At 37.1% G+C, this 144179-nt stretch overlaps 2 protein-coding genes and 1 pseudogene across 2 annotated transcripts; 2 read left to right on the forward strand and 1 right to left on the reverse strand.

Moving 5' to 3' along the window:
* The first annotated feature begins 49802 nt into the window (after nucleotides 1-49802).
* LOC103663515 (protein LEG1 homolog) lies at nucleotides 49803-58782 on the forward strand. The gene is made up of 5 exons (XM_008691240.1): nucleotides 49803-50103; nucleotides 51744-51830; nucleotides 52554-52738; nucleotides 53649-53749; nucleotides 58560-58782. Exons 1-5 carry the CDS (start codon nucleotides 49803-49805, stop codon nucleotides 58780-58782), a joined length of 897 nt encoding a protein of 298 aa, XP_008689462.1.
* A 6377-nt stretch (nucleotides 58783-65159) lies between these two features.
* On the reverse strand, nucleotides 65160-119960 carry LOC103663514 (protein LEG1 homolog). The gene is made up of 6 exons (XM_008691239.2): nucleotides 118921-119960; nucleotides 115341-115427; nucleotides 114393-114577; nucleotides 113426-113526; nucleotides 106463-106736; nucleotides 65160-65297 (listed from the first exon to the last, which is right to left on the reverse strand). The coding sequence occupies exons 1-6, from the start codon at nucleotides 119219-119221 to the stop codon at nucleotides 65160-65162; spliced, it is 1086 nt and encodes a 361-aa protein (XP_008689461.1). The 5' UTR covers nucleotides 119222-119960.
* A 20022-nt stretch (nucleotides 119961-139982) lies between these two features.
* LOC103663423 lies at nucleotides 139983-140476 on the forward strand (annotated as a pseudogene).
* Nucleotides 140477-144179: the final 3703 nt, after the last annotated feature.

Below are 144179 nucleotides of genomic sequence, written 5' to 3' on the forward strand. Positions count from 1 at the left end.
GATTATACTCATGTGGAATTTAAGAACAAAGAGAGAGAGAGAGAGAGAGAGAGAAACAAAAAAACCAGAATCTTAACTATAGAGAACAAACTGGTGGTTGCCAGAGGGGAGGTGGGTGGGGAGATGGGTGAAAAAGGTGAAGGGGATTAAGAAGACACTTACTGTGATGAGCACTGAGTAATGCATAGAATTGTTGAATCACTATGTTGCACACCTGAAACTAATATAACACTGTACGTTAATTATACTGGAATAAAAAATACAGAAAAAGGGGACTAAAAAGTGAAGGTCTGCCTTCCCTGCTCCCCTCGGTGCCATTTTCCAAACAAAGGTGATCATTGATGACAGTTTAGCATGTATACTTACCGGCCTTTCTCATGAATATTTATTATAAATAAATGGATTAAAAAATTAAGTGTGATCGGGAACCATGGGTGGTTCAGTCAGTTAAACATCTGCCTTCAACCCAGGTCATGATCTCAGGGTCCTGGGGTCAAGCTCAGTGGGGTGCCTGCCTCTCCCTCTCTTCGTCCCCTCCTGCTCATGCTCATACAAACTCTTCTCTAAGAAATACATAAAATCTTTTTAAAAAATTAAGTGTGATCATACTATATATATGGTGCTGCAAAATTTTTTATCTTAATTTGAAAATACGAGTTAAATATCTTTTCTTAATAAGTCATATGGATTTACCCTACTCTTCAATGCTGCATAGAACGCCATACAATGACTGTTCCAAGATATTTAAGAGATTTGTCATGTGTGTCTAACTTTCTATTACAAATAATAATGTAAAAATCCAACTTTGTATTATGCCCTTATGCTCCTGCGTTTTCTGTGGAATGGATATCCAGAAGTCAATTACTACTGAAGTATATATTCCTTTACTTTTTTAGAAAATTTGCCCTTTTACTTTCTAAAATGTCACGGTTAATACATTTTCCTACAAACAGTACATAAGAAAAATTATCTTTCCTTCTTTTGTCAAAACTAGATATCTTTTTAATTTTTGCCATTATATTACATAACAAAATAGGTCATTTTTATGTAATACACATTTCCCTGGCTTTTAGTAATATTCAGCATCTTTTTATATATTTTTTTATATTTAAATTGTCTCTCTTTTACTTATTTTTCAATTAGATTAAATTCTACTTATTCATATATTTTCACATATTTATTTCATATTTCATATTTATTTCATTTATTTATTTCATAAATTTTAGGAGTTTTTCAATATTCTGGATAATAACGTTTCTATATTCTTTTATAAATGTTTTCTTCAGACTGACTTTTGCCTTTTAATTTTATGGTATTTTGCAAATAATTTTAATTAGTATGCCAATAATTTTTTAATCATTATATCTATAGCTGTTGGGTTTTGTATCTAGCTTAGAAATGTCTTCCCATTACAAAACTATAATTATACTGTCCTGCATAGTTTCATATCAAATACAATTTTGTTTTGTTTTTATTTTGAACAATTAGTTCTTACAAATAGGTCTGGAAGTCATTTTTGTGCATGATGTGAAATAGTGATGTAAGCATGTTTTAAGTAAATGAGTAACCTGTTATTCTTCCTCCAACGGCCTGGTGATAGTAATTGCTGTCTTCTTCCGATGATGATGATGATGATGATGGTGATGACAATGTCTTTGGTTGCTATCTAAGATAGTTTAGCCTTTCAAGCGTTTTATGTGAATTAAGTAATTTAATTCTAAAAATAAGTAGGTACTGTTATTATCCCCATTTTACACATTAGAAAATTAAGGTTCAGTGAGATTAAGTAGTTTTCCCAAGGTGACACAGCCAGTTAGTGTCAGAATCAGCTTTGAACCAGCCAGGCTGCTCTAGAAAGTGTGCTCTTAGCCATCATACTATGTTTATAATATTCTAAATTCCGATAATAATAGATGTCTTTTCTGTACTAGCCACTTATTTTGTTGATCTATCCTCATGTTAATGTATGCTATTTTAATTACTCTGAATTCAAGATCATTGGTATATGGTAGGGCACATCCCAAATTAATGTCTCTCTAATATTATGGTATTTTTACATAAGAACATAATCTATCCAATGATTTTGACTTTTTAAAATCGGTCCTTAACGATGTTTCTTTTATTCCTTTTTTTCATTTGTTTTTGTTTTGTTTTGTTTGTTATAGTCTTGTACTTTTCTTTTGGTTTTATTTTCAGGTATTCCAAAATATTTTTTTCAGTTGTAAACAGCATATTTTCAATGATATTTTCCGATTATATATTATTATGTACGAAAACTATAATTAGTTGATTTTTGTCTTTGCTGTGTAGCTGAATGATCTTGTAAATTCTGTTTTCCCATTTACTATTTTAAATTTCTTTTAGAAATGAAAACTGAAGGCCTTTTGGATTTTCTTAGAAATGAAGAATATAAAATTGTTACGCAAATGAATAATTGAAAAAAGAAGGGCAAAGAGGACTATTATGTTCCTTCAATCTACCCATTAAAGTAACTTAATTTTATGTATTTTGAGCTAGCCCATGTGGGTGTGAAACAATTTTCTTCACTTGAATTTTTTTCTTTGCTGTCTTTTTTTGCCTTTTTTCTTTTGCATAAAAAATTGTAAGAAAAGAATATATGTTAATTTACATTACTATGATAATTTCAAATCTTTCTTAAGCAACTAAAGGGTGCCTCACTCAAAGTGAAAACATCAGCGTTGTGCAATGATTTCTTTATGATTTGTCAATCTCAGCATCTTTAAAAGGCAAAATTTTCATACTATGAATGTCATTGATGGTCTGAGACAACCAAAAAATATTTCATCTAAAGTACACACACACACACACACACACACACACACACACACACACACCACGTTAATACAGTTCTGAAGTATGAAGAACAAAATCAGCAAACAACAAACCGGTGGCAGCCATTTTGAATGAAATGCTCCATTTTGACCAAGAGCGTCTTGCCAGGAGAAGAAAACTAGCATAACAGCAGGTTTTAGTGGTTTATAAAAATATGCTACTGTTACAGGAGTTTTTTCTCCATCAGTGCCATCAGTTCTTGGTCACACTGCTTCCAAAAATGAAGAGGTAGTTCAGACAGAGTGGTGGGCAGCAAAGCAAGGTTTATTGAGAGATAGTGAAGTGATAGCCTAAAGCTCCTGAGGAGGGAGGGGACCCCAGAGGGTTGCTACAGGAGTTTCTAAGTCTTAGGGGTTTTTAAGGACTTGTTGGTGGGTTGTTTTAATCTGATTAACCCTCCCTGTGCCTGTCATTCAATCAGGTTTTTGTCACCTAGGAAAGGGTGGAGGGCTCCTTCTGGTGGTGTAAAATCCTTTTAAGGGTGGTTTCCTCTTAGGGTGGGGTGGAGGGTGGTGAGAGGGGCTTCTCCCTGCCTGCCTGCCTTCCAACTATCCTTCATCACTACCTTTGCAGAGTGCCTCAGATTCTTTCCAAATCTCCCCAACAAGGTACATAATAAATTATGTTTTCTCCATATAATGCAATTATTTTAGCTATTATAAAAGAGAAAATATTCACAACATATTTAGTTGTAAACCAGGTGATAAAACTATGTGTTGTAAAACCCACTTAAAAACTATGTTGTGTATATAAGTATGCTCAGTAAAATGTGAAATATGTTGACACCCCCCAAAAAACTGCAAACTCCCACACATCCCATAACTCATAGAAATTGTGCAAAATATGTGCAAATACCACAATCGTTTGATTTAAAATCTAAGAACTAAAATTCGAGAACAAGTATTTGACTAAGTCTCTTGAACATTGAGTGGATTCCTATTTTGGACTGAGATATATACAAACACACACATATACATACACATATGTACACATATATGCATAAAGCTTCATATACATTATACACACACACACACCCTAAAAAGGTTGAAGTTTTCTGTACTTTTGGGAATACCCCCTTATCCTCCCACACTCTTTTTCCAAAAGCGTTTTATTTTATTATTTTTTTAAGATTTTATTTATTTATTTGACAAAGAAAGAGAGAACAAACAGGGGGAACCGCAGACAGAGGGAGAAGCAGGCTCCCTGCTCAGCAGGGAGCCCGATGTGGGGCTTGATCCCAGGACCCTGGGATCATGACCTGAGCTGAAGGCAGACGCTTAACTGACTGAGCCACCTAGGCATCCCATCGAAAAGCATTTTATTTTATTTCATTTTATTTTTAAAGATCTTATTTATTTATTCGACAGAGATAGAGACAGCCAGTGAGAGAGGGAACACAAGCAGAGGGGAGTGGGAGAGGAAGAAGCAGGTTCATAGCGGAGGAGCCTGATGTGGGGCTCGATCCCATAATGCCAGGATCACGCCCTGAGCCGAAGGCAGATGCTTAACCGCTGTGCCACCCAGGCACCCCCGAAAAGCATTTTAAAATAATGTAAGATATTGTATAATATTCATGCATATTTATTTATTTATTTATTTACTTATTTTTTATTTTAGACAGAGAGCAAGCTGGGGAGAGGGGCTAAGGGAGAGAATCTTAAGCAGTCTCCTCACCAACCACAGAGCTAGACGCAGGGCTCCATCTCAGGACCCTGAGATTACCACCTGAGCCGAAATCAGGCGCTCAACCAAGTTACCCAGGCACTCTATATCGATGCATATTTTATGACTTTCTCACAATATTTATTTAGTGTTTTTGAAGTTCAAAGGAAATTAAATAAGATCCAGCTCCTGCTTTCAAGTTTACATTCCAGAGTATAACTAAGCTACACTTCTAAGAAAGTATAAATGTTAAGTGCAAATCAGGCTAGTGCTGGTCGTACGTGGGTATGAAGAAACTCACTGGAAAGGCATTGAGTTAGGGAAAGTATCATGGAATACTGCAACTCAAGCTGGCTTGAGCCATCTGTTGAATTCCCCTGGCTGATATCTCTTTCCACTTTAATCCTGATGTTTCATCTTTTCATTTTTTCATTTAGCACCTGTTGAAAATCTCTTATATCCCAGCTGTGGAGTGCTAACAGCAGTCACTAAACTGTCAGCATATGTTACAAGATTCTTGAGAACAAGCGCTCATGTTTTGTTCATAGTTACATCCCTGCAGTACCTCTGTACCTATTCACTATTCCTTGCTCACAAAGGTAATTTATTCATAAATATTTGCATATTTGAACTATATTGTTATGTTATCACAATAAATATTTTTCTCATATAGATTGTTAGAAATGTATGGGGAATCTTACATGCTTTTATATCCTTCTAGTTTCTAGCTCAGAAATTTGCGTATTATGGATTCTTCGTAAATATCCTCAGTTGAATGAGTGTTGTGGCTTGGTAGCTGGATCAAAACAAAGGGAGTAGGAGATACAGAAAGGTCAGGAAGCAGTCACGGCGAAATATGTAGACTTTTCCTGTTAAGGAATAGTTGGTATCTTCAGCCCTTCTCTAATACCAGTTAGAAGAAACTCCATCTTTCCAGTCACTTAGTTCAAAATCTTTGATTTTTCTCTTTTTCCTCATATACCACCACAAGCAATCAGGTAGTCCTGGGATTCCAAACCCATTTCTCATCACTTGCTGCTAACCGCTGCAGCCCAGAGGAAAATCATCACTTACCAGAAAGGATCTCCCTGATGAGGGAATGGAAGGCAAGCTGAAGACAAAGCAGAAGCTGACACCCTGCAACCCCTGCAACCCCCCCCCCCATGGGATGTATGTGACATTCCTCAGGCACTCCTGGCTGCCCTAAAGGACAAAGAAACAGTTAACCTATAGATACCACAATCTTGCAAGACTTGAGTCTCCTTCACTTTACAAATGTCTTAGCAGTTTACAAGAACAAAGCAATCAGTAACCTAGCTTCCAGAAGGGAATGCATGTAGACACAGTTAAATTTCCTAACTATCTACAGCTCATTGACAAGTCCTTGAAACAGGCATGGTGACATTCCTCTAGGAATTCAGCTGCCTTGATGTTAATACTTTGCTAAGGGCAAAAGGCAGTCCTAGCCTGACCCCCTCCCCTCCACCAAGATCCTGTAAGTCTACCTCAACATATAAAAATTCATTTGGAAACTTCCTTTATCTCTAACCACCCCCCCTCAAGATACGTGTTGGCAATCATACCCCAAGCATATGGCCCACCGATTTACATTTGAAGGGTCTCATGACTAAGGTTTTATTAGACAGTAGTAAATGACCTTTTCCCAACAACAGCTAGCCCCCTCAAGGTCCTGGAAACCTTGCTTCCAACATTCCTTAGAGACTTATGCTATCCCTAGCCCCCTCCCAACTTGAGGGTATATAATGGCCATTCCTCACAACCCCGGGGCAGCAGCTCTTTCTGCCCATGGGTCCTGTCCCTGTGCTTTAATAAACCACCATTTTGCACCAAAGACGTCTCAAGAATTCTTTCTTGGTTGTCGGCTCCGGACTCCACCCCACTGAACCTCACTTACATTCCCCAACCTCATCATCCCTGCTTCTACCTTTGTTCTCTTTCTTATATGAACAATGTCCACATGGTGACCAGCGTGATCTTTCCAGTTACAAATCGGAGCATGTCACTCCTCTGCTCAACCCTTAAAATGGCTTGCCAACTCTCCCGGAGCAAAACCCATGACATATATGTGGCATGGGCAGCCCTATGTGCTCTGGATCCCCTGTTCTCTCTGTCCTGTCTTCTTCCCACTCTCCCTTTACACTGGCCTCCTTGCTCTTCTTAAACACTACAAACACACCCTTGACTCATGATTTTTGAAGCATTGTTTCCACCCTGTTAAGAAAGCTCTTCCCCATGTGATGCCTGGGTGGCTCAGTTGGTTGTGCGTCGGACTCTTGGTTCTGGCTCAGGTCTTGGGATCTCGCCAGGAATGGGGCATGAAGTCGGCTTCAGATTCTCTCTCCCTCTCCCTCCCACTCACTCTCTCTCAAATAAATAAATGCATAACATCTTTACATTTTATTTTTAAAAAAGATTTTATGTATTTATTTATTTGAGAGAGAGAAAGAGAGCATGAGCTGTGGGGAGGGGCAGGGGAAGAGGGACAAGTGCCCCCCCCCCGACTTGGGGCTCGATCCCAGGACCCTGAGCCAAAGTCAGGTGCTTAGTGGACTGAGCCACCCAGGTGCCCCCAATACATAAAATCTTCAAAAAAAATTAGATAAAAGAAAGCTCTTCTCCAAAATAGTAGCTTGCTTCATCTTTGTATCTCTTCTGGTCTTTTTCAAATGCCATCTTTTCTGACTGTCCCAACATTTTGACTTCTTTAAACAAATATATGCCCATTCAACAATCTCTATCTTTTCTATTGCACTTTAGTTTTTTCTTCATAGCACTTATTTCTATCTAACAGTTTCTTTATTAATTGATTTGTTCCCTGTCTCCCTCCCTGTTCTAGAATCAGAGCTCCAAGATGATAGAGCTTTGGTTTTTTTCACTGCTCTGTTCTTGGGACCTAGGACAGAGGACTATAGTAAGCACCAAAAATGTTTTTATTTATGGAATAAATGAATAAAAAGTAAATGTATGAATAAAAAAAGAGAGAATTGATGGAGGTTTCAAATGCCAAAACAGAGTTTTCTTTGATGTGAAAAGCCAGAGGTACACTATGGCTACTTGAAGAGGGAAGTAGAGATTACCTACAGTCAGAGACAGAACAAATTTGAGGAAGACAGAGAGTAAGGGAGGGATTGCTGTAATCCAATCTGAGGTCAGTGGAATCTGGTTTAGGAAAATAGTTATGGAAATAGGGAAAAAACAATGAATTCAAATGGGACAAAAAATGAATTGGCTGAATTAACTATAGTGGGTGGAGGGAAGTAGCATTCGTAGACATTCTATATACTGTGACCTTAGAGAACTGTTGTGCCTCTCCCAACAAGGGAGAAGTTGGTAGAGACGGTACCGTTGTTATGGAGGAAGGACTATGGCTTATGATTTTTTTTTATTGCAATGACATAGAGAAGAATGAATGAAAACAAAAATTTTACCGTCATAAAGGACTTTTTCAAACCATATTTTACTTTTGTATTTTATATTCCTCTTCCACATATCAGAGAGCCGTAATTTGACCTGTATACTCATTAGCAGAGGAGTGATTCTGATCTGCTCCAAGTTAATTTAGGGTATGTTCCTGCTGGGTCTGAAAGAGTCATAAAACTAAGAGATGAGCTCCCAGGTTCTCTCTGGTCCTACCACCCTAGCTGTGTACCCGTTAAAAGAGGTACATTCTAATGTGCTTTCAGAGACAGCACATGGGCATTATGGATTCTCAAAGTCCTACATTTTTCCACTGAGATACAGAAAGAGAGAAAGGGAGAGAGAAAGACTCAAACTGGTTTACTGCTTTGCGCTAAAACCCCAATAGTTTCTACTATTTTTTTTAGTCTTAAATTTCTGAGAATGTAAGAAATATATGTCTACCCTATTAGTTTATACGGGATAAATAAAGAACATTATAAGTTAATGGAATAAAGGCATACCACTCACCTACCCTTAAAACCTGTAGCATAATGTCTGGAAGGGCTGAGCCTTCTAGTCTCATAAGACTGAAGTGATGGTTCTAAGAAGTAACATCCATTTGCAAGTGCTGGGCATTTCTGGGGAGGTGTATCCCTTCGAGATTCTACTTATTCTTGATGGGTCATAGGCTTTGAACTTATTCTCCCTATTTTGGGAGATTTACATACCATGGTATTATTACCTACCATGGGAGACAGATTTGAGCAGATATTAGGGTAAGGACTTAAACTGCTTGGTTACACTTTTGAATGGATAGAATAAGTCACTATCTTCATTAGTAAGAATTCTTTTGGTCAAAGTGGTGATAACTCAGTTCAAACTATCTGTGGCAAAAAGGAATATTTACTGGAGGGACACTTTGTTGTCAAATGTGGTGAAAGAAATGTTAACTCATCAACCTCTGGGAAGGCAGGGCTGTCATGTGACCGACTCCAGGACCAGCTGGAACCGGGGACATGAACACTACCAGGACTCAATCCTGGCCCCTCGTTCCTGCTTCTCTGTTTTTCATTTTTTCTTACTCAAGGCCAGCTTCCTGCCTTGCTTCTCTAGCTCCTGCAGGGAAGTACTAGATAGCTTTTGTCAATTCTAGTTTGAAAAAAATTCCAGGAAAGGATTCTGAGCTGCTCTTTTAGATTCTAGACTCACCCTTGCCGTATTCATCCCGGGCAAGAGAACCAGGAGTCTTCCGGTCATTTGATAGCTGGGGAAACATAGAGGAGGCACAAGGAGGATAACTGACTTGTCCAAGGTGGCTCAGCTAGTACCATATTTTTTGATCAGTGTCTGTAGAAGTCATTAAATAGATATTATCATTGGATTTGCAATCGTTAAAAAAGAGCCATATTGAAAAAGCCTGAAACAGCAGCAAAACCAAGGGGAGCAGACTACATTTACTAGGTTTTATAGTACCATCTAGTGGTAATCTAGGAAATTTCATCATTGTTCATATTTGACGGTAATAACTGAGGAAGTTCTTTTTTGCTTAATGTAATCTTTAAAAAGGCACCATAAGTGGGAAATACATTTATAATCAACTATTTACACATTTTATGGGCCCAGTAAGAGAACAGCATACATTTATTTATATAATATTTATTCACTTATTTTATTTTTTTTTTAAAGATTTTATTTATTTATTTGACAAAGAGAGACAGCCAGCGAGAGAGGGAACACAAGCAGGGGGAGGGGGAGAGGAAGAAGCAGGCTCCCAGCGGAAGAGCCTGACGTGGGGCTCGATCCCAGAACGCCGGGATCATGCCCTGAGCCGAAAGCAGACGCTTAATGCCTGTGCCACCCAGGCGCCCCCACTTATTTTATTTTTTAAAGATTTATTTATTTAGTTATTTGACTGAGAGAGAGAATGAGCACAGAGGGAGTGGGAGAAGCAGACGCCTTGCTGAGCAGGGAGCCTGATGTGGGGCTTGATCCCAGGACCCTGAGGTCATGACCTGAGCCGAAGGCAGATGCTTCACCGACTGAGCCACCAAGGTGCTCCTTATTTATTTAATTGGAGAGAGAGAGAGCATGTGCATGAGAGTAGAGGGAGAGAATCTTCAAGCCGACTCCCAGCTGAGTGCAGAGCGCAACGTGGGACTCCAGCCCATGACCCATGAGACCACGACCTGAGCCGACACCAAGAGTCAGCCACCCAACCAACGGAGCAACCCAGGTACCCTAAGCACTGCATAAAGGATTTTTCCAATTTTATACTCAAGAAACCAGCTTTCTAGTGCTGATGTTGACAATTATTTTGAAATCTTAGAAAAATTGGGATACATTTTCTTGTAGAAAATAGGCATTTGCTCTCACCAGCAATATAAAATGAGTCAGATTTCCGGTTTCCAACGGTCTGGTATGTGAGCCCTCTTTCTGGAAAATAAATAGTTGTTAATAAGAATGAAGTGAAAAGACTAGTGCTGGGGCCCTTCCAGAGGACGTGCCCACTTATCCTCCAGACAGCCCTGGAGCTGCTCTGTGGTTTGCTGCTAGGATAAGAAGGAGGGAGCCCCAGGGCACAGAGCTGGCCAGTCAACCTGCTTGTGAGTCCACCTGTCCACTCTGGTCCCACCATTTGTGATTCAATGCAGCCACGCTGTTCTCTTTTATAACTGCAATTTTCAACAATATAATTCTGGCATTTTTTATTTTTACATATTACAGCACAATTTTAAGGTAACGGAAACCTGACAGCCTTATGTAAACATATTAACCATTTGACTGAAAAAAAATTTTTTTTGAAGATTTTATTCATTCATTTGAAGGAGAGAGAGACAGCCAGCGAGAGAGGGAACACAAGCAGGGGGAGTGGGAGAGGAAGAAGCAGGCTCCCAGCAGAGTAGGGAGCCCAATGCGGAGCTTGATCCCAGGACCCTGGGATCACGCCCTGAGCTGAAGACAGACGCTTAAAGATAGAGCCACCCAGCGAGAGAGGGAACACAAGCAGGGGGAGTGGGAGAGGAAGAAGCAGGCTCCCAGCAGAGTAGGGAGCCCAATGCGGAGCTTGATCCCAGGACCCTGGGATCACGCCCTGAGCTGAAGACAGACGCTTAATGATAGAGCCACCCAGGCGCCCCGACTGAAAAAATTTTTAAGATTATGTTTAGTTCATTTGGTGATTTTTAGTATAAACTTACACTCCTATTGCAGAAATATTTCATAGTGCACGTGAGCACTGAATTTGTCCCTGGATGTTTAACTAGAGATCTTACGTATCTTTAGAGAGTCCACCAAGCCATGCTCTCTAAGACGGAAATCAAGCTAATATCCACAACTCTAGTTTTTTGACGAGGTCATGAGAAAGTCGGTAACGCAAACATGTTGTTTTCTCACCTCGAGGTAACAAGCCTTGATCATATGTGGAAGTATTATTATACCCTTTCCTCTGGTTAAAAAAAAAAAAAAAAAAAAAAGCGGCTACTCCAGCTAGCTAATTAGCTTCATTTTCAGTTCCTATATCCACCACCAACATGGGAGCAGTTTTTAGCAACATTGGCAAACTAAGTGCTACAATTGGTTGAGTAGTAAGATTCACAATTAGATACACTTCGGGTGTTAATCGTATCTGTGTGGAAGCAAGAGGTTTTTTCTTTTCTTTTATTCATTTTTAGTACGTTCCTCGCTAGGCACGGAGCCCAAGGCAGGACTTGAAATTACAACCCTGAGATCAAGATCTGAGCTGAGACCAAGAGTCAGAGGCTTAACTGACTGAGCCACCCAGGTGCTCCTATAAGTTGCTGTTGTTTTAATGGAGTCTCAAAACAAAATATACCTGTAGTCATTAATATATTTCTTTAGGATAAATTCGTGGGGGATATATTTCACTAGTTTATCTGGAACCTTATTGAAACCATCTGGCTTCCTAGCAAGTAATTTTAAAATGTATCATGTTAACCATCATTTTTAAAATGTTTCACACGCAGTATAGAAAGCAGCAGCTCTTACAGTAGTTCTCCCTTTATCTCACTCTTTCCTTGCAGAGAAATCTGGAGGTAGCCCAGAAAACTCCTGGGATTCACCGGGAATCAACATTTATCAACTTGGGGAGCCCGAAAGAGTAGCATTCAGTCTGAGTCTCCCCACTGGGGGAAGTGTGCTGGAGAGCCCTTCTGCACCCGAGCAGGACGGAGGTTTCTGGGCCATCTTATAAGCAGTTAGGCAGCCTTACACAGTAGAGAGAATGAACACTGCTGTTTACTTATTTTTCACGACAAAGCATAACTTACTGTTTATGTGAGTCATAGTTTCTTTTAGACTGGCCTGCATGGCCACTGGTCAAGTGTTTCAGGGCAGATGTTAGCAGAACCGTTATTGGTGCAAAAGTTGAGGAAGGTGAAACTGAAGACTTGCGGTGAGACTTTCTAGAACAGATCTATCTGCTCAGTTGCCGGCAAAACAGCAAAGTCTTCATTTACTTGGAATGAGAAAGGTCCCAGTTTTAAGACCATCTAATAAATTCTGGATTTCAGTGGGTTCCCAGGTCCCATTTTTCTAATTTTACTTCCGTGTTTAACAGTTTTATATATATATATAAAATCTTTATACATCCATTATTAGTTTCCTCTTTTGGTGACATCATTTGATAAGTTTGTCTCAGTCTGGGGTTATTCACTAATATTTTACTCCAGTATTGCTGCAATTACATATTTTCATTAACTCTTTAAAAAACTTTTTTCTTTTTTGCTTTGATGTAGAATTTATTTTTCTGAGGTACTGATCTACCTTGACTTTTAGTTACTTAGACCAAAACATTCATTATTCAAGAAATCCAAACTGGTTTGAAAGCTTTTTTTTTATTATACTTCAAATTGTTTCAAATATTTGGGTCAATTTCTGGTCTTTTCTGTTCCATTTATCTGTTTGTTCTTTAATCATTACCAATGTCTTATTTACTTTTCTATTTTCTTTGGTTTTATATTTTATTGTCTTATTTTTCTCAGATATAGGAAAGACTTTCTGTTTTTATTCCGGGAACACATTGCCATTCAAAACTGTCATCTGTACTGACAGTTCTTTATTTGATTTTCTTGGATTTTCTAGGTTAAGTTATTTTATAGTTGTAAATAATAAATTTGACTCTCCTTTTTTCATACACATATACCCTATTAATTTTCTTTCTCTTTCCATCCCTCCCTCTCTCCCTCCCTTTACCGTCCTTTTTTCTTTCATATGCCTTCCTTCCTTTCTCCCTCCCTCCCTCCTTTCTCTTCCTTCCTTCTTTCCTTCCTTCTGTTCTTTCTTGGTTAAAACTTTCTAAACAATGCTGAGCAACAGGAAGCAATGGTGCAGTCTCATCTTCTATTCTTCGTGATTTTAATGTGATTAGCTAGCTTTGTTTTTGCTCTGTTTTTCAATAAAATATAAAATATAATATTTGCTGTGGGGATTACTTTCCAGGGTACCATCTGGGCCAAGTGCAAGAAAGGAGTGATGGCCTGAGGACAAGTTCCTGTAAGACATATGCAGGGTAAAGGTTGAGAATTCCCTTTCCCCTCCTCACTCAGCACAGGGCTGGCTTCAGGTTAGGCTTCTCTGCACTCCTTGTACCATGGAACTTAACTGTCTTTTCAGATCTTTCTGAAAACTCTCCATTGACTCTCCAGGTGGGCTAGTGAACTGCTGGGTGGTTTGCCATTTACCAAGTTAATTCATCAGTAGCATGTCTTTCAGAAATTGCTTGAAGTCACCCTTTTCTGATGTCTCTTAAATTGTTACAAAATATTTCTTTGGATTATGAATGGAAATTAAGTAAATAAATCAGCTCAGCTAACTAACTTGAAATGGTATTGTTCTTTTAAAAAATAAAGTCTATCATGTTTGATTCTCAAGTGTCAAAACATAAATGAAATTTCTCTTAATTATAAGGACTGATGGAAGTAATACATCGAAGCTCAGTTCCTCCCCACATCAGTGACGGTAGCTTGCTTTAAAATGTTATCTGCTCAATTTAATTAACATCGAATCAAGAGCAGTGATTCTAAAGTGAAACTATGAATATAAATTGGTTGTCTCTTTCCAAAAAAGTGAACACTAACCACGTGTTGAAAGAGTGCTTTTTATTCAAATTAGCTTATGAATTATTTCCCTTTTTTTAAAAAATTTTATGTTGGCAGAGAACCTTCCTAAGAAGGAACATTGAATTTTAGATCAACACTGCATAGTAATCAGGCAAAAAAGTCCTCTCTTATTACTCTCTCTGAATGACAAGTGTTTTTCCAGGGAAGCCACTGTAGGTTTGTGCATATCAATGCCTGATTTTTCAACAGATTTGCTACTCTGATCTCTGTTTTGCAGCATGAAGTCTCGCTGTGTCTTTTGCCATGAAGTGTCATTGTTGTTTGAATTACACATTTGACAGGGCAGTGCTGTTACATTCCACAGGAATCCTGGGAAGTTGAAAAATGAGGGAGATAAAGTTATGCAAGAAGCTTCTGCATGGACTCTTGTTTTGTTGTGTAAAACATTTGCCCTTGGGCATGACAAGAGGTACGAAAAATTTCCCAAAGCCTTGATGAAAAAATTGAGTTTCTTACAGCAGAGGGTTACCACACAGCATCAAGAAGCTCTTTCCTCAGTTGTTTCTGTGCTTCTAAACAGCTCAGTGAATTCAGAAAGAGTTTGATTGCTGCCTGCAATCTATATCACTGCACCCACCCTTGTTCTCTTGCCCCCCTTCTTCAGACACCTTATATTCTCACTTTGTTCCTTCAATGGAAAATAGCACTTTGGTCCCTAACCCTAACCTGTTCTCTCTGTCAGCACCCCATGCTCAGAATCTTTCCGGTTTTTCTTTATTTGTTCAACTACTTCCCTGATTTCTATGACCCAGTTCCCTGGTTTCTTAGGTAGAAATTAGTTGATCTGTCAAACTACCTCTAAATCTAGCCCTAGTCTCCTTTCTCCCTATGCTATAATCTCTCATTAACTCACTATTATGAATCTATGTCAAATATGTGATAGTACAAGAGGTGTTATTTTTCAGAGACTGAATACTTGGTTTGACACCTTTGCCCTGAATAGCCTGGACATTTACACTAGCTCCCATGTTTTCAATCACACTGAAGCTGATACGTGACTAAAGTGTTATCCAAATGTCATTTCTTCTTCCACAGCTTCAAAATGAAGTTAATATCGCACAATTCTACTCAGTTCCCAAACAAGTAGTTTTAATGACGCAGACCATGGTTGTAAGACTTACCATTTTGTAACTTCTCAGGCAGATGGAAATTCTTCTCAAGAAGGGAGCCGTGTGCCCCCTGCTGGCAGGTTGCCTCTCTGGTGGGGCCACTCTGCTGGTGGAAAGGCCCATCTATTCCCTAGGTCTGTTTCTTCTTCCGTATGTGGCCGGAACCATCTCTAGCTCGCTCTCCTGATTGATTCTTTACTTCAGCTTTTTAAAGCAGGGCCTGTCTCTTGCAAAAAAATGTGCCAGATGAAAGAACTATAATATTTGCTTTTAACGCATGGTTCTCTTACAAGGCTGAGTTGGGGCCTCATTTCTTATCTTCTCGAAGGAAAGAATTCAGCTGAGAAATAGTGACAGTGAAGCGGCAAAGAGGGTTTTTTTGACAGAAGCAGAAGTAGACTCTGAGGAAGGGATAGCGGGCAGCCCTGCAGATGGCGAATGCATTCTCCTTCTGTTTTCCAGACCTAGGTAGACCATCGATGGGGGAGGTTTCTCAGGTTTCTTCCCTTTTATGATTGACAGGGGATTCCTTTTCCCAGGGTACATGTGCTGGCCTGCCATTTTCCCGTGATCCTCTCAAAAAGCCCACAGGGAGGGGGGCAAACCTCAATGTAAATGGCATGGTAATTATGTATTAATGCCAAGAGGTCACCTCAGGACACCCGAAGGTTCATTCTGTGCATGTCCATCCTTCTGGGAAGTCCCTATGGTTGGTTGCTTACATCCTGGTTAGCAGGATGTTGGTGACCACAGCCTAGGCAAGTTCTGGGGGCTTCTGACCAATAGGTGTGGTCTGCCATGGAAGCTTGTCCCATCTCACCCCGTAGGTCCTTTCATGTGCCTGTCTAAACTTTCTAACCTAATGTGTGATGTGGGGCAAATCATGTCTCTGGACTGTACCTCAGTTTCATAAAATGAATGTTTTAGGTTATATGGTATTTCATGTCAACTTCCTCTTCTAAAATTTAAAACTCTCGCTCCTCTCAAAGTGCCTTCCCTGTCATTTATACCTTATTATCGTGTTCCATTGGGTGCTGGGAGAGGGAAAAAGGCAGGAAGGGTAACTATTAATTCAAGACTGTTAGGAAATTAAATCCTAGTCCAAGTATGTGTTTTATTTTTCTCCTCTAGAGCACTTTGTTTTTTAATATTTAATAACCTCTTTGCTCATTTCTTCCACCTCCCCCCCCCCCAACCCTGCCTCTGGCAACTATCAGTCCATTCCCTGTATCTGTGACCTTGTGCTTTTTTGTTTGTTTTAGATTCTACATATGAGAAAGATCATATAGTATTTGTATTTCTTTTACTGACTTAATCCACTTAACAATCCCTTGAGGTCCATCCATGTAGTTGCAAATGACAAGATTTCATTCTTTTTTTATGGGTGGATAATGTTCGTGTGTGTGTGTGTGTGTGTGTGTGTGTGTGTATTTATATTTATATATAATTGTTTGTTTACCCACTCATCCATTGATGGACATTTAAGTTGTTTTTATACCTTGGCTATTATAAATAATGTTGCAGTGAACATGGAGGTGCATATATCTTTTCGAGTTAGTGTTTTCATTTTATTCAAATAAATACCCACAAGTGGAACTGCTGAATCATATGGTGGTTCTGTGTTTAATTTTTTAAGCAATTCGCACAGTTTTCCATAGAAGCTGCACCAATTTATATTTCCACCAACAATGCATGAGGGTTTCTTTTTCTTCACATCGTTGTCAACACCTGTTATTTTTTGTCTTTTCGATCATAGCCATTCTAACAGGTGTGAAATGATATCTTATTGTTTTGATTAACATTTTCCTGATGATTAATGATGCTTTGATTCCTTACTCTTTATCTTTTATGTATCTAGGTTTTTGTTTTGTGGTTACCATAAAGATTACATATAACAACTTATATCTATAACAGTTTATTTTAAGTTGATTAAAACTCAAGTTCGATCCCATTCCAATGTTCTACTTTTTTATTCTCCCTCCACACTTTTTTTTGATGTCACATTTTGCATCTTTTTTATCTTTTGCTAATTACTGTTACAGTGTATCTTTTGCTAATTACTGTTATCATAGTTATTTTTACTACTTTTGTCCTTCAGCCTTTAAAAGTGATTAATTTACTACTTTTACTATATATTTACCTTTCTATTGAGATTTATTCTTTCACATGTTTTCTTGTTACTAATTAGCACACTTTCTTTTTGACTTAAAAAAATCCCTTTCATATTTCTTGTAAGGCCGGTTTAGTGGTGATGAACACCTTCAGCAATTGCTTGCTTGGAAAACTCTTTCTATCTACTTCAATTCTGAACGGGGGCTTTGCCAGGTAGAGTATTCTTGGTTGGGAGTTTTTTCTTTCACTATTTTGAATATGTCATTCCACTCCCTTCTGGCCGCAAAGTTTCTGCTGAAAAATCTGTTGTTATTCTTATGGGGGTTCTCTTGTTTTCCTCTAGCACAATCACTATGTTGTACACCTGAAACTAATGTAACATTGTGTGTCAACTGTGCTTCAATAAAAAAAGTTGGTTTTGTCTTGCTGCTTTTCAAATTCATTTCTTGTCTTTAAATTTTGGTATTTTAATTATATTGTATCTTGGTGTAGCTCTCTTTGGCTTCCTCTTATTTGGAACTCTCTGGGATTCCTGGATCTGGGTATCTCTTTTCTTCCCCAGGTTAGGGAAATTTTCAGTCATTATTTCTTCAAATAAGTTTTCTGTCCATTTCTCTTTCTTCTCCTTCTAGGAGCCTTACAATGCAAATGTTAGTCCACTTGATGTTGAGCCATAAGCCCCTTCAGCTATCGTTACTGTTTTTCATTCCGTTTTTCTTTCTTCTGCTCTGATTGGGTGAGTTCCACTTCCTTGTCTACAAGTTCACACTTATAGATCATTTAATTTATTTGTCTGATGATCAAAAGTTAAAATAGTGACCCATACTTCCTTCAAGAGGATTTTATCAAACTGAAACGGTAAATTTCCTTAGGGGAAATGATATACAATCTAGGTTATGTTTCCTAATATCAAATTCCAGATGGTGGCTGGCATGTTTAGACCAAAAGGTGATCTTCCTTTTATTGATCCTGTATGGGAATGACAGTCCTGGGGTGACCATTAAGCCAGGAAAGCCAGGAAGTCAGAAAAGGAATTTCAAAACACCATGTTTCTAGAAACTGCTATGAAGACTTTGATATCTTAGATAACTAGGAATTTCTGGTGGGTTAAAGTTTTTACAGACTCTGAGTAAGATTTGAAGTTGTTTAATTCCTGAATATTCAGACAGCATCGGAGATGAAAAAGTGTCATTTGAATGAAGTTAAAACACAGGCAGGGTATTATTTATTTATTTATTTATTTATTTATTTATTTATTTATTTGTAGGTCTGCAATTTATGCGCAAAATGGAACTGGAACTTCTGGTTGTCTGGAACTCACTGTATTTGAACAGTGGAGTAGAGTTTCTGATGTTTTTTCCTTCTTTTCATTTGTCCAGGTTGCTGCCCCTGTGGGCCATTGAACAAGTAGACCAGTTGTAGAGCCACTGGGAGGTTCAGAAGTTGAGGTACATTAAAGGAAGGACAGTAGCATAAAACAAAGCTGTGGGAAGCCAAGGCCTACTGCTAGGATTTCTGAAGCCAAAGGACACCTTGTTATAATAGCTAAACTTAGATATCTTAGGAAGATGAGGAGACAGAGGGGATTAACAATCTTCGCCACTTACTCAGCGAGTCTTCTTTGTTCAAGCCCTTCTGATGCTGTTAGGCCATTTTAAATAAAATCAATTTATTTAGAAACCAAAATCTAAAATTCAGGCCAACGTTTTTGGAATCACTTAAATTCCATACAATTCATCTTAATTAAAAACTTAGAACAGAATTACATTTTAAAAAATCATTACAAAGAGATCTTTTTAACAGTTATTGACATTACTTGGAATTTACCCTTTAATTTTGTCTTTGCCAGTCTTGCTAGAGATTTATGGATTTTAGGGATCTTTCCAGAGAACCGGCTATTATTTTTGCTTATTTTTGATATTGTTTCCCCGTTATCAGATATTTAAGTTTATAGTCTCATTTTCGTTATTTCTTTTCTTCTAGTGTCTTAAATTTAGTTTTGTCATCTTCCTCTAGTTTCCTAAAGTAAAATTGTTGGTTATTAATTTTGAATTATTCTAATTTTATTTTTTATACTATATGCATTCAAAGCTATAAATTATCTTCTAAGCACCATTTTTACTGTACCTTATTAATTTTCATTAGCTGTATTTTTATTTCAACTTAATTCAAAATATATATTAATTTCTTTTGAGTCTTTTTGTTTGACCTCCATGTTATTTAGAAGTGTGTTATGTAATCTCCAGGTGTTTGGGGGTTTTCCAGTCAACTTTCTGTTATTATTTCTAGTTTACTTCCACTGTGGTCTGAGAACATAGTTTGTCTGCAATTTATATTTTAAATTTGCTATGTACAAAAATAATAAAAATAAAAGCAAAAATTCAAAAAGTTGAAAATAAAGAATGCAGAATATAAATAAAAGCTTTTTTGAAAAGGTTAATAAAGTGGACAAACCTCTAGCAAGGTTAATCAGGAACAAAAAAAAAAAAAAGAAGAAAGAAAGAAAGAAGAAAGAAAGAAAGAAAAAAGAGAGAAGACTTGAATTACCATATCACAAATGAAAGAGGGATCATCACCACTGATGCCACAGACATTCAAAGAACAGAGAGGATGGTATGTATAACTCTTCCCCCAAATTTGATAACTAAATTAAATGGACCAATTTCTTGAAAGACACAAACAACCAAAACTCACTCAAGGAGAAAAGAATAACCTTAATATTCCTGTATCTATTAAAGAAATTAACTTCATAATTTAAAATCTTTCAAAAAAGCAAGAGATCCAGATGGTTTCATAGGCAAATTCTATTCAAACATTAACAGAGAAATAACAGCAATTCTCCATAATCTCTTCCCAAAAATAATAGCAGAGGGAACATTTCCCAATTCATTTTAGGATGTCAGCATTACCCCAATACCAAAACCAGATAAAGATACTAGAAGGGGAAAAAAACCTACAGAATAATAAGTTGATAGATAATTCATGTTAATTCATTGGAAGGTTCATTATTGCTCCAATGTCAGTTCTTCCCAACTTGAACTATGGAGTCAAAGCAATCACAATCACAATCACAGTAAGCTTTTTGTAAATATTGCTGATCTGTGCTATTATTAATAGGTAATAAATTAACTAATTTAAATTAATAATTAATAACTGAAGGAAGCTAGTCTGAATAGACTACATATTGTATGATCCCGTTTATGTGACATTCTCAGAAAGGCAAAACTATAGAAATGGTAAACAGATCAAGGAATGCCATAAATTCGGGGAAGGGGGAGGATTGCTAGATGAAACAAGAGGATGTTTCAGGGTGGTTAAACTATCCTGTATGATACTGTAATAGTGGATATATTATGCTATGCATTGAACTTCACAGCACAAAGAATAAAATTTACTGTATTAAAATAAAAAAATTGCTTAGAAGTTTGGGAGACGCCAGGATGGAACGCAAACTGTGCTATTACAAAATTATGAATACTCTCACTGAAGGTATGGGGACAAAGGTTGCTAACCGAAGTCACTGTGGAAGTGAGTGGAGACCTTTAGCCTCCACCAGTATATAAACACTATACGCTAGTTGGCAACATTACTTCCCGTGAGGGTAGGAATTAGCAATTCTAAAATCACTGTACATATGCTGGAATTGAATAATTAATTAAATGAATGGTGGATAGTGGAGTTTCTCACTTCTGTAATAGGAGATTGCAGACAAGCAAAGGAAGAGGGCTAGAATAGTGTATGTTGTAATAGATCAGAGTTGGAGACATCAGTATGAACTCATGTTTAGTTTAATATAGATACAGGTGGCTATTTATAGAAATATTTATATAAACATGCATTAGGATTTATACATACTTTCCTGATCTGTCAGCTGAGAGGGCCTAGAAGTAAGGACAGCTTAGTAGTAAAGAGCACACACGGTGCCCACAACTTGGTTTCTGATTCTGTTCTTCAGGACAAGGAACCGAGGATTCTTGAGGGAATGGCTGATTCTAAGACTGGGGAAAGAAACACACAGGGTAAGCCTGGAGCGTTACATGGTGCCAGAAAGCAAGGGAGTGCTCCAATCACCATTACCCTCTCACAAAACAAAACAAACAAAAACAAAGAGCGGAAACCCCCACATAAATCGTGAAAGACATGATGCAGATATGTCAAAGAGGGATCGGAGCCCAAGTGGAAGAACTCCCTGTAGTTAAAGCTGGAACAATTTGAGCATACAAAATAGCAGAGTATTGGATTAAGTCCAAAGCTTGAAACAAATATTAATGAGTCCATACCGATATAAACAAATGATTGAGTAAATAACTCCCCGCACCATAAGTGTGGGCTGTGCATGGTCCTTGCAAAGAGAACAACATGGAAAGGGAGAAGAGGAGTAATTTTTACAGTGGAGAAACTTCACACATATGACCTCAGCCAGCTGATCAAAGTTAACACCAACAGCGATGTCGTGTTGGTAGTATGTGCGCTTGATATGAGGTCATTGAGTGACACTGTACCTGTGTGATCTTCCCCCAAACCCACAATCTCAGTCTAACCGTGAGGAAAATATCATACAAACCTCAGCTGAAAAATATTCTGCAAAGTATCTGACCAGTATTCCTCAAAACAGTTGCAGTCATCAAAAGTAGTGAAAGCCTAAGAAACTATTACAGTCAAGAGCCTCTAACGGAGATATGCCAAGTAATTGTAAGTTCAAATGGGATCCTGAGACAGAAAAAAGAGCACAAGGTGGACACTAAGAAAATGAACAATAGGATGTGTTTTGACTACTCAAGTACTGATTTATATACTAACACCTACCCTTTTCTGGGTCCTAGTTTTAATTCTTTAATTATTCTAACCACAATAAACTTTCTGTTTCTCTCTTGTATAGGTTACTTCTCCCCTTTAGAGGGCCACTTAAGTAAGTTGTTGACATTCTTTTAATAAGAGTTACCATTGAGTGAACTCATTAGCTTTTCTTCATCTAGGTCAGGGTTACTCAACCTTGGCACTGTTGACATTGTGGGGTGCTGTCCTGTGCATCCCTGGCTTCCCACTAGATGTCAGAAGCACCCCCTCTTTCAGGTATGACTTTGCCAAATGTCCCTTGCTTGGCAAAATTGCCCCTAGTTGAGAATCACTGGTTTAGAGCAACGCAGAACTTGAAGTGTCCATGATAGAGTCTCTTGAGTCCCTGATTCTGGCGTCTGCTGTTCTTAGTGAGTGGCAAGTAACTCCATGGTAACAGAGTATTTATTACTCTCCCTGATTTTTGGGTTTTGTCCTAGCCAGCAATCCTCTGTGAGTGATACACAATGACACCATGTCAGGACCTTAAAGTTTGTCGATGGAGCTCCCATCCTTGGCTTGTGGTCTGTTTGTACATTAAATTTCGAAAGAGAGAATAGTTTGTCCCCAGGATTTGAAATACATCATTAGTGAGTTTGTCACCAGGATTTGAAATACATCATTAGTGGGCAACTCACTCAATCTATGCCTAATCTATTTGCCCTCTGTGTCCTCTCCCCATCTCCCACCACATACAGACCAAAATTGGCCAACACACTGGCTCAAAATCTGTTGCTCTGTGTTGTTTCTTTTATGCTAGTTTTGTAATATCTAGCTAACTTATCTCCTGATTCTATGTTAAATGTGGGGGAGGGGGTGTCTCTGAATTCAAAAGAGTCAACAATCTCTTGAAGGGAATCCCAATTCCTAAGAGGTATACTCATAGCATTTTAATTTATGTGCTGACTGGTTTATAATGGCTAATATGTTGTTGAAATCATTTTGGAAAAGAGCAATTGAAGGATTTCTAGAAAAAAACTATTACTCCCAAATTAAAAAATATGTTGATCTCTTAAGAAAAACTTTTTCTTCTAAAGTTGATCTTACTAGTAAAAGGACTTTAACTGAGTCAAGTTAGTGGCCATGTTTAAAAATGTTGCTATATAACAGTCTATATCACACTAAGAAAAAATACTTGCTTTCAGAACCGCAGCACTTTAAAAAAACTTAAAAGTTTTAGTAAATGGGTTACACCTGTAAAATAAGTGCAAGTAATATCCCAAAATTTGGTAAATACTTAGGAATTAGACTAGGTTGATATTATCTTCTTGATTTTCTCATAGTTTTAAAATAATGTTAACATAATACTACAGTTTCAGCAAGACATAAAGTTATATTTTTAGAGACACCTGAACAGATAGGCTAACATTACTTTGACAAAATATTAGGATTAGGAACATATAAATACGTGTGTTTAAGGAAATTGAATTATAATAGCCAATATCTTTATAAAAGCGATTGATTCTTATAATTTGTTTTTTAAATATTTTAAAAGCAATAAATATTCTTCTGTTATTTTCTGACCATTTTAATTCAAGGAGAAACTATATGCTCAACTCATATTAGATTCAATGAAGACATAATTGTATCAGAAAAACCTAATAATAATAATAATATTTGTATCCATTGAAGTCATTGTAATCAAAGTGGAAATATTTGCTCCACATCACAGAGAAAGATTTCATATCCACTCCATAGTATTCAAGTAGATTGTATAAACCATTAAGGAAAATCCCAATAGAAAAATAGGTTGAGAAATCAAATAGGCAATTAATCCAAGAGAGAGGAACTGGCTGAAAATCATTTGCAAAGGTTGTTAATCTTACTAAAAGGAAAGTAAAAATAAAACAATTAAAATTTTATCAGTTAGAATGGCAAAGATTATAACAATTTATAATAGCATTGCTGAGAACTATTGGGGTGTGCAAATTTATTTAGTAAGTGTAGTACTATACATCCTTCCTTAAGTTCCATGTGATAATGTCTCTCAGAATCTAAACATATCTATTTTAACCTAAAGGAAAAGGTTTCCTACTGCAGATGTATATATATTTTTTGTTTAGTAAATGTTTATTGTCAACTATTTTGTGCCAGACATTATGTAAAATACTGGGAATAAAATGGTAAATAATATAAAACTTTGTTAAATAACAAAAATTTAACCAAGTAGAATTTTAAAGATCTAATTGGCATTATTGATTCATGAATTGGGCACCATCCCATCTAGCAAGTAGGGGGGAACTCCACAGGGCTACAGAAAAGGAAAGGTTTTTAAAAGCAGAGATAAGGAGGAAGAAGGAAAATTATGAGCAAAGAACCCCTTGTTTTAGGAGAGGTCGCCCTCCTGATGGGAATGGGAGGGGCCTCTCAGTAAATTTCCTAGTGCTGTTGTGGAAACTCCCATGTTGACTGGTTAAAGGTTACATTCCTGGGGGCTTAAAACCCCAGTTAGTTTGGGGATTAGGCTTTGCTTGGCTTACTGACTTGGGACCTTAACCTAAGTGATTCCATTTTGGGCTTGTAGTTTTCTTTTTAACATAACCAATTAAAATTTCCATGCTATGAGGCTGGTTTGTATGTACTTACAATGTCGTTTATTGTGAAATATTGACATGACTGGAGCCATTTTGAAACAGAGCAGGAATGGCCATTGCAGAGCACAGTCTTACTCGACTCTGTATGAACTGGGCCAAAACTCTTGGGCTGGGCAGAGCAGCAATTGTCTCAAGCATTGCTTGAGAAGTCAGCAAGACTGATAGTTGTAGAGTTTCTGAAAATAAAGTCAGTAGTTGATTAATGGATAACCCAAAGCAGCTCAACTTGTTAACACCTATAGAAAAACTTTTTTTCTTTCCTTCAACTCATGTAATTGCTCTCCTTAACTCTTCTTCACAAAACCCCTTGCTTTCACCCTACAAGTGAACACTAAATTTCCACCTGAATCTCTGCTCCCTGAATTGCAGTTCTTTAATCTCAAATAAATGCTCATTTGTCTCTCATTGCAGTTCTTTATTTTCAGGTTGACATTCTGTCAACCGAAAGAACAAAGGAAATCTACAAGTACTGGCATTTGAAACACATTTATTAATATCTCTGCATAAACATACAAGATTAAATTACATGTTACAAGAGTAAGTTGAAAAACTATACGAATATATATAATTTCGTTTTGGTAAAATAAATGTAAGGATGCATCGGAAAGAATATGAAGAATATCTACTGAAATTTTGCCACCAAATTGTTAAATAGTTTTTTATTTTTATTCACCAGATCCCTTCTCAGCCTTTTGGCTGAGATCAAGTGAATTTTTATTATCATCAGGATCACTGGCCTAAATGAATGAATAAATAATTAAGGAAATAAATTAATCAAGGTTAGATTATTAAACATTTAATTGCCTACTTTCTAAATAGTATTATTCTTTACATTTCCCCCCAAATAGCATGATCAGAAAAATTTATTAAAAACTATTAATAGAAAGAACTTTGCCTATAAAAATCATTATTATTTGTTTAAATAGTCTTTAAGGTGTAGTAAACCTAAGATAGTAGTAGTTATTTAACCATTGGCAGTTGGGGATCGCAAAGGGGGTGTTGGGGTTGGGAAACGTCTTCAAAACTTAGAATTAAGCCCCCCTGGTTGTTTCTCTCTCCCGCCTTTCAGCTGGGAGCCTGTACCTGCTCTCTTTTGCCACATGGTGGCAGCATTTGAACACTGCCGCCTATTTCCTCCTGCTCATGTACACATCCTTAGGTAAAACTTGATGTACAGTGTGATTAGAGGGGCGTATCTGAATGAGCCCTCTGTACCAGGACCACTAATGCCCCATGTAATGTCTTCCTATTAAACTAGTCTCTGTCACAAGAAAATAATATCTAACATTTCATTGCCATGTATAAAAATTGTACATATTTTAGAACATTTTAACTTTTAGAAAAATCTTACCACCAGTTTAGTAACCTTCATAACAAATGTTTGTAATGGTCATGCTTTCTACAGTTAATTGTGCTTCTTTTTTTGTCTTAGAAGATTTAATAATCTTAATTCTTAATTTACTCCTGCTGTCTCTTATTAAAAAGAAAGGTAAAATATGATTCACGTGTTTTCTGGGGAAAGGTGAGTAAAGTAGGGAGAAGAACCTTTTTAAGGTAGTATATTTTAGTTTTAGAAAATTTGCTTGTCACCATGTGAATGTGTTTGTAGGAAGGATGGTACATAATTTTCATGTTTACCGTTCTCTTCCTGGTAGCTAGTCTGGAATGAATGAGTAAATTAATCATGGCCTCTTATTCACCATTTGATGACTTACCTTTCCTGGAGCTGGTGTTTTGGTTAATTCTTTTTTTTTTAAAGATTTTATTTATTAATTTGACAGAGAGAGACAGCCATCGAGAGAGGGAACACAAGCAGGGGGAGTGGGAGAGGAAGAAGCAGGCTCATAGCGGAGGAGTCTGATGTGGGGCTCGATCCCACAACGCTGGAATCACGCCCTGAGCTGAAGGCAGATGCTTAACGACTGTGCCACCCAGGTGCCCCTGGTGTTTTGATTAATTCTTAATATCATCATAGAATGATACTTTAAATTATTTATTAAAGTCCATTTCTAAAATGGACTTGCCTTTTAAAAAATATCTGTAGCATATGCATTAAATGTTCATTTTTAAAAATTGTTAGATTTTCTATTGGTTTTCCTACAGTTTTTGTTTCACCTGTTGAAGTTGTGCCTCACAGTGAGAACATTGTGTGAGATGACTATACGTTTACGTAATAGCAATAAAAAAATCATTGGGTCAATTAAGATGAAGAAAGTATGTCTTAGGGTCAGACGTTCCAAATTTCAGTTTTACTCACCTAGATCATCTTGTCCAAGCTACTTAAATTCATTAAAATTTAGTTTCCTAGTGCATTAAAAAAAAAAAAAAAGCCTGAGCTTTGGGAGGTGAAATAGGGAGTCTTCTTATCAATGCTGTCTCTTTCCCTCATGGCAGTTGAATTCTGCCTTTTATTGGTGTGGGGGGGTGTCTTTTCCCCCTAAGCTTTATTGAGATATAATTGACCTGTTATATTGTGTCAGTTTTAAGTGTACAATATGATGATTTATTTTTTTATAATAATCTTTTTATTATGTTATGTTAGTCACCATACAGTATATCCTTAGTTTTTGATTTAATATACATATATATTGCAAGGTGATTACTGCAATAAGGTTAATTAACATATTCATTACTTCACACGATTATCCCTGTTTATGTGTGGTGAGAACGTTTAAGATCTATTCTCTTAGCAACTTTCAAGTACGTGATATAGTATTGTTAGCTATGGTCACAATGCCATGCATTTGTCCCCACAAATTATTTGTCTTATAGCTGGAAGTTTGTATTTTTTGACTAACCTCTCTCCATTTCCCCCAACCCTCAGCCCTGGCAATTGCCATTCTACTCTGTTTCTGTGGGTTCAAGAAGTTTTTGGCCATTATTCCTTTAAATATACTTTTTCACCTTTTCTCATGAAATTCCTATAATAAGAATGTTTTCATTGTGTTTCATAATTCCATATGTTTTCTTCACCTTTTTTCATTTTTCCTTCTTTTTCCTCCTCTGACCGGTTAATTTCCAATGTCCTATCCCTCAGGTGGCTGATTCTTTCTTCTGCATGATTGAGTCTATTTTTGAAACTCAATATTGATTTTTTCAGTTCAGTTATTGTGTTTGTCAACTGTAGGATTTCTGTTTTTTCTTTTTCTTTTTCTTCTAATGGCTACTATTTTCTTGTTGAACTTCCCATTTTGTTCACGATTTTCCCCCCCCAGTTTCATTAAATTGTCTGTTTTCTTGTAGTTCACTAAACTTCTTTAAGAGAATTATTCTGAATTCTTTGTCTGACAGTTCATAGATCTCCATTTCTTTAGACTCAGTTATTGGAGCTTTATTAGTTTCTTTTGGTGATATCATTTTTGTGTGAATTTTTGTGACCCTTGATTTCTTATGTTAGTATTTGTGCATGTGAGTAATGTGGCTTCTTTTACGGACTTTGCGGGTTTGCTTCGGTGGAGACAGTTCTTCACCAGTTAGCTCAAGTTGGGTTTCTGGGTAAATGTCTTTGGGTAGGTGGGCCTTGCTATTATGATCTATTTTGAGGGGAAGCAACTCTTTGAGCTCTGAGGATGCAGATGGGTGTACCTTTGGCTGACTGGATAGGGCGGCTAGCTTGGCACCCCACCCAGGTGAGACTTGGTTTTGCACATGACCAAAGCTGCTGGTTGGGATTCCTACTTGGGCACTGCAGGTGTGAACTTTGTTTGCCAAGATCCATGTGCTGGTTATTGCAAGCCTTCCCCCCCTTCTCTATCAGAGTGAGATTCCCAGGGGCTGGGCCCCCCAATTTCCCTGCAAATCCTGAGGTGTAAGATCAGAGGAGGGGCTCCCAGAAAGTGACCTACAATGCTGGGAGAGGCTGGCTGTCCCCCTAGGTTCTCTTTTCCCACTGGAGGAACTAGAGGCTCAGGCAAGACCTCTTAATGTGGTGCTGCACTGGCCTGGGGAAGAGGCCGTGTGGCCAAAATGCACCCTCTTCTCTTACCTTCAAATGTCGTCTGTCTTGGTCTCTGAGGTACAGGTGGGTACTTCAGCCTCATTCCAGTCTCATCTCAGTGGTATCTTATTCTTGAATAGCTGTTAGTTGTCATTCTTGTGAGGGGGAGCAAATCAAGAACTACCCATGTCACCACCATCTTGGTGAAGTCTTTCTCCCTATATCACATTTTCCTTCTCCATTCATTCGTTGATGGACACTCAGGCTGTTTCCGTATCTTAGCTACAGTGAACAGCACTGCAATGAATAGAGGTGCAGATATCTCTTTCAGATAGTGATTTTATTTCCCTCATATGTGTACCTGAAAGTGGGTTTTCTGGATCCTTTCGGTAGTTCTATTTTCAATTTTTTGAAGCACCTCCATACTATTTTCCATGGTGGCTGCACTGGTGGCACTGTGGTGGGGAAGCTCACAGGGGAGTAAGATTCCTGCCTCTCCCCAGCAGCAGGCCTTTGCTTTGTGTCAGTATACGTCTTGTACACAAGAAGGTTTCTGCCCCTCTTGTAGGGACAGAGGACTTTTGTTTCTTTTTCTTCCTCAGCAGCAAGCCACCTTTTCCTGCACCCCGGGGACAAGAGGGTTTTCTGCCCTCCTGTGGCATCAGAGGATTTGTGCTTCATATGAGAGAATGGTCTGATGAATACTGCACCGGTCTATCAGCAGCAGACACCCACCGCGTGCAGTTCCAAGCTACGGAGGGACCTCCTGGAGGTCTCCTGGCCAGCACCAAATCGTTTTCAGGAGCTATGTGATGAAGCTCAAGGAAAAGAGTTGCTGAGTGAATCTATAGTCTTACTGTGGCAGGGGACCCAGAGATTCTACACTGTCTCATTCACTCACAGAACACTTTTAAGAATTTGTTAACATTTCAGGGTGCCTGGGTGCCTCAGTTGGTTAAGTGGCTGCCTTTGGCTCAGGTCATGATTCCAGGGTCCCTGAATCGAGCCCCGCATCGGGCTCCTTGCTCAGCGGGGAGCCTGCTTCTTCCTCTGCCCTTTATCCCACTTGTGTTCTCTGTGTCTGTCTCTCTCAAATAAATAAAATAAAATAAAAAAAGAATTTAACATTTCAGTTGTCTTCCTCTTACCCACATTATGGCTGCCACTTCTTACCCTGTGCTCTCCAAAGGCAATACTGTATATCTCATCTTTCCTTAGAAGGGCTTGATGTTCTCTAGAATTTAGTTCACCTCGTTGCTTTTGATTGCATTTCTCCAATGGGCTCAAATTAAGTGACGATTTTGTAGATTATATATGACTTTTGTTTCTTACTGTGAGAGTGGTATTTTCACATGGCTTCTACCTAAGCGTAAGCAGAACGCCAGCATTTTTATATGTGGAGTATCTTGGTTACCTCAGTTCATTGAGTTATTAAGTAGTGTAAAAGAGACACTCCTTTTGCCATATAATCTACAATGTAATAGTACATGATACAGAAAAAGTAAAAATCCTGAAGCCCTTTCCTTCCTGCCCCAAAGATATGGGTAGGAAAGAAAATAGTAGCAATAAGAAGTCGTATGTCGTAGTTCCTTTTCCCCCTAACTTTTATGTTTTTGAGATTTATAAAAACATTCAGATACATCAGAGTAAACAAAAGTCATTGGAGGACAGCTCTCTCTAGCACACTAGGACAACTGACCACAAGTTCTGGAGGAAATCTCCTAAGGAGCTTTCTGATGTGCTGTGGTGTGAGAGAGGCTAGTGAGACAGGTATGAGGTGGCACTCTTGCTTCCCACTGAGAACAGAAGCACCTGCAATTGTTGTATGAGGAGACACAGGAATAAATCATCCGTGGTGTGAAATTGCATAACTCCTAAAGGTCAGACTGTTACTTGGCAATCACTGGCATGAAGAGGAAGGTCTTGTCATCCTACTTCTTCCCAGAGAGAAAAGTTTATTTATTTTTTTTCTCTTCAAATTTTTATTCAAATTCTAGTTAGTTAACATACAGAGCAATATTGGTTTCGGGAGTAGAATTCGGTAATTCATCACTTACATACAACACCCAATGCTCATCATGACAAGTGTCCTCCTTAATACCCATCACCCGCCTAGCTCATCCGCCACCCACCTCCCTCCATCAACTTTCAGGTTGTTCTCTATCTTTAAGAGTCTTTTATGGTTTGCTTCCCTCTCTCTTTTTTCATTTGTTTTCTTTTTTACCCCTCCCATATGTTCGTCTGTTTTGTTTCTTAAATTCCACATATGAGTGAAATCACGTGGTATTTGTCTTTCTCTGACTCACTTATTTTTGCTTAGCGTAATACACTAGCTCCATCCATGTCATTTCAAATAACACGATTTCATTCTTTTTGATGGCTGAGTAATTCTCCATTGTGTATATATACCACATCTTTTTTACTCATTCATCAGCCAATGGACTTTTGGGCTCTTTCCATAGTGTGGCTATTGTTGATAATGCTGCTATAAATGTTAGTGTGCACGTGCCCCTTTGCCTCTGCATTTTTGTATCCTTTGGGTAAATATCTAGTAGTGCAACTGCTGGGTCACAAGAAAGAAAAATTTATTTTCAAATAAATGGTAGCAGCTTATTTCTCTACAAAACGACTTATTTTCTGACTTTTACGGGTGGGTATAGTAGAGCCCAAAAATATTTCATGGCTGTAATAATTAGAAAATAATGCATTCTAAGGCCTTGTGCACTAAAGAGGCAATTTGGGCAGGATTTAGCTGACAGAAGTACAATGGGCAGATGAAGGTATCTGACACTCTTTGGAGATCTCGGATAGTTCAGAACAAATGATATACTATTTTATTGATATAGAAACTTAAAAACAAGAACTTCTAAACTGATATGATGCACATACGCAGACCTCTCCCAGCCGTCTCCTATACTCAGCCATCAATATTATTTATGACCCATAACATAGCTCTCTGAGTTTGAGCAGTAATGTCAGTAGTAAAAATGAGAAAATAAACCAAAGTTTTGTAGGGAAGCCACTGAACCAGAAACAAAGATGGCTCTTTTTCAGGCAGATTTTCTATACAAAATGAAACCTCTTGAAGCTGAAGAACAAGTGGGATGAATTAAGGAAACAAACAAACAAACCATAAACATAATAAAGGCACAAAGTTAGAAAAGCAGATTTCAACATGATACTTTTAAGTGTAGTGCCCGCTTATAGTGGAAGTGCCAAAAACGTGTTAAAAGTGACAAAGGCAGTATAGCTGATTAAAGACACTGATGATCAGAGGTGATAAAATGTGGAGCTCTGAGTATGCTCTGAGCAGCCTGGATATACTCAGCAAAACATCTAAAAAGTTCATTGTTTAAATAATCCTGGTCTGGAAATGGGCCATCCACTATCTCACGCTTGTGGCATTAGAAGAGCAGAATGTATTGGTCTCCATATAATAGAGTCTCACATCCACAAGCTCTTTCAGGTAGAGCAGATTAAGAAAGCATGAACAGCACAACAGACCACGGAGGCACTTCCTGTATCACAATGACAAGCTAAGGCAAAATACAATGGAGTACTATTGCTGGGACAGTAGGGTGATTGCAAGCGATAGAACATAATAATGTAAGATAAAGTTACAATAAATTGAAGCAAGAGAAAAAAAAAAACCCTATTGTCAACTTGAACGTCAGGCAGAGAATATTCCCAATGGGCCAATTCATACCTATTTTATAAAACAGGACTCAATAGGACAATTGGTAAAATCTGTGTACTTGTGTGCCACTCAGAGAATATGAACACATGCCTGAAAAAGTGAAAATATTTTAAAAAATACACACATTTTGCTGATAGATAGTTGTAGAGCTAAATTTGAAGAAGCAGAGAAATTATCTCTCTCTCTCTCTTTTAAAAGATTTTATTTATTTATTTGACAGAGAGAGAGCACAAGCAGGGAGAGCAGCGGGTGAAGGGAGAGGGAGAAGCAAGCTCCCCGCTGAGCAGGGAGCCTGATGGGGGGCTTGGTCCCAGGACCCTGGGATCATGACCTGAGCCGAAAGCAGCCGCTTAACCAACTGAGCCACCCAGGTGCCCCAGAAGCAGAGAAATAATCATCAAGCAGTCTTACTGCTTTCTAACATATGCAATTCAATAAGAAAAAACTAAATAGGCCTATAGAAAAAGTGGGCAAAAGATGGGATGAGAAAAGTCAATAATGAAGACATGCAAATGGCTAAAAAAATTTACAAAACTGTTTATCATCACAAGAATAAAAAATGAACAGTAAAATTTTTTGATTTATCAAACCAGGGGAAGATATGTAGAAACTATCAGACCAGTGTTAGACCTGGAGGGACAAAACAGACACTTGTCATTGCTGTTATATGGCAAATTACTGCAGATTTTTTTCACAGCAATTTGAGTGTATATATCAAACCCTTACAAATGTTCATGCCCTTGGATCCAGAAATCCCAGTTAGAGGAATTTACATGACGTAACTGAGGGGTGCCTGGCGAGCCCCGTAGATAGAGCGTGTGGTTCTTGATCTTGGGGTTGTGAGTTTGAGCCCCACGTTGGGTGCGAAGATTAGTTAAATAAATAAACCTTAAAAAAGACATAACTGAGTATGAATGGTAATACAGAGTGGCATGTAGGGTAATTGGAGAAAGTTCTAATCAGATTTCAGTTTTGTTTCCTTTTCCTACCAAAACGTTGAATTGGGATAATTCCTGATTCCCTCCTCCCAGACTAACCTATAGAAAAAACACCAAGAGAAAGTGGAAAAATGGAGAAATCTCTGGGGTGACTGTGATGGTGACGGTGGCTTGCACTTGGGGCAGGAGGAAGCCAAACAGAGAGAAAGAGAACCTACCTTAATTCCTGCCATTTACTAAGGAAGAAATCAGGGCAGCATACAAGACCCCTGCTTAGGAGAAGCTGAGAAAACAGGAGGGAGTGGATTGACTTCTGAAAGTCACATCCTCGTGTTTCTTCTTTCAAACTACCTGGATTGATCAACTATAACCTAAAGAGAAACTTTTCCATATTCTGTTTCTCTCTGGGAACAAAGGATACAATCCTCAACTGAAGAGTTGTTTTACTAGGTAAGAAGTAGTTGATTGGGGTTTTCTGCTGGGGTTGGGGCTTTTCTACTCAAGGCTTATCTACTTCTCACCCACAAATGCAGTCTGACACTACACAACAAAAGGAGTTAAGCTTCCAGGAGAACCCGATTTATGGACAAAACACAGTGGGCAGGGGTATTTCAAAGGAAAAGGGACATATTGGACCACGGATTACATTAGAAATGAAATCATTAGAATAAATGGTAAGAGAAGTTATAATTAACCTATAAACATACTGAACAAGATAAGACATTACTAGCATAACACAATAAAATATAAAAAAGGACCCAACAGAACATTGGGTATGAGAATTACACTGGCTAAAAAAACCCCACAATAAATCAGATAAGAAACAGAATGGAGACCCTTGATGAACAATTTTATGAAATTGGAAACCAGATGACGAAACACTTTCAGTGATGAAAAAAGACAGAAAATGTTAAAATAAAAACTAAGAAATATGGAGACTGCTAATACCCACAGAAAAATGGGACCAAAAACGTGTTTTAAGATATTTAGATAAAAACATACACCTCTTAGAATTTTAAAAAATGATGAAAAAGTAAAGTAGAAGAGGGGAAAAAAAGAGAAAATCACACTTAGATATATAATAATGAATTTAAGAATATAAAAAATCATGATACATTCTAAAAACTTGCAAAGAAATATCAAATCACATACAATAATCAAACGTCTTAGCTATTTCACCACTAAGTGCATGCAAGGGGACAATGGAGTAATGTTTTCAAAGCACTGAAGGAAAACCCATAGATCCTAAATTTTATAGGTAGTCAAACTGTCAATTGAATTTCAGGACATAACTAAGTTTTTTTTCTGAACTCTAAGGCCTTCAAAATTTTGCACAAAGACTAGCATTGAATGAGTTTTGGATCAAGTATTTTAAACAAGAGAAAGGATAAGTCTAAGAGATGTTGCAGGAGATCTATGAAGCTCATGTCGGCAAATGAATAAAATTAATCAAAAACCCTGGTAAAATTTCTTTTTGTCTTAGAAAAATACCAAAGATAAACAATGAAAGTACGTATGTGTATAATGTATATTGTAAATATATAAATTATATGCACATATTTTATATACCATATATTTATATATAAACATAACTTAAAATATATGCATATATCCAAAATGAAAATGGTAGATGGCATCAACATAATGGGAGCTGGAGGGGTTGGAGAATGAGTTAACTTATTATTGAGGGAGGCTGTATTTTTAAAGTAGAGAGAAGTCTGAAATTCTGGCGAACTGTGACAAAGATGAAATAAAAAATTAAGATGGTAGAAATAGATGAATACGAGAGTTCCTATATCTATACCATCAGATAAAATAATCTCTAAATATAAATTATTATTAAGATAGGAGACAGTCGTTACATATATATTCAATCAAACTGGAAAACTTGATGACATAGTTAAATTCATAGAAAAACATTTACCAGAACTTCCTTAAGATGAAATATAAGGTTTCAACCACCCTTTCCCTATTTTCTAATTTAAAAAGTAGTTAAACATCTTCACACATAAGAAACAGATTGTAAAGGCAGGTTTTAGCAAAATTTTAAGAAGCATATAATTCTGACTTTATTTGAACTCTATAATGGAATAATGGATTAAGTGAGAATAATGTCAGTGTATTCTAGAACCGTGCTCTCCAATACCGTTGCCACTAACCATATGTGACTATTTAGAGTTGAATAAAATGCAAATTCATTTCCCCAGTTACACCAGTCATATTTCTAAATGCTCAGTAGCTACCTGGGATTACTGGCTATCATACTGGACATCACAGATAATAGAACTTTTCCATCATTACAGAAAGTTCTGTTGGGTGATGCTGTTTTAGAGATCAGAAGCCTAATAACAAAAACAGACAAAGCTATCATGAGAAAGGAAAATAAAAAGCCCATTTTACATATGAATAGAGATCCAAATATCCTAACAAAACATTATCACATTGAGTCAAATAGGAGTTAAAAAGAGAGAAAACATAACTCAAGTGTAACTAAAGAATAAAAGGATTAATATTAGAGAAATTCGTATCTGCAATTTGTCATACTAATAGATTAAATAAAATGTAATTATCCAAGGCACAAATAAGATAAAGTTCAACATCTACTTATGATTAAAAGAAAAATTAAAACCTAGTAACTGAGAATATAAAGTAACTGCCTTTAACACTAATAAAGTGTAGCTACAAAAATTAAACACTCATCCTCTAACCATGTTAGACAAGTTGGTACTGGATTTGTCTTCTCTTTGTAAACAAATGAAAAATAAAACAAAATAAACAGTAACCATGGTTTCGGACACGGTACCAGGAAACACAGGACTGCTATTCCCGAGAAAAGCAAAACATAAAGGATGAGCTCTCAAGGTGCCCAGGCTTCCTGCCATGAGGCACTTTCCTGACCAAAGGGCAAATAAGGGGAGCCCAAGCAGAACATGGCAACAAGTTGAGTGCAGGATGTAGAGAACAGAGTTTAGGGAGGCCAGGCAGCTGGCACTTGCATCACAGAATATCAGAGAGGACTCCAGAAATCTGTATAGAGCTCACTGGAGTCTATCCCTTGACACAACTTAGGCAAAAATAAGGTGAAACATCAAAAGGCTGGACAAAACCAGCTCCAGGTAGCTGATGCTTAATGACACCCAAGGAGAAAGGGCACTGGACACGACATTCATGCAGAAAATATGGAAGACATTTTTCCTCATTAAAAAAAACCTTTAAAGTATAAGTGACTGTTTAAAGCAAAAATAATAATTAGTTGGCAGGGTGGTTTATAACACATGTAGAAATCAAATGTATGACAAGAGTAGCACAAAGGCTCGGTGAAGGTGGGCCTCTCCCACCTGGGTCCTAGACTCACCATGACTAGGTGAGAAGGAAGCACGTGCCCAACCCACGACCTGAAGTTTGGGGCATGCTGGGATTTGGGGGCTCATTTCTTTCCCTAGCTCCATATGTGACTGAAAGTCTCTACTGGTTTGCATACCATGTGTGCAGCAGGTGCAGAGGGAGAGGCAAGAAATGACTAAGCTGGTACGAGAGGGGTCAGTGCTTCTCAGCAGGTGGTGGTGGCAAGCCACAGACAGTCCTCTGGCTGTGTCCAATTGAGACAGTTCTGGTTACTGTGACCATGTGGGTAAACTAGCAAGCTGAACTGTCCAGTGTTATCAGTATTTTCATGCCTTAAAACTTAAGAAAAGTTATTTATCTCTGTGCAGTACAAACAGGTCTTCAACTTCTGTTGTACCTCAAATCACTACTCTTTATTCTATTTCTTCTCAGCGTAAAGATGAGCAATGGACAACGAACGTGGAGAGGATTGCGAAAGCTCATGTAGTAGTATATTTGGTTAGGTCCTACAGGGCTTTCTGCAGCTGTTCCTCTGAAGCACGGCTGCTAAACGTGAAAAGGACATGTGTGTGTGTCTAGCAGAGAAAGCCGTTCAAAGTGGAGCTCAGACTTTCTCACAAGCTTGCCTTGATTCATGTGCTTTTGAAGAACTGTTTCCAGACTGGAAGGAGAAAGGGACTTGGCACCTCTGTAACAAGAAGACAGGATTTGGGGGCGCCTGGGTGGCTCAGATGGTTAAGTGTCTGCCTTCGGCTCAGGTCATGATCCCAGGTTCCTGGGATCAAGTCCCACATCAGGGTCCCTGCTCAGCGGGGGCTCTGCTTCTCCCCTTTGCCTCTCCCCCTGCTTGTGCACTCTCTCTCCCTCTCTCCCTCTCTCTCTCAAATGAATTAAAAAAAAAAAAGACAGATTTGGAATTTTAGCAGAGAAATGCAGAATTCCTAGACCATATTTCCCAGGTCTTTTCATGTGTAATCATGGCATTGAATTTACACTACAAACAGAAGCTCTGGGTGTTGAAGTATACCTGACCTGTTTATCTTGCTGCTGAGGTATTTCCATACACTCAACATTGTAAGAACACACATTCTTTTCAAGTGCTATTGAAATATTCTGTGGTCAATCAAAAGAACCAACAACAACAAATCTTGATATATAAAAAGATTCAAAATATGTAATACATATTCTTTACAATAACTCATTCCAGAGACTATAGAACTAAGTTAAAACTCAATTAAAAAGGGTATCTGGAATATCCCCCCAATACTTAAAAAAAATTACAACACACTTTTAGATATGTCATGAGCTAAAGAAGCAGGCATAATGTAAATTAGAAAGAATTTGGATTCAGTGAAAATCAGTACAACACATCAAAATTTGTGAGATGCAACTAAAGCAGTTAGCTTAGAAGCTAGAAGCTTAGAAGAGAGTACACTTATACACACTTATATAAAACTTGCACACCTATATACAAATTTTTAAAGGCTCACCATTAATGGCCTAAACTGGTTTCTGAAACTATGAAAAGGACATCAAGTCAAACACAAAGAACGGTAAATAGAAAGGAAACACTAAAAATGCAAATCAATTAAATATAAAATGAGTGAACGACAAAGAAAATCAACGGAATCAATGATTTTCAGAATTCGATACAACTGATAAATGTGCAGTTTGATTAGTGAAGAAAAAAAGAATAAGAAATTGCCAACATCGGGAATGAGACGAGATATCACGACATATTCTACCAACATTTAAAAGATAATAACACAAAAACTTAGGCAAGTTTGAAAACAGGTAAAACTGATAAATTTCTTGAAAGATTAAAACACAAAACTGGCACAAAAATAAATAGAAAATCTGAATATTTATATGCTATATAAAGAAATGGGAGATGTAATTTAAAAATATCTTTCCCTGCACACAATAAAAACTTTCCAGGTCCAGATGTTTTCATCAGTGAATTTTCTCAGACATGTGAGGAAAGAAAAATACAATCTTACACAAACTCTTTCTGAAAATAAGAGAAGAGAGTAATTATCAAGTCATTTATGAGGACCGCATTACCCTGTTATCATCACGGAAAACAAGAACAGGAAATTACAGTCCAATGTGCCTCGTGAGCAGATACAAACAAACTAATTGTAATATTAGCAGATTGAATCCAGCAACATATAAAAAGGGTCCATGCAGCTTCCAGGTTGGTGAATACATGCAGGGGCTGGAAGGATGTTGCATCCAGAGAGGGCAAGGAAGCGCCACGCCCCTCTCCCCCCCCACCATACCTTGGCCAAATGCATCTGTTTCATTTGGCTGTTCCTGTGCTGTATCCTTTATAATAAAGCAGTAAATGTATATTTAAAAAAAGGAAGGGGCTCCTACATTATGGACAAATATAGTTCATTCTAGCATGGTAGCTTAATTTGCTCTTTGAAAATTAACTAATATAATTTATTATATTAACAGGATTTGGGGGGAAAATGTAAGATCATCCCCATAGGTTTAGAAATCTCACTTGACAAAATTCAGCATATTTTTTGATTAAAAATAAGGAGACCAGGAATAGAAAGTTACATAAGAACTAGAAAGATCGGTAGAAGAAAGGGCTAAAGAAAGGGGGGGGGAATCAGAAGGGGGAATGAAGCATGAGAGATTATGGACTCTGAAAAACAAACTGAGGGCTTCAGAGGGGAGGAGGGTGGGGGAATGGGATAGACCGGTGATGGGTAGTAAGGAGGGCACGTATTGCATGGTGCACTGGGTGTTACACGCAACTAATGAATCATTTACATCAAAAACCAGGGATGTACTGTATGGCGAATCACATAATATAATAAAAATATTATTATGAAAAAAAGAAGAAAAAAAAAGAAAGTTACTTTCACAAAATGAAGAATTACATCTGTGAAAAATCTATGGGTAACATTTAATGGCGAGGACTGCATTTCACTTAAGATCAGAATCTAAGCAAAAATATCCACTCTTACCACTTCTATATTTTATTGGAGTTCATAGGTAGTAAAATAAAATAAGAAAAATTCAATGGTGTAGATTGAAAAACTAAAAACAAGTGTCTTTCTTCTCAGACGATATGATTTTGTAGAGAAAAATACTAAGGGATCTTAAAAAAGAAGCTACTGCATACATTTAGCAAGACCAAAGGGTGTCGCGGTCAATATACAAAGTTTAATTGTATTCCTTCATACTAGCAATGAACAATTGGAAATTACATTAATTTTTAAAATTTGCTTATAATACTCTCCCAGACATAAATTTTTAGGGATACATTTACCAAAAATATATGCAAAAGATAAATACTGACAACTATAAACATTGCTGAAGAAATTACAAAAGACATAAATAAATGAAAAGATATACATACCATGATTATCAATTAGAAACCTCAGTGTGGTTAAAATTCCAATTCTCTAATTGAATGCAATTCTAATTAAAGTCCCAGCAGACTTTTCCCAGAAACTACAAAAGAGTCAATTTGTTAGGAAGAAATAGCAATTATAAATCAATTAATTTAAAATTATAAATATGTACACATCTATGACTAGAGCACGAAAATAAATGAAACAGAATCTAACAGAATTAAAGGAAGAAATTTACAATTCAACATTAGTTGGAACTTCAGTACCACACTCTCAATAATGAAGAGAACAACTAGGAAGAAAATTAAGAATGACCCAGAAGAATTGATTAACATTATCAACCAACCGAGCATAATTCACATCTATAGAAAACCACCCAAAAGCAAGCACACATTTTACACACAGAATTGTAATTGTTAGACACAATTAAATCTAATTAAGGCCTAATAAGTAATGGGATGCATCAAATACAATAGGGTCTGCAATGGAACTATCTTGTGAACACCAACACTTTATAATATACTTTAGGTTGTGTGAACATGGATTTATTTATTTATAATGATTGTTTATACTCCAAATCATGAAAGCCAAATGGTATGTAAATGTAAATACCAATGCAACACTATTCAAAGTGCCCATCTAGTGGTCCATTACCTGAGCTTAGAGGAAGAAGGCTTCTCATGTAGATATGGAAAGCTGCAGAGAGGAGCAGGGATTGTGCTGTGTTGAAGATAGGTTAACATTTTAACATTTTTTTTTAAAGCTTTTATTTATTTGTTTGACAGAGAGACAGCCAGAGAGAGAGGGAACACAAGCAGGGGGAGTAGGAGAGAAAGAAGGAGGCTCCCAGCGGAGGAGCCTGATGTGGGGCTCGATCCCATAACGCTGGGATTACGCCCTGAGCCGAAGGCAGACGCTTAACGACTGAGCCACCCAGGTGTCCCAGGTTAACATTTTAAAAATGGTGATCAGAAAGGAAGCTAAATCCTACACAGAGAAATGTATACTAATCAAGAGGAAAGAATTCCTTTAACATCTATAGGGAACATAACACCTAGTTTCATTGAGAGAGTAAGTTTCAAATTTTATTTATTTATTTTTTTTAGTAAGCTCTGTGCCCAACATGAGGCTTGAACTCACCCAGAGATCAAGAGTCACATGCACTACCAACAACTGAGCCAGTGCCCCTCAAGAAATTTTTTAAGATCCAGATTATGGGGGCGCCTGGGTGGCTCAGTCATTAAGCGTCTGCCTTTGGCTCAGGTCATGATCCCAGGGTCCTGGGATTGAGTCCTGCTCGGGCTCCCTCCTGAGTGGGGAACCGGCTTCTCCCTCTCCCTCTGCCTGCTGCTCCCCTTGCTTGTGCTCTCTCTCTCTCTGTCTGTCAAATAAATAAATAAAATCTTTAAAAAGAATGAAGAGAGACTGCTTAGACATAAGTCTATACTAATGACAGACAGAAGGCACTGAAAGAAGTTTTTAAAAAGACTGCTTATCAAGTGTTGCTCCATACTTGAAAGTCCTATTCCTGAGACATCATCAGATGTCTAATATTAATCTGATGACAATGGTCACGTCAACAGTGGTAAACTCTATTCCTCAATGTCCTCAAGTGACAAGATTCAATGAGTATTTAATGCATTTGTCTAAATATATCTGTATATATTTATGCATATATGTATGTATAGATCTTAGATTGAAACTGAATTATGTTTTTTATGAATAAATAAGATGTACTAGAATATTTATAGTCAATACTCACCCTACTATTTCATTTAACAGTCTTGTTTTATATAAATAAATTAATGTCACAACGTTAGTATAGACTATTACTATAGTCTTTATTTAACTTCTTGAGTGTGAATGCTCATACTTTCACTACATACACTTTAATGTGTTTGATTACAGGATATTGGCTCAGACTCTACTTATGGTTATAAAACACAAATATTACCTTTCTAAACTCTGAAAAACTTTTTTATTCTAAATTACTAGTGCGTTTGTATCAATTGTCTATTGCTATGTTACAAACCATCCCAAAACTTAGCAGCTTATAGCAACATTCACTTATGAGTTCAAAATTTGTGGGTCAGCAGTTAAGGTTAGGCTTAGCTGGGCAGATTTCTATTGGTCTAGCCTTGGCTCAGTAATGTGACTTCAGCAATCTGGTGGCTAAATTGAAACTGGATGGTCTAGAATGATCTCTGTTTTGGTGGTTGGTGGGTTGTTGTCTGATTCTCCACCACGTGCCTCTTCAGCAAGCTAGATGGAGCTTGGGTTCACATGGTGTCTGCTCTCTAAAAGGCTAAGAGCAGAAATTGCAAGGTGTCTTAAGGTCTAGGCTGAGAAGTTGCTCACCATTGCTTTCACTGCGTTCTATTGGTCAAGGCAAACCACAAACCATCCAACACCCCCGCCTCCACCAGGCTAACACACATCAAGTAACAGTACATGTGAAATACTGCTGGGGGGTCTAAAGAGGCTGACTCTCCCCAAAGCATAGCATAGCACAAAGGGAAAATCTAAAGATGAAGATGGAGACAGACTTAAAAAAATTGCCTGGCAAACCTGCTCCCAGTACAAAACACAAACTATCGTTACAGGAATTTGAAGCCTCTGGTTCACTGAGTGCAACCATAGCAACAAAACAAATATCACATCCCCGCGAAAGGCCTAACAGAAAGTCAGGTGTGTCCACATTCAAGCAAAAACTATTTAACTCTAGTATTTATCTCAAAAACTATTTGTCATTTTACAGCTTCAGTATTTCCGTGCCCTGAGATGACCTAAATTCCAATAGCTCAGACAGAATTCAGTGTAACCTTTGTACAAAGATAGATTAATATTTGTTATTCTTTTTGATATGTTGCCATGTTCAAAAAATTTGAGGCATAAGAAAAATTGAGGAAATAAATGTACTCTAAAGCTACAAAGAAATTAGCACCAGACTCAGAAATGTCCTAGATGTTTAAACCATCTCAAAAGGAATTTAAATATGTAGATTAGAATGTTAAAGCCTCTAGAGGAAGAGGTGGTCAACATATAAGCTCATACAGGTAATTTCAGCAAAGAGATAAATACATGGAAATGTTTAAAATCAGCACAGTAACGGAGATGAAGAATGCCTATGACAGGCTCATCATGACACTTTGCTGAGAAACAAAAACTGGTGAACTTGAAAATAGATGAATAGAAATTATCAAAACTGAAATGAACAAAAGATAGAGTAGGGGAAAAACAGAACAGAAAAAACAGAATGGGGTGGAAGAAATATCTGAAGTATTAATTGCTAAAAATTTTCTGGAATTAATGATAGACATAAAACTGCAGGCCCATGAACCACAGGAGACACCAAAGAGGATTCATAAACAAATAATTAGTATATTATGTTTGAACTGCTGAAAACAAAAGACAAAGAGAAAATCCTGAAAGTATCCTGAGAAAAAAAGATACAGTACATCATCCATTATTGTTCAGAGTAACTGAGCTCCTCTTTCTATCCCTGCCCCTCCTTACACTGGCCTATTCAGAATACATCTCATTTGCTAACGATAAATGAAATTAAGTACATTGAAAGGGTTATTTACTGCATGCAAAGCAATGTGCTGAATCACAGAAGACTTGTGAAGGGCAGAACTTGAACTGACATAAAAATTATGATAGTGTTAAGTGGAGATGAGAAGGGGAAAGATATAATCAAACAGAGAGTGGAAAGAGCAAAATAGCTTATTCAAAGAAACAATGAATGTGTTGTTTCATGATATAGAGAATAGCTGGACAAGGTTGCGAAGCTCACAAGTAAGCAAACTGCTCTAGTCTTGACTTGGTCAAGTGCATAGTGGGATTTAAAGTAATGTTTGGAGTGGTCATAACGAGATCAAGACAGTGCTGAGACTTATTCGGAATGCATGGTGTAGGATGGATTGGGTCAGGAGGACAAAGCTTTAGGGACAACAGTACCCCAACTTGTTAGTGTTCCAGGAATGGAGTGATAACTCTTATAATTCAGTTGTCAAAAATATAAGGTAAGGTCAGAGATTTAAAGAAAAAGGGGAAAAATTTAAAGAGATAACCAATAAGACTTGTAGAAAACTGATGGGAGTCATGGGGACAGTGCTCTCTATCAAGGAGTAAGAGTTAGATAATCAGAATCATGTCAGCATGATTATTTTGCACTTTCTTCCGGGATTTCATAGTGGGTGTTCAGTGATAGTCCCCTGTTGTGGGTCCAGATCTTACAGAAAGTTTACCCTGCACCAGTCAATGCATTCAGGGTACATCTTTACTTAAATTTATAGTCAATAATTTTCAAATACATCCATGCCTTTGTTCCAACAAAGATACGGTTTTGGTGGTTTTTGTTTGGTTGTTTGTTTTTGTTTTTCCATTTTTCCTTTTATATTTCATGCCATAATGGAATGAATAAAGATAATTTTACACAGGAGTTAATAAAAGCCCATTTCAGACAGAAAGTACATCCAAGGAATATTTAACCAGGAAAAATATGGCCTATCTGCTACACTATTACACTTGTATAAATATATCTTATGTGATTAAAAATAGCTATAAAATATATTTTATATGCTTTTAAGTATAGGTCAGGGAAGTATTTGGGGATATTTTATTTTAGAAAAGTCAACCGTATGTTCTCTTTTAGGCCATTTAAGAAATTATATTGATTACTATGACATGAAACCGTGTGCTTTATATACAAAAAGAACCTTTAAATGTTTCTACTGTTTGACCAAACATGGGGAATAGAAGGATGAAAACACCAAAGTAATTCAAGAATATAATCAAATCATGCATAAGTCAAGGCACATACTTAGAATATGGAGGTGGGTCAAACGTATTCTCGACTGGTGTTTAATTCTAATAAAAAATGGCTTTATGATTTTATTTTTGCGTGGGTTTATACTCTTACTCCTTTCATCTGAATCCTCTCCTCTACATATCCCGATGACTGTGCAGAAGTAAAAAATGGTTTTACTATCATTGTTTTGCAGCAAAAATTTAGAATGAGAGTCCCCAAGTACACACTGCTAGTGCAAGGTTGAAATGGGGACACATGTCTTCCAGCTTTAATTTTTTGGCAGTTTCCACAAACATTTGTCATTTAATACTTTCAATCAGCATTATAGGCAAAGAATCTTGACAAATGCCTTGATATGAATACAATGCTGAGTTGTTTAAGCACAGTTTCTTTCTTAAATAAGCTTTTTCCTATAATATGATTTGCACTATTATTTTGTGGCATAATATAGTACAGCCTACAAAAGCCTTGACTTTGACTTCAGGCAGACCTGGGATCAGTCTTTCCCATCTGCATCCTGAGTGACTCTGGGTAAGTGCTTTGATCCTGATAAGCCTCGGTGTCCCTCTTATGAAGTAGATAGTAGCGTTCATCTCATGCAGATCTTATGGAGTTTGAGTTATGGCATATACGCATGTGCTTCAAACACAAATACGGATTGAGCTGCTTTTGTGTTTGTGCTTCACATTTAAATACGAATTTTCTATCCAACAATTGAATCCAGTTTTCTATGTTATCACAAAGTTCCAACGACTTGAAACAGTAACAATTAGTGGATATAAGAGTATATAACACTACGTCTACATTACAGTTAAGGAGAGAGTCAGAGAGATACTAAAAGACATCATTAGAATGTCAGTTCAGATAAGCAACAAATCCTGCAAAAAGCATTGTCTTGTACAAGAAAAAATTTCATTTCTTTTTTAGAAACTAGTCTAGAGCTCCATGAATATCAGAAATCTAGGTTCTTCTATGTTATTCTGTCACCCTTTTTGCTACTTCACAATCTAAGCAGGTTTGTCAGTCTCAAGTTATTCCAGCCAGCAGAAGGAAGAAAAATAATAGGAAAAGACAAACTGTCATTTAAGGAGATTTCCTGACAGTTGCAACATCACATTATGGCTCACAGTCGATTGGACTCACATAGCCACACCTTGCTTTAAGTGAGAGGAACTTACATAACCTTTATTCCTGGAAAGACTATCCTGCGCTAAAAACATCATTGTTGCCTTACTAAGAGAGAGAGAAAATGACTATTGGTGTATGTACTTAGCAGTCCATGCCATGATAAATTGAACATTCACTTGAGGCTTACTTGTAAGCTTCTAATTAGTTTCTCTTTGACTAGTTCAATACACCTGTATATGCTGTTCACAGTTTTCTGGATTAGAAAATCCAGCTGCTTCTATTGACTTAATGATTTCTTGTAGTGTCTTTAACAAATATCTTACTTCCGCACGTATTCTTATTTTCCCAGTGTATGTAGGAATCCAAAGCCTATCACATCCATAAGGACTGTGCAGATCTAGCCCTACAATTCCCCAGTAACTGCTCACTTGTTTTGGGTTTAGGTCTTGTTTTTTATTTTATTTTTATTTATTTATTTATTTATTTTTTAAGATTTTATTTATTTATTTATTCAACAGAGATAGAGACAGCCAGCGAGAGAGGGAACACAAGCAGGGGGAGTGGGAGAGGAAGAAGCAGGCTCCTAGCGGAGGAGCCTGATGTGGGGCTCGATCCCAGAACGCCGGGATCACGCCCTGAGCCGAAGGCAGACGCTTAACCGCTGTGCCACCCAGGCGCCCCTAGGTCTTGTTTTTTAAAAAAAACCTTTTTCTTTTCTTTAGTCCAATGATCTGTCTGCTTATATGCATATGGTCACAGTATCCCACTGATGACTCTGGACGTGGATGACTCTTGGATTGTACTTTAATCATTAAGGTTTTAATATCGGTTAGGGGAAGTTGCCTCTCATTCTTATTAGCCATTAGGTTTAGAGTTTTCCTATTTTCTCAACTTTTTTAAAGAGACTTTACACTTAGCTGTACTACTTCTAAAAATTCTGTTTATATTTCTCCTTGTGATTGTGTTGAATTTATAAATTAACATCTTGATAATGTTGAGTTTTTTCGTTTAAGGATATGGCGTGACTTAAACTTGTTCAGTTCTATTTTGTGTCTCTCATGAATGTGTCTAAAGATTTTTTCCCATATTTATCTAACACATTTAAATTTATTCCTAGATATTTCAGTTCCTTTGTTGACGTTTTAAATGGGACCATCCCTCCAATATATTTATTCCTTTGTACTTTTAAGTGTTTTTATATTAAAACTACTGATATATATACTAATTTGGTACATGGCCAATTGTGAAATTCTCTTTTTCTTTGAATCTACCCCTTTAGTGTACTCTCTATTTTCCAAATAGTATCATATTATCTGCAAAAATAATGTCTCTTCCTAACAATTTTATACCTCTAATTTCTTTATCTATGCTAACTTAATTGTATGATATCTGCAAAGAAATGTTAGATGATTATAATTATAGTGGTTATTTTTATCCTATAGTTGGCTTTAAAGGAAATACTCCTCAGGTATCTTCCATTAAGTATGATGTTGGCATTTGGTTCTAGAAAAATGTCTTATAGTATACATCCATATGTTAACTTTCTTATAAAGATGGAATATATTTTCTTGATATCCAAAATGCTTGTATTCTTGATCCAGAATAAAACAGTAATTTTCACCACTTCCCCTTTATATTAATATATTTAGAAAGTTGAATAATCAGTGATCAGAAGACCATTGGATAAATAAAATGACAGGAGTAAAGCGGTCATATCCTGCTAAGGGATATTCAGTGTGGACCATGCCAGAAGTAAGCCTCACTTTTGACCTGCTGGGAAACAGGGGTTTCTAGTGGTGCTGATAATCAGACTTGCGTGCTGCTTGTTCATGAAGACATTACTTTCACTATGTGTGGGTGAAACCCAAATAACTGTGGTAGAAATAAGATAGGAAGTCGTTTCTGTCTTAGGTCAAATCCAGATGTAGGGACTCAGTTATATTTCGTGGTTGCACAATCTTCTGGGATTCATGCAATCTCCAGCTTTGCATTGTAATGGTATCATTGTCCATAAGCATCGAGATGGAATTGTAGCCATCACATCTACAATCCAAGCCACAACATGGAGGAAGGGATGAAAAAGTGGCCTTTCCCTTTTTTTAAAGGATACATGCGCACTATTTCCATTCATGTCCCAGTGGCTGGAACCTAGTAATGTGGTTGCTTATGCAAAGGATAGTGGAATTGCGGTCTTTATTCTGGATACCCATGTTCCCAGCTAACAGTCTATCGATGAAAGAAAACTGGGAATTAACTAGGAGTTTTTGCCAATAGACTGGCTTGGTCTATTGGATACATAAGCACACTTCAAGCTTCTTCCTTACAACAGAAACTTCTAAATGGAACATTCTTTGTTTTTTTCAGTATATATTGACATATTATTATAAATCCTGGTACATCAACCTTCATATTATTTATGCAACACATTCAAGCTTTTTTTTTTCAATGATAAGGGAGTACCCCAATATCATTGGTGATATATTTTGTAATCACAATGTAGGTTAGGAAACCCTGGAAGGTTTCTGTTGACAGTAGTCTTATCTATAATATTATAGGCCAGGCTAACCTATTTTTTAGATTCTGACACAGAAGGAGTTGCAAAATTCAACTATTTTATATGTTAGCTAATACATCAATTTCCTTTACGTTACCCGCCCCACCCCCAAACACTAGTTCAATAGCCTCTGCATGAAGAAAACTCAGCCCTTTAAAGCAGTCCATTCCTTTATAATGAAATTATAATCACAGGGAATTTCTTTTTTATATTGTTGAAACTTATACACCTGAAATTAAAGCCTGTTAGACTGTCTTTTCCTCTAGGATCTAGAGATACGTGATTCAGTATGAGTGCTAGAAGTTATTACATTCACTGGACATACTAAATAAATGTTTAAAACATTTTTTCTCAGCCTTTGGTGAGAGATAACTAATGGGTATCTGGAGCTTTTATTCAGGGACCTATGTTTAAACATGCTCTAGAAGACTCATAAGATTCAGCATATAACTGTACTCATGGCTAAGATTCTTTACGCTGATGTAGTACGAATACACAGCTGAACAAAAGGGGAAAAGACACAGGCAGAATCTGGAGGAATGCATGTGTATTTGCACATGCTCTTTCCCTCCAGTGAGAAGTCACACAGAGCACACTTTCCCCCAGTAACAGAAGGACAGGAATATGTGTGTTATGTTTCTGCCCAGAGATTCCCACTAAAGAGGCAGTGCCCAAGCTGTTTATTGGAACTGGTCATGTATGAAAGTTCCAGACTGTACAAGGAAAGCAGGTGTTGGGCATAAACTATATTGTTTGCACAGTCTAGGTACAGTGACTCACTTGTCATTTAACTGTTGACTGGGAACTTTGAGAGCCAAGTAGACAGATGCCAACCAAGGGCCAACCTTGCAAGCCGGTTTTTGTAACAATAATATTCTCAGGCTTGCTATGTAAACTCTTTTCTGCAGACGTAGGTAACTTCCAATATCTTTACATTTCTAGATGAATAAGGTCAAGATATATGTATAGGGGTGTATTTCATTTAATAGGCATACAAACACAATGTAAACTTAATAGCAGTTTTCTGAAAGTGTTTAGAATATTTATTCATTCAACAATAAAATATTCAACTGATTTGTGGACTATCATGTGAATAACAAACTACATTGATGATGTTATTTAGTAAGAGATGCATCCTATTTTCATTGGTAAGGCCTTCCCACCTTCACCCTATCATCTTCAGGGAAAAGAACAAAAGATGTTGACATGCTGGGATATAAGCAAATACCGTGACTTCTTCCTCCATTTCCCAATAAAAGCCTTGCCGCAGCCTCAGTCAACAGCTTTGGCGCAATGGCTCTCCTCCCTCCTTGGACCTGCGTACTAGTTGCTTGCTTCTCTGCTTCTTTAGCAGGAACATCTGATGTCCCAGATCCGTATCCCCCGCTGTGGAAGATGAGCGCGGGTCAGTTCAGTGACTACAGGGTAGAGAATGGAAAGTACATTATTGATCCCTGGGTGTACAATGAGAGAATGGGGATGTACAAAATCCTGGTGAACAAGACAGCGAGTTATTTTGAAAACATCGTAGCAAACAATGATCAAAATATTTTATGGGGATTACCTCTCCAGCATGGCTGGCAATACAGAACAGGTAAGAACAACTCTTGTTTTCATCCTGATGATCTACCAGTATGACCATGCAGTAAATGGGAAATAAGACTCTGTGTATACCATATCGTGTTTTTGAAAATTGATCCTTTTCTTTTTCCTCTTTCCCCCTCGTAACCATATTTCTCTACTTCTCCTCCTCCATAAATCCTTCTTTTATGTGCTTCTGTTTTGACTAGAAACCACAATGGGGCACAAGGTGTAGTTGCCAAACACAAAAAGACTTCATATTAAATCTATTGAAACCTATCGAACATACTACAAGTATTTATTGAACTCCTGCTAGGTGCTAGATGCCATTCTAAGCACTTAGATGAACAAAGCAGTCAAAAGGATAGACATGAAAAACAGAAGGTGATGATGTTAAATTAACTTGAATGTTTTGATTGCCCCAATTGTGATTAATATACATGGAGATAAGGTTGATAGGCATGGAGGGCCATCTTGTTCACGAGGATGTTGCTCTGCAAATGATCAATTCCTCTGGAAAATACATTCTAGTGTTTAGTTAGGAGATACGTTATGGGCCAAGGATTTATAAATTAAAAAGATATTTTCGTTCTGGCTGACAGAAGAAGCTTATGAAGGAGAGTGGTGCCTCCTGCCTACTCCACGCTGATAATACCACAATAAGGAAATTTATTCAATTCCAATGGAAAAAATACAGAGAGAAGATTATGGTTGGTATTAAGTGTGAGCAGTGGTCATATTCCGGAGCTACGGAGGTTGACCAGTCATGCATCCTTGTCAGGGAATGTCCTGAGACCCAAACCTACTCCTAATTATCTGGCATTCCTTGGGGTCAAAACAACCCCGGTGCAAGAGAAATCACTAACATAAAGTCTACAATGGGAGGCATGCCAACTTCAGGGGAGAGTGGAGTCTGAAAGAGCTGGTAGATTAATGCCCTTCTTACTCTTGCATTGCACTCACACATCAGGATCAAGCCTGACTAAACTCATCCTTTGATGAGCTGTTAAGTGTCTAGCATTTGCTAAGAGCAGTGGGGAGATGGGGTGTGAATAAGTACTTTCAGATAGTTTCCCTGCCATCAAAGAATTTACAACAAAAGTGCAATGGGAAAGATAGCAGAAATTGAATAGAAAACAATACACAGCAACTCTTGGATAAAAGTTAAAAGTGCAAAACAAAAACAAAGGGCAGAGTGGAGTCAGCTCAAGTAATCAGGAAAAAGTGAATTTATACTGAGATTTGAAATGTGGGTGAAATTTTACTGGGGAAATAGAAATGAAATCTACTAGGAAATAAAAGAATGAGCCTAAGCAGTGTTTCTCAATCTTGGCTGCATATTGAAAATAACTGCCTAGTTAAAAAAAATACCAATATTCAGGTCCACCTGAAAAATTCTATTCTAATCTGGTAATATTGGAAATTAAGCCAAAGGACAGGACCTGGAAACAGGATGGCTTAGCAGCATGTGATTGAGTGTAGGGTGTGTGTGTGTATTTAAGAAAGTGACAAGAAAAGGAAGGGGGAGATTGAGTGAGAGGGAGTTATTGGAGATCAATAAAAGAAGAGACCAAATTAAAGCAAAATATTTATTGATATTCAAGAATTAATGTTAGTATATAATAAATAATCCCTGCACACTCTCTCTTCTAGGACGATTAGCTGATCCCAGACAAAGAAAAGGCTGTGGCTATGAATCTGGAGATCCTTTGTGTATCTCTGTGGACAGTTGGTGGGCTGGTAGGTTCACTTAAATGGCAAAATAGGTAATAACCATCCCCAAGGAAAGTATTCAACCTAAAATCTTAGGGACAGAGACAAAACAATACTACTCCTTTGTAAGAAGGAGTCTATTTCATCATGTACCTTGTGGGCTTTATGCCACATTCTAGAATTTAAAAGCCATAATGTCAATAACAATTCCCTAGGACATATTCAGCTTTTCACTGAAGGACTGAAACAAGGAACTGCAAAGGACTGTGGCCTCTGAAAGCCCAGCACTGGCAGTCAGGTGGGAGGTGCCACGAATGAGGGGCAGTCTCCAGAATGAGGAAGGATGAGAAATGAGGGAACAAGCAAATAGGGCTTTTTCTCATTTTGCTCAGATCAAATGTGTTTGACTTTTAAACCATAAACACGTCAGAGTAGTGTACCACAAATCATTTTATCAATCTGTAATCGAAGGCTTCAGTCAGATATTTAATACTAAAATAATCAGAAGGTATTTTCTAATTCCTTAAACTTATTTTGTGTTTTGGTAACAAAATTAATTTACACACAGTTTCTTAGAGATATTTCCCAAACTCCTAGGGAGATTTGCAATTTTTTTTTTTTTTTTTTTTGCTAGTGACCTTTAGGTTTCTGGATCTGTGATTTTTGCTTACTCGTGTACAGATTACTTAAAAATACTCTCTATCACATTTCTTAGTGCTTGTGATAATAATAAGTATTTTGCTGTTACAGATATGAATTACTTTCTATCTGCATTGCCTTTCCTTGCTGCGGTTGATTCTGGTGTAATGGGGATATCATCAGACCAAGTCATGCTTCTGCCACCACCCAAAGATCAGACAAAGTTTTGTCTTAATGTTTCTAGTTGTCTGTCATCCTTTCCTGAGACAATGAGCAAGTGGAATACCTTTTACCAGGTTGCTTTCATAAGTTTCATAATTTATTTTCCTATAATTTATTTCTTTTTTTGTATAATGCTTTTTGTCTAGGTTTTTGTGTGCATCGTATAATATTTTCCTAAGTGTAACAATGTAGACTGTTATGCAAATTATATTATTACAGTGTAGCTGGGCATTATGTGCCATTAATACTCTGAACCAGTATGGCATTAACACAAGGTCTATCCACTCATTTCAAATAAATTATACACAATGTGAGAGCGCAAAAGATATCTTACTAAATGAGAAGAATATTCTGGGTAATTGAACTTGCATGGCAACCAAAGGTTAACTCTTGGGAGAAATATAATTATGTAATTGGTTTTTAGAACAATTAATTTATTTCAACTGAATTAATAAATGGTCATATATAGGTAGAAATAAACAATTACGTGGCAATCAAAACCAAATATTCAATGAGCAAAATGAAAACATTGGCTAAACATGGATGTGGGCTAAGGTCCACAATGAAAAGATAGATTTACTAGTCCTATAGATTATTAGTTCACTACTTTAGATATGATTGAATTAAATATTCTAATAAAAATTTCCTCCTTTTCTTAATCTTAAACTTTTGTTGTAATTTCTACTAAGATAGTAGAAAAGCAAATGACAAACCAAAACCAAAATTCTCCTGGCCAGTATAAAATACTGACTCTTGGGAAAATTGTTGCAGCTTATTTCTTATGGATGCATTCAATATTATTAATTATAATAGATATTATACTCTTTTACAGAGTGTTAGTCACTGAGAGCTTACACAGTTCTTAGAAACAAAATTCTCCTCTCATGTAGAATATTTCTAAATTATATATGGGATTAAATGAAGTTGTAAGGAGAGGAATTGTTATATTTTCTCAAATATGAATAAATTTCTCCTCTGCTACAGCATTTACAGGATCCTTCTAGTAGCTTTGAAAACCTGTTGAAGTACTTGTGGGCTGCACATGTCTCAAGCTTGGACTATGCTAGCAGGATATTTGAAGATAGGTAAGAATGGATCCCAAATCATTTCTATTGAATATGGTAAAAGACTTTTGGCCTTACTTAAGCTTTTTTATTCCTTTTCTAAAGTGGTGGTCAGTCTTTCTATTACATGATATGAGTCACTGTGTATTTTAATGATGAAGTGTACTATTTTGGAATGATTAGATTGTGTTTTATGAAGAAGGAACAAAATTTTGAGGAAAAAAAACATCTTGTGCTAACCAACTGATAACTAATGAAACAGCTAGCCAACCAACAAACAAAACATACCAATTTCTCTACATTAAGAAAAGAAAAGACATTTTCTTCATTATTTTGACCATGGGCACATTATATGGTAGGGACATATTTAGGGAAAAAGATCAACTAGCATCAGGATTAGCACAGAGGCTAGCTTAGATTATCGAGCCATTCTACGTGTCCATCTAGAGGTTATCATACACCTACATGTGAGGGTGTAGAAGTGATTTGTGCTTAGTTGTGAATGATACTGTATTAGGGTTCTCCAGAGAAACAGCCCTAATAGAAGATAGATGATAGGTAGATAGATAGATATAGGTAGAACTGGAAAGAGCCTACCTTCTAGTATGAAGGCCATCAGCCAGGAAAATTCTCTCTTACTTTAGAGTAATTTACTCTTACTCTCTCAGCCTTTTGTTCTGTTCACACCTTCAACAGATTGGATGAGGCCCATCCACATTATGGAGGGCAATATGTTTTACTCAGCCAACTTATTTGGAAACTGAGATTTCCGAAAACAAAACAAAACAAAACAAAAAACTTCACAGAAACACCCAAAATAATGTTTAACTAAATATTTGGGCACCCTGAGGCCCAGTCAATTTGATGCATAAAATCAGCCACCATGGACACTATCTGAGGGTGAAGCCAACTACTTGGAGTGGGATACAGGGTAGAAATCTGGGTATGGTAAAAAATAGGAACCAAAATCAGCGTCCTTGGTATTGTATAAGTGGACTGGTGACTCCAGGCAGGAATGTGTGCCTCTTATTTCACTGGTTGTCTCTCCCACGACTCCATCATTCAGTTAGGTAAATAAATCACCGAAGTAGCAGATTCGAAGCACATTTCCTCCTTCACCTGTCGGTATGGCTTCAAAAACTAGGTATCAAGTTGGGCAACGGAGTTTTCTCTTGGGGCAGCATCGGTGATAGGATTTGGGGCTGCAGTTGTAACTCAACCGCTCTTTCTATTCTGATGACAGGAAATAGGAATGAGATTAGCAGACAAGGATTTCAGCCTGGGATTGCCAGCCTCAAGATTTGACTGATAGCAAGTCATCGCTCTAGATTACTTTTTTCATTTACAGATGTTCCAGGTTCATATACAAAGATAAATCACTAGAGAATGCAACTTTGTCCCTAAGAAATATAAGAATACTTTAGGTAAATTCAAGGAGATTGAAGAAGTTTTTTTCTTGTAGGTACATTTCCTGTCTCCTGTGGACTTAGACTTTTAATCTTATTGTATTTATTCCTATTTATGTAATGGAACCGCTTTTGAAAGGAATGTCATATTTTTTAACAGGCCAAGTTTATTTAAAAACTCCAAAATCACAGAACATATGAAGTTTTCAGTGAATAATCTTAAATATTTACCTGATTATTTTGATCAGAAGTGTATGACCTAAAAGTTTTTTTTTCTGATAGTATTAGAAGTACTTTCCTCACTAATTATGACCAAAAAAATTGTTTTTTACTAACTCTTTTTATTCTCTGAAATTTGTTCCTTTTTACTTGACCTATTTAGGTATCAACAAATGACTCTCTCCCATGATTTTTTAAAATAGCTACTGTTTCTCAAGCACAACAAGTAAAAGAAATTTCACGAAGTGTCCTCACGTAATACCTCACTTCAAAACACCTCCTTTTTCTAGATCCTGAGTATGTGGTTGAGCTGTTGAGTAACTTGCTTAAAATCTTATGGTCAGTGAAGGGCAGGGCTAGTCTTCAAATTTCTCCTGACTCCATAGCTCCTCTTCTTACCTGTAAGCATACGTGACCTACAAACTAGTTTTATGAGGTCAATAAGTACCAAGGTTCTTCCTCCCTTCTAAAAAGATATTTAAAACTCTTAAACGATAAAAAAAAAATGCTTCCACCTTTTCAATATATAATGAAGCAGGAATAAAATATGATATTCACTTCCTTGATGAGAATCTTTCAATTCTGGGGAGAGATGAGCCACACAGGCAATCACCTAACTGAACAAATAGCATTCATAACTCTTCTCCCACCCTCTCAGGTAGGTTAGCAGGCAAGTGAGGGTGATCAGGGCCCCTTGTCCCGGGAGTTAGAGTAGTGGATGGACGGGCCTTAGAGTCTTCGGAATTCTTCAGAGATTCCTTCCTTCCTCCCTTCCTCCCTTCCTTCTCTCTCTCCCTCCCTCCCCCTCATCCCTCCTTCCTTCCTGTTTCTTTAATTTATATGTTGAATTCAGGTGTGCTTTCTTATTTTTTGTTTTGGATTATTTTTAGTTTGTAGATTATCCACTTCTTATATGTCAATGTTTTAAAGAGTCAAATGGTTCTATGAGGTTTTGCCATCGCTTCCACCAAAAATTCATAAATAAATGAAACAGCTGTATCCAGGGAGAATACCACTATAACCACGGTTACTTTGATATTTGGTACTATATTTCTAAAAATAAAAAATCCTATACCATGTCCCGATTTGCAGATTTAAGTTTTATCCTTTTTATCACCACCATAGAAAACTACCACTTAGTTCCCCTCACCTCCACTCCACAAAAATTCTTCCCGCTTCTCACTTTCTCTGCATAATTGTTTAGTAATTTGGATTGGGTCAATGTTCAGTGGCTACATTATTTTAACTATTAATTACTATTCATATCACATGTATTAAACTGATTATAATTATTTTTCCTTGTTATCTTATTCCCCTTATTTATAATTTTTTGTGCATTTTTGTTTACTTTCTATTGTACACACCACTAATCACTTCCAATTGGCAAACCAAGGAAGTTTTTTCTCAACATGTTTAAAAGCATCCAGAATTATATCAATCCCTTCTTCTTGAAGAGGTTTCTTTCAGAGCTGTTGACTTGCTCTGCTCTGCCTAGGTGGTCAGGTATGCTTCTTAGGTCTCTAGTATCTTTGTACTACATTTCCTTTGTCTCTTCTTTGTGTTGAATTACCATTTCCAGGATCCCGTATCTTTTTATTTCCTGGATTACTTTGTTTGTTAAGACTTACATGCTAGTCCATTCAGAACAATTGTATAAGAAAAGAATTGTAGGTAATTTGCATTCTTAAAATATCATTATTCTATCACGATTTTTGACTGAGGCTTTGAGTGATTACAGACATCTAGGCTGGTAATACTTAAGATTTTTGAAGGCATATCTCCATTAATTTTTAGCTTCACTTTTGCTGTTGAGAAGTCTGCAATTTATTAAGTGTGTTGCCCCGTATTTCATTCCACTTTTTTTCATGAGAATGTAGCCCAGTGGATAACTACTAAATGTCAATGTCTACAGCAGTGTTTATTCCTCACATGTCTAAGAGTCAGCTGGGCAGGTCTGCTGCTCTTTCCTGGGCTCACTCGTCTTAGCTGGTTTTGACTGGCACCACAGGATGAGTGAAGCTCAGCTCTGCCCCACTAGTCTTCCCATTCTTCTTCAGCAGGCAAGCTTGACGGTTTGCCATCGTGACGGCAGAGAGGCAAGAGAGAGAAATCAAATTGTGAAAACATACTTCAGGTTCACGCTGTGTCAAGTTGGCTAATATCCTATTGGCCAAATGAAATCATATGGCTGAGCCACCATCAGAAAGTTATGCCTCTCTCCTTCCCACTTCCTTCCAATGTAACAAGGAAGGGACGCTGGAGGAAAAAAAAAAACAGAGATATAAAGAGTTTAGAAAAATTGGGGCCATGTTTACCATCTACTACATACTGCGGCACTTCCTTCAAATCTCATTTGTTACTTTTTTAGGTAAAATCATATATTAGGGCTTTTATTTACATGACCCAATACTGAACCCTGTATAGCCTACATATACCTAAAACTCTGTGGTCTTGGATCCTAAGATTGGTTGGTGCACATTTTTCTTTTCTTTTCTTTTCTTTTTTTTTTAAAGATTTTATTTATTTATTCGACAGAGATAGAGACAGCCAGCGAGAGAGGGAACACAAGCAGGGGGAGTGGGAGAGGAAGAAGCAGGCTCATAGCGGAGGAGCCTGATGTGGGGCTCGATCCCATAACGCCGGGATCACGCCCTGAGCTGAAGACAGACGCTTAACCGCTGTGCCACCCAGGCGCCCTGGTGCACATTTTTCTGTACTCTAAATTACAATGAGCCTTCTAAGGCATATTTTTATTTTTTTTACTTGACTGTATCTTAACTGACTTATTAAATGAATTGTTCAATAACACAATTAAATCGTTTGAAAGGCTTCCATTTGATCCGACTTTGCTTATACACCTCTGAGCCTCGAACAGGTAGGTGCATTCAGCTCTTTCCTAGTGTTTAGTTAAACCATTGTTGCTAAGGCTTTGTGGTTTATTTAAGCCATTGTTCTTAGGGCCTGCAGTTTATTTAAGACATTGCAGTTTATTTAAGCCATTGTTCCTCAGTTGTTGTGATGAGCACTGGGTGTTATATGTAAGTGATGAGTCACTAAATTCTACTCCTGAAACCAATATTACCTTATATGTTAACTAACTAGAATTTCAATAAAATCTTGAAACCAAAATATCAAAAACAAAAGAAAGAAAATGATGAGGCTGAGTAGACTAATTACAACTGTACCTGTTTTCACTCGTCTCTTAGGTTGGAGTATTATTCTAAGCCAGAAGCAGATTTTGGAAGAAATTGGTGTGTAGCTGTGGAATATTTAGCTGCTTCCCTCTTTCCTACAACTCTGGTAAGAACATATGAATACCAGAAGGGCCTGCCGCCGCGAATGCTTGTGAACGGGGATAGAGCCCCCTTCATCAGAGACTTTACTGTCTTTCAAAACACCGTCCTGCTTGTTCTAAGTTTTCTTTCCTGAGTGGATAACTCTCCAGGTAAGGGCCTTATAAGCAATAGAAAATTAATATTTCATTGAATAAAGGAAGAAATAATGATTTTATCATATACAAAGATTGTTATACTGTTAAAGAACGTCATGATTTTCCATGGGTCTCCATTCCACAGTTTTTGGTCCTTCCAATGGTAGCCTGTCCTTTCTTATGTATCTTTATTGATCGAGGAAGGCACCAGGCTGCCTTCAGTCCACTTTTCATCTCCAAACCCAGGTATTGCCCTTTGCTGTTGTTACCGTATTCCTTTTTTTTAAACCTTATATATTGCTCTTAAATTTAGAAAAAAATAAAGAAATCTCAAAAGGAAATCTTCCATGATTCATGAGAAAAACAAGCAAATTGACTTATGTGAGCTCCATTCATCTAGCCTTACTAGCCAGCCATGGGTGAAGTATTCTGCTGCCACTCCTCAGCTGTAGGCCTTCCTATCAGAACAGAAAACATAATTAAAATATCACTATTTTTAACCCACCAAAGAGTCTGAAAGCTATATAAGCAAAGTAAACATAAATACATTAAATATATGTTTTTGAAATCTTATTTGAATTAAAAAGAAGCCCACACATTTAAGGCTTTCATGCAATTGCAATTTCTTCTTGCTGTAGTAATGATTCCAGTGCAATATTCTTAGTCAACGGCAGCTTCCCTTTACACAATGAGTAGAGGACTCAGTCTCCTTCCATCTGTGCTTGTTCCGACCCCTGGCTTCTATATAATCTACATCCCACCTAGAAAGATGCTCTCATGTTTGGAGAAGCAGGTGGGCTAGGGAATTAAATGGTTGTCTAAGAGCTACTTTTGTGTGACAAATCTATACCATGCAAGGAGAAGCATGAATTTTGGTGATCACCTGCCAAATAATCAGATGGCCTAACTGCATTGTAGGCCTGGGTTGTATAAACTGGATCTTTCCTCTTAAGATGTACAAGGTGAAGAACTGAGCGGAGAGTGGAAATTATTTCATTTAAAGCTTGAAAGTACCATACTACAAGATTTTATTACAAGATTCAGTTTTACTGAAATTAGGCTGTATGTCGCAGTTTTAAATTGCTTTCACAAGAAAAAAATGGGAGAGTAAATGTTGAAAACTACTGGTGAAAAAATGGTGAGCCTTGGTAGTATAATTGTGTAGACTTTGTATCATGAGGCTTTTACTATCATCTAGTTGTCATTCTCATGGCAACCACTCTTCATTGATGCTCAGAATTCAGTCACAGAGTCAAAGACCTTGGAGTTTTCAAATAAGCAGAGAATAGAGAAAACGGATGTATTGAAAACAAAGCGTGAGTGAAAAACAACTACTGATACTTAAAAACGAGCATTTTCATTAATCATCAATAGAAACATATACATACATTTACAATAAAGTATCAAAGTGTCATTTAGCTCCTTTTTAGTCTCCAGAAGTGTTTTCCACAAGAAACCTAAGCTAAATTCATTAAATTTAATCTACAAAATAAAATTAATCTTTTCAGGCTTAAAATTATCTTTTTAACATTTTTGCTGATGGTAAGAATTGGCATGGAGTTTTTCATTTTTAATTATGTAAAATTCTGAACCATCTCTGTGTCTATAGTGGCATCAGGTTTTAATCCTTGACTATACATATTCTAAGAGTAAAACTCATATTAAAGTTGAAAAATAATATTAGGTATAAATTAGATAGAAAACAAAGCTTGCCTAGATTTTATTACTTTTTTCCCCCATAGGTGATATTTAAAATAAATAGTGAAGACTGAGTGAAGATTTAAAACTGTCAAAGCTGATGATTCATGTTAATATAATTTAAAAACGCTTTAGGGGCGCCTGGGTGGCACAGCGGTTGAGCGTCTGCCTTCGGCTCAGGGCGTGATCCCTATGTTATGGGATCGAGCCCCACATCAGGCTCCTCTGTTAGGAGCCTGCTTCTTCCTCTCCCACTCCCCCTGCTTGTGTTCCCTCTCTCGCTGGCTGTCTCTATCTCTGTCGAAAAAATAAATAAAATCATTAAAAAAAATAAAAATGCTTTAAAAAATGTGTTGAATTTCATGATTCAAGACTGAGGCCAGCTGCCCCTTTTGCTTCCCCTAACCTCACAGAGAAGGTTGTTACCTCCTACTCTTCTGCTGCAGTGGTCACTACCTCCTCCTCTCTTTGAATGAGGACAACTGTTTGCTGAAGTATGATGTATAATTAGGTGGGAGGAAATGAACTTGGGCATCTCAGAAACTTCAGTGAAGATGGTGACATAGGAAACTCCTGAACTTACCTCCTTTCACAGATACCAAATCTACAGCTACAGACAGAACAATTCACTCTGAAAGAAATCCAGGAACTAGCTGAGTGACTCTCACTTTTTGGGAAAATGAGAAAAAATCCACATCAAAGTAGGAAGGAGAGAGGCTGAGACACAATCTTGCAATAAACCCCAGACACACGATAGGGAGGGATCTCACAACTCCCAGCTTCTCCTTAAGGAGTCAGTGATGGGTTTGGACCCCCACATCTGGCACCCCAATTTCTAAGACTTTCATGTTAGAGATGGGCTCCCAAACATTTAGCTTTGAAAGCCAGCAGGGCTTGCATCCACAAGACCTAGAAGGCTAGAGCAAACTAGGAGACGGTTCTTAAAGGGCTTATACAGACTCACTGTGGCAAATTCCCAAGGGTCCAGAGCAGAGGCAGCAAACTGAAACACACCCAATCTTTTCATGAAAGAGGCCTATTTGTTCATTTTAATAGCTATGGACTGAGGGGCAGGCTTCCAATTTGATACTGCAATACTCTTCGGAAACCAAGAACTTGATAGGTGCCATCTTGGCACTCTCCCTTTGTTTTGCTTCAAGGTGGAGGTATCTTGTGGAAAGGAACTTGTACACACATCTGTGCCATGTTTTTTTTCAGTCTTTACCCGGAAGATACCCCTTGATTGCATGGTTCTGATGGCTAAGAGGGCTTAATTAAACTCATGGGTTCCATAGGACTGCAACAAACAAAAGCTGCCATTGAAGATCCAGCTTAAAATCATCTGGCATCCAAGTGTTGACTGAGCTCTGCGTCTTCGGGACACTGACAGGTCTTGGCCCACCTTCAACTACTGGGGACCTTTAAGAACACACTAAGCAGTTTCACAAAGGATTGAAAGACAACCAAGAACAAGAGTAGGGTTGAGTGGTAAGATTTATCTTTTATACAGATGCCTCTTCAAAACTGGGAGAGGTGGCTGTTCTGTCTAGTCCATAGAAACCAGCACAGAAAGGCAAGGAAAATGAAGACACACAGGAATATGTTCGAAACAATAGAACAGCATAAAACCTCAGAAAAAGACTTTAATAAAATGGAGATAAGTGATTTACCTGATAAAGAGTTCAAAATAATGGTCATAAAGATGCTTTCTGAGGTCAGGAGAAGAATTCACGAGCAAAGTAAAAATTTCAACAGGGAAATATAAAATGTAAGAAAGTACCAAACTGAAATCACCAACTTGAAAAAATATAACAGAGCTGAAAAATTCAATAGAGAGATTCAACTGAAGTCTGGATGAAAGTGGAAGGATCCGGAACTTGAGTACATCGGCAGCAGATTTCATCCAATGAGAGGAGCAAAAAAAGAGAAGAATGAGAAAAAGTTCAAGATAGCTTAAAGACCATTATGGCACAACATCAAGTGGACTGATATTTGTATTGCAAGGGTCCCAGAAATAGAAGAGAGAGAGAAAGGGGCAGAAAACATATTGAAAGAAATAATGATTGAAAATGTCTGTAACTTGGGGAAGGACACAGACATCCAGATTCAAGAAACCTAGAGTTCCAAATAAGATGAGCCCCAAAAACCTACACCAAGACACATTATACTTAAATTGTCAGACGTTAAAGACAAAGAGAGAATCTTAAAAGCAATTAGAGAAAAACAACTCATTATGTACAAGAGAGCCCCCCCCCCCATAAGACTTGGCAGATTTTTCAGGAGAAATTTTACCAGCCAGAAGGGTGGCATGAATTATTCAAAGTGCTGAAAGAAAAAAACTCCGAACCACAAATACTCTACCTGGCAAATCTTTTCTTCAGAATTGAAGGAAAAATAAAGAGTTCTCCAGACAAGGAAAAGCTGAAGGGGTTCAGCACCACTAGACTGGCTTTATAAGAAATGTTAAAAGGACTTCTTTAAGCTGAAACAAAAGAGTTGCTAATTAGTAACAAGAAAACATCTGAAAGCATAAATCCCTCTTGATAAAGGTAAAATGCAGTTAAATTCAGGATAATCTATTGTAATTGTGGCAGGTTCATAACCTATAAACTTATGAATTAAGAAAAATAATTCCATTTACAATTATTTCAAAAGAATAAAATACCTAGAAATAAATTTAATCAAGGAGGTGAAAGACCTGTACACTGAAAACTGTAAGACATTAATGAAAGAAATTGAAAAAGACACAAGTAAATGGAAAGAAATTCCATGTTCATGAATTGGAAACAGTAGCATTGTTAAAATGTCCATACTACCCAAAGCAGTCTACAGAGTTAATGCATTGCCTATTAAAATTCCAGTGTCATTTTTCACAGAAATAAAACAATCTTAAAACGTGGATGCTACTATGAAAGACCCTGCATAGCCAAGCAATCTTGAGAAAGAACAAATCTGGAGGCATCTCACTTACAAATTTCAAGCTATACTACAAAGCTATAGTTAGCAAAACAGTATGGTACTGGCATAAAAACAGACACAAAGATCAGTGGAACAGAATAGAGAGCCCAGAAATAAACCCACACTTGTGTGGTCAGTTAATTTACAAAAAAGGATCCAAGCATATACAATGGGAAAAGGACATTCTCTTAAATAAATGGTGCTGAGAGAACTGGACAGTCACCTGCAAAAGAATGAAATTGGACCATTATCTTACCCCAAATGCAAATGGATTAAAGATTTGACAGTGAGACATGGAACCATAATCCCCTAGAAGAAAACAGGGGTAAGCTCCTTGACATTGGTCTGGGATGAGTTTTTGGATTTGACACCAAAAGCAAAGGCAAAAACAAAATACAAATGGGACTATATCAAACAAAAAGAAAGCAAAGGACATCATAAAAAAAAAAAAAAAAAAGGAAAGGAAAGGAAAAAACCCCACAAAATGGGAGAAATTGTTTGCAAATCATTTATCTGATTGGGAATTAATATTCAAAAAATATAAGCAATCTGATTTTAAAATGGGCAGTCTGAACAGACATTTTTTCCAAAGAAGACAAACAGATGGCCAACAGGGGCATGAAAAGTTGCTCAACATCACTAGTCATCAGGAAAATGCAGAGATCAAGGAAAACCACTAGATACCACCCATACCTGTTAGAATGGCTATTATTAAAAGACAAGAAGTAACAAGTGTTAAGGAGAATGTGGAGAAAAGGGAACTCTTACGCACTGCTGGTGGGGAAGTAGATTGGTGTAGCCACTATGAAAAATAGCATGAAGTTTTCTCAAAAATTAAAAACTACCATATGATCCAGTAATTCCACTTCTGAGTATTTATCTGAAAGGAATTAGATCCTTGTCTCAGAAAGATAAATGCAGCCCCACATTCAGTGCATCATTATTACAATAGCTAAGGCATGGAAACAATGTAAGTGCCCATCAGTGGATGAGTAGGTGAAGAAAATATGATGTATACATATATATTCATACATATGTATCGATATATATAAAATGGAATATTATCAGCTATAAAAAAGAATAAAATCCTGTCATTTGCAACAACATGGATGAACCTTATAGGGCTTTATGCTAAGTGAAATAAGTCAGAGGAAGAAAAATACTGTCTGATCTCATTTTACATGGAATTTATAAAAAAATCAAGCTCACAGAAAAGAGATTAGTGGTTGCCAGAGACAGGGGGTAGGGGGTGGGTAAAACAGGCAAAGGTGGTCAAAAAGTACAAACTTCCAGATATAAGATAAATAAGTAATGGAGGTGTAACATATGGTATGATGACTGTAGTTAACGATATTGTATTATATGTTTGCAAGTTGCTAAGATAGTATATATGAAATATTCTCATCACAAGAAAATAATTTGTGACTATGTCTGGTGATGGATGTTAACTAAACTTATTGTGGTAAATATATATATATATATAATTACATTGTATACCCCAAACTAACACAATGTTATATGTCAATTACATCTCAATTTAAAAACCTTACTTAATTTTAAATCTGATCATCTATGGCACTAAATTGAAAGAACGCAGTGGGGCGCAATGTAAAGTGGTTAGCATGTAAAGTTAAGTGGTTAACTCCTATTTATTAAACACCTACCATGGGCCTGAAATTATGTCAGGTGCTTTTTTCCCCCTTATCATGTATAAATATCACTACAATACTTTTATAAAAACATTAGTGCTGGAGCTGACCATTGGCATCTGGTCTTGAAGGGACACCACGGAGCTGGTCCTGCTCTCAGCCAGCTGCCCAGAGTGAGGCGGTGGAGCAAATATGAATATTGGAGTTGCCTGGAGTGAGACAAGTTTTGTAGAATTTTTCCAATTATTCCATATTTTCTGGCAAGTCTCTATACAAAGTATGATCCAGTTTCACTTCATCTAAACACAGCTTCTCTTCTGAGTTGGTAATTCCAAAAATGTCCAAGTTACATGGTATTTGGATATTTAGAATGAACAACTATTAAAATGTTTTAAAACTGAACAAATGTTTTTATAGCTACTGAGTTTTCTATAAGGAAGGAATGGTCAGTAAACTGCACTGGTTCTGTAATAATGTGGAATGAGAGGTATTTAATTCGAGGGCCGGTTGCTGGTTCTTCACATGCTGTTACGAAATGAAGATTTTTACTAGAAGATGCTTCTGTGTAATGTATCTGGGATCTTTCTGAAGAGAGGCTTTATAGACAGGCCAGGCAGGTCCAGGTTATAAACTAAATGGCTATAAAGTGAGGGTGTAATAGATAAATCCAAGGAAATACCAGCTTTGTAAGAAACCAAGACCAGCTTAGCTTATAATGAATGGGATTGTGTTAGAAGAAAATTTTCAGTCATTTCATCATAGTCAGTTTAAGTAGACTTACATGTAAAGCAGAATCATCTCTTCACAAGTTTATTATAGATTCTTTTGATTACTATACATATTCCCCTTGCATCATTTAAGAGGAAATATACTCTCTTGTTTTATACCAGCCAGTCCCTACCTTATGGTTTTGCTGACTCCACAATGTATTGATAGATGAGGTCATTTTCACATTTATTAACTCACTGGGTTTAAGAAAGTCCATTGTCACGACTGGTATTAGAAGACTCCGGGCATCTTACAAACATCCTGGGAGTCAGCCTTCTAATTTGGGAACAAAGTGGATTTTGCTACCTTTCCAGACACAAGGCTGCTAAACCAGTTAAGAAAATAATTTATTTTATGGAGTTAAAGTATATGGTAATTTAAAGGTTCCTGCTTATTTGGTTATCAAATTGTTAAAGTCTGCCACTTTTAAGAAAAGGAAATAAAATGAACAATGATATAGCTGACTTGTGGTCTGGCAGAAACTGCTTCTCCAGCAACAGTACCAAAGTAAATAATGGAGTGTTTTTTTAGAAACAGTGTTTTTAGAAAACATCTTTTCTTGGTCTTCCTATTGTCAACCCCCGTATTTTGCCCATTAATATCTGCCTTTCAATGCATGAGTCTTGGTGCAGGGAAGCCAGAGTGGTTACTATTCCCAAAGCAGCAATTGTATTGAATTCTTGACTTAGAGAAGCTTCTCATAGTTGCTGACATTAACTCTAAGAAATAACTACATACTACTTTGAGAAGTAAACATGTCAAAAACCAAAGTTCTGATATGAGATGAAACAGAAAAACTTAGTAACATTTGTAGACAAAATAGTGAAAAGAGTTTTAGACCAACTTAAAAATCAATTTGTTCCAATAAACTGATTTTGGGGGGGTAATGATCATTGTTTTGTAATTCAAAAGTACTGAGTTCAGAAATCAGTTGTATGATAATGCTAATGCATGTTTGTTTTCTCCCATGCATTTTTAAATAACCAGTAATCTATACTTAAATAAAATTTTTCTTTGATGTAAGAAAATTTTATTGCCAATATTTTACTAATAAAGAAACAGAGGTTTTGTAAGTTTAAATAATTTACCAGCTGGAAATGAGACAATAAATTTGCATCTTGGAGTATTATGTTAAGGCCTGTGCTCCCTCTCCTTATCACATCCTCCTTCTACACACTGGAATCTATACTCTAGATAAGTCTGAAATCCGGTGTCAGCCCTTTGCTCTCTTGTTGGATGTGTTGACTGATTCAACATTAATCAAACTAGCCTGATTTCCTCGCCAGTTTAAATAGAAAGAAGAGGAAAGATCTATCTTGGGTCTTGGGACTTTATAAGAGATTAGCTCTAGCCACCTGAGAAACATGAACCAAATGTTCTCACCCACCAATCAGGTAACATGCTCCATCTCCATGGAAAGGAGTAAATAATATTTATGAGAACAGCTCTTCATGGAAATTAAGCATTATCCTCCCAGCCCTAGAGCATAGGAAGAAAACAGAAGTAGACCTGGGACCAAGCGTTCAGGACACTTTCAAACTATACCTCCGTACGTTAACAGATCTAACCTGAAATATTTCTTCTCTTCAAAAATTGTTTTAAAAACTCTTATCTTTCTTTATTTTAAAAGCGTTTAAATTACTGTTATTTTTGCTAATTTATCTTAAACTATATTTAATATATTCAAACTTTAAAAGTCTAAGTGCTTTGACACATTAAATGAAAATTCAAGTCTTCATCCCACGTCTCTTCGTTTATATCTCTTGGCCCTTCATCCAATTTTTAAAAGTGGCACAAATTCCTAGAGTATGTTTGTACATAAAACAGCGTATATAAATGGATAAATAAAACCTGTGTTGTTTGCACAAATGAAATCATACTCACTGCTTGACACTGTATTTTTTTACTAGATAATTTTCTTGAAGATCTTTGGTATCAGGACATATTGATCTAACTCATTCTGTTCAAAGGATATGTAGTGTTTCATTTAATACATTTACTATAACTGTAGGCATTATTTTCTCTTATAAGCTTTGTCAATAATGTAATAATGGCATTTTATGTATGTTTTTCTTGGCATAGTTTATGATTTTACCAATAAATTTGTAGAGAGGAAATGAGTTAAAGTCAATGAGTCATATATTGCCAAGTGGTACTTAAAATAGTTTTCAGGAGTTTACATTTTTGTCATAAAACTGAATTAGGGTTTCTGTTTTCTCTAAGCCACTATTATATAGCAATTTCTCTAACTTATGTTGGTTTCTTATGTAGAAAATTCTACTTCTCTGTCATGTGAATTTATAATTCTTTCTTTTTTTTAATTTAAATTCATTAGCCAAGATATAGTACATTATTAGTTTCAGATGTAGAGTTCAGTAATTCATCAGTTGCATATAACACCCCGTCCTCATCACATCATGTGCCCTCCTTAAGGCCCATCACCCAATTACCCCATGCCCCCACCCACCTACCCCTCCAGCAACCCTCAGTTTCTTTCCTATACTTAAGAGTCTCTTATGGTTTGTCTCCCTCTCTGGTTTCATCCCATTCAGTTTTCCCTCCCTTCCCCATGACCCTCTGCACTGTTTCTTACATCCCACATATGAGTGAAACCATATGATAACTGTCTTTCTTCAGTTGACTTATCTCGCTCAGCATAATACCCTCCAGCCCCTCCACAGCATTGTAAATTGTAAATGGTAAGATTTCATGCTTTTCGGTGGCTGAGTAATATTCCATTGTATGTACATACCACTTCTTCTTTATCCAATCATCTGTTGATGGACATCTCAGCTCTTTCCACAGTTTGGCTAGTGTGGACATTGCTGCTATAAACATTGGGGTGTAGGTGCTCCTTCAGATCACTACAGTTGTATCTTTGGGGTAAATACCTAGTAGTGCAATTGCTGGGTCATAGGGTAGCTCTATTTTTAACTTCTTGAGGAACCTCCATACTGTTTTCCAGAGTGGCTGTCCCAGCTTGCATTCCCAAGAACAGTGTAAGAGGGCTCCCCTTTCTCCACATCCTCTCCAACATTTGTTGTTTTCTGACTTGTTCATTTTAGCCATTCTGACTGATGTGAGATAGTATCTCATTGTGCTTTTGATTTGTATTTCCCTGATGCCAAGTGATGTGGAGCATTTTTTCATGTGTCTGCTGGCCATTTGGATGTCTTCTTTGGAGAAATGTCTGTTCGTGGCTTCTGCCCATTTTTCTCTCTATTTTTTTAAAGATTTTATTTATTTATGTGACAGACAGCCAGCGAGAGAGGGAACACAAGCAGGGGGAGTGGGAGAGGAAGAAGCAGGCTCCCAGCAGAGGAGCCCGATGTGGGACTCGATCCCGAAACACCAGGATCACGCCCTGAGCCAAAGGCAGACGGTTAACGACTGCGCCACCCAGGCGCCCCGTTCTGCCCATTTCTTGCCAGAATTATTTGTTCTTTGGGTGTTGAGTTTGATAAGTTCTTTATAGGTCTTGGATACTAGCCCTTTATCTGATACATCATTTGCAACTATCTTCTCCCTTTCTGTAGGTTGCCTTTCAGTTTTGTTGATGAATTGACAATTCTTTCAATGTGTTTGTGCACTTTTCCTAGTTTTCTGATTATTTGTATTTCTTATAAATTTTTATTTGAGTTGGTCAATAAATTTTAAATTTAAAACTTCATGTGTGTAATTATCAAGTAATGAATATTAATTTTTATATGCAAAATACATAGAGTTTTGTTTAAAATAAACATTTTAACAATTAAGTATTAATTTGAATTTACATGTAATGATTTTATATCTTTTCCAGGTTCATTTTCATTGACTGCATGGAAAGTTTTAATGAAGACACATAATGGAAGGAAGCATGTTCTAGAGATTTTTCAAATAGTTCTTGAAATCTTTACTCCAACATCTCTGATCTTCCCAATGTTTAATTAATGAACTAAAGATGAACAGTTCTAATTTGTTGAGCAACAGTAATTTCAAAATTTTCATGTGATCATAACCATATAGTTTTCTTGTTTCCAATATTTTTGACTTATGCTCATTTGTTAGGATTCTATCCATGCATTCTAACTTGAAATTCAAATTAATGTTATGATTATTTTTGCTCGATTAGTAATTCTTGATTTTTATAATTTATCAATACTTAAAATGTTTGGGATCTAAAGGAAATTATATTAAGCTATCATAAATCATTGTGAAATCAATAAACAAACATTAAATTTATATGGCTCTTTTGTTGTTACCCTGTATAAACTAATTACATGAAATTCAGAGCAATATGTCTTGCTGATTTGTAACCAAAATCCAGAACATTTTAAAACTAAATACTGACAGTCAACTAAAATTTTTAAAACTCATAAAACAGAACTGACAGAATACATACCTAGTTTGTCTTTTTGTGTGTGTGTTTCCACTGACTACAATTTTATAACAATTACGCACTATTTCCCCATCTCTGGTTCACACTTGATAATAAACGCTTAAGGGTCACGTTTGTCAGTGTTGTTCTCTTTCAGGAGAGAAACTACTCTGGCCAGGAGGTGGTGACTTCCAGAGCTGAAATGAAGCTTTCCTATGCAGGTTTTCTCAGGGTCTCATCCACAGACTAAATCTACCCTCTAACTGTTGGAAAAAGAAATGCTTCTACCTTTGCTGTCTTTCTCTCTCTCTTTCTCTCTTTCTTCTTTCTTTCTTTCTTTCTTTCTTTCTTTCTTTCTTTCTTTCTTTCTTTCTTTCTTTCTTTCTCTTTCTTTCTTTCTTTCTTTCTTTCTTTCTTTCTTTCTTTCTTTCTTTCCTTCCTTCCTTCCTTCCTTCCTTCCTTTCTTTCTTTCTTTCTTTCTTTCTATTTCTTTTTCTTCTTTTTTATTATGTTATGTTAGTCACCATACAGTACATCATTAGTTTTTGATGTAGTGTTCCATGATTCATTGTTTGCATATAACACCCAGTGCTCCATGCAATACGTGCCCTCCTTAATACCCTTCACCGGGTTCGCCCATACCCCACACCCCTCCCTTCGGAAACCTTCAGTTTGTTTCCCGAAGTCCATAGTCTCTCATGGTTCGTCTCCCCCTCTGCCCCCTGCCTTTGTTTTTCCCTGCCTTCTCCTAACAATCTCCCTGCTATTCCTTATGTTCCACAAATAAGTGAACCCATATGATGCTCTTTCTGATATAAGTATTGTCCACATCACGACCAGAGGGATCTTTTCAACTATAAGTCAGATCATGTTTCTCCTCTGCTCAACCTTGAAAGGGCTCGCTCCCTCTCCCAGAGCAAAGCCCGCAGCACATATACACGTGGCTCACGCTGCTGACATGACCTAGATCCCTCACTCCCTCTGCCTTGTGCTCCTCCCACTCTCCCCTCTCACACAGGCCTCCTTGCTTTTCCTCAAACACTGAAACACACCCATGAGTCATGATTTTCGGGGCATTGTTTCCTCTCTGTCAGGAATGCTCTTCCCCCAAATCTCTGCCTGCCTCATCTCTCCACCTCCTACTGACCTTTCTTCCGATGTCACCTTCTCCAACTGTCAGGATATTCTTTGACTTCTTTGTGTGAATTTGCGCCCACTCAACAATCTATCCTTTTTATCCTGCTTTATTTTTTTCTTCATATCACTTATCTCCACCCATCACATGCTCTATTAGTTTCTTTGTTTCTTGTCTGCCTTTCCACACCAGCGTGGGAGCTCCATGATAGTAAAGGTTTATTTTCTATAATAGCTGCATCCCTAGGACCCAGGACAGAAGTTTTAGTAAGCACTCAAAGATAGTCTTATTTGGATGAATAGATGAAAAAAAAAGAAAGTTTGAATAAATGAGAAAGAATTGATGGAGGTTTCCAATGCTAAAACCCCCAAGTTTTGTTTTAATATGAAAGCCAGAGGCATATACTATGGATACTGGAAGAAAAGGGTAGAAATTACCTGACAATCAAAGTGCATAATAAATTTCAGAAGACAAAATCAGAACAACCAAGGAATTGCTGCTATCCAATCTGATCATTAGTACATAGTTTAAGAAAACAGTTACAAAAATAAAGAAAAAGTAATAAAATCAAATGCGACAAAAAGTAAATCAACTGAATTAACTATAGTGGGAGGAGAGAAGTAACATTTCACAGACACTCCTAATACCGTGATCTTTTGGGAAGTGGAAAGTGATGGGGCCATTCCCACAAAGGAAGATGTTAGGAAGTCACGCTTGTTTGAGTGCAAAAAGTGACCCTTCTGTGTATGAGATGGGGGGCCAGCTGTGGCCTACCAATAACTAAAAAAAAAAATCATTTGAACCCACAGTACACTTTATTGCAATGACACAGAGAAAGGTGAATGAACAGAAAAATTTTCACTAATAAAAAACTTGTCTTTTTCAAACCATGCTTTTGTTTTTTATGTCCTATGTTGTTCCTACACATATTGGCTGGCTGTAATTTGATCTGCATATATTCATTAGTAGAGGAATGAAACCTAATTAGTTTAGAGTATGTTCTTTCTGTGTTTAAGGGAGGCATAAAACTAATCAATGAGCCTCCAGTTCCTCTCTGGTCCTATGCCTCAGTCACGTCCTTATTTTAGGACTCTGCTTTCATAGGCAGCACGTTGGTATAACGGAATCTCAAGATCCTACATTATTTTCCATTGGAACAAAAGAAGGAGAGAGAGCGAATCACAGGAAGAGATCATCTGAATTGGTTTATTGCTTTAGGATTTCACACTAGAACCAAGTCTCCTGAAATCCTTTTAGTCTTGAATTTCTGAGTTTACATAGCTGAGAAATACATGTTTAATTAATTGGTGTACAGGGATTGAAATTAGGACCTTTATAAATTAATGAAGTCAAGTCACATGACTCACCCAATATCTAAAACTAATGAAATTCCAAGGAGCAGAATGTTTGGAGTGCTTAGCCTTGCAGGTTGAGGACTGAAGAAATGCCCCCATTTGCAAAGCGTTTGGCATTTCTGAGGGCGTGCATCCCTTCAACATTCTAATTAGTCCTAATGAACCATTAGCTTTGAACATATTAACTCCTTGGTTTACCTTGTGAGCTCTCTTTTGGTATTACACCCACATACTGTGAGAATTAAACCCAAACAGATTATGGGATAACAATTTACACTCAGCTACACTTTTGATAGAATGAGCAATTACCTGATTAATAAGAGTTCCTTTCATTAAGGTTACGATAATCCAAATCCAGTTACCTGGGGCGAAAAGGGTGGTCTAGTGCAGGGACAGCTTGCTGTCAAATGTGATGAAAGGAGGGTTGTTAATCAATCCTGGGGCCATGAACATTGCCAGGACACTCTATCCCAGCCTCTTGTCTCTGCTTGTTTTTCAGCTTCATTTTTTTTTTTTTTTCCTATTAGAGGCTGGCTTCTTGCCCTGCTTCCCAGCACCTGCACCCCACATGTTGCCGATGCTTCTACCAGGAGGCACTGGCTGGCTTTCCCTAATGCTAATTTGAAAAAAGCCCCAGGGAAAGATACTGAGTTACTCTTTTTAGGCCTACCCCTGGTGTATTCAGCCAAGGCAGAGGCCACAGTGCCAGGACTGACCCAGCCTGCGTCTGGGGTTTCATCTTATACTAGTTAATATCACGGAAGTGTGGGGGCTTGGCAGTAAGATCTGAAATAACATAACAGCTCCCATTCAGACCGTGGGGCCTAACTGAAGAGGGAGACAGCTCCATGAAGAAGGAGAATGTTGACCTAGAAGGGCTGGCAAATGAACCATGTGACTACACTCTGTATATGGAGAGATTTCAAGGAAAATGAGAAGGCTTTACTGTTTCTCTAAAATTGGTGTCTCATGTGCTTGGGTTTTTGAAATTCCAGACTAGTGATCCATGCATTTCTTCGATTTTAAGGCAGCATCCATGTTAAGAAACAATAGGGGCGCCTGGGCGGTGCAGTAGGTTGGGTGCCCGACTCGGTTTCGGCTGGGGTCATGATCTCGGGGTCGTGGGATGGCACCCCGCATTGGGCTCCACACTCAGCCTCAGGGTCTGCTTGGGATTCTCTCTCTGGCTCCCTCGGCCCCTCTCCCCCAAATAAATATATAAATCTTAAAAAAAAAAAAAGAACTATTTTTGGAGGAATGTGCAGCCACTCAGAATGGCTTGCCCAAGAGTTAGCCTCTTCCACCCATCCTCCTTGCTGACAGAACCTGCCTCTCTCCACTGAAGCTGGGAACGTCCCCTGAAACCACCGCCAGTCTTGGTTCATGGTTAGCACTTAATAAATGTTGAAGACCCAAGTGGTTAATGGAGAATGAACGCCTAAGGAGCCCAGCACAGCACACTGAGAGCCCTTGTACCTGGGGACTGAGTCCACGTAGTTTGGAGTCATGCAGATATCCGTTCACGTCTCAGTTCTGATCTTGGGAAAGTTAAAATTTGGAAAACATGCACACATACACATATTTTATATCAAAGTGTCTGGTAGAGCGTCTGGCAAATAATAATAATAACTAATGCACACAGTGTCAAGGACTTCTCTGAATGCTTACATCTATTTGCTCACCTATAAACATCACAACAACTCTTACGAGCTAGGTAGGTACACTTACTATTCGTGTTTCACAATTGAGGAAACGGAACAGGGAGGACAAGAGACTTGTCTGAGGTCACTCAGCTAATACAGAGCTATTTGGCTAGTGTCGTTAAATAAATGTTAGTTATGATTAGACTTACAATCATTAAGATGCCACTTGGAAAGAAGCTAAAACAGAGAACAGAAAAAAAGAGAGAGAATATGTTATATTTAGGTTTTTATCATACCATCTAGTAATAATCAAAAGAATCTCATCATTGTACATATTTAACCCTATGTAGTAACTGAGGATGTTTTATTTTGCTTAATGCAGTCTTTAAACAGGTATTATAAGTTGGCAATATATTTACAATTATATATTTACATATTTTATGGGCCCAACAAAGAAAATAGCATCTATTTAAAGGTTCATTCCAATTAACATTCAGGAAACCAACTTTCCAGTGCTGATGTTGATAATAACTTTAAAATTTTAAAAACATTGGTATACATTCTCTTGCAGAAAACAGACATTTGCTCTCAGCTGCAGTATGAAATGAACCAGACTTCACGGTTTGCAACACTCTGGTTTGTATGTGGGCCTTCTTTCTGGGAAGTAAATAGTTGCAGGTGAGGATGAAGAAAAAAGTAGATAAGCCCTAGGGGCCCATCCTGAGGATATGCTTACTTATTCCACAGATGTCCCTGGAGCTGCTCTGCGGTTTGCTGCTAGGATAAGAGAGAGGGAGCCACAGGGAGCAGAGCTGGCCCATCAACCTGGTCTGAATTCATCTGTCCGCTCTGGTCCCACCAACAATTTTGATACAATGCAGCCATACTGTTCTCTTTTATAAATGTGGGAATTATAAGAGCAGGATTCTAGCATTTATCATTTCTCCACAGTACAGTACAATTTCAATGTGATACCTGACAGCTTTATATAAGAAATTGACTGTTTGATTTGAATATTTTAAAGATTATATCTAGCTCACCATCACCTGATGATTTTTAGTAGCAACTTACATTTATATTGAAGAAATAATATTTCATAGTGTATGTGATCAATAAATTTTCCCTGGAGCACTAGACATGTACCAAGAGCTTTTACACCTAGAAAATTCATCATACCATGCACTAGAAGCCTAGAATCTGTCTAATATTCATTCATCTCCAGTTATTTGATGAGGTCTTTCAAATCTTGATATTATTAGCTAGCAAGGAGAAAAAAAAGAGAAAGCAGGTGGCTTGTACATGATGTTTTCTTTCTTCGAGATAATGATACTTTATGATTTGTGGACATACTATTTTATCCTGCCTCCACGTGGAAAAAAATGTGCTACTCTACCTTGTTACAATTAGTTTAATTATCAATATCTGTATTAAATGCCAGTATGGGAACAGTTATTTGTGGCACAAACTGAGAGCTAATGAATGCAACCAATTGCAACATTTAAAAGTTGATACATTTTTAATGTAAATCTCATTTGTGTCAAAAGAAGTTGAGGTTTTGTTTTTTTAAAGGGGCCTTAAATAGAAAGATTATAAACGTGTCATCAATATATTTTTTATTTGATATAAATGTGTGGATGATAGTGTATTTTATTAAATAAATCTATCACAGAATCATCTAGTATCCTTGTGGTTGTTTAAAAATGTATCACCTTAATAAAAATTTTAAAAATGTTTCCTTGGGATATAGAAAGCAGCAGCTCTTGCAATATCATTTCTACCCCATTCCCTCCTTCAAGAGAAATTTGGAAGTGAGCAAGAAACTACCTGAGATTTATCAGAAATCAATATTCATACACACACACTCAGGGCTCAACACCTTGAGAAGCCCGAAAGAGTGCATTTGGTCATATTCTCCTGATTGGGGAAAATACACTGGAAAGCCTTTCTGTATCCAAGCAAGATGTAAGATTCCTGACCATCTTCTAGGCATGTTCCATAACTTACACATTAAAACGAGGTGAGCACCATTATTTGCCAGTACTTTACAGCAAGACATAACTTAGCCTGGCAGGGACCAGGAAGTTACACAAATTATTCAGGGGCACAAGAGACAAGTCAGCTCAGATACTGCTAGAATAGGATCTAAGCAGGTGTATGGAAGAGCTTGGGAATATCTGCTCATCTTTACCACACTGTCGGAGTCCTCTTCCAAGCTCTGGTAAATGGAATTTTCTTCGCCTGGGTCAGCTGTGCTGGGCCCTTCCTCTTACCTGAGCTAAAGATTTAGAGACACAACTGCCTCTGACTCCTCCTCATGAGACCGATATTTAAAAGGAGAGATTTATTGGGTCCACTGACCATAGTGACAGGACCCCAGTCTTTAGCTGAGTTGGGTTTATGGTGGAAACCACATTGGCTTCTTTCCCCAGACCTTGTATAGGATAATTTGAAGCAGGGAATGGGACAGGGAGAGGGTGTGTTCTAATCCTTTTTTATGAACCAAATCTCTGATGCAATGTGGCGTTGGTGTCCCCTCTGTGTAGGACCACCCCAAGTGAGTAGACTCTGCTGGTGTGTGCTTTAGATGAGGGTCCCAATACTGATAAATACTGATAAAAACTCCCCTGTGGATCTTTGTATGGGAGACATCACAAAATTGCTTGATCTCCATATCCATTTCCCATATTTTCCTCAATACTATATTTCCTACTGGAAACCCACAGGTCTACCACCTTCAGGAAAACTTATAAACTACACTTTTGTAAACATCTGCCATGCTTCCTGCAGGCACAAACATTTCTAACCCACCCTATTCTCCCCTCGATCTTTTCTTCCATATTAAGTTCCTGGAACCCTTTCTAACTCTGTCTTCTACCAAGATGTGGAAGATTCTTCCTCACCAAGGTATTGTACAATGGAGAGACCAGTCTATCTACTGAACAGTTATTCTAGTTCCCAGAGCCTGAGATTAGGGCTTTTGTGACAGGCTATGGTCCATTTTCCCCATAGCTAACTTTTGTTCTGGGAACAAGTGTTAAGACAAACCTAGGATAGAAAATTAGCTTCAGTAAATGCAAGGTAAATCAGAGGAAGAGGCAGAGATAATTTTCTCATAAAAATTCTTAGGAATTATACCAGGAAGAGACCCTTTTTGGTCCCTACATACTCCCTGCACTGCTCCACCCATAACTCTAGGACCTTGGAAATTGATGAAATGGAACATTTGACAACTTGTATCGGGGAAGGCTGAGGAGAAGAGGAAGCAGAGGAGTCAAGGGACATATGGAATTATGGTCAGTGGCTCCAGAGATGAAGTTTCCTTATTCTCTAATAATTACAAGGGTAAAGTCCATGGTTGGGTAGCTTTAAAACCCAAAGTCCCGAACCTGGGACTGGACAGGGATTGTACAGAGTAGAAAAGCACTTCAGATATATTGATGTTGAAGATGTGATTCAAACCTGAATCCAAGGATTGTTTTACACATTCCTCTAGACTCCAAGTGTGTGATAAAGAAACAAATTGTTCAGTATGGGAGTCTAGGGGCCCCTGCGTGGCTCAGTCGGTTTAGCATCTGCCTTTGGGTCAGGTTATGATCCTGGGGTCCCGGGATCCCTTGGTCCGTGTTGTTGGGCTCTCTGCTCAGCAGGGAGTCTGCTTCTCCTTCTCTCTTTGCCCCTCGCCCTGCTCATGAGCTCTCTCTCTCTCTCAAATAAATAAATAAATAAAATCTTTAAAAAATATACAGGAGTCTATCTCCCCTCTTTTCCACAGTTAGTCCCTAGAACCAGGTTATACATACACTTTTATACAACACTCTATCAGTCATGTACCATCTGTCTCCTCTTGGGCTCTTCCAACACATGCCATGAAGAAGAAAACTGGATGACTATGTTTCTAACAGATTTTCCTCAGCCTTACTGCTGTGTCATGAAAGACTGCTAATAAGTTTCACCAGTCCTCTTCTAAACCAGCTCTTGGACGCCTTGATCTTTATGAAGCCAGACCTCTGGGGAATGCATAACTATATTAATATCCAAGAGATAAATAAAGAGAAACATACCTCTAGAAATTTGTGGATAACAAGCTCCTAGAGATACCTTTTGTGCTCTGGTTTCTTCTGACAATGGACATACTAGATCTGGCATGGTCTTCATAACAACCGGAAATCATTGTTCACCTAAATGATACATTTTGCAAGGCTTCCTTGCATGGCCCCGGGACCAAGTATTTTGGGCAGATTGTAGCAGCGCCGTATTTGGACCAAAGCTGAGAAATACATATCTGAAAGACTATAGCTGGATTTTCTGGAACTGCTCCCTCTGTTTAAATCACCTGGATAACACCAAACAAAATCTTAATTCACTTGCAATGAAAAAAGCCCCAACATACTAAGAACAGCCACTAAATCCTGGACTTCAATAGGTTTCCACATCATTTTCCAACTTTACTTCCATGTTTCATGTTTTGTTTTAATGAAAAAAAGAATCTTGAGCAGATCATAATTGTTTTCTAACTTTGGTGACATTAACTTCAAAAGGTCTTTAAGCTTGGGATTATTCACCAGTATTTATTCTAGTATTTCTGTGATTATATATTTTTCAAAGTCTCTGAATCACCAAAAATGTAATTTTTTGCCCTGATTAATTTTGCCGAGGTAGTGATCTGCTGTGATTTTTAGACATTTGGTCCAACACTTTATTGAAAGATCAAACAGATTTGAAGCACCACTTTTATCCTATGCTGAATTGTTTCTCATACTTGGGCCAATTTTTTATCTTTTCTGTTCCATTTATCTGTTCTTTCACCATTGCTATGTATTTTGTTTAGTTTTCTGATTTCTTTCTTTGGGTTTATCTGTTATTCCCCTCAAATATAGGAAAGCCTTCAATTTTCTATTTTGATTCTAGGAAGCAGTGGCTGTTTAAACTCCTTCATCTGTGTTAATGGTTCTTTTACTATCTTTGACTTCCCAGGTACATGATCTTATCACTTGTAAATAATCATAAATTTGATTCTTTCTTTTCCATATTTATACCTTATTGATTTCCCTTCTCTGTCACCCCCCTCCTTCCCTCCTTCCTTTCCTTCCTTCCTTGGCTAAAATTCCCAAAACAATGCTGAACAACAGCAGGCAATAATGTAATCTTATCTTGTTTATATTATATTCTTCACAGCTTCAATGTGTATAATAAGGTTTGTTTTTGCTTTTGCTTTTTCCTTTAAGTAAATATTTGCTATTGGTTTCATTTACTCGTATACCTTCTGGGCCAAATGCAAAATGGGAATGATAGCCTGTGAGCCCTGTATCAGCATCCATGCACTTCCATACGATGTGTGTAGGGCAAGGTCGAGAACTCCCTTTCCTTTCTCTTCTTCACTCATCACCCACCCAGCTTCAGGGTAGGCTTGTCTGCATTGCCTGCACCTTGGAGCTAAATTGTGTTTCAGATCTCTTTGAAACTGTCCATTGACTCTCCAGGTGGGCTGCGGAACTGCTGGGTGGTTTGCCATTCACCAAGTTAAATTCATCAGTAGCGTGTCTTCCAGATATTGCTTGAAGTCATCTTTCTCTGATTTCCCTAATTTCTTTTCCTTTAGAATTTCAATGAGAATTTAGTGAAAAAGTCAGTTCAAACAACCACTTGGACCTGTTAATGGTTCTTTTAAAAATAAAATACGTTCAATTCTCTAGTATTGAAGCACAAATGAGTCTTCCCTTAAGTAATACAGACAGATGGAAATGATGCATTAAAACTCAGCTCCTACCACACATCAGTGATGATAGCTCCTTCATAATTGTTATCCTGCTTGGCTTAATTAACATTAGTTAAGGGCTCTGGTTTTAGAGTGAAAATATGTATATGAATAAGTCATCTATTTCTCAAAAAAAGTGAAAACTAAGCACTTATGTTGAAGGAGTGCTTTTCATTCCATTTACTCTATAAATTAATTTTCTTATGTTGGTGAAGAAACTTCCTAAGAAACAATGTTGGGTTTTAGAGCAGCACTGTACACTAATTAGGGGAAAAAAAACACCTCTTATTATTCTTTGTGAAAAACAAGTATTTATCCAATAGGACCCATGCAGGTTTGTGCATATCAGTGCCTGATTTTTCAAAAGATTTTGTACTCTGATCAATGACAGGTATAAATATGGAAAAGAAAGAATCAAATTTATGATTATTTACAAGTGATAAGATCATGTACCTGGGAAGTCAACCACACTAGGTCTCATTGCCTTTCACACTGAAATGTCATCATTGTTTGAATCACATTTTGGGCAGGATGGCGGTCTGTAATATTCCCTAAGAATCAACAGAGGCTGAGAGAGAAGAGAGAGAGCTCTTTTTACCTATGTTTTACCCGTGAAGCTGTCAACCTGAACTTGAAGAGCTGCAATGAGAGGCAAAGAGCATTTATTTGGGATTAAAAAATTGCAATTTGGGAAGTATGGATTCCCGCGGTAATCAGAAAAGTATCTGCCTCTGGGGTGAAGACAAGGAGTTTTTATGAAAAAGAGGAAAGGGGCAACTACATGAGTTGGATAAAAAGGCGGGAAAAGTTGTCTATTGGTACTAAGAGGCTGAGCCACTTTTTTTGACACATAGATGGACTATTCTGTGGGTGTTAACACATGAAACTATCCCTGGTCTGCATTATTTAATCACTCTATCTTCAGAAAGTCCACAACCAACAGATTTATGATTCAGGATGGCCAATGTCCTACTGACTTTTCACACAGCTGCCTCAACAATTGCCATTTTGCCCGGTCCAAAGGTTTTGGCCCAGTTCAAACAAAGATGGGTAAGGCAGTTTCTTTACAATGGGTTCTCCAGTTCTATTTTGTTTTTTTAAGATTATATTTATTTATTTGACAGAGCGAGACAGCCAGCGAGAGAGGGAACACAAGCAGGGGAAGTGGGAGAGGAAGAAGCAGGCTCCTAGCGGAGAAGCCTGATGTGGGGCTCGATCCCAGAATGCCGGGATCATGCCCTAAGCCGAAGGCAGACGTTTAACGACTACACCACCCAGGCGCCCCTCTCCAGTTCTATTTTAAGATGGCTTCAGAAACGTCAATTTTTCACAAATTTTATACTCAAAATCTCTCCTGGTTTTTCTTTTCATTTTTTAAATCGAAGTATATTTGACATGCAATGTTACATTAGTTTGGAGCTTACAACATACTCTCCTGGTTTTTCTTTATTTCATTCGACTAGTTCTCAGATTTCTATGATCCAGGTCCCTGCTGTCCCAGGTAAAACTTGGCTGATCTGTCAAACTACCTTTAAATCTAGTCATAATCATCTTTTTCTTTATGCTATAATCTCCCATTATTGTGGCTTTTGCTAAAAATGTGATAGTATGGAGAGAAGATGGCAGAAGAACAGGGGACCCGTGTTTCATCTGGTCCCCTGAATTCAGCCAGTTATCTATCATACCATTCTGAACACCTGTGAACTCAACCTGAGATCTAAGAAAAGAATTGCTGCAATTCTACAAATAGAAAACAGACCACTTTTTGCCAAGTAGGAGGTGTGGAGACCTGAATCTGAGGGGATATATCGGAAGATAAAGCACAGGGGGAGGGAGCCTTTGTAAGCCGGCTACCAGAAAGGGAGCAGTGGAGGGCAAAATCAGAACTTCTAGAAATCTGCGCCTTTGAGGGACATCCCTGCTTGAAAGGTGCTCAGGTGGTGAAGTGCGGCAGAATTCTAGGTGGGACTGTGTGGTCTCAGGATCCCTGGGGTCACAGAAAGAACTGGAGTGCCTTAGTACGACAGAGTTCCCAAGCACTGGAGCAGGAAAGCTGGCTACAATTTGCAGGCCCTGGAGTGGCTTCTCACTCCAGCTGCTGCCATAAACTGGGAACCGGGGAATGACCAGCGACCACTCAGCAGGGGCCTTGATTTTAGTTGACCTGTCAGTATTATTTTGGTTACAAATCAGCAAGACATATTGTTCTAAGTTTCATGTAATTAGTTTATACAGGGTAACAACAAAAGAGCCATATAAATTTAATGTTTGTTTATTGATTTCACAATGTTTTATGATAGCTTAATATAATTTCCTTTAGATCCCAAACATTTTAAGTATTGATAAATTTTAAAAATCAAGAATTACTAATCGAGCAAAAAAAATCATAACATTAATTTGAATTTCAAGTTAGAATGCATGGGTAGAATCCTAACAAATGAGCATAAGTCAAATATCAACAAGAAAACTATATGGTTATGATCACATGAAAATTTTGAAATTACTGTTGCTCAACAAATTAGAACTGTTCATCTTTAGTTCATTAATTAGACGTTGGGAAGTCTCAGAGATGTTGGATTAAAGATTTCAAGAATTATTTGAAAAAGCTCTAAAACTTGTTTTCTTACATAGTGTGTCTTCATTAAAATTTTCCATGCAGTCAATGAAAATGAACCTGGAAAAGATATAAAATTATTACATGTAAATTCAAATTAATATTTAATTGTTAAAATATTTATTTTGAACAAAATTCTATGTATTTTGCATATAAAATTAATATTCATTACTTGATAATTCCACACAGGAAGTTTTTAAATTTAAAAGTTATTGACCAACTCAAATAAAAATTTATAAGAAATACAAATAATCAGAAAACTAGGAAAAGTGCATAAACACATTGAAAGAATTGTCAATTCATCAACAAAACTGAAAGGCAACCTACAGAAAGGGAGAAGATAGTTGCAAATGATGTATCAGATAAAGGGCTAGTATCCAAGACCTATAAAGAACTTATCAAACTCAACACCCAAAGAACAAATAATCCAATCAAGAAATGGGCAGAAGCCACGAACAGACATTTCTCCAAAGAAGACTACCAAATGGCCAGCAGACACATGAAAAAATGCTCCACATCACTCATCATCAGGGAAAACAAATCAAAAGCACAATGAGATACCACCTCATACCAGCCAGAATGGCTAAAATGAACAAGTCAGAAAACAACAAATGTTGGAGAGGATGTGGAGAAAGGGGAGCCCTCTTACACTGTTCTTGGGAATGCAAGCTGGGACAGCCACTCTGGAAAACAGTATGGAGGTTCCTCAAGAAGTTAAAAATAGAGCTACCCTATGACCCAGCAATTGCACTACTAGGTATTTACCCCAAAGATACAACTGTAGTGATCTGAAGGAGCACCTACACCCCAATGTTTATAGCAGCAATGTCTACACTAGCCAAAGTGGAAAGAGCTGAGATGTACAGATGACTGGATAAAGAAGTGGTATGTACATACAATGGAATATTACTCAGCCACCGAAAAGCATGAAATCTTACCATTTACAATTTACAATGCTGTGGAGGGGCTGGAGGGTATTATGCTGAGGGGGATAAGTCAACTGAAGAAAGACAGTTATCATATGGTTTCACTCAAATGTGGAATATAAGAAATAATGCAGAGGGTCATAGGGGAGGGGAGAGAAAAATGAATGGGACGAAATCAGAGAGGGAGACAAACCATAAGAGACTCTTAAGTATAGGAAAGAAACTGAGGGTTGCTGGAGGGGTAAGTGAGTGTGGGGATAGGGTAATTGGGTGATGGGCCTTAAGGAGGGCACATGATGTGATGAGGACGGGGTGTTATATGCAACTGATGAATTGTTGAACTCTACATCTGAAACTAATTACTATATGTTGGCTAATTGAATTTAAAAAAAAGAAAAAAAAATGTGATAGTATGAGGGGCCTGTGTTATTTTTCAGGAACTAAGTATTTATTTTGATAGTACAGTGCCCTAAATAGCCTGGGCTTTTACACTGACTCCCACACTTTCTTTCTTTTTTTTTTCTATTTTATTTTATGTAATTTTAAAAAATTTTTTTTATTATATTATGTTAGTCACCATACAGTACATCCCTGGTTTCCGATGTAAAGCTCGATGCTTCATTAGTTGCGTATAACACCCTGACTCCCACACTTTCATAGTGAAGTTGATATATAACTATGGTGTTATTTAAAAGAGAGAGAGAGTCTGCAAATGTTATCTCCTTGAACTGCTCCAAATTGAAGTAACTTAACATCTTTTTTTCTTTTTTTTTAATGATTTTTTATTATATTATGTTAGTCACCATACAGTACATCCCCGGTTTCCGATGTAAGGCTTGATGATTCATTAGTTGTGTATAACACCCAGTGCACCATGCAATACGTGCCCTCCTTACTACCCATCACCGGTCTATCCCATTCCCCCACGCCCCCTCCCCTCTGAGGCCCTCAGTTTGTTTCTCATAGTCCATAGTCTCTCATGAAGTAACTTAACATCTTAAAATTCTAAAAGGTCCCCAAACAAATAGTTTTTAGTGACACAGATTCTGTTTGGTAGGATTTTCCATTTTGGTAACTTCTCAGGCTTACAGATTTTTTTCCAAGTAGGCAGCTGTGTGCCTTCTGCTGGCAGGTTGCCTCTCTGATCGGACACTGCTGACAGAAAGGCCCATCTATTCACTAGAACTGTTTCTTAGTCCATATGGCCAGAACAATCTCTAGCTCACTCTTCTCATTCATCCATTGCTATAGCCTTTTAAATGTAGGGCGTGTGTCAGATGAAAGGACTGTAAGATCTGGGTTCTAGGCCTGGTTATATTCCTGACTCATTATGTCATTTTGGGCAAATCAAATATGTCTCTGGATTAGACCTCAGTTTCTGAGGTCATAAAACGAGTGTTTGGATTTTATTTTATTTCATGTCATTTCCTGTTTTAAAGTTTAAAATTCTCTCACATCTCAAAATGACTATTCGTTTATGATTTATTATCATGAACCATTGGCTGCTGGGAGAGGGAATAAGACAGCCAGGGTAGTGTCAACTCATAAATTTCCAGATTGCTAGGAAATTAAATCCCAGTCCATACATGTGTTTTATTTTTCTCTTCTAGATGATGTGACTTATCTCCACCTGGTGATTAAAAATTGAAATAGCAACCCATACGTGGAGAGTAGGGATTTTACTACATCAAATCCAAATGATAAATTCCTTAGGGAAATGATACACAGTATAGGCCATGTTTCCTAACAGCCAGTTTCAGTTAATGGCTGTCACGGTGGGACTATACGATGACCCTGCCCTACTGATGCTCTGGGAATGGCAGGGCCTGGGGTTTACCTGTTTGGCCAGAAAGTCAGAAAGGAAGTGAAGAAAAAAAAAAAAACTATGTTCTGGAAGACAATAGAAGGAACTTTTTCCTTCAGAAGCTTTGGGCTTCTTTCTTTCTTTCTTTCTTTCTTTCTTTCTTTCTTTCTTTCTTTCTTTCTTTCTTTCTTTTTCTTTCTAAATTGAGGTATAATCTCCAATAACATTATAATAATTTCATGTGTACAGCCTAATGATGCGGTTTGTATATATTATGAAATGATCACAGTAGGTCTAGTTAGCATCCATCATGATACAAAGATAGTTACAGAACATTTTCTTTTCTTATATGAGAACTTTTAAATTTTACTCCTTTCGCAACTTTCAAATACACAATACAGTGTCATTAACTAGTTCTAGTTCTAGAACTCTACTGTAACTAGTGACTCCCCACTCCTCCTTCCCCTCAGCCACAGACAACCATCATTCATTCCACTCTTCGAGTCTATGAATTTGACCATTTTAGATACCTTATACAAATGAAATCACGCAGTGTTTGTCTTTCTGTGACCAGTTTGTTTCACTTAGCATAATGTCCACAAGGCTCATCCTCGCTGTTACATATTACAGAACTCCCTTCTTTTTAAAGCCGAAATAGCATCCATTGAATATGAATGTGACATTTTATTTATACTTTCATCTGTTGATGGACACTTAGCTTATTTTCTCATCTTGGCTACTGTGAATAGTACTGTAATGAACATGGAAGTGCTAATATCTTTTGAGATCTTGATTTGAATTCTTTTGTATAAATGCCTAGAAGTGGGATTTCTGGGTAACATGGCAATTCTATTTGTTGTTGTTATTGTTGTTGTTGAGGAATGTCCGTACTGTTTTCCAGAGGGACCTCCCAGTTTGCATTCCCACTAAGTGCACGAGGGTTCCAATTTCTCCACATCCTCGCCAGAGCTGGTTGTCTTTTTTTTTTCTCCACAATAGCCATCCTGACAGGAGTACGAAATCTCATTATGGTTTTAATTTCCATTTCCCTGATGATTAGTGACACCGAGCATTTTTCAAGTTGTAATATTCAGATACAATAACCAAATTTTAATAAACCAAACACTAATATATAAAAGTATTATTGCTCAAAGTTACCCTTTGGATTTTTATTTTATTATACTTGGATTTTTACTTTATTACACATTATCAGAAGCATTTAATTAAAGGGGTAGGTGACAAATAAATTCCAAAATCTTTATAAAAAGTTTTCTTGCAACTTGGAACCTCATTAAAGTTTCTATATAGCCAAAGACAATGCTTCTAGAAATAGAGTAAAGATATTAAAAAGTTATAAGTCAAAATTTAATTTTCCTCTTCAAATGTTGAAAGTTTGAAAACAAAATTCAATTTTACTAGTTTAATTAGTGCAAAATTAATATAAGTTCATGCCTTTTTTAAAATAAAAACTAAATATTGATGTTTAGGTTTTATGTTTTGATACTCAGACTTATAAAAAACATAAGTATGTAACATGAATAATGCTCTCTATATACAATCAAAGAAATGAAAATCCATAAAAAATTGAAATAATATATCTCACATAACAGACTGACAAAAATTTAGAAGTTAACTGATACTAATTGTCAGTAGCTACTGGAAAACAATAATCTTAATAAACATTTCATTTGTAGCAGAAAAAAAAACTGCAAGAAACTATTTTTTTAAAAGATTTTATTTATTTATTTGACAGAGAGACAGTGAGAGAGGGAACACAAGCAGGGGGAGTGAGAGAGGGAGAAGCCGGCTCCCTATGGAGCAGAAAACCCAATGTGGGGCTCGATCCTAGGACCCTGGGATCATGACCTGAGCAGAAGGCAGACGTTTAATGACTGAGTCACACAGACATCCCTACAACAAACTATTTTGATTTCTATTTGTCAAAACCCAAACCATCAATTTTTTTCACCAATTAACTCATTTAATAGTTCCCTAAATGAAGGTAATAAAATACACATTGAAAGTCACTTTTGCGTTGTCTGCAAGAGCATAAAACTGGAAATAGTGGAAATCTATTTGATAAGTTACGTGTTCTTTTAAGAGAATGATGTATGTCAATATGAAGCAATGTAAAGAACGTAATCCCATCTTTTGCAAACAAGAAAGGCTTTATTGGTGTACATTCATTGGATACTTACTTGTGTATGTTTAATTTTATTTGCAGAAGTGAGCACCAAATTTTGTTTGTAAGGTGTTGTGTGGGGAACCAAGCCATGCAGGTGAAAGAGTAGTGTTAGAAAGGGTAAGTTTCATTTCATTTAATAACTTTCCCTAGACTCCGACTTTGAAAAATAAAAAGCATTAAATATACTACAAAATTAATAATAAAGAATTACCACCCTTGTGAGATAATAGAGGAAAATTGTATAGAGTGATTTTGAGCAGAAGAGACAGGTTAGTTAATGTGCAAGAAATAATAGTTCTGCAGGATACAAGACCTAAGCCTACTTCCCTTTTTTTCCCTTTTGGCAGAAGTAACAGTTATTTGCTATAGGGTTTTTTTCCTACAAGGTAATATTTCCATAAGTCTATGTAAAGCCTTTCCTCACCCCTCATTTCTTTGCCTGAAGCTGGAGCAAGATACCTGTTGGTAGATGACAATTGGTTGAAACTTACTTAATTCCAACTTACTCAACTTTGCAACTCAAATCTCTTACCAATTCCAATGCTAATTTTTAATAAAATTGGAGATTACAAAAATCAAGAGATGATCAGCAGATCGCCAAATTTTGTGCCCCTCTTGTCAGTGATAAGCAGACAAAAACGAACTTTCTCAGCACCTACCACCCACCCAAGCAGCTAGGCGGTGTCTTGTGAATAGTTCTATACAGTATTTTTATTTTTACTTTGGTTCAGCTTCTATTTTTCAATTTGATTTTGCATTTTTAAAGAAAATAACGTAACATATATATGGGTGTGTGCATATATAATGTGTATGTCAAATGTATGTATAAACCAACTGGTCACTTCTGATTCTAGGCATTTAAAACAAGGCGATTGAAACTATTCTTTCATTTCAGGCTAATTCCGCTGATGTGTCCTGGGTGCCAGAATGATCCACCATGGAAGAAAACCTCCTGCCATTTGGATTAACATCCTTGAACCATTGTTTGAGTCAGAACTGGAATTCTTTTGCGTTAAGCCATTAAAATTCAGAGGATTATTTACTAAAGCAACACGTTTACCTTAAGTATTACAGACACAATGTTTTTTAGTGTAGCATATGGTTTTGCCTCCCTCTTTGCTGTTGCTGCTGCTGTAGGCCTCCAGGACCACACTGCACCCGAGTGCCAATAAAAGAGAAATCTTACATACACACATGTTTTTTTTTTTTACACTTAAGCTTATATATATCCAAAATATCATTTTAGCATATTTTAGATTCTTTTCTGCATATTAAATCTTCAAAAGTTACTGATGCTAAATTGTTGTCATTTGCACTGATTTGTATTTGGAACTCATAAAATTTACAGCTTAAAAAGTAGATACAAATATTCAAGTTGTTCCAAAATATTTTAAAATTTTCCTGTAACTGAATCAAGTACCATTCTTAAAATTCAAACTTGAATAAGCTATCTAATTACCATAGAAGCCAGCAATTCTGCTTCTGGGTATATACCCCAAAGAATTGAAAGCAGGAATTTGAATAGATTCTTGTACATACGTGTTCATAGCAGCATTACTCACAATATCCAAAAGGGGAAAGGAACTTCACGTTTTCATCAATGGACGAATGGACTAAGCAAAATGTGGTACATACATACAATGGAATATTTTTCAGCCTTAAAAAGAAGTGAAATTCTGTCACATGCTTCAAAGTGGGTGAACACTGAAGACCGTCTGCTAATATGAAATCGCCCAATCTTTCAGCTCTGCACTTTCGAAAGCTTCTGAAAGATGAGTAGACTACGAGGCTCACAGAGACTGTTCCTGAACAACATGACTAACCCTACGTGTAGTAAGCAGTGAATTCATTGTTAACTTTTTATTCAAAACTGAATGCTGATCTCACCAGACTTTGAGAGTTGCTGTTAACAAAGTTATTTTATTTTGAGGTTTGGTTTTGGATATCGATGGGAAAGACCATAAATGAAGACAATATTTTATAACCTTTTTTTTCTATAAACTGTAATGACTTTCTGTCAGTCAAGAGCTTGATATTGACAACCTCCTTGCCTTATAATCTCACCTATCCTTCGCAGTCATCAGAAATAGGATGAACAGTTGAGTCTCCGCTGTAGACTGATAATATGGCTTCAGTCCAAATGCAGCTCACAGGCGTGACAAGAAAATGAACTCTTCCATTGTCCGATCTAAAAGCAGTCCTCAAAGTAATACCAAGGGACAGCAAATGTAAAGTGTTGTGAGTCTTCCAGCCCTGTGACTTATAGGAAATGGCATCAGTGGGAAAGAAGATAGCGGTTAATCAGAAGTCTTCAAACATGAATGTTAACATTTATATACATTATTAAGATGGGATCTTCTCTACTTTCCTTGTCCTTCTGCCCCATGGTTTTCCCACCAATATGACAGGTACCACCTTCTGTACACTGTTACCCATTTACATACTTAAATCATGATTTTATATCCAACCCCATTTACTATAAAAGGGGGAGTGTTTTGTTATTATTCTAAGCTATCTGGTATGATAGCCAAGATGTTTCTGGATATTTCCCCCAAAAAAGTATTGACCAAACTAGTTTTTCATAAGAATGATCCAGAGATCCAGATACTTACTTTGCATTGCATCCTCTAGACTTATAGATCAGAACTAATTTTGTGTTAAAATAGCCCATCTATTTTCTCAATTTCCGTTATATTATGGTGGATGATTATTGTCTTGTTTTGGGTTTTGGTGCAAACTCTTTTTTATCCAGATTTTGTTTCTCCACATATAAAATATTTTGAACTTTATACAGTGAATTATGTCATCATTTTTCTCTTCATTGTAGTATTCCATCATAGCTAACATATTACTAAATAGGTAAATTGAAAGAGACTTTAACAAAAAAGATAATATATGACTGATAGTTGGTTACTCTTTTAAACACAAGTAACTTCAGGTCTGTTTTTGCCTATTGTCAAATCTGTTGTCAGAAATCTCTAGATATGAGAATATACAAACCATAAGTACTTCAACAGCTCATCAAAAGTACTAGAAGATAATTTTACATGCTACCCAAAGAAGAAATCATTATTAATATTTAAACAAGTAGAACAATCTCTCTCCCTGAAAAGCAATTCTACTTGCATATATGTTATTTTGTCCTTCTAAGTGAGAGAGCATGGTTTAAAAAAAATTAGTGAATATAAAGACTTGATTCTTAATACTTTCTGAAGAGCCTACTTATTAGCTATCTTGATCATCTAATCATTAGTAACTGTGAATACACCTGAAGATTTTTAATCAAAGGTATTTTTGAAAAGGATAGTATTTTATACTGGCTAGGACCTGTTAAAGAAGCTGAAAGACAAGCAATGATTACACAAGCTCAGGAAGGAAGGAAAACCTTGGTGTTGAAGCTGGGAATTAAGAAATGGCAGCGATTTTATTAGAAAATGGAGGAGGAATTTATATTATTTTTTTTATATCCCGAATCAATCACCACTTTGCATTTCTTTTCCTACTAATAATAAGGTAGAGACAGAATACCTTACCAACCAAAACAGACTGTCTTGCAGACCTTGGATTATGCCTCAGTTTCCAAGAAATGTTATTAAGTCTTGGTTTCATTGATTTCCGTCTTTGCATTGGGATATATGTGGAAATTTCTGAAAGACATCTTAGAACTTTTGGCTTTGAGAAATGGAAGTGAGAGGAATTTATGCATCTGCTCTCATCATTCATTGTTCAAGTTATATTAATTATGCTTTTTCTTTTCTGTATATTATAATGTTTTTTTTAAGATTTTATTTATTTATTCGACAGAGATAGAGACAGCCAGCGAGAGAGGGAACACAAGTAGGGGGAGTGGGAGAGGAAGAAGCAGGCTCATAGCGGAGGAGCCTGATGTGGGGCTCGATTCCGTAACGCCGGGATCACTCACTGAGCCAAAGGCAGACGCTTAACCGCTGTGCCACCCAGGCGCCCCTGTATATTATAATGTTTTGACATTCTTTGGGGCTTTACACACCTGGAGAGAGATTGCCCGTCTCAGGCTGGCTAATTCCTGGGGGTGGTGGACAACTGCCTAAAACCTGACTCGAATGTATGGAGAGATGGACCCAAGGCTGTGCCCTCACCCACACTCTTACTGCTCATACTCCTAGTCAATATTTCCTCTGCCCTAAATCATTCCAAGGCCAGATACCTTATTGCCCGAAGCCAATCCTGGACTGTTTATTCTGCCCTATCTTGTCTTTGACAAAGGAAATCCCAATAAAAATCAAACCACACTTTCATCTACTCCTGTCATGTGCCTCTTGATCAACCTGGTGTTTCCTGTGAGTCTTGGTATGGCGTAGCATGTCCCCTTCTTTCTGGAAATAGAAATAATAAATTCCTCTTTCAATGACATTGGCTTCTCTGTGTTTTCTTTGTCATACCTCCACAAATTAAATCCCAGGTATGATTTTTTAACACACGTGTGGTCCAATGAGTAATAACTCTCTTGCCATTCTGGTTGCACAAGTCTGAGTACCAAACAGATTTTTCCAGAAGTTCCAGGTAGCAAAAGAGGCACAGAAACCTAGGGCTGTAGGTCCAAGGTCCAAGGAGTGACTAAAAGTCACCCACAAGTTTCGCATGCACAAAGCAAATCAGAGTCCATGTGGAATTGGTCCTAGCAGGGGTGGCTGCATTCAGAATAGAGGCCAGGAGGATTCAGGAGTGATACACAGGTAATTCAGAACCCCTGCACTGTGACCTGAATCATGGGCCATAGCTAACCGACTGAGCCACCCTGGTGCCCCAGAGAAGCATTCATTCTTATCATCCTCCCATCAAAGGTAACCCAAAGGGTAGAGACTCTCCTGCAATTCTGGTTACACAGACCTGTGGGGTAAGTGGATTCTTGCAGGTGCCTTCAGGTAGCAGCAGTGGTACAGAAGCCCAGGGCAGTAGACACAAAATAAAAGCAGATACTGAAGATAAGCTGCACACTGAACCTGCATGAAGCAGGTCGGAGCTCAGCGTGGGACTGTGCTTGCAGCAGGGGCTATAGTCAGAAGAGAGGCTAAGAGGATTCAGGAGTGATGTACAGATGTCAGTTCAGAGCCACTACTATAACCTGATCATGGACCATCATTGGGAACATGCAGGCTACTGGCTCATGCAGGCCCAGCCCTTCTCTATATGCATGTGTTGTGTGTTTATTATAACCACAGTGAGTTGCCAGGGAATTCTTTATCAGATAATTAATCCCAAGCCTCGGCTTCATTCAGTGGATATTTATTGAGCAGTGTCCCTATTCCCGATGCTGCATCGCCGCTGGTCTGCCATGGCGAACAAAGTGGGAGAGATGCTTGTCTTTGAGAAGTCGAACAAAGGATTACCGTTAAAAAAAATTAATCTTTAATGAACACAAGGAATTTGAATATGTAGTAGAAGAATCTTACCTTCTTTCTCCTCACCCCCTGCCTTCCCTTCCATGTAAAGGCGGGGCTTCTCTTTCTCTCTGTTGCCTGCACGAGCTGCATGCCAGCTGCTCCGTGTCAGTTCCAAGTCTTACAATCTCAGCGTTCCTCTCCTGTGATGCAACTGCAGGGCGTGTGGAGGTGAGCACCTGGCCCTCATTGCAACACCCCGTGGAAATTAGGGCATGAGGAGCTGGCACCAGGATGTTCTATGAGTGATGAATGTCTGTTTTCTGATCCAGAGGCATCTTGTTTCCTGTCAAAAATTGTATATACATGAAACAATGAAATACACAATTATATATATATGAAATAATTCTTGGATGTAAGGAAGAAATTCTGTAAGGGACAGAGAATTGACGGGAATAATGACCACTTCCTGCTTCACTGACTCCCAGGTATGAGATATCGTGGCCTCCTGGAAGGGTATTAAATCTCTTGATGTCCTGAATTGAACGGATAACAGATCAATTCATAGAAAATAAAACAAGTACAAGGGATTAGGCCTAAGGGACACATTCATATGGTTTTACCTTTCTTTTTTTTACTGCAAATTTTGCTTAAACCCATTGGTTAAGGTCAGTATGTCAAAGAACGCAATCACAGCTGCGAGGCGATTGTGAGTTTTGTATAACTATAAAAATTTTTGCGTTCATTCACCCTTCTCTAAATCATTGCAAGAAATGACTGTGGTTCCAAAATAATTTTTAAAAAATTGTCACTAAACCACAGCTTCCCTCCTCAACCTCCACACACAACAGCATCATCATCTTTCGTAAACAAGCTCTAACTTGCCCATTTCTCCCTCCTTGAGTCCAACACTTTCCACTTCTCTACAGCAGTGTCTATGAAATGTCACGTTCCTGTCGCCACTATAGTCAATTGAGCCACTTCTCTTTTCTCCCACTTAAATTTGTTTCTTTTTCTTCATTTCCATAACTTCTTCACTAAACCATAGGCCAGCTATTTGGTAGAATGTTCCACAACTTGAATTGTCTGATGTTTATTCATAATTAGATATAGGTTATGCATTTCTGGCAGAAATATCACCTGATTTGATACTGTGTATCAAATGCGTCAAGTAATTTCAATGCATCAGGTAAGAGAACACAATTTCAATTAGCCTCATTACTGATGATGTTCACTTGTTTAAGGTTGTGTCTGCTGGGTTTCTCCAATGAGATCATACTCTTCTTTGTATTTATTATATATTTATTATATATTTATATGCATATTAATGTTTTACTTTATTACTTGTTATTGTGTGTGTTTCATGTTTGTTACTTATATTTATTATATTTTTAATTTAATATTTATGTATTATACATATATATTACATATGTATATTTTATACACTGTATATTACGTATATGTATTATATATACATATATAAATATATATATGTGTATGTGTACATTATATACATGCCAGGAATGGCCAGCAATCCCTGTACCGACGGATGAAAGAGTACTCCAAACTTTGCTGTGAAAGAGAGGAGAAGAACAAGGAACACTCAGAGACGAAGACCCTTCGCTCTTCTCTGCTCCCGCTTTCATTGGTCCTTCAAGATAATCACAAATCCTTATCACTGTTCCTCAAGCACATGATGTATGACCGGGGCGGGGGTGGGGGGGTGGGGGGGGTCTTACTGAAACTGGGAGGATCAGTTTACCGGGAAGATATGATATGCTAATTTGGGCGTATTCTACCAGTTCTGCTAAACATAGCCTATGGGACAATGCATATATGTCTTAGATCACAGGGTGACTGGGCTAGGAAAGCTTTGGGAAGGCAACTCCCTGAGGCATTCCAACGGCAGAGTGGTCACACAGGGCCCAGCATTCCAAAGGCCTACACCCTTCTCTGAAACCTTCCCTGCCCTCAGCGGCCTCTGTGTTACACTGTAGCAAGCCAGGTATTATGGCTGATTTCATGCTCTACATTAACCCCAACATATATACACATATATATTTTACAGATATGTATTTGGAAGGTGCTTTGAACCTATGTAAATATCCTTTTTAAATGTATTCATTCATTTATTTATATCTCTATATATTCTTGTTTTGATATTTTATTCAATGGGTTTTAATATGGTATTATTTATTTTAGTTTTCTATTGTCTTAGTATTGGCCAGTGGAGGGCCCTTTGGCAATACATCCATCTATTTTAGAATACTTCATTGTTTTCTGGAATACCAAGGCAAGCTTACCTTTTCCCTCATCTGCTTACCTTTTCCCTTATCTGCTTCAACCATAATCAGCCATTTCTCTAAGGCATACTATTCCATTTATTGGAAAATGATATTTTGAAGTCAAGATCTGAGTGGTAGATGTGTTTATCATTTGGGGGATGTCTCTACTCACAGACCATCTCATGTGTCTCATTTAATCTATCTATATTGAAAATCGTGAGTTCCCTCCAATACCTTCAATTCTAACCCAACAGCATAAGGGTTATTTTAGTTATCATACTTTTCACATTTGTAACATCCTTTTCCAATACTGAAAAAACTCACTTTCAGGGGCGCCTGGGTGGCACAGTCATTAAGCGTCTGCCTTCGGCTCAGGGCGTGATCCCTGCATTCTGGGATCGAGCCCCACATCAGGCTTCTCCGCTAGGAACCTGTTTCTTCCTTTCCCACTCCCCCTGCCTGTGTTCCCTCTCTCGCTGGCTGTCTCTCTCTGTCAAATAAATAAATAAATAAATAAAATCTTTAAAAAAAAAAACCCCTCACTTCCATTATTTAATTAATTTTTCTGTCCATAAGTCAGTCTGTCATCTGTCACAACTTTGTCCTCCACATGGATGCCCTCTTTACCCTATTTGGGCTCCAATATCCCATGCTATGTGGCCTCTGTCAGTGAATTCCCTCCTCACACTACTAGAGCTCTGGCTGTGCATGCTGGGCCTCTCCTCTCTGGGAATGCCATTCTAGCCAGGTTTAGACTCTTCTTTCATTGAGACTCTTCTTTGTGGGCATACTTCTTCACTTTATTTGGGCTCTTGATCTTCACGCTGGCTTAATGACCCCCTTCTTCTATGCCCAGCTCCCATCTTGCCTTGTTTCCCTAATCAATTTTGTACTAAATCGTCAAAGAAAAAAAGGGAAAGGAAGGGAAAGAGGAGCTTGGAATCATTTATAACATCTTATTTCCTTTTATACCTCACACCCAATCTATTAACAAATCATGTTGGCACTATATTCATAATATACCCAAAATACAAACACTTATTACCATTACTGTTATGGTCCAAGATAACAGCATATTTCCTCTGGATGACTTCATAGCCTCCTTATTGTTTTCCCATTACCTCTATAGTCTAGTTTCAACTAGAGAAGCTAGTTTGGTCACTCATCTGCACAAAAGCTTTCTCTTTGTTCTCTATTCCATTGTAAGTTTTTTTTTTTTCTTAAATAATCCTTACAATGAACTACAAGAAGCTACATAATTTGCCCTTACACCTGAGTCCTAACCCTTGGCCTCCCAAATGCAATATTGCTCTAATTATACTTCTTAACTTCTTTTCACCTTGTTTAATAGTCTTTTTCTGCTCTTCTAAAAGTGCCCATGCCTGCTCCCAACTTCCAACCACTGTGCTTGCTCTTCCTCTTTGTCTCGGGTAGTCTTACCCCAGAGAGCCTCAAGGCTCATTCCCTTTCACCTTCATCTTTGTTGAAATACCTCCTCCTTACCAAGACCTTACCTGATGAACCTTTTTAAATTTAAGATGCTTAATATATTTTAGCACTCCTTATCACTTTTCCCTAAGCTATTATTTTTTCTTTGCACTAATATTTACTAAGAGACTATAACCTCCATGGGGTAATAGATTTCTATTTTTTCTGTTATTATATAAGTATGGCCAAGGACAGTGACTCTTGTAAAGCAGGTACAAATGAGTATTTTTTGAATGAGCAAATTTTTTTGTGTGTATTAAGTGAAATAAATTTTTGATGCATAAAATATATTAAAAATACAAACTATATTCTATCTAATCTTCCTTCTTCATTGAATCATAAATCATTCCAGGTAAGGGATAATACATTATTCATTTCTTTTCCCCCCAAACTCACCATAATTGGACTCACACTGTATCATTCAATAGCTTTATTGTTTTATTTATTTATTTGTCAATCAATAGCTTCTTGAATTAGTGACCTATTGAAACATTGTCTCCAAAATTCTATAATATTTGGTAAGATTGCATGGCCCTGTTTTCTTATAGTTCTTGACTCTCTGACACATTGTGGTATCTATCAGTGAGGGTCCAGGGATTTTCCTGTAACTACCAATTAATAATGGTTTTACAGATACAAGAAAGACTCATTATTTTGTTTTCTTCCTTAAGTATTTTCCCTCTCCTTTGTTTATTTTCACTCCCTTCATCAGATTCCTTTCTTACAGTAAGTGGTATGATTTTAAGTAGGTCCTAGTGTCAGAAAAATCAGAAAATTTTCCATTGAAAAAATTCCTAGAATGGTTCAGTTTGGCTAGGGAATAGAGTAGGCAAAGACGTTTTTATTTGACCATATTAAAAAATGGAAATTTTCAACTTCAAAAATATAATTTAAAAATTTTAAATTCTACAAGTATTTTGAGTTGGGTCTTCTGGATTTATATGCTAAGATGGAGTTTGGGGTACAACATATTTATAAAGGTCAACAACCTGGAAGGAAGAAGGGAAGTAAGTAGAATTGGACAGAGATACAAGTCAAACTGTGGTGCAGGCCGTCCAAAGCCACAGTCAAGATCCCCAACAGGGATCTTGGGAGGGAATATTGCTGAGTATAGGTTAGCATGAGAGAATAGAATCCACGGGAGCCTGAGATTTAAAGGCACTTCTTATGCAACAAATGTTCTTCTCCATGGGTATTTGCTAGAGACTGGGGACAGGGCAGGAGCTGAAAAAGTCTCCTTCTTGGTGTGTGCCTGGAGGAAAGGAGAACAGCCAGAAAGGCACACCCCACTCAGAGCTTCTTCCCATATCTACTCAATGGCACAAAGTCCTAAACCTGCTGGTAGAGAGGCAGCAAGTCTGACTGCCTTATTCAGCTGGGAGAAGGCACAGGAAAAAAAAAAATCCTAACCCGGTGGGAAAGGCAGGGAATCAACCTGACTTTAGATAATTAGAAATGCTGACCTTTCGGGGGGGTCGAAGTCACTCCTAAAGTGCTGGCTTGGAGACCCAGCAATGCGGGGCCTGACCGAGACCAGGATGAACCAGGGCAATGGAGAATGACCCTGCCTACCTATCCCAGGCTAACAAGCATCAAATAATAACAAACTTCTAACAGTCAAGGAAGAGAAAAAGCATAGAGAGACCCTCATTGTGGCACAGGCTGATGCAGAACAAAATCTAAAGCCAAGGGTGGAAGAGAATCATTGAGAAGAATTCTCTAGCAATCCTGTTTATACCCTAACCATAAGAGAAGATTAGAGTGATGCACTGAGAGGAATGATATGACAACAAAACAAACCAGCTCAAACCTTGGCTAGATTTGCTCACCTCCTCCTTCCCCACTTCTGGACATAAACACTCTTTACTCTGGTTTCTCTGGTCTTGCACATGTATTGGGCTTTCCACCAAAAATTAGGAGTCACACAAAAGAAGTAAGAGGCACAGAAATCAGCAGAACTAGTCATTTAGGACTCAGATGTTGAAACTATCTGGCAGGGAATTTAAACCATGATTAAGATATTAAAGGTTTTAGTGGAAAAGATAGACAGTTGCTCAAATAAATGGGTAATTTTAGCAAAGGGATTAAAACCATGAGAAAGAGGTAATAGGAAATATTAGGAATTTTTAAAAATCACATGGTAATAGAGATGAAAAATGCCTTTAATGGGCTCATCAATAGAATCTACATAGCTGAGGAAAAATTAGTAAACTCCAAGATAAGTCAATAGATACTAATCATAATGAAACTAAAGAGAAAAAGTGTAGAAAGCCAGAACAGAGAATAAAGGAGCTTTGTGATGAAACAATCTATCATTGGTATACCTGGAATTTCAGAAGGAGGAAGGAGAAAAAATGCTGTGGTAATATTTGAAGAGATATTGATGGAAATTTTTTCAAAAATAATGAAAAATATCAATTCCCTAGAGCTAAAAATCTCAGAGAATACCAAACAGAATTAATATTAATTAATTAATATCCACCCCCCAAACACACTTGGACACATCTTACTCAAACTGATGGGACCCAAAGATAAAGAGAACATAGTGAAGGCTGCCAGATAAAGAGAGGCAACAAGTTATATAGAGAAGAATAAATGTAAGGATTCCAACAGACATCCCATCAGAAACTGTACAAGTCACTAGACTATAATGTGAAATCTATGCACTAAAAAACTGACTGAGAAATAAAGACATTTTCAGTGAAACAAATGAAATAGCTCTTACCTTCTATTACCATTACCACTACCAACAACAAAATGGAAGCCATTGCCTGTGGTACTGCATTACAGAAGATAGTAAAGGAAGCTCTTCAGACAGAAGGAATTTAATACTAGAGAGAAAGTGAAAAAAAAAAAAAGAATGCTGTTAGATATGATAAAAAGCAAAGCAAATATAAAATGTGTGTACATACTACTAATTTCTGTGAAAAACAATTGCCATTTAAAGAAAAATTATGGCAATTTGTTTATCTCATATGTATAAGTAAAATTTATGACAATAGTGCAAAGAAGAGGATGAAATGGGAAGATTCTAGCACTGTGCATGAGGTGACACAATAGCTGATGGCAGACTAATTGCAGTTGTACGCTACCATCCTAAGCACTGCAGATTTTTAGTTTTAAATAATTTGTATTTCTACAGCTGCATGAATAACAATAAGCAAGTAGTAGAGATAAAATGAAATAATAAAAAAAAAATACTCACTGCAAAAAAAGGTAAAAAGAGGCAAATATGATAACAAAGGGACATACTTCTTACCTATGGGTAGATTCAATCTAAACATTTAAAATTATAGTAACTAATTTACAGTAACCAATGGCCTCATCATAAAAGTTAAAGACAATTGTTAGGATAGAAAAATCAAGACCCAATTATATAAAGTGTAAATATAAGATACAAATAAAGGTAATATAAGAAAATAAGATAATCAAGAGATTAATATGGCAAAAATTCCAGTCTAAAATTTTCTACCTAAAAGTTAGATTTTCTTAAAGCAATAATGCAAATATGAAGCCACAAAAAATGCATTTTTGGAGTCATCTTTCATAGATTTTTAGAAGATATATAGATATAGATATGTCTTCAAAATATATCCTGTATATATCTCTTGTAAAATTTTCATTATTTGATCTGAACCTCAGGTGTGGGTGGCCATCTGTGGATAGTTTGTATATAACTGTTGAGTGCATATGCTCCTTTGCAAAAACAACCCACTCACTCTCTACATAAAATGGATCATAATTTTACTCTGTGACTGTATTAGCCTTTGTCCGCAGCTCATTGGAGCTAGTGTGCGTAACTAACAGGGAAACCAGTCAGGGGGTACATTCCACCAGATGAAATCTATCTGTACATTGACAAGAATATGGGCCCACAGCTGTAACTTGTAAACTGATGTAGACTCTAGAACTTTAGGCAGAAACAATAAGTCGTGTACAGATGGAGAAAGGGAAGCAGTCGGTATATAGCAAGGGAAGAATAAATATAACACACAGAGAGAAAAGGAAATGAGTTCTCATAATGCTCAAGAAATATAAATACTACTTGATTAGGTTTGTGATGATTTTTTAGCTCTTGTTCTAATAGCCAATGAAAACGATTTGTTCTTCCATCCCACTATCTCCATGCAGTATTCGTGTACTATTAATGTAAATCTTTCTCCTTTTTTGCTGAATTTTTTTCGCGATTTCACTTCATGAAATTAAATTACTCTAATTTTTAATTAGTAATATTGTTACTAATTAAGATACTGCCAACCACCATTTCTGATATAGAAGAAATTCCTGCTATATTACAGCCATCAATAGAAAACACACCTATTACTTTGTAATGATATACTCAGAAATGTATTGTGTGTTTATTGCTCTGCAACTATTAATGTGCCATTTTCTTACATCTATCTTTGGTTTTCTTATTATGTTCAGCTAGCCAGCATATAGTACATCATAGATTTTTGTTGTAGTGTTCAACGATTCATTAGTTGCATATAAGACCCGGTGCTCAACCCAACATGTGTCCTCCTTAATACTCATCACCCAGTTACCTCATCCCCCCACTCCCCTCCCTTCTGTAACCCTCTTTGAATGCATACAGTACAGTGATAATATTATGAACAATGTGGTATTAAAAGAATGGTCCCCAAAAAATGTCCATGTGTGAGTTCCTGGACACATGAAGATGTTAATTTAGGTGGCAAAAGGGATTTTGCAGATGTGATTAAATTAGGATCTTGAGATGGGAAGTTAGCTTGGATAATTTGGGAGAGCTCATTATAATCCTGATGGTCCTTATAAGTAAGAAGGGAGCCAGGAAGGTCAGAATCAAAGAGAGATTTGAAGATGCTGCACTACTAGCTTTGAAGATGAAGGAAGAGGCCATGAGCTGAGGAATGAGGGCAGCCTCCAGAAGGTGCAGGAGTCAAGAGAATTAATTCTTCCCTGGTGCCTCCAGAAAAAACTAGGGTCTATCAACACCTTGATTTTTGTGTACAGTGAAATCCCTTTTTGACTTGTGATCTCCAGAACATAATATGATAAATCTGTGTTATTTTGAAGCCTCCAAGTTTATGGCAATTTGTTAAAATAGCAAAAGGGAACTAATACAAATGGTTAAAAGTTATTAGCAAATGAATACGATCAAGACAGAGCTGGAGCCTGATCCCAGGACCCAGAGATCATGACCTGAGCCAAAGGCAGACACTTAACCGACTGAGCCACCCCAGCGCCCCAAACTAGCCAATTTTTATAACCAAAATCTTGTGGACTCTTCACTCATTTTCATTTCTTTCCCATAATTTTCAATTTTTCAGGAAGTATATTGAGGTACAGGAGAATTTGATAAATTGCTTAGGATTAACCAGTTGACATCGGTTGGAAAATGTCTGAGCTTAGATGTAAACTCAAGTCTTTCTGATATCAGTGCCGAGTAATTTTACCATACTACCTACCTTTCACCTCAATGTATTCATTTTATTTTTCCAAATAGTTTGTTAGTGCATACATTTTGCCTGTGGTTGGGGCCTATGTGAAACCTGTCACAAGCTGCATAAAAGCTATGGAAGGAAAGTCACCAAGAGGACAAGCAGGAGGGAAGCCACCTTCCTGTCAGTGCACATTGTCTCCTCTTAAAGGAGACATATTTGGGGAAAAAAAAAAAAAACAGGTGAGAAATTTACCCTCTGTGACCCGAAAGTACCCCATAATAAGTATGAACAAAAATAAATAAATAAAAGAAGAAGAAGAAGAAAAAAAGAGATGTTAGGAACATCATTTTTCTAACTTTGAGAACACTAACAACCTCCCAAGATAGTGACGGATCAGGTAATACATTCTAAACTAATAGTCCATTTTTAAATGTTTTAGAAATCCGAAGTCTTCATCCAAATTTTATTTAACATCTTCTGCCTCTTGACCGTTGACCATGAAAATCTATTCCCCCAAATTTCATAAAACTAATTTAGATAGAAAAATATCCAAAATTCAAATCAGGTTTGATGACCTTTATTAATTTATCAGCATCTGTCAGTTATTCAACTAAATCTACATTAAACAGTAAACATTTTAATTATTGATACTTATTCACTTATCATTAATTAAGCAATTAATGGCAATATATTAATTCAAACTTTAAAATACAGGGATAGACAATGACAGAATCATGCAAACATGCAAGGACTAATTTTTGAGAATACTGTTCTTTGAGAAATTATCATTGTGGATTTTTATTTTATACAGATTTCCAGGAGCATTTAATTAAAAGAGTGAAGGATGAATTCCAAAATCTCTAGAAACAGTTTCCTTGCAACTGTTGACTTCATTAAAGCTTTCCATAAAATTAAAGATAGTGTTCCTAGAAAAATAGTAAAGATATGTAAGAGCTTTAGGTAAAATTTTAATTTTGATCCCAAATGTTGAAATTATCTAAAATAAAATTCAATATAATTAGTATGAAATTAGCATGTTTTCATATACATTCTTTAATAAAACAATATTTTGCTCTTTATTTTATTTTTTTTAAAGATTTTATTTATTTATTTAACACAGAGAGACAGCCAGTGAGAGAAGGAACACAAACAGGGGGAATGGGAGAGGAAGAAGCAGGCTCCTAGCGGAGGGTCCTGATGTGGGGCTCGATCCCAGAACGCCGGGATCACGCCCTGAGCAGAAGGCAGATGCTTAACGACTGCGCCACCCAGGCTCCCCAATATTTTGCTCTTTAAAATCATGTCTTTTAAATTTTGCCTTCCTATTCAAACTTATGCATAAGTAACTAAAGAAAATAATGGATACAGCGGTGATTGACGCAATGAAAGCCCATAAAAAATGAAGTGCCATTTTTCTCATATCAGACTCTTGAAAATTAGAAAGTTTGCTAATATTCATTTTTGGTGTCTATGCAGAAATATGAGCTTTACTATATAATTTGTGTTGTTTTGTTTTTATTCTGGTTTTGACAAGAATGTAATCCATAGCACACTGTTTAATTGCCATTTAGCAATACCTGATCCATGAATTCATTCCTAGTAATATAATCTGCCACTATTCCAACAAATTAAGCTAATGAAAGTACACAGTGAACTCCACTTTTGCACTACCTAAAACCAAAAAGACTATCAATCCATTCAATGGAACGTTATATATTATTTAGGGAATAATGTGTGTCAATATTTGCTGACTTGCTAATATCTCAAGTATATACGGCTACTGAAAAATTTATAGCACAGAGCATGCCGTATATATAATCTTTTTTATGCAAATAACACAGGTTTTAATCAAATTATTTCTTTATTTTATATTAATTCATTAGTTCATATAAATTTTTTTTTTGTAGGAATAGGCCTAAAACTTAAAAAAAAAAAAATACCAGGCAAGGAATTAAGATATGGAAGTTAAAAGATGATGGAGAGAGGGTAAATTTTACATGCATTTAATAACTCTGCAGTGTTTTAATTTTTAACAACAGGCATATTTTGAACATATTGTTAAAATAAGTATAAGTGAAATTATAGCCAAAACATGAAATATTATTAAGAAATGAAGAAAAAGGGTTTAGGAATGGTATGAATTTTCAGTAGGACAAATGCATCAGAATGGATTGATAAGTTAATGAGCAAAAAAAGAAATATACAGAAGTCATGAGCCTGGAGCTACTGCCCTTTTTCTATTTGATTCTCTTTTAGGAAAAGCATGCTTGTTTCCCATTGTTTTTTTTCATGTGCAGCTGTTTTCATTAATATTCCTGGACTCTTGGCTCACCCAATTCCTCTCCGTGGGGGTCCCTAATTGGTGGCTGACAAGTGGTTGGAGCTTCCATGTCAAAAGTCTCCAGAGTCAGGAATCACTCATTTCCCTCTATTATCCCACACCAGCAGCGAGGCAGAGCACCCGTTCCAGCGGTCTGTTCTGCAGACTAAACTTACCCCGCGTGGCTTTTCCCAAGTCTGGTTGTGGTAAATAAATATTTTTTTTAAATATGGAGACTCGAAGTCTTAAAAATATCAGGGCACAATGGCTAAAAAATAAGGAAATGCGGTCCAGTTTCCAGGGTAAAGCGAAAGCTGAAGTTTTCTGATGTCAAAAACGTAGCCGAATGTTATACTAAAAAGTTTTTCAATATATGTTTCCTGACTATAAATCAGACATGCTCAATTGTAGAACTATCTTTACTAATTGTATCCTATTTTTTCTATACTTGAGTTAATTAAAAATATCTGCCAAGGCTTGAAGCAGTGTTTCTGAATTCTGAGTCTCAGTGAGTGCATGCAATTAGTGGAGGGAGATAGGAAACAAGGTAGCCACTTTACCTGCATTCCAACTTGTCTTTTTTCCTTTTTATTGCAGCCTACAGAGTCAATTCAAAACTCCTTAACAAACCCAAAGCTAATTTTAGTAAAACTGGAATTTACAAAAATCTAGAAATCTGTGGTGTACAATCTTTAAAATGTAGTTAATTGTAACCATCCATTCAGGACCTCACTCTACATACCAGGCCAGTAGAGTTTGCTCGTATCATCTGAGCCTAGATTGTTTACTCTATATCTGACGATGTGGCAAAGATGACTGTCAATCGATACATTTTATGATTCTCCTAACAGTGGGGCTCAGGCAAGGATTAACTTTCCCGAGTCCCTCCTGTGCACCATCTAGTTGGGCTGTATGACTACTCTTAACAAGGTATGTGAGACACAGTTAAGTTTGTCACTTGTAGTTTAGGCTTTTCGAAGAGGGGCCCCCTTAAGCTAATTCCTTTGAATTACCTCATAGGGAGGATACAGTAGTGAAGCTGTGAAGGAGGATGGAGACAAAGATGGAAAGATCCTAGGTCTCTGATTTACCATGGAAGAAAGCCTCTTACCGGTTGAGTTAATATCCTACATCATGTGAGCCACGTATAGAATCCTTTGAGTTTTGCCATTACAATTTGAAGGTTTGTTTATTAAAACAGTGAGAGTTACCCTATTTTACATTTAAAGTTTAACATTAAAATATAATGCATTCACTTTTACTTTGACTCATATCTTATTTCTGAATTCTAATTCAGGAAATATGAATTTAACACACATGCATACGCACACACACAATTTTTTTTCCTCAGTAGAACAAGGATAAATGGTATCTTGGAATAGAACGGCATAGTAATTTTCAAATTTACCATTATGTAATTTCTTCTATGTTTTCCACTATTAGTAAACCTAGGGTTTTGAAATTTTGAACAAATAGAGCTCCTTCAAACCCAGAATTTGGGGGCGGTCAAATTTTTTTTCTTATGTATATAATCACAGATGATGAGGATGAGGAAATTTCATAAAACACAATTTATTTCATGGTTCTGTTAGTCATGGCAAGTGTCATTATTTGTTTAGTATATTTTTCATTTAAAAACAAAATAAAACAGCAAAATCTGTCCAAGAAAGAAATAGAGATTTCCATTGTCTCCTTGTCGAATTAACATGTGGTGATTTTGATCTGGTTTGTGCAAGGGTCCCAGAGGGAGCGGGCACGCTAAATAAGGAAGGGCCTGTAATATGTGCTTATTAAATGAAGCCAATCATAAACCCCGAAAGATTATTGCTAAAACTTTGAAACAGATATCTTAGGAAGTCAGCATTTTCTTCTTTAGACAGTCTGTTGTAATGATTTATGATTCTAATGGTATTTCATTTCATTATGTATGAAATCAACACAACATATAGAATTTACAAAAAAAAAAAAAAAAAGGTCTCCGTGTCTCTTACCTGTATACTTATGCACTTTGTGGAGAAGATTTAGAGCAAACAGGACTGTGTTCTGAAAGCCACTAAAATCACTGATGAAGGGGACTTTATCTCCACTAACAAGCATGCGTCTTGGAAGCTCCTTCTGGAACTCATATGTTCTAATTAAGGTTGTAGGAAAGCGTGGTGGAGCTAAATAATCCACAAATAAAGCCCAGCTTCTTGCAAAATCAGCTTCTTGTTTAGAATAATATTTTAATCTAATGGACAAGTGGGGAAAAGTATGCATTTTGAATTAGTTTACTCAGAATTTTGCCAACTCAATTTTCAAAACAGATAATTTGTTCAAAATGACATTACTCTACTTTTTAGAATATAGATTATAGAAACTTGGTGTTGATTTTGGCACCTGGATTTGAAAATTTGAAGAGATGTTATTAGAATTTTAAATTTGGAAATTACCATCTCAGAACATATGTGTTTTTAATCACATTTTTCCCTTTTCATAAAGCATTTACATTACTTACATAAACTCTGAAATGTGACCAAGTCTCATTATTTTACAGTGTAAATGTGGGGCACCTGGGTGGCTCAGTCAGTTGAGCCTCCAACTCTTGATTTCAGCTCAGGTCATGGTCTCAGGGTCGTGGGATCAAGCCCTGCATCAGACTCCACACTCAGTGGGCAGTCTCCTTGGGATTCTCCTTTTCCCTCTCTCTCTGCCCTTCCCCCCCTTCTCTCTTAAATCAATCAATCAATCAATCAATCAATGTAAAGATAAAAGTCAAAGCAAAATTTCTGCTGAATTTAGATATCTTTTAAAGAACAAATAATTTTCATTTCAGGCAATCACTAAAAAAGAAGTAATAGAATTTTTCTTGCTTTTTAAGTAGATTGGTTTTTTTTTCTTTTTTTTTCTTTTTAAAGATTTTTTTATTTATGTGACAGAGAGACAGCCAGCGAGAGAGGGAACACAAGCAGGGGTAGCAGGAGAGGAAGAAGCAGGCTCCCAGCGGAGGAGCCTGATGTGGGACTCGATCCCGGAACGCCGGAATCACGCCCTGAGCCAAAGGCAGACGCTTAACGACTGCCCTACCCAGGCGCCCCTGGTTTTTTTTTCTGGTGATATATACTAGAAAGCTAACTTTTCTTTCTTTTTTTCAGGTGTACAATGTATTTGTGTATATTGTGAAATGATCCCCACAGGTCTAGTTAACATTTGTTATCAAACATGGTTACAAAATTTTTTTCTTGTGATGAGGTTATATTCACTCTTCTAGCAGCTTTCAAATATGTAGCACAGTATTATTAACTATAATGACTATGCTATACATTACAGCCCCATGAACTATGCATAACTGGAAATTAATACATTTTGACCCCCTTTGCCCATTTCACCCAGTACCTCTCTCTCTCTCACTATATGCATAGATGATAGATAGATAGATAGATATAGATAGATATAGCATATATATATGCCATTATAATGTATGATACCATTATAATATAAATGATGATATTACATATTTTTTATCCATTCATGCATTGATGGATACTTAGATTGTTTCCATGTTCTAGCTATTGTGAATAATACCACAGCAAACAACTATATTTTTTCAGATTCGTGTTTTCATTTTCTTCAGAAAAATACCTAGTTATGGAATTGCTGGATCATATGGTAGTTCTATTTTTAATTTTTTGAGGAATCTCTACACTGTTTTCCATGGTAGTTACAACAATTTATGTTCCTGCTTTCTCTTCTTATTGAGAAAGAAATTTTAATTTTAAATTTTTAGTGAAAAATTTATATATATATATGTATTCCATATCACCTGTTCCAGCAATCTTCTGACCAGGTAAGCCACTTGCTATTTTGAACCATGCTTGCTCCTTCTGAACAATTTTACATGCTATTTCTTTCTCATCTTGCCCTATGTCCTTCAAGGCTTATTATGGAAGTTATATGGTTTGTTACATTCCCCTTGGATTTACTCTAAGTAATACATACATCAGGGTCTAGGTATTTTGGATTCAGAAAGTAACTGGAACATATCCTCTGGTTAACATCTGTGAAAGAAGCGTACCTGTATACACATGGTTCATATAGAGCTATGGGAGTATAGAGGATGAAATAACTAACATGTCTTTGATTATAGAAAGAATGGTTGGCTCTCCATGCTCTTATCAAATCATAGCCAACTCTCAAATTTAAGAGGGAGAAAACATGAATACATAAGGATATTCAGTAAGGGTCACATAATTTTAATAACAGCACAGCTAGACATAGACAATGTGTAGATTGTAGGAGAGCCACTAGCACATAAATGCAGGCGTAAGTTTTCAGTTCTCTCCAATATTTGCCGAGGTGGAATTGCTGAGTCCTATAATAGCACGCAGTTAACATTTGGAGGGATTGTTAGACTCTTTTCCAAAGTGGATGCACCATTTTCCATACCCACAAGCATGAGAGTTCCAAATACTCTACACACTCTCCAGCACTTGTTACCGTTTGTCTTTTAGATTTTAGCCATTCTAGTGCTTGTAAAGTGGTATCTTATGGTTTTGATTTTTCTTTCCCTAATGGCTAATGATTTTTAGCATCTCTTTGTGTACTTATTGGCCATTTGTATATCTTCTTTGGAGAAATACCTCCTCAAATCAATTTTCCATTTTTTTTAAATGGGTTATTTGTCTTTTTAAATTGAATTGTGAAAGCTTTAAAATATATTTCAGATACAAAACTTTTAGAGATATATGATTTGCAAATATTTTTTCCCATTCTGCGTACTGTCTTTCACTTTCTTGATGGTATCATTTGCAGCAACAAAACTATTTAGCTTTCATGAGATACACTTATCAATTTTTTTTCTTTTGTCCCATGTGCTTTTGGTGTCTCATCTTAGAAGAAAATGCCTAACCCAAAGGCCAAAGGCTTTACTCTGAGTTCTATAGTTTTAGGTCTATATGTGTAGGTCTATAAGGCATTTTGAGTTAATTTTGTTGTTTTAGGAGACAAACTTCATTCATTGCATGTGAATTGCCAGTTCCCCCAGCACCATTTGTTGAAAAAACTATACTTTACCCATCAAGTTGTCTTACACCCTTGTTGAAAATCAGCTTTTGTTTCTGGACCCCAATTCTATTCTATTGATCCATATATCTATCATGTATCAACACTCTGTCTTGATTACTGTACTTTTGTAGTAAGAGACTAACAGAGATTGCATTGAATACGTAAGTAAATTTAGGGAGTGTTGCCATTTAAACAATATTAAGTCTTCCAATCCATGAACACAAGAAGATTTCCCTTTAAACAGTTCTTTCACTTCTTTCAAAAATATCTTCTATTTTTCAGTGTATCCAAGTTTTACAGTTCTTTTGCTAACCTTATTCCTATATATTTTATTTTTCTTGATACTGTTGTAAATGTATCTGTTTTCTTAGTTTCATTTTAGGATGTTTTTACTACTATTACATAGAAATAAAATTAATTTTTGTATGTTGTATCCTTGTATTTTGTACCTTGTATCCTGCGAGGTTGAAGAACTCATATATTAGTTATAATATTTTATTGGATTTCTTAGAGAGAAAGTATTATTTCTTCTCTTTCTATCTAGATTATTTTCATGTCTTTTTACTGCCTAATTTCCCTGCTCAAACCTCCAGTTCGACTGAAGTCCCTGCAATCTTGAGTAGATGTGGTAAGAATGGGCAACTTTGTTTTGTTTTTCAGTTTAAGGGGAAAGCATTCAGTCTTTCACCATATGATGTTAACTGCAGGTTTTTCTAAATGCCCTTTAACAAGATGAGAAACTTTTCGTCTATTCCTAGGGTTTGTTTTAATGTTTTTATCATAGAAGAGTTATCAAATGCTTTATCTATGTCTACTGTGATGATTTTGTGATTTTTGTCCCTTCTTCTATTAAAATGGTGTATTATATTGATTATCAGATACTAAACCAACTTTTTATTCTTAGAATAAGTCCCATGTGGCCATGGTTTATGATTCTTTTATATGTGGCTGGATTCTGTTTACTGGCATTACATTGAGGATTTTTGTGTCTATATTCGCAAGAAATGCTGGAACGTAATTTTTGTGTAGTATCTTTGGTTTTGCTATCAGAGTAATATTGTCAATTTGCTATCTGGTCTTATGTCTTATGTCTTTGTCCTCTTTTTCTTCATTACTGCTTTCTTTTGTGCTAAATGGATATTTTCTAATATAAATGTTTATTCCCTGTGCTTTTTTTCTATCACCTCTCTCTAATCTATCTACATAGCTCTTCCTCTTCGCTGATGAGATTACAATTACTATCAATCTTAAAACAATGTAGTTCATGTTAATAGTAACTTATTCTAACCATTTACATAAATTGTGCTGCAATATAGTTCCATTCCCACTCTCCTGCAGGTCTATGAAACTCTGTTCATCTTTCTTCATCTTTTTTTTTCTTTTTGTTCCTCACAGTGGGTAATCTCAATTTACCTATATTCAAGTTAATGGATTCTTTCTCCTGTCAGCTTAAGTCTGCTTTTGTATCCCTCAAGTGAATTATTCATTTTTGCTATTGTAATTTTCAACTGCAGAATTTCTATTTTTTCCATGAATTCTATCTCTTTATTCATAATCTCTACTTAGTAAAACATTGTTGCCAATTCATACTTTCCTTAAATTCTTTAGACACAGTTTCTTTTATTTTTTAAGCATGCTCTTAATAAGTGATTCAAAAATTTTGTCCATCATCTGAACTCAGAGGAACAATTCCTAATGACTGATTATCTCTGTGTAAGCGTGTGTATGTGGTGGTGGTGGGGGGTGCATGCACGCACTACTTTCCCCATTCTTTGCACATCTCTCTCTCTCTCTCTTTAACATTAGACAGTTCAGGCACTATAAAGTGGAAACTCTAAAATTCAGATTTCTATGCTCACCAGGGTTTGTTGTTGCTTGGTTTTCTTGTCATTACTTGTTTATTGATTTGCCTGGACAAATTCTGTTACTTATTCTGTGTTCTCTGTAGTGAGTCATCACTGAAGGCCCTGCTCAGAAGCTTAATGGTCAGCTAATGATTAAAGATTTTCTTAAATTCCTTGAGTCAGTAAGTCTTCCACCCTTTGCCAAGGAGCTCTGTGTATGTGTTGGGGTATACCTTCAATGCTAAGGTACAACTCTGCCTAAGGCTTTACTTCCTATTTGTTCAGGGCCTCAAGGTATCCAGAGGTGAGACATTGGGGTCCTCTCAGCTCTTGCCTGGGTATGCCCTCAGTTCTATTCATGTTTGTGGGTCCTAGAAAAAGACAAATTCTCTGTAGACATAGTAACAAGTAGCCACCAAACTATTTTTAGACTGACTTCAGTCTATCAACAAAAACTTGGTTCAGTGACCAGGTTTTTGCAAGCATCCAATAAGTCACATGCCCTCATTTCTGAAAGTCAGCCAATCAGGAATGGACTCCCTGCATAAATATGCCTCTAATGCCAGTTGACAACTGTCTTACCTGAGTAGCCCTCTTGTACTGATGACTCAACCCACTTATATGCCTAAAAATCTACCAGTCTCTGAACTCTGCATCTCCTAATAACCCATCTCAAGGTTAGAAGAGGGGTCTGCTCCGTGATACTGTGCATGACAATGTAACTTTCCCTTCCTAGAACTGCAATAAATTCAGCTTTGTTGTTTTATTTCACATATCGACGACTGATCTCATCATCCTTTGAGAGTTGCTAGGAAAATGCTATTTTCCAGAGGAATTTAGTTTTTGTGTCATTGGGAAAGTCTACAAAAATTAATATTTTATAAACTACTTTCTATAAATTATAATGACTTGATCTCAATTCCAACTGATGTTGACAGCTCCTGTTTCCTTCGTTGGTTGATGATCTCACCTCTCCTTGGCAGTGATTAGAATCAAGCAGCTAAGTCACAGCAAAAAGATATTATGATGGCTACGATCCTAATTCATCTCACAGACATGTCAAGAGGATGAACTCTTCTGTTGACCAATGTAAAAATCAGCCTTTGAAGCACTGTTAAGAAATAAAATATACAAAGCAATATAAGTTTCCTGACTCTGTGATTTGTTTATCTTCATGGGATTTGTGGTCAGTGGGAAAGATAACAGTACTTGGTCAACAAGAAGACCTCAAACATGAGTGCCTGTATTTTTATGTGTACTTTAAACCAGTCACCCATTCTTTAGTTCCTTCTACAGATGTCTCACCCTGGGTTGCAGATACTGCCCCCAATACAGTGTCATTCACTTCCATACCAAGTCATGCTGTCTTATTCAATCTCATTGTTATAAAATGGGCAGAGTTCGGACATTTTAGCTATCTGGCATGGTAACCAAGATGTTTCTTGGATACTCCCCTCCAAATAGGTGTTAACCGAGCTATTTTTTTCCCATCAAAGTGATGCAGAGATCCTATAATTATTTGCCATCACATCCTTTTTGTTTATAGACACCAGTTTGTGTTAAAACGGCCTTAAAAAAATCTTCTTGTACTTCTGAATTTGTTTTGTTTTATTGTTCCTTTGTGGTACAGAGGTACTGTTCTTCATGCTTTTCCCTGCTGCTTATAACATGGTTTTGAGCTTTATCCAGTAAAACATTTTCCTGTCAGTTTTCTCTTTATCATAGTATGTCCTCATGTTTGACATATTGGTGAATAGGTAAATTGAAAAAGACTTCAGTGAAAAAGATAGTGTAAGTTGGAAAGATTGTTACCATATTAAAACAAAATTATTTTATTTTATTTTTAGAGAGAGAGAGTGTGTGAGCAGGCGGGGAGAGGCAGAGGGAGACAGAAAGAGAATCTCAAGCAGGCTCAACGTGGGGCCCAACATGGGGCTTGATCATGACCTGAGCAGAAATCAAGAGTCAGATGCTTAACCAACTGAGCCGCCCCAGGTGACCCCAAACAAAACAACTTTAAATCCATTCTTACCTATTTTGAAAATTTTTACGAGCAACATCCAAAGATGAGACATGTGCAGCCCATAAGGATTCCAACAGGTCATCAAAGCTGCTAGAATGTGACTTTACGAGCTGTCAAAGACAAAAATGTTACTGATGTTTAGGCAATTTTAGTGATTTCTCTTCTTGACAATCAATTCTCTTTACAAATATAATTTTTCAACATACTAAATGAGGGGAGAATTTTTTTTCTAGTTAAGGTGTAAAAGATTCAATACTAAACACTCCCGAAAGAGCTTAATATCAAGCATTTTAATTACTAGTCATACTGAATCCACATGAAAGGAATAAACCATGTGTTTTTAGAAATGTCAGGATTTTACACTGTTCGGAACCAGACCTTTAGTATTTTATGCATTTGGTTTTCTCTTGCCATGCAATGAACTTTCCACTAATCATATGCAATTTAATGAACAAGTTCTCTAAAGGGAAACCCAATCTTTAGTCATGTATTCTTTCACCCCTGACACATTACTTTGGACATCATATTAGATTCTGACTGTCAAATGCTAATTCAGTCAACTCATATGTGATTTGTTTTTCAAGACAGTTGAAATAAGCTGATCAGATTCACTACAATTTTATTTCTGTACCAGTTACTGTTCAGTTGACCTGAAATTATGATGAGCTAGGATACCTCATGCACTGTTAAGTCATAATTTCTCTGGGCTCACGTGTGTGTATATCATTTATTTGGTATGAGAATAGTAGATAGCATGGCCTCGGTACAGTGTTGGTAATGAGGATGCTAATGAGCTATGATGTCATGCAGCAATCCACTCATACTAATACTGTTGTCACCACAATATTTTCATATTAGCAACTTTGTTCCTTAGGAACAATTGCTCAATGTATAAAAAAAATCTACATTAAGTGCTACTCAAAAATTATCTGTCTACCCTTGAAGAGTATTAATTAAAACACTAAAAAAAAAAAACCTGGTAAAATTCATTCCACTTTTTCATTGCTTCTGGAAATGATGAATGGCAGTGAGAAACATTGTAACAAAAATTCATCTGATCCTTGGATGGTGGCAGAAAGGTGACATTGTCTGGTGATATCCCCATTATGCCAGAATCAACCGCAGCAAGGAAGGGCATTGCAGAGAGATAATAATTAAGGTCTGTATAAACAAAAAGTTATTAATATGGTTAACACACAAAAGAGGTTGTCTTCAAAGTAAAGGAATCTATCATAAAAGTAAGCCTAAATATCTAGAAATGTGGTAAAACTCAAGTGGTAATTTTGAGAACTTCGGAAATTTTATCAGAAATTTCCCTTAGTGTTATATGCAACTTGAATATGCTTCTCTTAAAAACCCTACTCTCATAAAGCAAAATCGATTCATCTTGTAGATTTATTATTTTAAATCACAGATAATAATTGCACTGGAATTTAAAAATGCTAATTAAATTCTAAGGCATAATAAGTGAAAAATTTAAAAATTATTAACACAACTAAGTAGAATTTAAGTAAAAACTTGAAACAAGAAAACTAGTAGCAGAATTCTATACTTTTCTAAGTTTTTAGTTTAAATCTGAAAATCTGATGTAGCTTATTCTAATATTTAATCTAGATATTTCTCTTGTTAACAAAGTTTTATCTGATAAATTCTTATTTCTGTCTTATATATTTAAATCAAGTTTTGAGGTTACCAATTTTCCCTAAGTGATATTTTTAATAATTGGATAAACTAATCAATAAATTTAAAAAATATCTAACTCAAGCCTCATTTTCAAAAAATCCAGATTTGGGTCAAACAGGTGTTTTTTGTAAAAGCAATGATTCCGGTTTTGGTTTTTGTTTCTCTAATTGGGATCCTAGGCTGAATTGATTTTTTGTGGAAAGGTCATCAATTGGAGGTTTGACTGTTACATTGAACTCACCAGCCCACCAACTGTCCACAGAGATACAGAGATGATCCCCAGACTTACGGCCACAGTCTGTACTTTGGGTGGGATCGGCTAATCTGCCTAAAAAAGAGGAAATCCAGAGTTGGGTTTACGAGGCCCCTTTCTAAGCTGTAGTTACAAAACATAACTAGATACAATATGTTTACAGGAGTAATGAATTTTGTCAGCTTCCCATCATTGTCTTTCCCTCACTTCATGACTTTCTGCTTCCCATCTCCCGTTCATATTTTTTCCTTTCCTTACCATCCCTACAATGCTCTATTCTCTCTCATAGTCCCTATTTTTTTAGCCTCCGTAGTCTCTGTGTCTTCTCTTTACTAACTACTCTTTATTTTCAATATTAAGGAGTGAATATTCATGGATAGTAAACAAGATCCAGGCTCTATTGACTTAAAATCAAATCCTTTTTCATTGCTTACCTACCTATTGTTTGACCCTGAGTAAATGACTTCTGTGCACCTTAATTTTCTCATGTAGGTACTGGAGAGACTTGCCATAATCACTTCAGAGAGGTTGGGGTTGTTAACTGAAGAAGGGCGCAAAAAGCTCAGAGAACACGTGCTTCCGTAAATATTAGACATTTTTCTATTTTCATCTCTTTTCTTTTTGTCATCCTCTCTCATCTCCTACTTCCAAAACATCTCTTTCTGTTTCTCTCACACTTGAGTATTTTATACTTTCTGCATTACTTCCTGCAGCTCCCTTCAGCAATCTCGGACTCTATGCCCATCGATCTCCCCGTTTCCACCACCTTCACATCGGCTTATTCCCTTTACTCCTGCTAACTTTCTCTTTTCTCTGGCTTCTCCCTCACCCTGTTTTGGTGCTCACGTGCCACTCCGGCCTCTGTCTTGCCCAGTCCTTGCTCACCTACTGGGTACCTCCCTTTCTTTTTTCCCAATGCCCTTTGCCGGCAACATTCACTTCTTCTTTCTCGTTCCTTCCCCTACATTCACTGTATCAGTTCTTTTCACCAGTTCTGTTTCCCATGAACCTCTTTTCTTTCCCTTTTACTTTCTCATTCTGGTTTCTAACTTGGCTCTTCTTGACCTGCTTACCCTTCGGTGGGCAAGAGGAAAGACTTGGGTATTTCTGCTAATGCATGGAAACGTCTCAAAATTGTTATTCCTCTTTTGAACTGGAATAATATCCAAATATGTGAAACATACCTCTCCTGATTCTTTTTTTTTTTTCAAAGATTTTATTTATTTATTTGACAGACATAGAGACAGCCAGCGAGAGAGGGAACACAAGCAGGGGGAGTGGGAGAGGAAGAAGCAGGCTCATAGCGGAGGAGCCTGATGTGGGGCTCGATCCCATAACGCCAGGATCACGCCCTGAGCCGAAGGCAGATGCTTTAACCGCTGTGCCACCCAGGCGCCCCACCTCTCTTGATTCTTAAGCTTTGCCTCAGTTGGGAGTTGTTTGAAATCTGTTTCTAAGACTCTCTGTCTTTTTAAATCCATTCAGTCTCTGAGAACATTCGCCTATGACGCTAACCTAAGGATTTCCTTATGTTGCTAACTTCCTTGTCTTCTCCTCCAAATACTCGACTGTGCTCCGGTTCCATTTTGTCAAATTCCCACAGAACTCCATTATGAGTGACTCCGCATCACCTCCAACTGCACATGCCCGGGACTGAGCCCTTGATGCTGACAGTCAAGGAAGATTGCATCCTGAACCTCCTGTCCTTTGTCGGCGAGTTTCTCTATTGTTCGGACATCTTCAGCACTTTCCCTTTCTTTACAGCCAAGCTGTGCCTGCTTACTGCTATTTTATCTTCTGAAGAAATGTTTTTCTTGCCTTCCCATGGCAAGAAAGACATCATTCTCAATAACCTACACCGAAGTTGTTTTCTGTCATCCCCATTTTCCCAGAGCAAAATTAATGTTATATTTGTTACTATTCAAATCAAATTTTTTTGCTATGAATTTACCGTATTTTCTAATTATATTATTTCTGTAGCATACATTATGTATCTCCCGTGCTCCCAACACTTCTCTCTCTTTTTGTCTTTTTCTCTCACAAAAACCACACTAACTCCAAACTCTGTCCTTTAGTTCATTCTATTTCTTTCTTCATGGATTACTTTTTTTTTTTAAGTCCATCAATGTTCTATCTTTTTTTCAATATTCCCTTCAAATCTTACTCTAGTCCCAGATTATCCCAGCTCACAACACTCACGTCATTCTAGCATCTAATGATTCAGCTCTTTCTTGTCTTATTGTTATATCATTTCTAACTCTCCTTTTTTTGTCTGTTTTTTCTTTCTTTTTCTTTTTTTATTTAAATTCAATTAGCCAATGTATAGTACATCATTAGTTTATGATATAATGCTCAATGATTCATCAGTTGCGTATAACACCCAGTACTCATCATATCACGTGTCCTCCTTAATGTTTCTTTACCATGTTGTAAGTGCTTCCAAGGAAAGCAATGACATCTACTATCAATTTCTTGTATACTTGCCACAGTCTTCCCTTTTTTCGTCTATTTTTCTCTTCAGTGTCACTGCCTATCCTGCCTCAGACTCCCAGTATTCTCTTCCCAATTCGAACATTATCCTAATTAAAATTTTGGCTAACCGATAAAAACGAACGAATACTGACATATGCAACTAGACAAATGAGTCTCAAAATAATCATGACAACTGGAATAAAACAGACTAAAAAAAGAGCACCCAGCTGTCTATATGGAAATCCTAGATAACGCTGTCGAATCTGCAGCGATAGAAAGCTGATCAGTGGTTACTGGTGAAGCTGGGGATTGAGGGGCACGAGAAGTTGGGGGGGGGGGGCTGGGAGAGACTAGCATAGGGAAGTTCCTGAAGAGGAGAATACAAAGGGGAAAAGAAAATTTTTAGAATGATATATATGTCCATTATCTGTGGTGATGTGTTCAAGGCTACGGACATACATCAACCTTACCAAAAAATACATTTTTAAATGTGCTGTTTATTGTATATAAATAAAACTATATATATTTTAAAAACCTCTGCTAAGCAATCGAGAAGCACTTAAAGCGTTTAAGTGTTTTGTAAGCATTAGACGCTTATTACTGAACTAAACCATATTGTTTACGGGCCCAATAAAAACTTCCCCATCTGACTTTAAAGACACCTCTCTAACTGACCCCGATTGATCTTCTTAAATTTACCACCCACTACCCTTTCACATTCCAGTTCTTCTGCCAATGTGGTAGTCTTCTTCCAGTTCGACCTGCTATCATTGCCATCTTTGTAATCTGTATTCCAGCACTTATATTCTAGCAATGTCTCCCTCGAACTCTTGGGCCCTACTTTCTTCCCATGATATTCTCAGCCCATGGTTGTTCCTCTTTTTCCTGAGCTAATCTTGTATTTACAGTCCTTATCTCATCTTTGAGACTTAACGTACTGTTGGTGAAATACTTTTATGGGCTACTTTCATAATTTGTAATTCTATTTTGGTTTTCTCTAGTTATATTATGGAGTTCAACTCCATTATGATACTGCTTCCTAATTAATTCACTCTTAAATCAAAGGGTCATTGTAATGAAAACGAGACATCCTTACCTGTATGATATTGCCATCCGTGATGTACAGGCAGTCCCCATAAAATATTTTGTTCATTTTCCGGTGAAAATTTTGCAAAATACTTGGCTGTCTTGTTCAGTAGGATTTTATATGTCCCCAGTCTATCAGGGTAACTCCAGAAGTTAATGATGTACTTTCCATTTTCTATCTTGTAGTCACTGAACTGACCAGGACTCTCTTTCCACAGAGGAGGATACACATCTGAGATATTGGATGTTTTTACTGAAGAAGCAAAAATACAACCAATTATTACACAGGCGCAGGAAAGATTGAAAGCCATGGTGGTTAGCCTGGAGACTGAGATTATGGCAAGATAGTTATTGGGAAATAGAACACGAAGCTACGTTGTTTTTCTGCACCTTGGCTAATCAACACTTGAAATTACCTTCCATGGCAGCAGGAAGGTGGAGACAAACAAGTGCCTTACCGAAGAGCTTAGGGTACCTCCCTTGTTAATCATCTCCCAAATACAAATTGTTGATTATGTATCAGTCCCTAGAATTTTTAGTAATTTTTAGTAGTAATTTTTTAGTAAGACTTATTTTTGTCTCTATCTTCTGGTCTGCTTCTCATATTAATCATAATAATAAATTGTATGTCTTTCCCAGAGTTACTTGAATTTTAAAGGACAGCTGCTTTTATCCAATTTAATCTCAATTAGTGGGATTTCAGCCACACAAATCGTTAACTAAGCAATTTTAGAGAGAATTCATAAGACGTTTTAGTAATATTTAGGACTTTATCAGATCTCATTGAAATTTTAGTCCATGTGTAAGTCCAGACTTGTATGTCAGAGATGTCAGTCCAAATTCCACAGCCGAAGGCTGTGTGCAGGCAGTTGATTTGTGGCTATAGAGTGAAAGTAAAAGAGGGAGAAAAAAAAAAAAAAGAAAGGAAGAATAGTAAATACAAGGAGAGACTATTGGTTTGCCTCCACTAAGGATATGGGGTGCTTAATGTTGTTTAGGAATTAAGAAGGAAAACTACTACGATAGAACCACCGGCCTTGAGAGATGGAATTGAGAAGCGTTAGTTCTTTTTTTTTTTTTTTTAATATTTTATTCATTTATTTGAGAGAGAGAGAAAAAGAACACAAGTGGAGGGAAGAGCAGCAGGAGAGGGACAAGAGGACTCCCTGCTTACCATGGAGCCCGAGGCAGGGCTGGATTCCAACACCCTGAGATCAGGACCTGAGTCAAAGTCAGATGTTTAACCGACTGAGCCACCCAGGTGCCCCAGAGAAGCATTCATTCTTATCATCCTCCCATCAAAGGTGACCCAAAGGGTAGAGACTCTCCTGCAATTCTGGTTATGCAGATCTGTGGGATAAGTGGATTCTTGCAGGTGCCTTCAGGTAGCAGCAGTGGTACAGAAGCCCAGGGCAGTAGACACAAAATAAAAGCAGATACTGAAGATAAGCTGCACACTGAACCTGCATGAAGCAGGTCGGAGCTCAGCGTGGGACTGTGCTTGCAGCAGGGGCTATAGTCAGAAGAGAGGCTAAGAGGATTCAGGAGTGATGTACAGATGTCAGTTCAGAACCACTACTATAACCTGATCATGGACCATCATTGGGAACATGCAGGCTACTGGCTCATGGAGGCCCAGCCCTTCTCTATATGCATGTGTTGTGTGTTTATTATAACCACAGTGAGTTGCCAGGGAATTCTTTATCAGATAATTAATCCCAAACCTCGGCTTCATTCAGTGGATATTTATTGAGCAGTGTCCCTATTCCCGATGCTGCATCGCTGCTGGTCTGCCATGGCGAACAAAGTGGGAGAGATGCTTGTCTTTGAGAAGTCGAACAAAGGATTACCGTTAAAAAAAATTAATCTTTAATGAACACAAGGAATTTGAATATGTAGTAGAAGAATCTTACCTTCTTTCACCTCACCCCCTGCCTTCCCTTCCATGTAAAGGCGGGGCTTCTCTTTCTCTCTGTTGCCTGCACGAGCTGCATGCCAGCTGCTCCGTGTCAGTTCCAAGTCTTAAATCTCAGCGTTCCTCTCCTGTGATGCAACCGCAGGGCGCACGGAGGTGAGCACCTGGCCCTCATTGCAACACCCCGTGGAAATTAGGGCATGAGGAGCTGGCACCAGGATGTTCTATGAGTGATGAATGTCTGTTTTCTGATCCAGAGGCACCTTGTTTCCTGTCAAAAATTGTATATACATGAAATAATAGAATACAAAATTATATATATACTACGAAATAATTCTTGGATATAAGGAAGAGATTCTGTAAGGGACAGAGAGCTGATGGGCATAGTGGACATATTAACCAAACTGTATCGTCAACTGGGCGATATATAAGACTCTACTGTTTTTCCTTTAATGGAAGAAAGTGGTTGAAGGTGGTTAAAACAAGTAGCCTAAGTGAGACTTTTGGTTTTTCTTTCAAAGTGGGGCGAGAACACATCTACAGATACCCAAGTTAGTGCTGGTTTTGTGCAGAAAGAAAGCATTAGAAGTTCATTGCTTGTGCTCCTCTCCAGGCTGGAGAACAGGTCAGGGAGTCCCAAGATCTGGTCTAGGGATTTGTATAGGTTAAAACATCAAAAGTCTATGAAGGTTTTTTGATTTTGTTGTTTTTTGGTTACATTTTCTTTCCAGATAGTGAAACAGGTTAAGTCGTTCCAAAAAAAAAAAAAAAAAAAAAAGCTTTAAGTGGGCTGAAAACTATAAGTGTACTATTCTGCTCCACCTTGAAGGTAAATATGACTTCTTGCTGGTTTGGAGACCCATTCCCTGGATCCCATCAATCCCCTGCTTCCTTTCTGACTGACCTCAGCTGCTCCAAGGATTAGAGGTGGGGCCAAAGTCTCCTTGTGCCTAATAGAACCAACAGCCCTCCACATACTGAGGAACTCCAAAGGCAAGGAGGTACTGAACTCTTTATAGCTCTTTTGGATACCGGGGCCCAAGTCACCATCTTGCTCAGTCCCATATGAAAACGTGATGCTGAGCAAAGGTGGCCAAAGCCATAGAGTCTAGAGTGGAAACCACGGTACCCTGTGAGGGAGCAGAAATAAAGAGCTTCTAAGCCAGAGCACTTTCTAGACACTGAGAAGGACACAAATGAATAATTAATGAGGACAAAAAGCTTCTCCAACAGCTCCAGCCATCCCCTCTAGTATAACCCACCTGCCACTTCCTGCTTCCCTAACTCCCAGGTAGGAGGTAACACAGTGTCCTGCAAAAGTTATTAGATCCCTTGAAATGCTGAATTGAACTGATAACAGATCAGTTGGTAAGCAACTTTTCATCAGAAAATCATTCTTAAGCCTCACACCTAATTTGACAGGTATTTATTGAGTGGTGACTTTTATTCTTGGTGCTGTCTCAACACTGGCCTGCCATGGTGAAGAAGGTAGCAGAGATGACTGTCTTTGAGATGTTGTCGGTTCACAGCCCTCTCAGAGCTTCCTCCGTGTCCTCTGAAATGTACGAGGAGAGCAGGGAGAGATGGAAGAAAGAGGCAGGCCACTCCAGATTGGTAGATCGCAGCTTTCCAAACATAAAAAAAAAAAAAAGTGAAAGATTCAATTAAGAAGATAAAACGATAAGACATAGAAGGAAACTTCATCAATTGGAGTCAACAAAATTTAAAAATGCACTTCCATGGAAGATTCTGTTATGAAGGTGAAAAGATAAACTACAGATTAAGAGAAAACATTTTCAAACTACATATCCGACAAAGGACTTGTATTGAGAATATATTTTTTAAAATTCTCAAAACTCAACAACAAACAATCCCATTAAAAATGGGCAAAAGACATGAACAGGCATGTTACTGAAGAAGAGATACAGATGTCAAATAAGCACATGCAAAAATGTTTAACATCATTAGCCATTGAAGATATTGAAAATTAAAACCACAATGAGATATCACTAAATGCCCATTATAATGGCTAAAGTAAAAAATAGAAGTAACACAAATACTAGTAAGGATGTAGGAAATTTGACCTTTCATATGTTGTTGTTGGAAACGTAAAATGGTGCAACCACTTTGGGAAATCTTTGTCAGCTCTCAACTCTGGGAAACAAACTGAAGGTTGTGGAAAGGGAGGTGGGTGGAGGGATGGGGTAACTGGGAGAGGGGCATTAAGGAGGGGATATAATGTGATAAGCGCTGGGTGTTACACGCAACTAATGAATCATATCATTGAACACTACCCCAAAAACTAATGATGTATATGTTGGCTAATTGAATTTAAATTTAAAAAATAAAATAAAAATGAGTTATGTTAACATGTAGTGGGTTTACTTTTGCTATTATTCTCAAATGAAACAACAAATATTAAAAAAAAATAAAACTAAAGATGGACTTACTATAGGCCTATGACTCAGCAATTAAACTCTTAGGTACAGATGTACAGAAGCTTTATGGTAGCTTCTTTATTTATTTTATTGCAGATTATTTATTTTAATGCAGAAAGATGTACACAGATATTCACAGCAATATTATTTGTAATAGCCCCAAGCCATAATAGCTAAAAACCCAATTAGCTTCAGTGAATAAATGGAAAAAGAGGCGGTCCCTCTCTGCCACAGAATACTATGCACTAATAAAAAGAAACAAGTTATAGTTGACCTTTGAACAACACGGTTTGAACTGTGCAGGTCCACTTACATGTGAATGTTTTTTCAATAAATATGTTGGAAAATTTTTTGGAGATTTTCAACAATTTTAAAATGCTCACAGATGAACTATATAGCCTAGAAATATTGACAAAAATTAAGGAAAAGTTAGGTATGTCATGAATGCATCAAATTTACGTAGATACTAGTCTATTTTATCATTTACTCCTATAAAAAACACACAGCTCTATTATAAAATTTAAAATTTATCAAAATGTATACACTTACAGACCGCTGCCTTTCCCAGTAGAGAGAAATGTAAGCAAACGTGAAAATGCAGTATTAGATTGTAACTACGCCAGCTTTACAGTGAAAACCTTGCACTTCTGGTAAAATACCTTTTTATCTCACATTGCGAATGCAGTTTTTCTATGGGTGCAGGGTTGCTGTAACAAAGGGATACCTATAGACTCTGAATTGAGAAAAAGCCAAGCTATTATATGACATTTAAAGCAAAAGGAAGGTGGAGGATCTAAAGCTGGAGAATTTAATGTCAGCAAAGGATGGTTTGATAATTTTAGAAAAAGTTTTGGCCTAAAAAATGTCATAACAAGAGAAGCAGCTTCTGCCCACCTAGAGGCAGCACACAGTTCCCAGATGCTGTTAAGAAAATCATTGAGGAAGGGATGGGGGAAAAAAATCATTCAAGAGAAAGGGTATTTGCCTGAAGAGCTTTTTAATACAGACCCAAAAAATGTCGTATGCTGGCAAAAATGCCACAAGGGACACTTGTTAGTAAGGAAAAGAAGTGAGCACCAGGCTTTAAGGCAAGAAGGGAAAGCCTACTTCTCCTGGTTTGTGGGAACGCGGTTGGGTTTACGATCAGGACTGCCCTTATCTGTAAAGCTGTTAACCCCCACGCCTTGAACAGAAACAAGAAACACCAGCTACCACTCTTGTGGTTGTACAACAAGAAGGCCTGGACAATAAGAACACTGTTTCTGGACTGGTTCCATCGACGTTTTGCCCCTGAAGTCAAGAAGTACCTTGCCAGTAAGAGATTGTCTTTTAAAGTTTTTTTTTGATATTGGACAATGCCTCTGATCACTCAGAAACCTTATGAGTTCAACACCAAGGGTATCAAAATGGTTTACTTGCCTCCAAACATAATGTCTCCAGTTCAGCCTGTAGATCAGGGAGTCATGAGGACCTCATTATGCACAGTACTCTATGGAAAGGATTGTCAATGTTAGGGAACAGAACCCCTGTGGAGAAAATAATATGAAAGTCTGGAAGGATTGCACTACCGAAGATGCCAGTATCATTATAGAAAAAGCCATGAAAACCATCAACCCCCAAACAACAAATTACTACTGAAGAAAATTGTGTCCAGGTGCTGTGCATGCCTTCACAGGGTTTATGATGGAGCCAATCAAGAATATTATGAAAGAGAGCATGGAGATAGAAAAAGAAAAGGGTGGGTTAGTAAAGAGTTTCAAGATATGGATCTTGGAGAAATTCAAGAGCTTTAACACCCCATCAGAGGAATTACTGGAAGACGACCTGACGGAGATGAGTGCTTCCAAGCCAGTGCCAGATGACGAGGAAGAAGACATAGAGGAAGCAGTGCCAGAAAACAAATCGACGTTAGACAATCTGGCAGAAGCGTTCTGATTATTTAAGACTGCTTTTGACTTCTTTTATGACATGGACTCCTCTCTGATATGGACACTGAAACTAAAGGAGACAGTGGAAGAAGGATTGGTATCATCTAGAAACATTTTTAGAGAAATGAAAAAGAAAAAAGCCAAAGACTATGATTTATTTCTGTCAAGTTACAGTGAGTGTGCCTGCCTCTCTGCCATCCCTGAGACATCCCTTTCCTCCTCTTCCACTTCCTCCTCCTCAACCCACCCAACGCGAAGATGAAGAGGATGAAGATCTTGATGATGAGTCATTCCACTTAATAAAGAGTAAATAATCATCTTGCCATACTTATAAATAAACTTACCTGTTCATAAACTTGTGTGGGTGTGACTGTCTTTGTGTGAAAATCTAATAACTGCATGGCAAGACCTCTATGGGACACATTTGTGTCATCATCATTTTCATCAGTGGTCATCACACAGAACATCATGTGTAAGGCTCGTATCGAAGTGCAGAGCCTATCCTGACACAGGCATAAGGTGCGTGATATTTAATATAAATTCAAAAATGTATCGTTTTCTCACTGTTTTATAACTTTGCTTTTAAAGAATTACATTGCTATACAGTATGACTCTCTCTCTTATAATTGGAACAACTATGTATCAGCCTATCATCACAGGTAAGTGTTTTGTTAAAAATTGTAACAATGTTTCCAATATTGTATTATGAATATGACTATAATGCCAGAATGATTCATTCACAAGTATACAGGCGAGGCTACCATGAAGAAATTGTATCAATTACACTAGGCTACCATAAAGCAATAATATTGCTTCTTCATTATCAATGCTTGAATCATTTACCTGTAAATAAATGTAAATTTCTTTTTCATTCTATCTTTCCATTTTTTATATCTAGTGTTAGTAATACATATGACATCGACAATCATAGACAGTACTGATGTAGGTACTGACAGACAGATGATTCGTCTCGTAAACGGATGATGTAAACTCACGGTACTAATGAATACAGAACAGTAAATGTAAATGTATTCTCTCTTCCTTATGATTTTCTTAATAACATTTTCTTTTCTCTAGCTTACTTTATTGTAAGAATACAGTATTTGTTACATATAATATACAAAATATGTATAGGCTTCTGGTCAACAATAGACAATTAGTAATTAAGTTTTTAAGGAATCAAGTTATATGTGGATTTTTTAATTATAATTTTTATTTTGTTATATTAGTCACCATACAGTACATCCCCAGTTTTTGATGCAATATTCCATGATTCATTGTTTACATATAACACCCCGTGCTCCATGCAATATGTGCCCTCCTTAATACCCATCACTGGCCTATCCCAATCCCCCACCCCTCTCCCCTCTGAAGCCCTCAGTTTCTTTCCCAGAGTCCACAGTCTCTCATGCTTCATTCCCCCTTCTGTTTACCCCCCCTTCATTCTTCCCTTCCTTCTCTTACCAATCTTCCTATTTCTTATGTTCCATAGATGAGTGAAACCATATGATAATTGTCTTTTTAACCATGCGGTGGGTTGGCACCCCTAATCCTATGTTGTTCAAGGGTCAACTGTATGTATACACAACAAAACTGTAACAAAAATTAGCTACCATTCATTCTTTCCAACAGCAATAAAAAAACAAAATGTATTTTAACTACTTTTGAATTTAAGAGAACAATTGTATTTTTTTTAAAGATTTTATTTATTTATTTGACAGAGAGAGAGAGAGCACAGCAGGGGGAGCAGCAGGCAGAGGGAAAGGGAGAAGCAGGCTCCCAGCTGAGCAGGGAGCCTAATGCAGGGGGAGTCCCATGCGGGGGGAGCCCAATGCAGGACTCAGTCCCAGGACCCTGGGATCATGACCTCAGCCGAAGGCAGATGCTCAACAGCTGAGCCACCCAGGTGTTCCCAATTGTTTGTATTTAAAAATAAGTAAGGTATTTGGTGCATTCCACTTCACATTTTTCTAATTGAGATTCCCATAATGAAAATGTAAATTATTATTGTAGTAATACCATTACTATAGTGTGACGTATCATTATTAATTCTTTTCAACAAAGTATTAACACATACTCATCCATTCCTTTCTTCATAAATTAAACATATAGCCACACATCTTGAAGGATGGAGAAAGAGGTGTTTAGGTTAATTGAAATTTCAAATCCACCAAGGCTAACTCTCTTTGTATAGATATGGTGGTGAAATTGGTTTTTGTAGAGTTGATCAGAAACAATTTGCGGTACTTAAAACTGAACATTTGTTGCCCAAACGCATGGTCTAAGTTTGATTATGAAAACATAGGCTTATTACGCTTTTACATAACCAGGTTTTAGGGGGATATTATTAGATTAAATGCTGTATTTTTTCCTCAGTTCTCACAAGTGCTATCCTTCTAGCAGAAAAAACACTTACGCATGTCCCCCAAATCTGGTTCTATCCATTATGAATACTGATCCACTTCGAAAGCATTTCAGCTCATTCTTCCAGATACATACTTAATACCACTGAAACGCTTTCCTGTGTTTTCAACATAAAAGGTTTTATATATACATGACAACCACAAATGGTGTTCGCCCCTCATTTATAACATTGTAAAATTATATGTGTAAAATTTCCAGGGAGAGGGATTTTACTGTTACATAAATATTAATCAGATTCTCCCCTTTGGTTTAGCATTCACAGGCATCTTCTAGGAATTTGATGACTTATTAGGAACTAAAGGACTGTATATAGTTTGTCCCTGGGAGTTGCTGGCAACTATTTTTAATGATGAATAATATGAGATTCTTATATTACTCTAAATTATCATTTCTACTTGATATAAAAACACACTTTCATTCTTAAATTTTTCTGCAGAAATATCGTTAAATTTTCTAACTCACCTATCTAATAATTGTTGAGGAGGCAAAATGAAGAAAATACTATATAGCATTCAAGAGTTAAAACAGGCAGAACATAATGTGTGAAAAGGCGGTCAGACTCTCCCTCCAAAAGCAAAAAATTACAAGGACATTTTTTCGAAGTCCATTTCTCACCAATTTCTGCCTATGACTCTTGAAGATGCAGTGGAAAGCAAGTGTCTGCATCTCTGAATATTCTTGATCACAGAATGATCAGAACACTCTCGAATAAAAATGAACATTATGGCAAACAAGGCAATGTACAAGAGCCAAACAAGGTTACCTAGAAAATCACCCCCTAACATACAACATATAAACACAATACGAAACTGCTTGTTAGCATATAACACTGGAAGTGTGTGTGCTATCAAAACTAGGTATTGACAAGGACCTAATCTGGAGCTTGCCATCAACTCTCCAGAGTGAGCTAGATATGCATGAGAAATAGTGTATTCATACATCCCAGGTTGCTAACACGGAGTTTGCCTGGCAACTTTTCACTTCCAAAGTATCCAGATTTAGAGGAGAAATTATATATTACTCTAGACCACAACCTGGATCAAACCAAAAGCAACAAACAAAGGAGGTTTTACCGTTTGCAAGAATATATAAATCCAGGCATGTATGTTTGAGGAATGCTGATACATGCTGTTGTTTATAAATGAGCCAAGTGATTACGTAACATGTTTAAATGATAAAATAAATTCATAGAAAACAAGATTAAAACCAGGATGGAGAAAAATAGTTTATAATACTAAACACAAAATGATAAAAATATTAATTAAAAATATACCATTCATAAATTCAATTAACATGAAGAAAATCAAAGTAATAAACTTAAAATGGAAATATTTACCAAGAGGAATAAAGGAATGACAAATATAGGCACGAGTACAAAGTTAAGGATGACTTATTTGAGTAAAAGACACTAGATAGATAGAAATACAGTTTTGCGAGTCTAGGGAATCTGTGACTTGGCTGCTTTTTGAGGCTGAGATTTACTGCACTGGGTTCATGGGGTATGAAATTCAAGTTCAGCTGTCCTCAAGCTATGGAGCAAAAGTTAGGTGCAAAATGTAATCATAACCATCAGTCATGAGTTTGCCCTAGCTGATTAAATCTAGCAAACAAATGTATTTACGCTGAATTATTGTGGAAGTTGCTAGGGAAGGATATTATGCCAAAACAAAACAAAACAAAAACAACAAAAAAGTTTCTATCTTTGCAGTTCTTACATTTCAAGTGACTTCCTTGAACCTATTTTTTTAAAGATTTGTTTATTCACTTTTTGGTGGGGGGGAGGATGGAGAGGCAGAGAGAAAGAGAAGCCCAAGCAGACTCCCCTCTGAACACAGAGTAGGACGCAGGGCTGGATCCCATGACCCTGAGATCATGACCGGAGCTGAAACCAAGAGTTGGACACTCAACTGACTGAGCCACCCAGGCGCCCTTGAACCTATTTTTAATGCCAATTGTATTTGTTATAGGAATAATTTATTTAATGTAATAAAAAATTTTATACATAGATGATGAAATGTGTGGGGGGTGTTCTTTTGTTTTTTGGGGTTTTTTGCCCAATTCTGAAAAGTCCATAGAAGAGAATTTCCCAAAAAATGCTGTCATATTAAAAATAAACTATAAAAGTTTAGGGAGGTGGAGTCTAAAAGGATTATGCCCTCAGACTACTTTCGAAGGATCCTTAAATTTTGCTTCATTTGCAGAAACTTATACAGGAAAACATAAGGCATTGTGTGTTTAAGACAAGGACAAAGCTGAATTCTAACTAACCAAGCCAAGGGAAGGCTATGGCTTAGAACTGAACGCTAGCTGATACACGGACAATTTTAAGTTAGAACAAAATATTGCAGTCATATTTATATCTATTTGGTTTATGATTCTCCATCCAATTTCTTCAAATCACTGACCATCTCCTTTATCATCCAATTGTGGCTTTAGGAAGACTTCTGCTGAGTTTCACTTTTGCTTTTGTGTCCTCTGTGTCTTGATCTATCTGTCATCTTCATCTCTTCCTCTTTTCTGTGTGCCAGCAACCCTGTGATTTACTCCATGCCTCGAAATGCTTTTATGAAGGCTGTGCTGTCCTTACTAAATATACTTATAGACTCACTCTTCTACTCTCCTCTGTTTGATCAGCAGCTGTGGCAGATTGAAAAAAGCATCGACTAACGCAATATTGAAGAAGAACAAAGTTGGAGGACTGACACTATCTGACTTCAAGACTTACTGTAAGACTACAGTAGTCAAGACGGTGTGGTATTGCTGAAACAATAGACAAATCAATGGGACAGAATAGAGAACAAGAAAAAACCATAAAAATATATCAACTGGTCTTTGACAAAGGAGCAAAGGCAATACAGTGAAAAAAAAATTGTCTTTTTAAACAAATAGTGCTGAAATAACTGGACATTCACATACACAAAAGTGAATCTAGACACAAATCTTAACACCCTTTACAAAAATTGACTCACAATGGATCTAAATGTAAAACAGCAGGGGTTAGGGTGGAAGGCGGGAGGAATAGGTGGAGCTTAGAGAATTTTTAGGGCAATTAAGGTACTCCATGCAATACTATAATGGTCATACACATTTGTCGTAGTCTATAGAATGTCCAACACCCAGAGTTAACCCTAGTGTAAACTATGAATTCTGGGTGATAATTATGTGTCAGTGTTGGTTCATCGATGATAACGAAGGTACCACTCTGGTACGGGGTGTTGGTAACGGGGGAGGCTGTACAACTACGGAGGTAGATGGGAACTCTCTGTACTTTCCAAACCATTTTGCTGTGAACTTAAAATTGTTCTAAAAATAAAGTCTACTTTGGTGATGGGTAGTAAGGAGGGCACGTATTGCATGGTGCACTGGGTGTTATACGCAACTAATGAATCATCGAACTTTACATCAAAAACCAGGGATGTACTGTATAGTGACTAACATAATATAATAAAAAATAATATTATAATAAAAAAATAAAAATAAATAAATAAAAATAAAGCCTACTAAAAGGGAAAGAGGGCGCACTGAAGGCGTACCAAGTGCCTCCTAGGGGGAGGCAAAGAATGTGTGCTATTAGCATCAGATTCCAAAGGGAGAGCAAGCATTGTCGTCTGGGTTATGTTATTGTTTATTCAACATTAAGAAGCAGGAATTAAGCAGCTACTGTGTAAGGGATACAGTGCTAGCTGGTTAGAGACTTGAAGATGTGGAGAACAATGAGAATCAAATCCTTGTTCACTACATGGAATGGTGAGGTTCCGGACACACTACCCCAAAATATGGTACCTTAGAATGCTAAACATTTCAGGCTGAAGGAATTTGAGAAATGGCTGTGGCAGGAAGGACTTTCTGACTTTCCCCCAAAGCGAGTCACACAACCCTCAGAGGAGAGGTATCCTTTCTATACCAAGAGGAAAGGAACATCCTTATATTTGAAGACAAGGGACAGAGAGGAATCTGAACAGTCCTGTTAAGAAATTTCCCTCAGTTTAGTATATTTACCTCATATCTTTTGTCCTGTTATATCTTTCCTTTCTTCATCAAACCTAGCATAAAATCACTCAAGTTAAACCACTTCTTTGGATTTTCATTTCCGTATGAAGGTTTTCCTGTCGTGTAAAACTTATATTAAATAAATTCATTGAGGCACCCAGTGGCTCAGTCAGTTGAACGGACTCTTGGTTTCAGTTCAGGTTGTGTTCTCAGAGTCATGGGATCGAGCCTGGCAGGGGGCTCCAGGCTCAGCGGGGAGTCCGCTGGATATTCTCTCCCTCTCTCTGTCTCCCTCTGCCCCTCCCACCGCTTGCTCGCTCTTTCTCTGTGTCACTCTGTCTCTAAATAAATAAATAAATCTTTAAAAATAATAAATTCACATGCTTTTTCTTTGTTTTCCTGTCTTTTGTTACAGGGGTTGCAGTCAAGAATTTGAAAGAGTAGAGGAAAAAGATATTTTTTCCCCTATAGGAAAAATAAACAGGTAAATAGATAGTCCCTATGGAGTGAGAAGTATGGAGGAAAAGGAAGTGATTAACTCAGCTCTGGGGGCACAAGGAAGCTTCCTGAAAGATTACATATATTCCCCAGTCTTTTTTTTTTTTGAGAGTTTTTATTTATTTGACAGACATAGAGACAGCCAGTGAGAGAGGGAACACAAGCAGGGGGAGTGGGAGAGGAAGAAGCAGGCTCATAGTGGAAGAGCCTGACGAGGGGCTCAATCCTAGAACTCCGGGATCAAGCCCTGAGCCGAAGGCAGACGCTTAACGACTGAGCCACCCAGGCGTCCCTACATATATCCCCAGTCTTGAAGGATGAGTAGGATTTCGTCTAGTGGAAATTAACGGCAGAAATAATAGCACACACAACATTTACAAGGAAAGCTGCTGCTGCACGCCTAGACAGTCAAGTGGACCCGGGTAAGGATTTGCACAGTTGCACAATGTTCACTCGCCTTAATATTTATTTTTTTACTTAAGATTTCCCTTGAAGAAATCCTGTCTTTTGGATTGGAAAAGCTAGCATTTGGGTGGATTGCCACTTGAAAACTGTTTAGGAAGGAATTCAAGTTCTTTCTCAATGGTGCTTCACATTCTTGATTTTAGCAAAGCAGCTCTACTTGAAAGATTACCAGATTCTAGCAGAAATTTTGCCTCAGCTTGTTTGCTTTTTAACTCTATGTTTTCAGCATTATTTAGTCAAGGCTCTAAACATTGGTTTTACCTGGTATTCCATTGTATTGAGTATTATTATATGGGGGAAAAAAAGGTAAAAATTAAACATTTGATGAGAAAATCTTTAGAAATTTAAAGTTTTAATCATCCCATTTCATATTTCCAAAGAATGAAGCTTAAGCCACCAACATCTCCCAAAATATTCAGTCTACTGGGTGAACTCATGTACCTGATTTGATGGCAGGTACTATCTCATTTTCCTACTCAAAAATTAGGGAAGATGAGACTCAGGAAAGTCAATCAGTTTGCATTTATTTCTATCTTTTTTTAAAATTTTTGAATATTCTGAAGCAGAATAAGCAGAAAGCTGGCCTATCTTTGTGAACCGCAGCACTCATTCCTATAATCTTGATAAAAAATCTTTTTCTAAAGGACCTATCACAGTGGATTCTTACTACCGGAGATAAATACCACTTCATAGTGGCTTTGTTACCTTAAAGGACAGTGTTGTCTGATTTAAATTTTCCACAAAGCACCTGTTTCTACATGTTCTCCAGATTCTTTGATATATTTTACATTGTATGGCATGATGGGTGACAAATCAGAAGTTTAATCACAGATATCAGTCATTGTGATGCATAATTTTAAAAAAGTGTGACTTTCTCTAGAAATGTCTTCTGATGTTTTTGCAACAACAGTTACTGGGCACCTTTATGGCTCCCCTACAATCATCCTGCTCTCTCTGTGGGGTGCTTAAGCAGGCCCCCGGAACATACCCTTTGACTGACCCAGAGGCTAATACGTAGCCTCTCTATTCCTTTCCTGGGGCTCATTACTTTTGCTGCCTCCACTGCTGTTGAACAGAAAAAAAGTTAAACACAAAACCCTGCCTGACCAATGGAAGCTATAATTACAATCGTTTTTACCAGAATTTTGCCCATCAAGTTCTGTAGATTTCAGACATAGCCAAAAATCTATCCCCCAAATCCTAGTGTTCTGTACCAGGCTTTCCCCAGCCCCTGGGTTATGTAGCAAAGGAAGAAACAGAAACACACTATAATTCCAAGTTTGAAATTTACTCATTTAGCATAGTTCCAGAATAAATGTGCCCTGTTGAGCCAAGTTAAAACATAACTGAATCATTTGTAATCCTCATGGCAAAAATACCCAAATTAATATGGGTATGGAAGGAGGCAGGTTATACATTAAAAATTGTATTAAGAATCACTTTTTAGATATCATAACTGTATTCCAGATTTGGATGGTATAAAGTCTTACCTTTTAAGATATAATTAAAAGAGATTGAGTGGAGAGTTCAAAGTATTTTTTTAAACTTTGAGATGTTGTGAGTTTTAGCTTTTTTTTTTTTTTAAGATTTTATTTATTTATTTGACAGAGAGAGACAGCCAGCGAGAGAGGGACCACAAGCAGGGGGAGTGGGAGAGGAAGAAGCAGGCTCCCAACGGAGGAGCCTGATGTGGGGCTCGATCCCAGGACTCTGGGATCACGCCCTGAGCCGAAGGCAGACGCCTAACGACTGAGCCACCCAGGCGCCCCGAGTTTTAGCTTTTTATAAGCTCTGATTTTACTGAAAGTTGGCATCGGATTAAATATTGTGTCTGGAAAACATTTGTGAAGAAGCAAAAAGTATAGAGTTGTCGAGTCACTATGCTGTACACTTGAAACTAAAATAACATTGTATGCCAACTATACTTCAATAAAAAAAAGTAAAGTACTGATGCAGAAAAGGGAGAAGCAAGATTTTGAGAAATAGCTGCTTAGATTTATAAACTAGATGACTAGCAACACCTAGTGTTCAATCCTATAATCAACCCCTCTCTTCTTTCCATTGTTGCTTCAAATTCAGTTACATGACAAAAGTTTTGGCAGGTATTGTGAATTAAGTAAAAAATAAAATAAAATAAAATAAAATAATAAAATAGCTTTTTACAAGCTCTACAAATTGTCCTTCTTCTCAGCGATCTGTCCAGCTGTTGATGATGTGATTTCTCTGGTACGTCTGTTCTCAAGGGCCAGCATGTCTGCCATCTGCCCCTTGCCAGACCTCCTACTTCTGTATTGAAAGCTTTCCAGGCTCAATAAAATAGTACATGTTGTCTGAAAAAAAAATAATGTTATTTAATTCTTTTTTAATAAAGATTTTATTTATTTATTTGAGAGAGAGAGTGCGTAGTAGCAGGGGGGAAGGGCAGAGGGAGAAGCAGACTCCCCACTGAATAGGAAGCCCAATGCAGGGCTCAATCCAAGGACCCTGAGATCATGACCTGGACTGAAGGCAGATGCTTAATGACTGAGCCACCCAGGCATCCCCTCTAATGTTATTTAATTCTTAAAATAAAATATATTTATAGATAAAATTATGTATTTTTACATTATATTTTAAAATAAAAAAAATAAAATAGGGGCGCCTGTGTGGCTCAGTCAGTTTAGCGTCCGACTCTTGATTTCAGCTCAGGTCATGATCTTGGGGTCATGAGATCAAGCCCTGTGTCATCATGCTTCTTGCTCAGTGGGGAGTCTGCTTGAGAGTCTCTCTCTCTCCCCCCTGCTCCTCCCCACTAAAATAAATTTAAAAATCTTTTAAAAAGTAAAATAATTAAATATGGGAAACAACATAAACTGCAATCTAAGCTTTAGTTTTAATACATTTATATAGTATAGATATACAATACATATACTATTACATACCACTTTTGGTCTATGAGCTATAGAATTTAATACATTGAAACACTAAAGAGTGTTCGGCTGCTTTACTTGTCTTGAGAAGGGTGGTAACTTTGCTAAACACAGGAGACTGGACTTAATTTTGCCAACTTTAGCTCTAAAAGTTAAACTAACATTTTTTTTTAAAGATTTTATTTATTTATTTGACAGAGACAGACAGCCAGCGAGAGAAAGGGAACACAAGCAGGGGGAGTGGGAGAGGAAGAAGCAGGCTCCTAGCGGAGGAGCCTGATGTGGGGCTCGATCCCAGAACGCTGGGATCATGCCCTGAGCTGAAGGCAGACGCTTAACGACTGCGCCATTCAGGCACCCCTAAACTAACATTTTAAGACTCTTGCTATAGACTCTCCATTATTTAATTTAATTTTATTTATTTATTTTAAAGATTATATTTATTTGACAGAAAGAGACACAGGAAGAGAGGGAACACAAGCAGGGGGAGTGGGAGAGGGAGAAGCAGGCTTCCCACTGAGCAGGGAGCCCGATGTGGGGCTCGATCCCAGGACCCTGGGATCATGACCTGAGCCAAAGGCAGACGTTTAATGGACTGAGCCACCCAGGCGCCCCTCTCCATTATTTTCACTGATAAAAATGGTATGCATGGATTATGAACCATTGTTTATTTTACTCAACTGTTTGAAAGCAGGCAATAGAAACAGCAGCAGGCTTCAATCCTGGCAGTGTATTTGGGCTCATACAAATATGAAGAAATAATAATAACTAATAATTACTTGGCAATAATGTATGTTTTATATTTTTCATGGTCGATCTACAAGTAAAAAATAAAAAGTTCAATACCAATTAAAAACTGTCAGGAAGTGGATGACGGCTACTAACATAATTCAAATGCTGGTAAAGAAATGGACTCCCGTTCCTGTGGTCATACAACTAGTAAGTGACAAAGTGGATCTGAATTCAGTCCACTCTGACTTTACAATCAACGCTATTGTAGATAATGCTGCTATCAACATCGAGGTGCATGTCACCCTTCGAATTAGTATATTTGTATTCCTTGGGTAAATTGCTAGTAGTGCAATCCTGGATCGTAGTGTAGTTCTATTCAGTCTTAGTACAAGTAACATATTCTGTATTATTTCAATCTTTGAAAGATTGCCTCATGACCCAGTATGCAGACACTTGTACAAAGAATGTATTCTCTATATGTCCGTTTGATCAAGTTAATTAAAACTTTTTTAAAAATCAGCTTGTTCCACTGTAGAGACGGTATATTAAAAATCAGCCATTGTAACTACAGAATTGCTTTTTCTTAACATTTCTGTGAAATTTTTAGCTTTATCTATTTTAAACCTAAGATGTAGAGGGTAAAATACTTATAATGTGTTAAATTTACAGTCTAATATTTTTTATTGTAACATATAACCATTTATTTTTGGCACTGATTTGGCCTTAAATCTTTTTTTTTTTAAGATTTTATTTATTTATTTGATGGAGAGAGACAGCCAGCGAGAGAGGGAACACAAGCAGGGGGAGTAGGAGAGGAAGAAGCAGGCTTCCAGTGGAGGAGTCTGATGTGGGGCTCGATCCCAGAACGCCGGGATCACGCCCTGAGCCAAAGGCAGACGCTTAAGGATGAGCCACCCAGGCGCCCCCAGCCTTAAATCTTTTTTTTAAATCTAATTCCAGTAAAGCTATGCTAGCATTCACAGTAAAAACAACAACAACAAAAACCAATGCTGTCTGTGCTTATCAAATTTTCATATAGGTACACTAAATTTATACTTTGGGCAAAATGCTTTAAATACAGTATCACCAAGTCTTTAATTCTCTCATTTTTTCACAATCCTTAGAAAAATGGCTCATTGGTCACATGTCGTCTTGAACAATGCCCCACTGGTCAAGTCTGACTTTTATTCATCAGTGAACAAAGTTCTTCATTTCACATTTTCATTCAACTATTATGTTAGGCACTCAGAAGACTAGAGAAAGCTTAAGATACAAATCTATGTTAAAGGCAACATAGTAAATTGAATGTATACATCACTAGAGATTCATCCATTTAAAAAACATGTATTGTGTATCTACAATGCATCACTGCAGATACAAAGACCTGAATACCAGGAACCCAGTGAAAATATTCACAAGTATGCACGACCCTGAAGACACGCTATTGTACCATGGGTACCATAGATAGTGTAGAGAAGAGGTGGGAATGACGGTGTCTACTTGAATGAGTCTTACAGAACTTACAGAGATGTTTGAACCCTGCAGTGTACTAGGCCGATTGAGATGGGATGAAAGAGGAGTACACGTAAAGGCAAGAGATGGCGAGAAGTACATGGACTTGAGACATAATGAGAAGGTAATACTTTATCGTGGGTAATGACTCTTCATGGCCTTAGAATAATGAGAAATAGACATGGCCACTGGGATGCAGGAGAGCTTGGTGCAGCGAGAAGTGGTTGACTCTTGCCATTAGCTGCTCTAACCTGACACGTTCCCTTTCCACGACATCATTCCCAAGGAGTTACTAATCATCCATTTCCCACATTGGCAACACTTTGTCTTTAATATAGTTGTACCACTGCCCCTTAGTTATTTTTGAAACTGTGATGTATTTATTGCCAAAGTTAAACTGTATACGTCTATAATTTAGAGCCTCAGTCCTTGCTTCACACGTGGCGAAGAACCATAAAAATGATTGTACAAGCTGACGCTGTGATTACTGTCAGTTATAAATGTATAAGGAAATGAAAAACAATAGTAGCACTAATATTTGTCTAGTATCTGTAAGTGAAAGCATTGGGAACATTGAAAATTAAGGTGTCGTATTTCTTTGTAAAAGATGTATCAAGAATAGTGTGGCCAGTCTTTGCCTCCTTCTCCCCGTGTCCCTTACAATACAGAGTGAGCACACCTTGGTTAATTGTCATTTTCCTTTCTAAGTTTGGATGGCTTCCAGTGTTGCATCCTTTCAGTGGTGTGAAATATTCCAGAGAGTTCCTCTAATGGGCAGATTTGTGCAGTCACCACCTCGTCTTCATCCTCCTCCTTGATGCTGTTCAGTTGGCCGTCACCAGGGGACTCAAGCTGCATACCTAGACTCTCCGACGGCAGCCCTGGCAGCGTTCCCGCAGTCGGATATCCTTCCCAACTGCATTCACGTCTGACTCAAATTTCACTGCCAGTGTTACCGCCTTTCATTTCTTTGCTGCACTTTCCTTTTTGTTGGCCTCTTTGACACCATTTTGAACTATCTAATTTTCTAAAGTGCCAGGTGAGTTTATCCCTGGGAGACGGGGAGCAGCACCATGACATGCTTTGTTGTCCCGTGTGAACACAAGGAATAACAGATGCAGTGTGAGTGAACAGCCACCAACATACTTCAGAAGAAATGACACAATTAGTTACTGATCAATGTGTCCATGTTACATGGAGGTTTGTGGAATGAAGAGCTAGCAGCCCTGTTTGCACTTGTACACTTAGCTCATTGCCTGTGATACTAAAATTTGAACCGTGTTGTTAGGGGACTGTTATTACTTGGTGTTATTTAACTAAACCATGGTAACTGAAAATTGTGCATAGTGGTGCCATGCAAGACACACACACACACACACACACACACACAGAGGACCGAGCACACCAAGGATGTGGAACAACTGGAAATCTCATATGCAGCTGACTGAAATGAACAGAGGATAATTCTGGAAAACATTTTGAGAGTTTCATAAAATATTAAACATATCCCTACTGTATGACCCAGACATTTCATTCCTAGCTATTTACCTATCAGAAATAGAAGCATATATCCATAGAAGAACTTACAGACAGTTGCTCCTCGTAGCTTTCTTTGTAATCGTGAAAAGCTGGAAGTCATCTAAATGTCCATCAACGGGTGAATGAATAAACACCTTGTGGTATATCCACACAGTGGAACACTCCTCAGCAAAATAAAGGTTAGGCAATTTATATATGCAATATAGCACGTATGACTCTCAAAATAATTACACCAATACGGAAGTAAAAGAAAAAAGTATAGACTCCATGATTCCACTTATAAAAAGTCTGGAAAATGCAAACTGATTTATAGTGATAGGAAGAGGACAGAAAGCAGTCAGAAAGGGACAGAAAGAAGGGACAAAGAAAAGTAGGAGGAGCAAATGCAAAGGTACATGAGGAAATTTGTTGGCATTATGGATGTGTTCATCATATTGACTGAGGTGATGCTTTTAGGATTTAAATATATGTCCAAATGAATCAAACTTCCCGTTGTAAATATGCAGTTTCTTGTATGTCAATTATGTCTCAACAAAGATGTTGTAAAAGTATATATAAAAATATGCCCCATTTTTCTTTGTCTTTTTTTTTACTGTCATTAACTCTGCATATGATTTAAAATTGTATTGCTTTATACTTGTTCAATGGTGATATAAATTAATTAAAATAAATTTGGTTTAGCCGTTTCTTGCTGCTGTTGGCTGTGGGCCACTGGGGTCGGTGAAGGATCTCAAGATGGCTGGGCGAAAACTTGCTCTAAAAACCATTGACTGGGTAGCTTTTGGGGAGATCATACCCCAAAACCAGAGGCCATTGCTAACGCCCTGAAATCCCGGAAAGAGATACTTACCTCCAGGTTGGCTGCTCTCCCTGAGAAACCACCTGCTATCGACTGGGCTTGCTACAAGGCCAACGTGGCAAAGACTGGCTTGGTAGGTGACTTTGAGAAGAAGTTTAAGGCCCTGAAGTTTCCTGTGCCAAGGATAAATATACTGTTTGAGTGGTTGCTGAAGAAAAAGAAGATGTGAACAGTTGTGCTGACTTATTGTCTCTCTCAAACGCCAGGATTAAGGAATATGAAAAAGAGTTAGAGAAGATGAAGAACATAATTCCATTTGATCAGATGACCATTGAGGACCTGAATGAAATCTTCCCAGAAACCAGATTAGACAAAAAGGATCCCTATTGGCCTCATAAGCCAATTGAAAATGTATAAACTTGAGTTGGGAGAAAGCTCTGGCCCTCGTATTTTAAATGCTGGACATAAAAAATAATGATATGGTAAATAAAATAAAATATAAATTTGGTTTAACATTTTTTCAAAAATTTGTTCTGACTTTTGTATTATAAGGCAAGTATTAATTAATTAATGACACGATATGTTTTAAGTTCCATGCCATTCTTATTGTCCAGAAAATTTCTAAAACTTGGTAAATGAAATCTGAAAGATTTTTAGACTTTTTACCATAATTATGTGGTTAATAGATCAGTATAATTTTATCATTAAAAGTAGTTAATGAAATCTGAAAGATTGTTAGGCTTTTTATCTTAATTGAATGGCTAAATAGATCAGTGTAATTTTATCATTAAAAGTAATTAATAGAGCTGCCAGCTGTTAGAATACGAAACTAATTGGTCACAGAAACACTTAAAAATAAAAATTGAGCTTCCTTTTTTCCAATGGGGAAAATTTTTAATTAATTTAGAGAAAATAAATTAGGATAATTTAAAATCTGGATTACAATTCTGGGCATATTATTCAATATAAAAATCAAATTAAAAATTTTTCCTAAAATTCTCATTTTTGATTGGTTTAAATACACTCTGTAGAAATAACATACATGGTTGGTATCCTAAAATGAATTTATTGAGCAAGACATTTGAAATAATATTTAAAAATAAATATCAGTAAGTTTTATACTTGCAGAAATCAGGGGAAAGCATAGGCCTTCTCCTTCCTTCCTCATAACTTATGTTTAAACATATGTTTTGACACAACTGAATCCAACTTTAAGGTGGACATATCTATGAATCAGAACAGGAGCAGGTAGGAAAGAAATGGTCAAATCTAATCCATGCATTCTTGTTGCTGTTGCCAGGTTGTAATTGGGTGTTTGTGGTCCTGATTGCTGTTAATGGTGAGGTATTCTTGCAAATAAAATTAAAGTTAATGAGTTTACATGCATAGTTTACATTATACAAATTGATGAATAGTGTCCCAAAAATATCAAGTTTCAGAAGCATTGAAAGCTTTTAGTTGTCAATTTTGGCATATGATGGAATACTGTTAACCTCGCTCAGAGGTTGGAATGTTACAGTATCTTAGTAATGTCGCCTGGCATTTCCAGTAATTAAATATTTGCTCTAGGCTATAGCTCCTTGTAGCTACTCTAATAGAAGAAATGCAAAAAGAAGACAGGAATGTTGTTGAATACCCCGACATGAAATCAGAAACTGATCTAAAATCTAATACAGCCTAGGCAATATCAATGGCAAGACTAAAATCAAGCCGACAAAATATTTTCCCTGTTAAAATGGAAATGAGTCTATAGGAAACAACATGTACCCTAAAAATTCATCCTAATAATTCAACCAACATCAATGCAACATTTTCTATGCCTGGAATATTTGTCGCAGAACAAAGATCAAGATTATGGATGAAGACAATTATTGCCTTGTGTGTTGTAAAATTTGATTTTAAGAATAATAAGTGTTAAAAAATAAATAATTGTTACCATTTAATTTTTAATGATTTTTACTTAACATTTATTTTGTTAATGTTCCCTTCTTTAACTTTTTTCTAATAATCAAATTTCTATTTCAAGTAGACACCATTTTTTACATTTTATCACAATATATTGTCTCTTAAGAGTAATAAATCAGGCATTTATTATCATATCTCTATTTTTTAACTGAAAACCTCTGAAACTAAAACTGCCACACAAAATGATTCACTATTCATTATTATGGGCATTTATTAGTATTGTCAATTGAGCATGTAAATAGATTACCAGTTTAAAATATAAGAAAAACTTATGATTTGGAGAATTGCCCAGATTACCCACAAATTCCAGTTTCCTATGCCCAAACTCCCAGGATTAGTATCTATACGGAATTTGAAAGCCCCTGGTTAGCAGTTTTATTTATTCCCCACTTTAATAGTCCTGGATATATAGCTTTATTTGAAGTTTAGCTGCTCTTCTTATTTTCATGGCTTTTGGGTTATCAGTCCTGGGTTATCACGTTGTTCCAAGACTTTGTAAACCGAGGTCCAAAATTTCCCTTCCCCATGACTTTGTTGTGAGAATAGGATGTAGTAGTATTTTGAGTACATCTTTCCCTACACATACCAAAATGAAATAATTCAGTTACTCAACACAAACCACAATGACTAAAATCACCAAAAGTAACATAAAACAAAATATATGGTCTAATTCCCACTCTCATAAAGGAAACGTATTTGTAACAGACTCTGATAAAGTGCATTAATATTTTAGACTTTTAGAATCTAAATGAGAAAAAAATATATGGATAGCTTTTATTTTTTAATACTTTAAATATATGAACCAGTAATCCAGACGAAATTATTATCAGGGAATTATTTCCATGTAATGAGAGATGAGAGACGATTTGGCCATTCTCCTCCAATAACACACTATTAGTCTAGTCAAGGAAATGATCGCTTAAAACATTTTTGCTACTATTTCACTATGAACCTCTAACTTAGAAATAAGAATTCTTCATGTATCTTAACATTCATTGTAAGTATTCAACCCAAGCTTGAGATTTCCTCATATTGCACAAAAGGAAATAAAATGAAATCAATTAAATACAGGGTTATGTCTAAAAATGTCTAAATACCATTATTTATTAAATACTTTGATAACACTGACTGAAGAGTTTAGCTTTTACTTTTGAATACTGCATAAGAATTTGACATACAGTGTAGAAGGCATTTATTTTTAACGAAAAGATTTGGGGGCATTTTAAGAAACATGTTGAAGAAAATGTGTTTCTTATCTTTTATTAGTAAGTGGGATAAATATATGAAAATATTTATGAGATTATCCCAAGGGAAAAATGCATTCCAGCAAGATAAAGTATATGCCTACTAACCGAGGAGTAGAGCAAAAGCAGAGCAAAATACGTGCTCACTAACATTACACACGATAAAGTGCTTGCAGGGGATTATAATGTGTACTTTGAGGGAGGTTTGCTGAATATCTACTTCCTCTGTTGGAATCAAGTCAAATACCAGTGTTTTCCCTATATTTATTATGAAATATTTCATATATACAAAAACCTATAACATATGATATAATATACATATCCTATAAGTACATATAAAGAATAAAAAAACATCCACAGACCCACGAACACGCATAAGAAATAGAACATTACCAATATACTTGAAGGCCCTTAGGTTCCCATCCTAGTCCCTCCTCAACTTTTACCCCAGGGGTAAGTACTATGCTGAAACTTATTCTTATCATTCTCTTGCTTTATCATATACATGCAGCAAAGCGTACAACTGTTACATGTAAAGCTCAATGACTTTATATCTATGAGTATGCCCATGTAACCAGAACACAGATTAAGATATATAACATTTCCAGTACCCCAGAAAGCTCTATAGTATCTCGTCCCAGTCATTACCAACCGCGATGCTGCAAACAGTATACTCCCTTCTATTAACATAAAGCAGTATTGCCTGTTCTTAAAATTAACATAAATGGGGCCAGACAGCATATAATATTTTTTAGAGGGCAGGAGGAGCAGAAGGAGAGGCAGAGAGAGAGAATCTTAAGCAAGCTCCATGCCCAGCACAGAGCCCAGTGCAGGGCTTGATCTCACAACCCTCAGGTCATGACCTGAGCCGAGATCAAGAGTCAGACACCTGACTGAGCCGCCCAGGCACC

The sequence above is a fragment of the Ursus maritimus genome, unplaced genomic scaffold, assembly GCF_017311325.1.
Source record: "Ursus maritimus isolate PB19 unplaced genomic scaffold, ASM1731132v1 scaffold_13, whole genome shotgun sequence".
NCBI classification, from domain to species: Eukaryota; Metazoa; Chordata; class Mammalia; order Carnivora; family Ursidae; genus Ursus; species Ursus maritimus.

Excerpts from the sequence above, each read along its gene's own strand:
- LOC103663514 (XM_008691239.2), bottom strand. The coding sequence starts at position 119,221 with ATGGCTTTCAATCTTTCCTGCGCCTGTGTAATAATTGGTTGTATTTTT. Across the intron at positions 114,578-115,340 it reads TGTGGACAGTTGGTGGGCTG|ACCTTAATTATTATCTCTCT; the intron begins GTGAGTTCAATG and ends TTGTTTATACAG. Across the intron at positions 106,737-113,425 it reads CGTAAAAATTTTCAAAATAG|ATTAAAATATTATTCTAAAC; the intron begins GTAAGAATGGAT and ends CTTGTCCATTAG.
- LOC103663515 (XM_008691240.1), top strand. The coding sequence starts at position 49,803 with ATGGCTCTCCTCCCTCCTTGGACCTGCGTACTAGTTGCTTGCTTCTCT. Across the intron at positions 51,831-52,553 it reads TGTGGACAGTTGGTGGGCTG|ATATGAATTACTTTCTATCT; the intron begins GTAGGTTCACTT and ends TTGCTGTTACAG. Across the intron at positions 52,739-53,648 it reads AGTGGAATACCTTTTACCAG|CATTTACAGGATCCTTCTAG; the intron begins GTTGCTTTCATA and ends CCTCTGCTACAG.